The following is a 144,179-nucleotide window of genomic DNA, read 5'->3' on the forward strand; positions in this document are numbered from 1 at the left end:
AAGGATTCTCAAGAGTCTTCTCCAGCATCAAAATTAGAAAGCATCAATTCTTCTGCACTCAGCCTTCTTTATGGTCCAACTCTCACATCCGGACATGACTACTGGGGAAACCATAGCTTTGACCATATGGACTTTCATCTGCAAAGTAATGTGTCTGCTTTTTAATATGCTGTCTAGGGTTGTCACAGCTTTCTTCCAAGGAGCAAGTGTCTTTTAATTTCATGGCTGCAGTCACTGCTGCAGTGATTTTGGAGCCCAGGAAAAGAAAATTTGTTATTGCTTTCACTTTTTTCCCTTCTATTTGCCATGAAGTGTTGGGACCAGATGCCATGATATTAGTTTTTTGAATGTTGACTTTTAAGTCAGCTTTTTCACTCCCGTTTCACCCTCACCAAGAGGCTCTTATTTCCTCCAAATTGGAAAAAAAAAAAAAAAAAAGAGGCTCTTTAATTCCTCTTCACTTTCTGCTTTCGGAGTGGCATCATCTGCCTATCTGAGGTTGTTGATATTTCTCCTGGCAATCTTGATTTCATCTTGGTATTCATCCAGCCCAGCATTTAGCACAATGTACTCTGTGTAGAGGTTAAATAAGCAGGCTGACAATATACAGCCTTGATGTACTCCTTTTCCAATTTTGAACTAGTCAGTTGTTCCATGTAAGGGTCTAACTGTTGCTTCTTGACCTGTATACAGGTTTCTCTGGAGACAGGTTAGGTGGTCTGGTATTCCTGTCTCTTGAAGAATCTTCCACAGTTTGCTGTGATCCACATAGTCAAGGTTTTAGTGTAATCAATGAAGCAGCTGTAGATGTTTTTCTGGAATTCCCTTATTTTCTCTATGGTCCAACAGGTGTTGGCAATTTGATCTCTGGTTCCTCTGCCTTTTCTAAATCCAGCTTATACATCTCGAAGTTCTCAATTCATGTACTGTTGGCTTTAAAGACTTTGAGCATAACCTTGCTAGCATGTGAAATGAGTGCAATTGTACAGAGTTTGAATATTCTTTGACATTGCCTTTCTTTGAAATTGGAGTGAAACTGAACTTTTACAGTCCTGTAGCCACTGCTGGGTTTTCCAAATACATCAGCAGATTTGGAAAACTCAGAAATCTTAATAAAAGCTTTAAATTGGGTGGTGGTTACAAGTTCAAGGTCTAGAGTCAGATAGGCCTGCTAGTTACTAGGTCTGAGATCTGGGTCAACTTACTTGAAACTGCAGTTTATACTCATTGCCATGACTACTGAGAAAGTTTCTACTTGTCAGCCATCTTTGGGTCAGTCTTTTTAGATTTTTCTGCCTGAGGGGAGCTCTGGAGTGGTTGAGCCTGTCACATGGCAGCAACCTGGCTGCCAGGGGCAAAGCATCTGGCCACCTTTCAGGTTCTACTTTGCTCCCTATTAAAGTGCATACATTGAGGGGAGGTAGCTAAGATGGCAGAGGAATAGGACAGGGACACCACTTTCTCCCCCACAGATTCATCGAAAGAACATTTAAATGCTGAGCAAACTCCACAAAACAACTTCTGAACGCAGGCAGAGGACATCAGGCACCCAGAAGGGCAGCCCATTGTCTTTGAAAGGAGGTAGGACAAAATATAAAATATAAAAAGAGAGACAAAAGAGTTAGGGACAGAGATTCATCCCGGGAAGGAAGTCTTAATAGAGGAAGTTTCCAAACACCAGGAAACCCTCTCATCAGCAGGTCCAGGGGAAGTTTTCAAATCTTGGAGGGCAACCTAACCAGGAGGAAAAATAAATAACTAAAACCCACAGATTACATGCCCAGCAGAAAAGTACCCCAGACGCTCGCATCCGCCACCAGCAAGTGGGGACTGAATGGAGAGGAGTCAGTGGCATTGCTTAGGGGAAGGACTGGGCCTGAATGCCCTGAGAGCAATCTGAGGGACCTAACGTGAGATAGCATACATTGGGAGATGCCCCCAAAATAGGAAGGAATAGGACTAAAATGACACTTAGTATATATTATATATGGTGGTGGTGGTGGTTTAGTTGCTAAGTCATGTCTGATTCTTTGTGACCCCATGAACTGTAGACCTCCATCCAAACTCCTCTGTCCAAGGAATTCTCCAGGCAAGAATATTGGAGAATACTGTTATGGATAGTCATTTTCTTCTCCAGGGGATCTTCCCAACCCAAGGATTGACCCTGGGACTCCTGCATTGCAAGTGGATTCTTCACCAACTGAGCCACCAGGAAGCCCTCCGTATATTATACACACACACACACACACACACACACACACACACAAATGAAAAAATAAGGTGAAAAAGCTAAAAGTGGGTACCTCCAGTAGGATGGTAGGATTATGGGTGGTTTTTTTTCTCATTTGTGCCTTTCTATCTATCCCAAATGTTTACAGAAGTCAATAGAACAGCCACTGGGCTGGCTATACGCAAGAAACAGATAATAACAAGTGTTGACAAGGATGTGGAGAGATTTGAACACTTATACACCACTAATGAGAATGCAAAATGTGCAGTCACTTTAGAAAACAGTCTAGCAGTTCCTCAGATGATTATAGAATAACCACAATACCCAGAAATTCTACCCACAGGTATATTCCTTATAGAAATAGAAATATGTGTCCACATACACACTTGCACATAATGAATGGATAAGCAAAATGAGGCATATATCTATGGTGGAATATTATTCAGCCTTAAAAAATAATGAAATTTTGGTACATGCTACAACATGAGTGAAATTTGATGAGATGATAAATAAAATATCAGTCATAAAATGATAAGTATTGTATGAATCTGCTTAAATGAAGTAATAAGAACAGGCTAAGTCACCAAGACAGAAAGTAGAATGGTGATTATCAAGGGCTGGTAGGTGAGTAGAATGGGGAGTTATTGTTTAACAGATACAGTTTCAACTGGGGAAGATAAAGAAAAGTCCGGACATAGGTAATGGTGGTGGTTGTACAACAATGTGAAAGTACTTCAGACTTCATGCTTCTGAACTGTACATTTAGAAATGACTAAAATGGCAAATTTTATGTTTATGTCTATTTTATCATAATTTTAAAAATAATTACCAAAAGTTTTTAAAAGGAATGGATATAGGCTCCCCCGTCCCTGGGATTCTCCAGGCAAGAACACTGGAGTGGGTTGCCATTTCCTTCTCCAGTATATAAAAGAATACAGTTTTATAAATGGAAGCAAATTATTTTATACACTTAAAATTCTACGATAATTTTAAAATGTTAAAATGGTAAATTTTCATTACGTCTACTTTACCACAATGAAGAAGCAGGACATGAATGTTCACAGCAGCACTGTTCACAATAGTCAAGAAGCAGGAACAGTTCAAACGTCCAACAGCTGATAAAGAATAAACAGAAAACACAGTCTATCCAGGGAGCTTCCATGACTGCCCAGGGGCTAAGACTCCATGCTTCCAATGCAGGGGCCATGGGTTCAATCCCTGGTCAAGGAATTAAGACTCCACATGCCACTAGGTGCAGCCAAATATATATATATATATATATATATATATATATATATATATATAGTATGTCCATATAACAAACTGTTATTCAGCAATAAAAAGGAACAATGTAGTGATGCAAGTCACAACACTGATGAAACTTGAAGACATTATGCTTAAGACAAAGGCCATGTATGGCCTAAATCCATTCACATGGAACGACAGAATACACAAATCTATCTATAGGAATTGAAAGTGGTGACGGGCTGGGGAACCTTTCTCCCAGGGAGTAAACATAAATGACTACCCACTCCAGTATTCTCCAGTGGAGTTCTGCTGGCTATGTTTCTTTTGGAAATGATGAAAACTTTCTGATCGTGGTGGTTGCACAACTCTGTGAATCTACTAAAAGCCATGAGTTGAACGATCTAAACAGGCAAATTTGGAGGGTATGTGAATTTTGTCTCAATACAAGTGTTGCTAAAAACAGTAAATGGTGTGGGGGTGGGAGAAGCAATCTTAAAAGGCATAAGCAATTTTAAATAATTTTGAAATGCTGAAAGGTAGAGACACAGATTAAACAATAAAATAAACCAAAATAAAAATTAAAACATTCAAATCTAGGGCTGATCTCTGTTTGAGACGCCATATTCATAAAATAGCTTTTGGTTTCATAGGGCACTGGGAACTTGCCCGGTATAAGGTTTCTGTGGTCTGAATGTTTGTGTCCCTCCCAATTCATATGCTGTAATCCAAAACCCCAAGGTGATGATATTAGTAGGAAAGGGCTTTTGGGAGGTGATTGGATCATGAGGATGGAGCCCTCATGAATCGGATTTAGTGCCATATAAAAGACACCCCATAGATCTCCCCAGCCGTATAAATACACAGCAAGAAGACAGGTATCTATGAACCAGGAAGCAAGCCCTCAATAAACCCTGCATCTGCCAGCTCAATGAACTTGTACTTTCCAGCCTCCCAGAATGGTGAGACATAAATTTCCATTATTGGGGCTTCCCTGGTGGTCCGATGGTTAAGAATCCATCTGCTAATGCAGGGGATACGGGTTCGGTCCCTGGTCCGTGAGGATCCGCCATGCTGCGAGGCAACTAAGTCCGTGTACCACAACTACTGAAGCCTTAACTACCTGGGGCCCATGCTCAACAACAAGAGAAGCCACCACAATGAGAAGTCCCTGCTCTTAGAAACTAGAGAAAGCCCACCACAGCACCTAAGACCCAGCAAGGCTAAAAATAAATAAACATAAAAATAAATACACTTTTAAAATTTCCATTGTTTATAAGCTACCCAGTCTATGGTATTTTGTTCTGGCAGCCTGTATGGACCAAGACAGAGGTCAAGTATCATGCAACCATCCTAAGACTAGTCCCAGACTAAAGGCTTCTTGCTTAGGGACTTCCGAGAAAGCTGGCAGAAACAGCAGCTTTCCTAGGGAAGAGCATGCGCTCAGGAGGCCTACGCTGGATTGGGACACTCATAATGTTTTAAAGATGCATGAAATTTCATATCAAAATCTCATGTGCCTCCACCTTTCAAAAAAAAAAAAAAATCCATATACCCAGATGGGATGGAACAGGGTAGCAACTGCCTCCTGTGTGAGGCATGGCTCTCAGACCTTCCACAGTGTCCCAGCACCACTCTTACCTGACTCCTGGCGGCTACTTGCACTTGCTTTACCTGTCTGGCCCCAAAGGTGCATCCCAACCCCTCAGTTAAGGTTTCTAATGGCAATGAGGGAGTCGGCTCATCAACTCACCTCTTTGGCTTGAGAGAGAAAGAGAGGGGATAAATCTTCCTGTGGCTTCTTTTCTCCTTTAAAAACTGTTTGGCCAGAGCTCTAATACAAAATTGTTGCATTTGCATTCTAGTCATCTTTATGAGCCATCTTCTCATTTAGACCAAGAAACCCTGAAATATCCTTAATATTTTTATTTAAAACTCTACATATTTTCTAGGCAAATACCTGCCACACAGTATTAATCACTCAGTCATGTCTGACTCTTTGTGACCTCACAGATTTTAGCCCACCAGGTTCCATGGGATTTCCCAGGCCAGAATACTGGACTGGGTTGCCATTCCCTTCTCCAGAGGATTTTCCCGATCCAGGGATCAAACCCAGGTCTCTTGCACTTCAAGCAGATTCTTTACCATCTGATATTTTTAAAATCAAATTTAAAAAATGCTCTCTAATTCTTGGCTAAATTTAAAATGTGAATTAGGAAAGAAAAGGCTTAGTGGGGAGAGAGGCAAGGGGCAAAATTCCTCCCTGGAGGGAAAACAAGTCTAGATTTCAAAACTACCGGGAATTGGGTTCCTCGAGCCACCTTGGGCTTGAGCGTGCTACCAGAGCTGGACATCAGCAAGGTTTAGAGGGTACTTGAGACTCCCACCCAGGGCCTCCCTGGTGGGTCAGCTGGTAAAGAAACTTCCTGCAATGCAGGAGACCTGGGTTCGATCCCTGGGTCAGGAAGATCCCCTGGAAAAGGGAATGGCAACCCATTCCAGTATTCTTGCCTGGAAAATTTCATGGACAGAGGAGCCTGGTGGGGTATAGTCTGTGGGATCGATCGCAAACAGTCAAGACAGCACGAAGCGACTGACACACAGACCCCGCCCCAGTGGTGACCTGTGGCTGTTACACTTTGGTTTCAGTTTTAAGCACGTGGCTTAAAAGGGGACTTTCCTCATCAGAGGAGGAAGAGTTGACAACGGGAACAGCCCTACAGCAAGGACACAGGGAGCTGAGTTCAAGCAGCTGGTGAGCAATAAGCCTGAGATGCTCAATTGTCCACACAGCTGCCAGCAGCTGGAACCAGCCAGGGGCCCCTGAGATCGGAGACTCAGGACGTGATGCAGACCAAACCCTGAGGCTTGTGAAAGCACAGAGCCTTTTATAGGGAGTGGAACAGGAAATGAAAGCTGACATTAGACTGAGCAGCTAAAGGTAACACTGAAAGTTCAGGCCAAGTCCACGTGAAGAAAGATGCCCCAGGTGGCCTTTCTGCTGCAGAATAAAGCGATCATTGCAATAGACTCACCCAGAGCTATAGCTCACCCTCCCAGAGACATAAATTGCCATCCCCATTCCCGTCCTCACCTTAGGAAAAGAAGGAGAAGGGGGGTCTTTTTTAAAAAAAGGAAAATAGACAATATATTGAAATTTTAAGTGATAAAAGTACACACTGTGGGCTTCCTTGGTGGTCCAGTGGTTAAGAACTGCCTTGTAATGCACGGGACACCGGTTTGATCCCCAGTCAGTCCCAGAAGATCCCACATGCTCCGGAGCAACCAAGCCCATGAGCCACACCTACTAAGCCTGTGCTCTAGAGCCTGTGCCTCGTAATACGAGAAGCCACGTCAGTGAGAAGCCAGTGCACTGCAACAAAGTGTAGCAGCCCCCACTTGCTGCAACTGTGGAAAGCCGATGTGCAGCAACGAAGACCCAGCGCAGCCTAAAATACATAAATAAATCTTAAAAAAAAAAATGTACACACTGAAACTTCCCTCTCATTGTCCCAGTTCCTCTTCCCAAAAGAACTATGCTTCTTTTGTTTCCTCCTAGAGCTAGTTTATACATATACAAGACATATATATATGTATATGATTTAATATACTTAAATATATTTTTTTTCTTAAAGGGTAGCTTATTATAACACAGTTCAGACACTTGCTTTTTCACTTCTCAGTGTATCATGAAGAATGCTCCCGATCAGCACAAACACAGTTCCTCTTCGATTTTATAGTTGCATAGGATTCTTTTGTGTGGTTGCACCATCTATTTTATTCATGTTGTACATTAAGATTATTTTCAGTCTTTGTTATTACTGACAGTGTTACAGTGAAAAAACCTGTGCATAGGTAACTTCTTATACATACAAAGAAAGGTACATTCCCAGAAGAGAAAATTCTGGGAAAATTTTTGCTCCTTACTGTCAAATTCACCTATACAAAATCCATGCCAACTTTAACCCCCACTTGCAATTCAGAGCATATGTTCAAGGCAGGAATTGAGATGATTTCAGCCCCACTGTGCTGAGAAACTGCTCAGGCAGCTCAGCCCCAGGGGAACAGGGGATTCCTTCCTTCCTAAACTCTTCTTTTATGCCTGGAATATTCGCAGACATCAAATGCCAGATTGGGTCAGTCTCCCCAATTCTGGTCCGTGAACCCCACAAGAGCTAAAATTGGGCCTTATCCACCTTTGTGGCTCCAGGGTTTGGTCCTGAGCAGGTGATCAATAAATGTTTATTAGATGAGTGAAGAAATAAATAAATTGGGCTCCTAGCTTCCATCTAGGAAGAAGAATTGGAAACTGTAGAATAAGGACTAAAGCTGTATTAACCTTAAGAGATTTCTTGACTCTACAACTTCCCCATGTTTGAGGGTTTTGTCTTCGTATCTGTATTTCCCTGGGGAGATTAACATTTAAATATCAAAACCCCTCTATTTGGCTGTTGCTGAGTCACATCCTTTATAATAAACTGGTGGAGACATGTAAAGTGTTTCTCTGAGTTCTATGAGCCACTCTAACAAATTACTGAACCTGAAAGGCGGGGTGGGGGTGGGTAAAAAGCCACGATGCATAGCTGGTTGGTCAGGCGTACAGTTGGGAACCTGGGCCTTGATACTGGTATGTGTAGTAGAGGCATGCTTTCAGGACTGAACACTTAACTTGTGGGATCTGACACTAACTCCAGGTAAGTAGTATCAAAATTGAATTGAATCGTTGGACACCCAGCTGGTGGCTGAAGAACTGGAGAATTGGCTATTGTGAGGAAAACACCTACACACTGATGTCAGAGAATCCTAAGGAAAAACAGCTCAGGCCTCCCCAACTCCCAAACCAGAAAACCTGGCATGATCTTAGATGCCACACCACACTGCCCACCCTTACCACAAACCATGCACAGTACCTTGTCAAATTATCCTGATTCAACCTCCCAAATATCTCTCATCTCCCATCTTTACCTTTTATTCATTGATTTACTTATCCAGTTCAATATTTACTAATTACCTTTTCTGTGCCAGTTTTAATGCCAGGGATTGGAAACCAAAGACTAGTGAGACCTGGCCCCTGCCTTAGGAAAACCACACTCTAGTGATTTAGGAACAAAAATACAATCATAAAGCAACGAGTTTCATGCAGAAACAAAAAAATGCTTCAGGCCTCACGTAGCCCCAGAGCAGGAGGCCGGTTGGGAGTGGTGGGGATGTCAGTGAAAGTTTTTTTTCTTTTTAAATTATTTATTTATTTATTTTTGGCTGTGCTGGGTTTTAGTTGTGGTATGCAGGATCTTTGTGGTTGCAGAATGAGGGATCTAGTTCCCTGACCAGGGATCAAACCCAGGCCCCCTCCATTGGGAGTGCAGTCTTAGCCACTGGACCACCAGGGAAGTCCCTCAGTGAACTTTTCTTAGTAGGATGATACCTGCATTTTAAAAGTTTAAAGAACTAGCTATGCCAAGAGAAGGGAAGGGGATGTAGTGAGTAGAGTAGGCAGCTTTGAGAATGGACCAGAGGTAAGGGCAGCGTGGACAAGAGATCATTAATGGATCTCCCCTCCCATTCTCCTCCACCAGAAAATCTCTCTAAAGCTCACATTTGACTTCCTGTCTCCCCTGCTTGTAACACTCTGCTAGTTCCCCTTCCTGATCTGTGGTCTCCTCTCAGCCTCACCTCTGTTCATAAAGTTCTCAGGGTGCCCTTGACAGTATTTCCTGTCTCTGGACCTTCACCTCTGCTCTTCTGCCTGCCTGGAATTTCCTGCCCTGCTTTGGTTGACGTGGCGAACGACTATGCACACTCCAGAGTGACTCAGCTGTGACTCAGACGTGACGTCTTACACACAGATCCCCTCCCACTCGCGCTCACCTCTGGGGTGCACGTATTCCAGGACTGCGAACCTCACTCATTCACGAGTTCTCCTTCCTGCTCCAACCGCAGGGGTACAAGACCTTCTGCACCCACTGGCTGGCCCACAGCAGTTCTTCAGCGAATGAGGAAACAAAAGAGGGCTTCTGATCAGTGAATGTGCAGCTGATGACCCAGAAAGCAGAAACTGCTGGAACATTCCTGAGACCGTTTAGACCTAGAAGAGGTTTGATGTCAGGGGGAGGCGGGGGGGCGTCGTGCTGACTAAAGGAGGCCTGAGCTCAGGCTGACACCTCGGTCTTCAGCCCTGCCTCACCACCTGGCTCCAGACACAGACTGGTGCCTTCCTACAAAGGTTCTGATCTGTCTTCTCAACCAGCCTGCCTCCTCTTTGTCCATGGATGCCTCTAGACTCTCATATGTAACCATGAGATGCCATGCCTTAGACATATTGCGTAATGGAGATTGTGTGGTTGCTACAGTTATGAAACTTGTTCTATCTTATGTAGCATACAAACGTATTTGCATTATGACTAGGACTAGAAAAATTTTTTTGTTCAAAAAGAAAATCCCCATTGAATTTTACTTAATTACAAAAGCAAAGCTCTCTCAGTGCACAACTTTCAACAAAGTCAAGAGGGCCTTCCCTGGCAGTCCAGGGGCTAAGACGCTGAGCTTCCACTGCAGGGTGCATGGATTCCATGCCTGGTAAGGGAACTAAGATCCTGCATGCCAGGAGGTGCAGTCAAAAACAAAAAAATAAATACATAAAGTCAGGAAAAGAGCTCATCTATTTTAACATCCCACTTCCCCAGTCCTAATCACCAGGTGTGACAACTATTAACAGTTGGGTGTGTGTCTTGGAGACTTTCTGACCCACACAAAGATGTGTGCAATTTTACCCCCTCTCCCCACAAAAATATACATGTATATATTTAAATAACTTGATGGAAATCTTTGTCAAAACACCTAATTCTATTTGATTCTCTTTGATAGCACATAGCCACATATCATATCAGACCGTGGACTCCAGGCAAAGACAGCCCAGCACCTAAATAAAGCTTTACTGGCATACAGGCAAGCCCATTCATTTACATATTGTTTGTGGCGGGCTTTGCACTACAGTTGCTGAGATGAACAGTTGCATCAGAGACTCTATGGCCCACAAAGCCTAAAACATTGCTATCTGGTCCTTTGCAGAAAAAGTGTGCCAAGGAATTCCTTGGTAGTCCAGAGGTTAGGGCTCCATGCCACTGCAAAGAGCACTGGTTCTATCCCTGGTCGGGGAACTAAGATCCTTCAAGCCAAGCAGCATGGCTAATAATAATAATGATAAATAATAATAATAAAGGGTCTCTGAGTTGACAGACCAAGTGGATGGCATGAGACGATTCGATTCTGGGATTAGGAGTAATTGAGAGTCCTTGAGATCTTGTTTTCATGAAAAAGAACCAGAACACCCACCACAAAGCCCCCTCCAGAGGCCAGGATTAGGTGAAAACTCAGGGATATAAGACAATGAAAAAGAGATACTAGCAACTCTTGGAGATGATAGAACTCTGGCCTACTCTTGGAGATGATAGAACATAATAGAGCCCCAAAAAAGAAGGAAAGAAAAAGAAAGTTAACAATTACCAACCCACACCAGACATGCAAGCTGAATCCTCTATATACAGGCATGGTGATCCAAATATTAAATAACCATTATGGCATGGACATCAACCAATCAGAACAGACACAGACCTTGCTGTTGTTAGTTGTCTAGCCACTAAGTTGTGTCCAACTCCTTGTGACCCCATGGACTGAAACAAGCCAGGCTTCTCTGTGCTTCACAATCTCAAGGAGTTTGCTCAAACTCATGTCCATTAAGTCAGTGATGCCATCCAACCATCTCATCCTCTGTCACCTCCTTTTCCTCCTGCCCTCAATCTTTCCCAGCATCAGGGTCTTTTCCAATTAGTTGGCTCTTCACATCAGGTGGCCAAAGTATTGGAGCTTTAGCTTCAGCAAAAGTCCTTCTAATGAATATTCGGGGTTGATTTCCTTTAGGATTGTTGGTTTGATCTTTAAGTCCAAGAGACTCTTGAGAGTCTTCTCCAGCACCACAATTCAAAAGCATCAGTCCTTCAGCACTCAGCCTTTTTTATGATCCAGCTCTCACATCTGCACATGACTACTGGAAAAATCATAGATTTGACTATACAGAACTTTGTCAGGAAAGTGATGTCTCTACTTTTTAATATGCTGTCTAGGTTTGTCATAGCTTTTCTTTCAAGGAGCAAGCATCTTTTAACTTCGTGACAGATCTTATTCATCAATAACTGGTATCACTGACCAGTGTGAGCTGCTGAATATCACACTATCCATATTAACTCCAAATTTAATCCCCCCAGTAATATGCCACCTGACAGCCAAGAAAAGCAACCTTGAGGAAAAATATCAACCCACACAAAACTCCTCTTCCTTCCAAGAAGCTTCAGGGATAATCCCTTTCCCTTAGACTGCCAATGAAGCAATTATCAGAATTTGTGCACAGTTTCAGACTGTAATGGGGAATATAAATATATGTGTGTAGAGTTAAAGTTATACATTGTTATAGGTATTTCCCCACAGACGATATACTAGCAGCCAATAAATGTATGAAAAGATGCTCAACATCACTGGCAATTAAAGAAGCACAAATCAAAACCACAGTGAGATTTAGCTTTACATTCAATAGGATGGCTCTAGTAAAAAGATGCACAATGACAAGTGTTGGTAAGAATGTGTGGACACTGGAACCCTCATATACTGATGACAGGAACATTAAATCGTGCAGCCACTGTGGAAAACAGTCTGGTAGTTCCCCAAAAAGATAAACCTAGAACTACCTACCATAAACGACCTAGAAAGCCTACTCCTGGGTATATACTCAAGACACATAAAAATGTATCCACACAACAACTTGTACACAAATGTTCATAGTAGTATTATTTAAGTAGCCAAAAGGTGGAAGCAACACAAACATCTAACAACATATGAATGGATAAACAAAATGTGATATATCCACATAACAAAATATTATTCTGCCATAAAGAGAAACAAAGTCCTGATAAATGCTACAACAAGGATAAGACTTGAAAACACTGTGCTAAGTGAAAGAACAGACCTGAAAGGTCCCACACATATTGTATGATTCGATTTCTACGAAATGTCCAGAATAGGCAAATCCAGGGACTGGAAGTGAATTATTGGTAGTCAGGGGCTAAGGGGAGGGGGAATGGAGAGTGACCGCTAATAGACTCAGGGTGATGAAATATTCTAGAATTAGATAGTGGAGATGGTTGCACAATTCTGTGAATAAGTAAAAACTGGTAGGTTCACCTTTTAAAATGGTAAACTTCTTGGTATGTGAAGGAAATATTTTAACAGCTACACGTTGTTATATCAATAGACTTCATTGTGGATTTGCCGTAACTGTTCATGCCAGAGAGAGAATTTTGGTACATTCCACCTGAACCTTCAGTCCAGCTAATCCTGCTAGTTCCTTTATGAAACCAAGCTCTGTGCTCGGTCCTGCTACTAAAGGGGCCTGATTCAGCCTCTGGTTCTCCCTCCTGTGGGCCGCACGTCACACACATCAGGCCCAGCCCTCTGGCTTTCTTCCTCTACACAGCGCCCTACTCAGCCAGGCTGCCAATCCGGTGGGGACAAAAGTTATAGCCACTCCAGGATGGAAAATAACCTCATTAAAGAAATAGACAGAGGGACTTCCCTGGCAGCCCAGTGGATAAGACTCTGTGCTTCCAAACCAGGGGGCCAGGGAACTAAGATCCCACATGCCACGTGGCATAGCCAAAATAAATTTTAAAAAATAAATAAATAAACATGGTTCTAACATATGAACAAGGTCAATTTAAAAAAAGAAAGAGAGACTGAGAGAGAGATTGAGGGGGTAGAGGGAGATGGAGAGGAGGAGGGAGGCAGGGAAGGAAGGTCCCAGGTTACTGGAAGCCAGATCTTGCTATGACTCATTTACTTACTTGATTTGTTAGATATTTTCTTTTGTATTTTATCTTTCCTTCTCTCCTTTGAACCCACTCATCCTTCCATTCTGCATCGCTCTTATGGTCCAGGCACAGAACCAGGTCCTGAGGAAGCTGCATGAGTTCTCTTTCAGGTTTGCTCTTGGTGAAGCTTCTCCTCCTTCTCTCTCTCTCTTTTTGAACCTGCACCCCCTGCATTAGCAGCACTGAGTCTTAACCACTGGACCACAAGGGAAGTTCCTCCTCCTCAGTTATTCCCGGCTCACATCCAGGCTGACTTTCCCCAGTGGCCATGTGACCTCAACAGTGGTCTTTCTCCCTTCCTGGAATCTGTCAGCAATGTCTCAGCAACTCCTGACAACCCAAAGACCATTCTTCCTGTCTTCCTATTTTAAGGCCTGTGTTCACTGGAGTCCAGATTCCTGCCTAAGAGACACCTCTTTCCCACAGTCTATTTACAGTGAAAGAAGCCAGAGGATGTTAGGCGCTCTCCAAGTCACCAGCTCCTCACACTGTCCAAAGTCATTAGGAGAAGGACAATTAAGAATTTTCAGTCTTCAGACAGAGGATCGTCTGTAGTGAGGAAGAGGAGAGATGACTTCATAGGGGTATAGGATTGGATAAAAGGGTCATTCATTACAAGCTGAGAGCAAAGAGGAAGAAATAGACCAAGAGAGAGCACTTGGTTTGTGAAAGGCCGTTAGTCCTACAATCCAAATGCATGGAACATAGTTCGAGGCAACATGGCAGGGGTAAGGGGATGTCCAACTACCTGTGCAGTAGGCTTTTTTTTTTATTGAGATGCAAGGCTTGAAGATCTTATTTCCCTGACCAGGGACTGAACCTCAGGCCCCACAATGGAAACTCTGAGTCCTAACCAATGGACTGCCAGGAAGCTCCCACAATAAGACTATTATTATTTTTTTTTCATTTATCTTTATTAGTTGGAGGCTAATTACTTTACAATATTGTAGTGGTTTTTGTCATACATTGACATGAATCAGCCATGGACTTACATGTATTTCCCATCCCCATCGCCCCTCCCACCTCCCTGTCTACCCGATCCCTCTGGGTCTTCCTAGTGCACCAGGCCCGAGCACTTTTCTTATGCATCAACCTGTGCTGGTGATCTGTTTCACTCTAAATAATATGCATGTTTCAATGCTGTTCTCTTGAAACATCCCACCCTCACCTTCTCCCACAGAATCCAAAAGTCTGTTCTATACGTCTCTTTTTCTGTTTTGCATATAGGGTTATCATTACCATCTTTCTAAATTCCATATATATGTGTTAGTATACTGTAATAGTCTTTATATTTCTGGCTTACTTCACTGTGTATAATGGGCTCCAGTTTCATCCATCTCATTAGAACTGATTCAAATGAATTCTTTTTAATGGCTGAGTAATATTTCATGGTGTATATGTACCACAGCTTCCTCATCCATTCATCTACTGATGGGCATCTAGGTTGTTTCCATGTCCTGGCTATTATAAACAGTGCTGCGATGAACATTGGGGTGCACGTGTCTCTTTCAGATCTGGTTTCCTCGGTGTGTATGCCTAGAAGTGGGATTGCTGGGTCATATGGCAGTTCTGTTTTCAGTTTTTTAAGGAATCTCCACACTATTCTCCATAGTGGCTGTACTAGTTTGCATTCCCACCAACAGTGTAAGAGGGTTCCCTTTTCTCCACACCCTCTATTATTTTTTTAATTTTTATTTATTTATTTATTTTTGGCTGTGCTGGGTCATTGTTGCTGCACCAGATTTTTCTCTAGTTTCTGTAAGCAGGGGCTACTCTCCAGTTGCAGTGCACAGGCATCTCATTGAAGTGGCTTCTCTTGTTGCAGAACATGGGCTCTATGGCACATGGGCTTCAGAAGTTGCAGCTCCTGGGCTCTAGAGCGCAGGTTCAATAGTTGTGATGCATGGACTTAGTTGCTCCAAGGCATGTCGGATCTTCCCAGATCAGGGATCAAACCCGTGTCTCCTGCATTGGCAGGCAGATTCTTTACCATTGAGCCACCACAGAAGCCTAGATTATTATTTTTTAAATTAATTAATTTATTCTGGGAATTTATCTTTGTTGCAGTGGGCAGGCTTCTCTCCAGTTATGGCATATGGGATCTTAACTCCCTAACCAGAGACTGAACCCGTGTCCCCTGTATTGGAAGGTGAATTCCTAACAGCTGGACCACCAAGGAAGTTCCAGAATTATTAGCTGCCATGTAGGTCTTCCTTTTCTGGGGTCAAGTCATGCCTAGTTTAATTATATGATGATAATAACAACAACCTGGTTAGATGGTTAGGTAACATCACTGTTAATCATAATTAACAGGAGTCTGAGCAAACTCCAGGAGATAGTGAAGGACAAAGAAGGACAGAGAAGCCTGGAGTGCTGCAGGCTGGCATTCATATTTAGGATTTGAAATAGCTCAGCTGGAATTCCATCACCTCCACTAGCTTTGTTCATAGTGATGCTTGCTAAGGCCCATTTAACTTCACACTCCAAGATACCCGGCTCTAGGTGAGTGATCATACCATCGTGGTTTTCTGGGTCATTAAGATCCTTTTTTGTGTAGTTCTGTGTATTCTTGCTACCTCTTAATATCTTCTGCATCTGTTAGGTCCATACTGTTTCTGTCCTTTATTGTGCCCATCTTTGCATTAAACGTTCCCTTGGTATCTCTAATTTTCTTGAAGAGAGTTCTAGTCTTTCCCATTCTATTGTTTTCCTCTATTTCTTTGCATTGTTCACTCAGGAAGGCTTTCGTATTTCTCCTTGCTACTCTTTGGAACTCTGCATTCAGATGGGTATATCTTTCCTTTTCTCCTTTGCCTTTTGCTTCTCTTTTTTTCTCAGCTATTTGTAAGGCCTCCTCAGACAGCCATTTTCCCTTTTTGCATTTATTTATGTTTTAAAATAAATATTCATATTTACTTATTTGACTAAACTGGATCTTGGGGCTTCCCAGGTGGCGCTAGTGGTAAAGAACCAGCCTACAAATGCAGGAGACATAAGAGACTTGGGTTCAATCTCTGGGTCAGGAAGATCCCCTGGAAGAGGGCATGGCAACCCACTTGAGTAGTCTTGCCTGGGAAATCCCATGGACATAGGACACTGCTGAGTTATAATCCATAGGGTCGTAAAGAGTCAGACACAACTGAGATAACTTACCACACACACATGTACTGGGTCTTAGTTGTGGCATGTGGGATCTTTAGTTGTGGCATGTGAGATCTAATTCCCTGGGCCCTCTGTATTGGGAGCATGGAGTCTTAGCTACTTGACCACCAGGCAAGTTCCCCAGCATGGTAAATTTAATCCACTTCTACATCAAGAGTTTTTAGGACTGCATATGGAGTAAGACTGGGGTCTAGAGGTATTGGGGGCGGGGGGCAGGATGAGGCACAGATCTGGATATAGATCAGAGGCGAGGCCAGTATGGATTTCCAAGCCTGGCTTTCTCATGAGTTCTGACATGCACTGCCTGGAAGAACAAGGGCAGTTGCCAATGGTGGTGTTCAGAGTCCAAAGGGAAAACACAGGAGAGAGCAAGACGGAACAGTAACACCTTAAAAAAGGCCAAGTCCAAGGATGGGGGATCATGGACAGGGCAAGAACTGATTTCAGAAACACATAGGCACAGTGGGTGGCCATGGGCCAGAGTCTCCTGGGGCAGATTATTAAACGAAGGCATGCGGAACAGCAACACAAAAGCTTAGGGAACAGCCCAGGGCTCAGAGAGCTGTATCTGCTCCTAATGTGCCCCCAGAATGAAGGTGTGCCCTGTGGGCTGCATAACAAGAAGGGACGAGGCAGAAACCAAGTATCAGAGAGCAAGACAAGCACAAGGACATTCTGAATGGAGAAAGGAGAGAGTCCTGGAGAAATTCTCCCATGACCCTTGGAGCAGCTCAGATATGGTTGTCTGCCCCCTGGGAAGGGGGTTCTGAAGACAGCACATCACACGCTGGTTCAGACATAGACTGGGTCTTCCCTCCCCCCTCTTTCAACCCTGTGACCTGGTCTTGGGAAGGACTGGCTCAAGAACTGGATGAGAGGAACTTTTCTGGCAGTCTGGTGGTTAAGACTCTGCGCTGCCAGTGCAGGGGGTGAAGGTTCAGTCCCTGGGTAGGGAACTATGATCCCACATGCTGTGCTTATTGAGCTTTTATTGTGGCCAAAAGTGGTGCTAAGCATGACTCTTTAATTTGTTGTTGCTGTTTAGTCACTAAGTCATATCTGACTCTTTGTGACCCCATAGACTCTAGCCTCTCAGGCTCCTCTGTTCATGGGATTTCTCAGGCAAGAATACTGGAGTGGATTGCCATTTTCTTCTCCAGGAGATCTTCCCAAACCTGGAATCAAACCTTCAAACCTGTGTTACCTGCATTGGCAGGTGGATTCTTACTGCTGAGCTAGTGGGGAAGCCCGACTCTTTAGTTCATCTATCCAGACTTTCCATTCTTTCTTCCTTAAACGAAATTCCCCTTTTACAATTTTTATCAACTACAACCTCTACAAGAGCCTTTGTTTTAGGCAAAATGACAAGCATCTGTTAATAGGATCAGTATACGGGGAAGAAAAAAAGGTTAGGTTGGTTTTTTTTCTATTCTTGGGAGGAAGAAAAAATCATAGATACTTGTCAAGCACTTCAGGAGTGGGACCTTGGTATACTTGTTATTCTTTGTTCAATTTGGGTTTTGTAGGTTTCAGTCACTGAGATTTGGGGGTTTGTTACTGTAGTGTAACTGACCTTATCCTGATTGATCTCAGAGTACAGAGAAGGGATATCAGGACAGGTTTCACAGAGATACTTGGTAAGATGAAGCCAAGGAGCAGCAGAAAACAGAGAAAGGGACATTTTGGAGGTGGGTGGGGTGTAGAATCACAGAGCTACACAAGCCACGGAGTTGTGATGTGGCTGTTGTACAGGACACAGAGAGGAAAGGGAGTAGGGAGAGAGGCTGCAGGGAAACATAGCGGCCAGACGCCAACAAATTTTAAAAATACACGAAGAAGTTGCAGAAAATGAGACTCTGACAGAGGTTTCATTGAGTAAAACCTTAGTAGGATCATATATGTTAGGAAAACAACTAGCTGCAGGATAGAAAGAGAAGAGTGGGAGGAAGAGCAAATACCAGTTAGGAGGTAACTGCCAGTTGAAAGTAAAGAATCCACCTGCAATGCAGGAGACACAGGTTTGATCTGTGGGTCTGGAAGATCCCCTGGAGCAGGAAATGGCTACCCAGTCCAGTATTCTTGCCTGAGAAATCCCATGGACAGAAGAGACTGGAGGGCTATACTCCATAGGATCGCAGAGTCAGACACGACTGAAGTGATTTAGCACAGCTCAAGTTGAGAGTAAAGTGATGAAGGTCTAGATTAGAGATTGACAACATTTTAAGCTTTGTTTCCCATGCAGTCTCTGTCAGCACTACTCAGCTCTTCTGTGGTAGCAGGAAAACCACCAGAGACAATATGTAACAAATATACATGGCCATGGGTTTCCTAGGTAGCGCTAGTGGGAAAGGATCCAGCTGCCAATGCAGGAAACAGAAGAGGCATGTTTGATGCCCAGGCTGGAAAGATCCCCTGGAGAAGGAAATGGCAATCCACTCCAGCATTCTTGCCTGGAAAGTCCCATGGACAGAGGAGCTGGTGGGCTACAGTCCAATGGGGCCACAGAGCGTTGGACACGACTAAGCGCGTGCGCGCGCACACACACTCACACACACACACACACACACACACACACACATGGCCATGTTTCAATAAATCTTTATTTACAAAAAAGGAAGTGAAGTGAAAGTCACTCAGTCATGTCCGACTCTTTGCAACCCTGTGGGCTATACAGTCCATGGAATTCTCCAGGCCAGAATACTGGAGTGGATAGCCTTTCCCTTCTCCAGGGGATCCTCCCAACCCAGGGATTGAACCCAGGTCTCCCGCATTGTAGGCAGATTCTTTACCAGCTGAGCCACCAGGGAAGCCAAAAAAAAAGGAGGTAGGGGCCATATTTGGCCCATGGACCACTGTTTGCCTAGGCTTGACCTAAAGTAATAAGAGGACAGCTAGCATTGAGACCTACCATGTAGCAGGCAGTTTTCAAGCATTATTGCTGATTCTCCCAAGCTTGCACAGAGGGATAGTGGCTCCATTATAAAATGGAGAAGGAAACTGAGGCTGAGAGATGCCCAAGGCTGGTATATGGCAAAATCAGGATTCAAGGTCAGGTTCAACTCTAGAGCCCAGGTTCTCATCCCATGTCACCTAGAGGCAGACAAGAAAGAAAGGGTAGGGGATAAACAGGACTTGTCATTTCTTTGTGCCTGAGAGACTTCATTCACGCAGTTATTCATTCATCCATTCATCCCTTCAATAGGTATTTTGCTTTATGCTGTTTGTGAGAATTCCCTGGACTGCAAGGAGATCAAACCAGTCAATCCTAAAGGAAATCAGTCCTGAATATTCATTGGAAGGACTGATGCTGAAACTGAAACTCCAATACTTTGGCCACCTGATGCCAAGAGCCAACGCAATGGGAAAGACACTGATGCTGGGAAAGATTGAGGGCAGGAGGAGAAGGGGACGACATAGGATGGGATGGTTAGATGACATCACCAATTCAATGGACATGAATTTGAACAAACTCTAGGAGATAGTAAAAGACAGAGAAGCCTGGTGGGCTGCAGTCCACGGGGTCGCGAAGAGTTGGACACGGCTTAGTGGCTGAAAAACAGTAACAAAAAATTTGTTAAGTACTAGGGACAAAGTACTGGAGTTTCAGCTTCAACATCAGTCCTTCCAATGAACACCCAGGACTGATCTCCTCTAGGATGGACTGGTTGGATCTCCTTGCAGTCCAAGGGACTCTCTACAGTCTTCTCCAACAGCACAGTTCAAAAGCATCAATTCTTCAGCGTTCAGTTTTTCTTCACAGTCCAACTCTCACATCCATACATGACCATGGGAAAAACCATAGCCTTGACCAGACGGACCTTTGTTGGCAAAGTAATGTCTCTGCTTTTTAATATGCTATCTAGGTTGGTCATAACTTTCCTTCCAAGGAGTAACCGTCTTTTAATTTCACGGCTGCAATCACCATCTGCAGTGAAGAGTTGACTCATTGGAAAAGACCCTGATGCTGGGAGGGGTTGGGGGCAGGAGGAGAAGGGGACGACAAAGGATGAGATGGCTGGATGGCATCACCGACTCGATGGACATGAGTTTGTGTAAGCTCCGGGAGTTGGTGACGGACAGGGAGGCCTGGCATGCTCCGATTCATGGGGTCGCAAAGAGTTGGACACGACTGAGCAACTGAACTGAGGGATTCGATGATGAATAGGAGGTGATTTCTGTCCTTGAGTATCGAAGAGCCTAGCATTTGAATCTATAACCAGATGTGAGTATGAAGAAAGGGAAGTGTGATTTATCATTAAGATCAAGGAGGTAAAATATTTAAGTCACTATCATCCTGGGTTGCTTCTTTCCTCTAAGCATCCTGCTACTGCTAAGTCACTTCAGTCGTGTCCGACTCTGTGCGACCCCATCCCTGGGATTCTCCAGGCAAGAACACTGGAGTGGGTTGCCATTTCCTTCTCCAATGCATAAAAGTGAAAAGTGAAAGTGAAGTCGCTCAGTCATGTCTGACTCTGTGACCCCATGGACTGCAGCCCACCAGGCTCCTCCATCCATGGGATTTTCTAGGCAAGAGTACTGGAGTGGGGTGCCATTGCCTTCTCCGCTAAGCATCCTGAGAAGCCTCCAATTCTTTGGGATCAGAAACACCAAATATTTTTATATTCTAGCATGAACATGTAGGTGGTTTACCATGAAACTATCGAACCTTATGCTTCAGGGTCCCTGGGTCCCTAAGACCCTGTGTCTAATTTTGTATTTCTTTCTTAAGAAACAGGTAGGCCTCAGGTTCCAAAATCTGGATCTGCCTTTGAGTGAATGTTTCTCAGAGCCATGTCTATGAAACACTGTTTTTAGGAATTACAAGCAGCTTAGGATCCTGGTTTGGGCTCTCAGGGTTTCTCTCAAGGCAACTAAGAACCCGGGGCTGCCCTCAATGTCACAGGTGTGGCCGTTCAAAATCATTCCTAATACTTTCATTCTTCACTTAATATCAGCTGGTTCGGGGCTTCTCTAGTGACTCAGTGGTAAAGAATCTGCCTGCCAGTGCAGGAGACAAGGTTCAGTCCCTGATCCGGGAAGATCCCCCTGGAGGAGGGAATGGCAGCCCATTCCAGTATTCTTGCCTGGAGAACCCCATGGACAGAGGAGCCTGGTGGGGTACAGTCCATGCGGTCCACAAAGAGTCAGACACGACTTAGCAACTGAACAACAACAACAAATAGCTGGTCTTGCTCCCTTTGCCTTTTAAATCAACCCGGGGGCGCTGGGGGGTGGAGTGGGCAGCAAGCAGTGGTTTCTGCTGGCTCATCGTTTTGGAATTTAAGACACCCAGTAATTAAAAAAAAATCCTCCCAACAACCTCTCAGTGGGCCACTGGGCAGAAAGTACACAGGCAATCCTAGCGGTGCCGGGGGTGGGGCTGAGGCTGTGCGGGAACTGAGAGCTACTAAAGCCAGGCTGCTGGCCATCACAGGGCTTACCAGGCCAGGGATATTTGTCCAGCTCATCCACAGGTCCAGAGGAAATCAAACTCTGAAGAACTGGCTATTTTACTCCCATCTGAGTCATTGTTGTTGTTGTTCAGTTACTCAATCCTGTCCGACTCTTTGTGACCCCACGGACTTGAGCACGCCAGGCCTCCCTGTCCCTCATCTGAGTCTAAGTGACTCAAAACTAGAATGTTATTAATGTGAGAACAGGAGGCCTAATTGCAAAATAATTGGCTCTGGTCATTTGCTCAGAGTTCTCTACCCTTACCAGGCCAGTCCACAAAGTGTTCCTAATGACAGACTGGGAGCTGAGTGAGTGAAAATGATGCTGAGACATCAGCATAGAGGCACTATGCTTGTGCTGCCCACTGTTACGTCTCCAGTAGCTGGTATAGCCCCTGACCCATGGGAGATGCTCCATAGAGACTTGTATAAAAGAAAGTGGATGAGTTGTTATCAGGATACACACCCATTTCTCCTAAGATGAATTGGCTGTCCTGTGAACAATTCTCTCTAAATGAACAGCTCTGATCAATCAGAGCATCTTTGTCCTTGGACAGTGTGGGAGACACACTATAATTTCTAACCTTGTGGTCACCCCTCTTCTGGATTCCGTGCAAGCCTTTTGTTATGACTCATTGCCTGCTGAGCACTCACCTTATTAACTGTTACATTCCAGAGCTCTTTTCCAGAGCCTGTTTTAACTCTTTGATGGGTGTGGGGGGAGACAGGTGACACTCTTGAGAGGCCCCGCCGGCGGCAGCAGGGGCTGACTCATCCCTTTGGTGTGGATTGCACTCACTTCGCCTTCAAAGGGTCACATTTTCTGACTTTCCTTACAGCTATTCAGTCTCTTGAAGTCCCATTCTTTCCAATATCTTCCTAGGTGAGTCCATGAAGTTTTCAGTTAGCATATGATTTTTTTGGCAAAGTTGAAGCAGGAAAGGTTCTCAAGAAGCATTCAGCGGTCTGTGGGGATAAACCATGATGTGAGAGGAGCAAGTGTGGACCTGGGGATCAGGACACCTGGGCTCGTTTTAGACATATCAGTCATTTCACAAATTAGCACCCAAAACCCTCCATGGTGGCCAAATGCAGGGCTGTGCTCACTCCTCCCAAGGGTGGCAAGCTGGTAAAAGGGAATAGTTTCATTCCAATTATAGAGAATTACAAAATGAATTGGGAGCACTTTGTGGGGCTAGTCTCCAACTGTGCATGATGGCCAGGATCCTCGTGGGTGTTCTTTCCAATGCAGATCCTTGGTCCCCACCACTCAGAAATTCTGCTCCAGTAGGTCTGAGCAAGTGTTCACCCCCCCACCCCCACCCACCCACCCACCCCACACACACATGAAGGTGATTTTACTGCAAGTGGACCTAGCACACCTGAGGGAAGGGGACAGGACGTGGTTCCCAAGGACAGAGGTCTGCTGTTGTTTTGCTGGTTTTGGCTGCACAGCAGGGTGCAGCTTGTGAGATCTCTGTTCCTCCACCAGGAATTGAACCAGGGGCTTCGGCAGTGAAATTGCCCAATCCTAATCAGTAGGCCATCAGGAAACCTCCTCTTTGGCTGATTTTTAAAGGAGGAAGAAGTAGAAACTTACTCAGCACAGAGGCACAAAATGGTGTGATGCTACCTTTACCTTGATTTTGAGAAAATGAAGGCCAAGAGACACAGCTCTACCTAAACTGATTTAGTTCTTCACCTGGGCTCCTCCTCTCTCCCATTTAGGCACAGACAGGAACACACACTCACATACATACATCCTATCCTCTAAGCCTCTAAAGACACTGGAGTCTCCCCCATTCCCCAAACCGTAAGAACTGCCCCTTTCACTCCGGACCCCTCCATTTACCACCTTCTAGCTCCCATTTCTTTCTTTTTAAAATATTTTATTTATTTGACTGTTCCAGGTGTTAACTGCATCATGTAAATTCTTAGTTGTGGCTTGTGGGATCTAGTTCCCTGACCAGGGATCGAACCGAGGCCCCCTGCATTGGGAGTGCAGAGTCTTAGCCACTGGACCACCAGGGAAGTCCCTCCCATTTATTTCGGTGAGAAGCTTCCTTAAACATAAAAGAAAAAAAAGAAAAAGAAAGAAACAAAAGGGCAGGAGGCAAAAGGGCCCTTCTGAGTCTAAAACCAGTACATGTTCACTTTAGAAAATTTCAAAACTCAGGGGGAAAGGCCCTTCTTAACCACATCATAAGCTCTCAAGACACTCTGAATACTTACCACAATGGCAATTCAATTTTTTCACTAGAATGTAAAGGCCTTGAGAATAAGGACATGATTTTCTTTTTCATCCTTGTATCCTCAGTAGACACAGAAGAATCCCAATAAAGGTGTATAAATTGAACAAATAATATAAATCATTTATATTATCCATCCAGTCCTTATGTATTTGCTTTACTAGAAAACAAAAATGACATCACACTATATATACATCATTTAGAAAAGGATCAGTGTATGTTTGAAGTCTGATTTTTTTATTGAAAACATACCACAAATATATTTCTAGCTGCTTTGAGTTTGATAAATCATAATTTATTTAGGTTGTCTGCAATCTTAAATATTAAAAAGAACACTGTGATAAACGTCCTTGTATCTAAAATCTTTGCATGTATCAAATATGATTTAAAGAGACCAAGTGGGTCCAAGTGGGATTGCTGTACCAAAGATCGGGCAAAACTCTATAGCTCTTTGAAATCCTGTTTTGGAATGGTTGTAATAATTTATGTGAATTTCTATTAATAAAATAAATAAGACTTAAAAAAAAAGAAACCTGTGGTGGGAGAAGGACCTTATATCAGATAATGTGGGCAGGAAAGGATTCCCTGAGGAGATGACTTTAGGCTAATGCTGTTCCGAGAAGAATGAGGTACAGACATTCCAGGGACAGGAAAGAAAGGAAACTACTCTGTAGACAGATTGAGGACAACCTAAATAAATTATGGTTTATCCAGACTCAGAGCAGCTAGAAATATACTCGTGGTATGCTTTCAAACTGTCTAACACGAATTATATCGTGGAGGCAGACCCTGTCAGGACTTATACCTTGGTAGGAATTTGAGTGATTTTAAGAGATGAGAGCATTGAAGGTAAACCATTTGAAGGCCTCTAAGCTGTAGAATGAAATTAAAAGATGCTTGCTCCTTGGAAGAAAAGTTATGACCAACTTAGACAGCATATTAAAAAGCAGAGACATTACTTTATCAATAAAGGTCCGTCTAGTCAAAGCTTTGGTTTTTCTAGTATCATGTATGGATGTGAGAGTTGGACTATAAAGAAAGCTGAGCACAGAAGAATTGATGCTTCTGAACTGTGGTGTTGGAGAATTCTCTTGAGAAACCTCTGGACTGCAAGGAGACACAATCAATCAATCCTAAAGGAAATTAGTCCTGAATATTCATTGGAAGGACTGATGTTGAAGCTGAAACTCCAATACTTTGGCCACCTGATGTGAAGAACTGACTCAATGGAAAAGACCCTGATGCTGGGAAAGATTGAGGGCAGAAGGAGAAGGGCACAACAGAGGATGAGATGGCTGGATGGCATCACCGACTCAACGGACATGAGTTTGAGTAAACTCCAGGAGTTGGTGATGGACAGGGAAGTCTGGCATGCTGCAGTCCATGGGGTCGGAAAGAGTCAGACATGACTGAACTGAAGCTGTGGAATGGCTTCCCCAGTAGCTCAACAGTAAAGAATCTGCCTGCCAATGCAGGCGACATGGGTTCAATCCCTGAGTTGGGAAGATTCCCTGGAGGAGGAAATGGCAACCTACTCCAATATTCTTGCCTGAGAAATCCCCATGGACAGAGGAACCTGGTGGACTACAGTCCATGGGGGTCTCAAAGAGTCAGACCCATGACTTAGTGACCACAGCAAAAATAAGCAGTAATATATGATCCATCTGTGACTCTGAACTATAGCTCTAGTAAGAAAATATATCATAATATAACAAAATTGGGACTTCCCTGGTGGTCCAAGGTTAAGACTCCACGTTCCCAATGCAGGGAGTGTGGACGCTGTCCCTGGTCGGAGAACTAAGATTCTCATATGACGTGTGGCCAAAAAAATATATATGTATATAACAATGTTTAGGCTTCCCTAGTGACTCAGTGTTAAAGAATCTGCCTGCCAATGCAGACCAGGGTTCAATCCCTGGGTGGGAAAGAGCCCCTGGAGGAAGAAATGGCAACTCACTCCTTTATTCTTGCCTGGGAAATCCCATGTACAGAGAAGCCCAGTCCATGGGATTGCAAAAGAGTCGGACATGGCTTAGCATTTAAACAATATAACGGTGTTAACCTCTGGTTGGTAAGTTTCTAAGTGATCTTTATTTTTTTCTCTTTACACTTCTCTGTATCGGCCAGAATTTCTCCAATGTGTATGTATTACTTTTATAGTTTTAGAAATTTAGTCAAAAACAGAAAAAATACTAACTAGAAGTGCAGATGGTAAAGAATCTGCTTACAGTGCAGGATACCCAGGTTCAATCCCTGGGTTGTGAAGATCCTCTTGGAGAAGGAAATGGCAACCCACTCCAGTATTCTTGCCAGAATTCCACGGACAGAGGGGCCCCTGGGCTATAGTCCACGGGGTCGCACAGAGTTGGATTAAGCGACTAACACACAGACACACACAAAGTGGCACAAAGGAGAGCAAGGGGTATGATTTGTGATCAGGAGACAAGATTCACTCTGAGGCTCAAGGAGGGAGGGTAGCAGCCTGGAATGGTTTGATTGCCATGGGAATGAAAATGGATGGATATTACCAATGTTTAATGGGTAGAATCCACTGGTGACTGATTGGCCATGGGAGATGATGAGAAGTCTAGATGATGGCTGGATTTCATCTTGGGTGACTGACTAGGCTGATGGTGACTCTGCTTAATCCAACAAGAGATCCAGGAAGAGCAGAGACATAGGAGGGAAGATGAGAATAGTGCCATAGGAAATGAGACTGGCCTGCAGCATCAAAAGCCAAGCAATCAGATGAATCAGGTTATAAAGCTGAGAAAGAAGAGCTACAGCCATTTTAAGAAGCTTAACTATGAAGAGAAAGAAACAACACGGTGGTAACCAGAGGGAGTTTTGCGTTGGGGTGTTTCTCAGCCAAGGGAAGCAGACTAACCAAGGATGAATATGTGAAAGTATAAAAGTCAAGAAAGTGGCTGAAGGAGCCCAATCTGAGATGGTGTGAATTGGGATCCTAAGCAGAGGTGGGACTGAACTGGAAAAAGGACCTCTCAGTTCTTCTGGGATGGGAGTGACAGCATGAGGCAATAGGATAGATATGTACAGATTCCTTTGGGGGTTCACAGTAGGAAGGGGAAGAAGTTATTTTGTGAACTGCACTCCCCCGATGAATTGGGTGAGGTTATCTACTGGAATTATGGGTAGGTAAGTAGTTGACATCAGCTGGTGAAGGTCTAAAGAAATCTGAGAATGACAGAGGGTGCTGATCAGATAAGAAGTGCTCAATGGTACTGAGGTCAAACTGCAGCTGAATTCACTAGATTTTTTCTAACAGATCCCCCCTCCATTGTGCAACCCCTGGCTCCAACTCCATATCTTTCCAGCATATTTTACATTATGTTCTGCATGCCAATCAAACATAGGTGGTGGTGGTGTGCGGAATCATTGTGTAATTGATTCAGGACTGGGAGTTAACTGTCTAAAGAGCTGAAGGTTATGAATGAGAAGAGTTTTAGTTGACAACAGGGAATGCACTGGTCAAGAAGAGAATGGGAAGTTTCCCTGGTGGTTCAGTGGTTAAGAATCTGCCTTGCAATGCAAGGGACAGATTCGATCTCTGGTCCAGGAAAATTCCACATGCCGTGGCTCAACTAAGCCTGTGCAACACAGCTACTGAGCCGGCACTTCTAGTGTCTGTGCTCCACAACAAGAGAAGCCACCACAATAAATCCAGGGACCACAACTAGAGTAGCCTCGCTTACCTCAACTAGAGAAAGCATATGCACAGCAACAAAGACTTACCACAGCCAAAAAATAAATAAATCTTTTGGGAAAAAAAAAAAAGAGAGAATGGGGTTAAAAGGGGGGAAAAAGTCAAGTGGAAATATCAAGATTGACAGCCTGAAGAAGTAAAAGAATAGCTTTAATTCCAGGGTAAGAAAACCAGGTAAGAAGGAAATGGCAACCCACTCCAGTACTCTTGCCTGGAAAACTCCATGGACGGAGGAGCCTGGTGGGCTACAGTCCATGGGGTCACAGAGTTGGACACGACTGAGTGACTTCACTTTCACACTTAAGAAAACCAGAAAAGTAGGCAGTCACAATAAAACAGGAAGTTGTATAATAGTGTCTGGGTGTGGTCCGGAGAGAGGAATGGGTGGCTGAAGTGCAGGTGTACGTGGTTAGATTGTTAGAAACCAAGGCATTGCAAGGCTGTGCTTGAAAATACTCAGGGTGGCAGAGTCTGAAATGAAAACTGGAAAGTTGGAGGCCTCTATGACTCTTGCCTAGACTGTGAGGTCAACGGAGAGCACAAAATAGGGACATACCAGATAGCACCAGCCTTTCCACTCCTTCCCAGGTCTCTGGGAAGGCAGCAGAAAACTGTTGGCAGCAGGACCTCTGAAACACATGGGGGTTCAAATCCTGACTAGGTATGTGGCCAAGTCAATTGACTTCTCTGTGCCTCACTGGTCTTAGGAGTAAAATGGAGATATAATAGCACTGACAAGTAAAGTGCTTATCACAAGGCCTGCCACATGTACCAGAGCACTACTTGAATGTCAACATCATCACCATTTCCTATCATATCCTTGAACAACGAAGGGGTTGTAACAGTCTCTAAGGCACAGGCTCTCAAATTTTTGGTCTCAGAATCCCTTTATGCTCTTAAAAATTATTGAAGACTCCAAATAACTTTAAAAAAACCCAAACATGTATTATATCTACTGCATTTTAATGAAAATTAAAACTGAGTAAAAATCTGATCATAACCCATTTCCTAGTATTTTTAAGAAAAAATAATTTTTCTAAGTAAAAAGTATTTTACATCTTTGCAAGCAATTTCTTTAATGGCTGGCTTAATTGAAGACAACTGGATTCTCTTAGCTGCTTCTGCCTTCTATTGAGCTGTGCTGTCTCAAGTATTTTATGAGAAAACCCAAGCAACTCACGGACCCTTTGAACGGGTCTTGAAGACCCCAGACCATACTTTGAGAACGGTTGCTTTAAGCTTTTATCCAACTTCATTTTTTAAATTTTGGCTGGGCTGGGTCTTTGCTGCAGCTAGTGGGCTTAGCTGCCTCAGGGCTTGGTGATCTTTGGGGTTCTTAACCACTGGACAACCAGGTAAGTTCCTTTCTTCCTGCTTTACACCATTCATTCATTCACCCATTCAACACTACTGGATCCCAGCGACAGAAAGAAATCGTGTGACTTGGCTGTCTTGGAGGAGATTAGATAAGAAACAGATGAAAACTAAAAATTATGCACAGCATAAGTGAGCATAGGGGAAGAACTTACTGGTGGGTCTGAGAGGCAAAGGAAGGCTTAAGAGAATACAAGCAATTTGAATTTAGGCTTGAATTTCTTGTGCTCATTTAAGCAGAGGGAACAGCACATCCATAGGATGAGAGGCAGGAATCAAAACAGTACAACAAAGCACAGGTTTAGTTAGGTACAATTTACACAGAAGTAGAATGCAATAATCTTTTATGTTTATAGACCTGTAAGTTGTGACAAAGATATACAGAAAACATTAATAAAACCAAGACAATATGCCCATCACCTCAGTAAGTTCTCTGTAGCCAATGCCCAACCCTCACCTTCTCAGCTGCAGGTAACTAGTAATCTGATTTCTGTTTTTAGTTTGTTTTTTGGCCGTTTCACACAGCTTGCAGGATCTCAGTTCTCTGACCAGGGACTGGACCTGGGCCATGGCAGTGAAAGCTTGGAATCCTAACCACTAGGCCACCAGGATATTCCCTAAGTTTTTACTTTATAAAATTAATTATACTTTCACAAGAAGTTGCAGAGAGCCCATATACCCTTACCCCAGCTCCATCCAATGGTAACATCTTACAAAACTACAGAACATATCAAACCAGGAAACTGACATTAGTGCAATTAACTACAGACCTTATTCTGGTTTCACCAAAGTTTACGTGCATTAGCTTGCTTTAAGGAACATAACTGGGCTTCCCTGGTGGCTCAGACAGCTAAGAATCTACCTGCAACGCAGAAGATTGAGGTTCAATCCCTGGGTCAGGAAGATCCCCTGGAGAAGGGAATAGCTACTCACTCCAGTATTCTTCCCCGGGAAATCCCATGGAGAAATGAACCTGGAGGGCTTCAGCCCATAGGGTCGCAGAGTCAGACATGACTGAGCGACTAAACACCAGGAGGTAATACAGGTGTGCTTATCTGGCACAGTACCTGTAACTTAAATTCAAGAAATAATTTCACCATTTTTCTTCTTATTATAAAGGGAAATTTGCCTGACCACCCCAACTTGTAAGGTTACTATAATTTTTGAACATGACTGTCATGAATGTTTTGATGTATGCACATTGCTTCCCTGGTGGCTCAGATGGTAAAGAATCCACCTGCAATGCAACAGACCCAGGTTTGATTGCTGGATCAGGAAGATCCCCTTGAGAAGTGAATGGTTACTCACTCCAGTATTCTTGTCTGGAGAATTCTATCGACAGAGGAGCCTGATGGACTAGTCCATGGGGTCGCAAAGAGTCAGACACAACTGAGTGAGTAACACTTTCAAGGAACATGTGAGGATGTGCTAAGTCACTTCAGTCTTGTCTGACTCTCTGCGAGAGGTAAGAGGTGGGTTCTTTACCACTAGTGCCTCCTGGGAAGCCCCTAATATGGATTTAGACATGGAAGAACTCAAGGAAGTGCAGGGAAAGGACTGGAGGAGACATTTCTGAAGAACAAACATCATTTGATGAACAACTTGGTAAGAACGTTAACATTAATCCTTTGGCAAATGGAGTCTCCTATATGGTAGGAGAGCAAGCAGGTTGTTTTAATTGAAGGGCTGACTCTAGTTGAACTGAGGAAGTATTTCGTCCAGTTATGAAAACCCTGAATAATCATAATATTCCTGCTTACTCTTAACAAAGAGAAAAAAATATTATTTTAATCAGATTCTTCATTTTCTTACTCTTGCCTGATTGAAAACAATAACTGTCAAACATCTGATATCCCTTTCAGGTTTAGACAGTCATCTGTATGCACTCCTTAATAGGATTAGCTAACAATTTCCCAAGCCGAAACAAACTCTTACTCCTTGCTGGAGTTCAGTTATATTTCTGTCAGCTCCCCTAACTGCTCCAGCATTTTGTCTGACTATATTATTGATAATGCCTTAATCTCTATCACTTACTATATTTACAGACATCATTTACTTATCACAGGATTATGGGGTGTTGCTGTTTTTTCTTTTATAGGCCAAGGGTATTAAGAGTTTGGTATCTTGGATCACACACACAATACCCAAAATGCATAGAAAGTCACTGGCAGGAGACAATCATCAGTTAATCTTAGTTATTCTTGATGGAAGCCCAATTTTTTTTTTCCCATGCCACAGGGCATGTGGGAAATTAGTTCCCCAACCAGGGATCAAACCATAGCTCCCTGGCTTGGAAGCACGGAGTCTTAACCACTGGACCACCAGGGAAGTCCCTGGAAGCCCTATTCTTTCTATCCCACCAAACCCCGTTATGGCCTTGATGAACCTCTTCAAGCTGTGCGGGACTTGACTTAGGCAAAAGCTCCATACGTGCATTGGAAATATTTCTGGTGACGAAGTCCTCATTTAAAGCCCTGTTTGTTTAAACCACCTTAGTTTGGCTGATCATTAATTACCACCAAACACACACAAGCCTTTGGGTAGAGCTGAGTGACCTAATATTTATTTCCTTGACTTTAAGATGAGCTTTTTATATCTTTGAAATCAGGACGCCTCTTAAATCAGATTTAAGAAATACTGTAACAAACTGCTTTTACTGTGTCCCCTGCTGGTTTATATACACTTTAGCTCTTAATTCACCAAATACTTGCTGTTATTATTATCATCTGTAATCACGCCCATTTTTTTTTTAAGCCCATTTTAAAGATGGGAAAAGCACAAGAAGGCTCTCATTTTCTGCAGGTAACACAGCTACTAATGGTGGAAAGGAATAAGAATAATCCCAAAGCAAGGAGTACTTTAGAATCCAATTTAGGTAGACTTAGCTAAAGGACACAGTTCTAGTTTTTGCACACGCTCGCGCGCGCATACACACACACACACAAAGGAATTTCAAATATAAAAGGGTAAATTAAAATAACAGTCAAAAATCAAACAAAAGACAAAGAAACGGGGACTCAGCAAGATCAATGAACTTGTCCAAGGTTATACACAGGATATCAGATCCAGAATCCATGGCAGATCTGTCTTGATTCCAAAGTGCGGCTTCTTTCTACCAAACCACGCTGCCAACAGACACGTGGTAAGGGGATGCATAAATATTTGATGAATAATGCCTGAAAACAAGGTTGACAAGGGCGGTGGTAAAAATATAATAGATTAAAAACGGAAAAGTAGTTCAGGACCTGGAAAAGAAAAAAAAAAAAAGAATCACACACACCCCAATAGTTTTCAGAGCAGAGCACTCAGGCTGAGCCAAGATGCTGGAACAAACTTTGCGCGGGGGCTGCCGGACACCCGGGAGCGGAGTCTTCCACCGGGATGGTTCCCAAGGAGTCAGCCGGCCATGGGGCACAGCAGCCAAGCCCAGCAGCCTCCCGCGCCCACGCCCTCCCGACCGCGAGTCACCCGGCCGGGCAACGCGGGATAACGCCCGGAGGTTAGCCGCCTTTCCTGCCGGGCCGCTGGCTTAAAAAGAAACACAAACACGTGTCCCCGGCCGGTGCGCAGCCTCCCGTCGGGGTCGAGGGCACCAGGGCGCTTCCCGCGGTCTGCCCGGCGGCCAAGCGCCCGAAGGCGGGAACCTCCCGCGGTCCCAGCTCGCAGCCGGGAAGCACCTGCCGCCGCGGTCGGCCCGGCCCAACGGCGGAGCGCCTAGGGCCCGGTTCCGGGTAGGCCCCAGGCCGAGCTGGAAGACACGCGGGCCGGCGCCCGGGCGTTTCCTCTTCCTCCCTACGCGAGGCGCGGCGGCGCGGCGGCGGCCAGGCCGAGGCCGGGCTCGGGCGCCCGACCGCGGCCTCCCGGCGAGTGCGACCAAACGCCGCGCCCCAAGTCGCCGCCGCCGCCGCGGCGCCCCCGCCTCGCCCTCCGGCCGCGGGGCTCCGGGCAGCTGGGCCCGGCGCGGGCAGCGAGAGGCGGGGCCGGCGTGCGGGCGGCGGAAGGAGGCGGAGGAGGAGGAAGAGGAGGAGGAGGAGGCGGCGGCCGGGAGCCGGGGAAGAGGGGCGGGGGGTGGGCCGGGGGAGGGGAGGAGCGGGGTTTGCGGAGCGCGGCGCCGCAGCCGGGAGCCGGCGGGCCCGAGAGTGACCGAGTCACGGCGGGCGCCGGCGGAGCCGCGGCGTCGGACCCGCCTCCTGGAGGAGCTCAGCCCCGGCCAGGCCCGGCCCCATTCCCGCCCCGCGCCGCCTCCCCGCCGCCGCCGCCGCCGCCGCCGCGGGAGCGCTCCCCTGCCCACCCCGCCCCCGCGGCCGAGCCCGGGAGTCGAGTGGGAGTCGGCCGGCCGGCGCGGGCAGCGCCGGGACCCCACAGGGGACACTGCAGCCGGAGCCCGGGAGGGGCCGCGCCGCCACCGTCTGAACTAGGATGTCCCGACATGAAGGTGAGAAGAGCCCCCGCCCCCACCCCCACCGCCCGGGCCTCGGCCTACCCCGCCCGGGCCGGGCGCCGCGGAGGGCGGCCGGGAAGCGGCGGAGACTTCGGCCGGGCCCGAGTCGGGCCCGAGGCGCCGGACCCGAGAGCGAGCGAGCGAGGGCGGAGATCCGCGGCGCCACCGCCGCCGCCGCCACGGCCGCGGCCCTGAGCTGGGCCTGGTGCCGGAGGCGGGGCGGCCGGGCCGGCCGGAGGGTTTGCACTGTCATGGGGCGGGGGAGGGGGAGGGGAGGCGGCCGGGCCCGTTACCGGCGGGAGCCCGGTCCTCGGGACTGATACCGGACGCCGCGGCCCGGCCAGCCGGCCCCGGAGCCGCGGGGCCCCGGCGCGGCCTAGAGCTCCCGCCGTCCCGGAAGGGCCCGGCGCGGCCGCCGAGCGGGGCCGCGGACGGCGGCAGGAGACCGAGGAGCCGACCCGGGACTCGGCGGGTGAGTCCGGTCACCGGGAGACGAAGGGGAGTGCCCCTGCCTGCGGGCGACCGCGGGGCGGGCGGGAAGGCTCTGCGGCCGGGGAAAGGGAAGCCCCCGTCGCCTGGAGCCCGCCCCGGCCTCGCGGCTAGGCCTCGGCGCGTCCCTGGGCTCTGGTAACCCAAGTTCCCGGGGCGGATCCGGCCCGGCCGGGCGAGCAAACTCACTGCTCGGTCACTGGGTCGGAAGGGGACTCACTCCCGGCGGGTGGCGGGCCCCTTGCCCGGCATGCACGGTCTTCTGAAACCAGGTTTTAGTAAATGACCGTGGTGAGGTTTGGTAGTGGTTAGGGGGCGTTTGGGACTTTGTTTTGTGATTTTAAAACATGGGGGTACAGTTGCAAATCAGCAGACTGCTCTAGTCCGATCCCAGGGCACAAAGAGAAAAATGTTTAGGGCCGAGGTCGAGGTGTTGAGCTGATGGAAAAATAAGTTAACTTTAATTTGCTGCCATATGGTTTAGAAAAGGGGGAGGGGGTTGTGTTTTCTTTGTTTCACTACCATAGGTCTTTAAATAAAAAGTCTTACGAGACTTGGCGGAAAAGTTTATCCTGGTAAGGTTAATGCACGATTGTAGAAGTGGCTTGAAGACATTTTGTACTCTTGATGTTAAAATCCTATATAGGTGATGTAAGAGTGGAGAAAGTTTAGTGAGTCAGATTCGTGTGTGTGCACCACAACGTTCCAAAGGTATTCTTAGGGAAATATAGACCTTAGAATTTCAAGATTGAAAAACTCAGATTGATCAAAATTATATTTAGAGCAAGTTTCAGGATTTGCATTACTAATTATAATGTAATTTGAGATTAAATCCAAGAATATACTGTGTCCAAGGCTTCTGTATTCTAAAATCACAAAACCAATAGGAAATAGACTGTATTTTCTTCACTTACTGTGTACTAGTATTGGACAGTTTGAAATAATAAGGTATATAGGCTCACAGAAATATTTAGAAGCTATGCCTATGCCCCCTCCACCCCCCCCCTTTTTTTTTACTTAATGGAAACATTCCTGTCTTGTAATTTAAAATAAGTTTAATTAGGGTGATAATCAAATTTTAATTTGGGATGTAAAGTTTATCTTAGAGTGAAGTTGTGTGTACAGTGACCACCTTCAGGACAAAATGAAAGTGACCAATGGCTGTAGGCTCTCTTAGGCAGAAGAACTGGGAGAGTTAAAGTTACAGATTTCATAGCAATGGAAGAAGGCTGTTTGAGACCCATTCTCTGCTTCAAGAAAATATCTGGATAGTTGCAGACTGAGTTTTGTAATTGAATGGTGTCCTGGGAAAATTCCTTTACCCTCAGTAATCCTTTAGAGAAATTAAAACCCCACAGTGTGAACTTTCTTGGATGTAGCACAAATTCTGTACTTTAAGCCTGTTTTCCCCTGTTTGGTCCTGTGGTAAGACATGTGGTCATGAAACTTACATTTACCTTTTAGTTACTTGAATATTACGGAACCCCTCAGCACAGGAATAGCACACCTTTTCTGTAACTTAGAGCATGCCAGATGTTTCTGAAAAAGGAACATTCCTACCATACATCAGTTGAAGATTTATAGTACAGTATTTGTCAAACGATTACTTTTTAAGGGTCTAGCTAATAGCCTAAGGCAGGATTGACAATCTCCTAAAGAATCACATTTAATTCTTTAGGTATATGGTGTGTGGAATTTTAGTTGGGGCTGCCAGTTATTTTCACTGGTTAGAATTTAACCTATCAACAAATGTAGAGGTTGACACTCAGTAGTGTCATTCTTTTCTCATCCTTTCGTCTTTGGGCCAACTAATCCCATTTCTTTAGTGGTGGGATTTTTGAGCTCTTTTAATCATCTGTCCACCTCCAAATTCTCTGGAGTTCCCCCTTTCCTTTCAGTAGTATAACCTAGAACTGGCTGTAGTAGTCTGGGAAGAAATCTGAACTGTGCTGCCCGCCTCTAACCTGCTTGCACTGTGCCTCCGCTTCAGTGCCTTCTCCATGCCAGTGCTTTGTTACTTTGTCTTTGGGCCCACCCTAATGAGTTGCACTATATTGTGTGTAACGATGTAACTTTGGACAACAGGACCCCAAGGTGGACCTCTGTCAAGCTTTAGTCTATACCTTTCTAAGCAGTGGGCTACCTCAGAGAAACAAGGTGCAACTGGAAGCACAGAAAAATGTTCTAGGCATGTTCTAGGGGTCAGCATGCTTTTTTTCTGTGAAGGGCTGGGGAGTAAATATCATAGACTTGGCAAACCTATGCCCCCTCTGCCATTGTAGTGTAAAAGCAGACAACATGTAATGAATGAGCATAGCCGTGTTCCAATGAAAACTTTATGGGACTGGCATTGAATTTCATATAATTTTTACGATTCTTTGTTTTTACCATTTAAAAATGTAAAAACCATTCTTAGCTTGAGGGCTGCACAAACACTGGAGGTGGCCACATTTGGCCCATTTTGGCCTACAGGCTATCATTTGCCTACTTTAGCTCTAGACTTTAGTTTTAGAGTTGATTGAACTGGAATTGTCGAGAGTCCAGAAAGGGCCCACTCTGTTTGGTATTCCATCATTTCCTTTGGGGTATGGGGAGTGAGTCCATGGTCTGAGCTGGTTCTGTACCTGTTTCCAGCAGCACTATATAGACTGTGATCAAAGTTATTGTTCCTGTGGCAGGAGAAACAGACTCCCCACCCACCTTTCCAGACACTGTCGGATGGAGTTGGTGGTACTCTACATTGTCTCCTGCTTGCCAATCTTGACTTTCACAACCAGAATTCCGGGGTCTTTTAAAATTCACTTTGTAATGCTCTTGTCACATCAACATTTTACAATGTCAGTTCCTAGTCACTTTATGTTCAACCTACCAGCACCATCTAGTTCCATGTTATACACAGTGAAACCCATCATTTTCTATTTCATTGGTAGAAGTTTGTTTTTTTTTTAATGTGTCACTACATGCTTTCTTCTTAAATACATTTAGAATATAAATGTTATTCAGAGCTTAAAATCCATTTAATAGTTTTGCAAATGTTTTTAAGAACATATCAAATTACTCTGCTTATTAGCTAAAATGAAATTATAAATGTTCTTGCATGAGTTGGAGCCTAATTGATTACCTAGTTAGGAATATGTTTTATTACCTTAAATCATTCACTCTTTTTTCATTTGCTACTATGTATAAGGCCCTGGGCTAGGTACCAAGGATGAATGAAGCAGAGACAGCTCCTCACCTAAGTCTGGTGGGGAAGACGGAAGATGCATGTGTGCCCAGCTTCTCAGCACAGTGAGACATGCCATAAGGAAGGGATAAACAAATTGATGACAATATAATTACCAACTTTTTTCTTACTATTTTTGCCCAGTTTCAGAGAGGGAATCTGTTGTGATTTCTAACTCCTTTTCTAGAGTGCCTCCTAGCTTCATTTTGGATAAAATCGTTTGAGCTTTCAAATAGAGTTCCTATTTGAACTAATCTCTACTTGATTTATATTTCCCCTAAGTTTTTGAAGATTTCCATATGTAAGCAATGACAGTAAATAAATGGACCAGTGATCCTAACATGTTATTCTCAAAAGCATCTGAGACTATTTTCAAAATGTTAAGTACAATAGTACTTTGTCATTACTATAGTTCTTGAAAGGTGTACCATTTTTTGAAGTTGTATCACTTTTTTGTTAGATTTCTATTCTCTCTGAGTGCTATCTAATGCTATAAATGAACATGCAGACAGTCCCAGCGGGAATTGCAGTAATTTTGTTTTCAGAATTTGGGGACTGGAAAGCCAGGATTGGCAATTAGCATGGGATTTTTAACGTGGTGACTTTTGCCTTCCTGTGGCAAAGTAAATTCACTCCCGCTGAAAAGTTCTTTGCTATCATGTCGGACTACTTACTTCACTAAGTAATCTGTTAAAAAGATTATGACATTCTTACTTGACTTTAAATTTCAGTGAATCATTTATTACATTTACTTTGACTTTCAATAAAGGATAGAACATAAATATTTTAATTTCTGGAGTCTTTGATTCCATGATTTTGTATAAAGTTGATTTTGAAGTCCATTCTCCTCATATGTTGACATCTATGTGTAAGTTAAAATATAGCAAAATATAACTCCCTTGTTTTATATTAGAAATTCAATTTGAAAGGAATTTCTGTTAGTCTTAGAACTTTAAGTGTTTATTAACAGCAGTCTTGTTTAAAGATTGAGAACTTTTTCACTGTGAAAATTAGGAAGCTCCTGATGTGAAGTGACCTTCGCATTAGGTTTGCAACATTTCAAAAAAGAAATCCATGTCCTTGTAAGTCATAACTTAATTTTCAAAACATCAGCTTTATAACATCTAACATATATATCTGCTGAGGTTTGGATTTTTTAGAGCAGAGTTTCCAAAAATTGTTTTACTTTTTTATTTTTTGATATTTTATTTATTTATTTATTTATTTTTCAGTGGGTTTTGTCATACATTGATATGAATCAGCCATAGAGTTACACGTATTCCCCATCCCAATCCCCCCTCCCACCTCCCTCTCCACCCGATTCCTCTGGGCCTTCCCAGTGCACCAGGCCCGAGCACTTGACTCATGCATCCCACCTGGACTGGTGATCTGTTTCACCATAGATAATATACATGCTGTTCTTTCGAAACATCCCACCCTCACCTTCTCCCACAGAGTTCAAAAGTCTGTTCTGCACTTCTGTGTCTCTTTTTCTGTTTTGCATATAGGGTTATCGTTACCATCTTTCTAAATTCCATATATATGTGTTAGTATACTGTAATGTTCTTTATCTTTCTGGCTTACTTCACTCTGTATGATGGGCTCCAGTTTCATCCATCTCATTAGAACTGATTCAAATGAATTCTTTTTAATGGCTGAGTAATATTCCATGGTGTATATGTACCACAGCTTCCTTATCCATTCATCTGCTGATGGGCATCTAGGTTGCTTCCATGTCCTGGCTATTATAAACAGTGCTGCGATGAACACTGGGGTGCACGTGTCTCTTTCAGATCTGGATTCCTCAGTGTGTATGCCCAGAGGTGGTATTGCTGGGTCATATGGCAGTTCTATTTCCAGTTTTTTAAGAAATCTCCACACTCTTCTCCATAGTGGCTGTACTAGTTTGCATTCCCACCAACAGTGTCCAAAATTTGTTTTTAGTGAAGATTAAGGTATCATTTAGGATATATTATCCTAAAAATAGTATGTTTTTAATTTCATTATAAGTACTGCTGTGGGGCTTCTTTCATGAATACGAAAACATTTCCTACCTTTCATATTCATAAAATTTAAAAGTAGTGCCATTAGTAATTAAAATCTTTGTTGGTGAAAGTTTAATTTCACATTAATTTGAGTACTGTGCTAGGAGCCATGATGTTTTTCATTTCCTTAAAATAGTATGGTATACTTTTTAGCCACTGATAGACAGTCCGTGGTGTTGCAAAGAGTCGGACATGATTGAGCAACTAACACACACACACACATACTTTTTAGCCACTAAAGTTATTCATTACAATTGAGGAAAGAACCTGTAAGAGATATATAAATCAGAGCATTTTTTTAAATGTCGTAATTTTTATATATTATCTGTGTCCTGATTGATGATGGAGATGTTGGATAAGGCAGACGGTTTCCAGAGGAACACACCTCTTATGTTCCATGGGAAGGAAGTGAGAATTTTGTATGAAAAGAGAGTTTGGGCAAGGGTGAGGACAAGAGACGAGGAGAGTGATGGCAGAAGAAAATTAGGCAGGGTAGTCATGAAGCTTGGGAATGATCTGTAGCCACAGGAAGTCAGAAACTGAAAACTCTCATGCCTGATGAAATGTCTTAAGAACTGGGTACCAGGAGGTAAAAACAAGGTCCTGTGAAACTAGCAAGAGATAAATTGCTTGTTAGATACCTTCCCGGGTGCCATCCTTGCTGCTTTTCTAACTGCCCTCCCACATGTTCGTGAATCCATGTTTTTAACTGTCTCTCTGAATAGTACCAAAGCAGAGTGTGGGTCCATCCTGTTCACATACGTGGTCTGTTTGTTTCTTCAGGGCCATGGTACCAATTGCAGTCCAGCAGACTTGGCCAGTAGCCACAAGAGGTATCAGGGAGAAAGTATGGATGAATTCTTGCAAATCCATCACTACTGTGAGAAAAATCCAACTGAAGTCAATCACAGGAGTGGGTCAGTCAAGTCACCTTCAGCTTAGAGGGACAGACATTAAGTGGGTGAAGCCTCTTGACATCATGACTAATTAGGTTTGCACATTTTCTTCTGCTGGAATGTGTGTGTGTGTGTTTTCCTTCTCTTGCCAGTAGTCAGTGCCACTGTTATGAACTTCAGATTTTCTATAGTCAGAGAATCTTCATTCAGAAAGCCATTTTAGAGTGCTAACTTGATGAGTTGACCATTAGAACAGTTGCAGGTATATTAGACTGTAATTTTTGGTTTTGACTTCTTTTACCTTTGTTCCATAAGACTCTGTCACCCTCCCAGCCCACCCGGCAAAGTTAAGTCCTTCCAATAGCACTCGTGCATCATTCTCCAGGCATTTTTTTTATGCTGTAATTGCTCACTTGTCTGGCTGCTGCTCATAGGTATAGTGTTATACTTATATCTTTGTATGCTACCACCAAGCATAGGTTTGGCCTTTGGGGGGCCGAGTGAACATTTGTGAGTGACTGTTAGAGATGTTTAATACTTGTCTTAAAAAATGGTAAGACTCAAAAGTGCATCCCTGCTTTTATATGGGGGAATTGGTTAGGAGGAAAAGAAATTGTAGGAAAGAGAACTTGGAATTTTCATAAAAGTAAGAGGGGATGAGTAAACTATGTGTACATAGAATGAAAATAACTTACGGTAGCTGACTCCTTAGGGAGTGGCTTGGGACTGGACACCAAGGTGCTGTTTTGTTCTCCCTCTGGCTCTGGTTTCAGAGTAACCGGCTGTGAAGATCTGCATGCTAATTGCACTGTGAGTGAGTTTCCTGCTTCATTCAGTCTTTTATTCAGAGAGTCTTTATGGCTACCTACTCAAGTACCACTTGATGTCCTCTCCAGAGCTGGCCACAAGTTGTTGACCCTTGCTGCAGGATGATAATATTCAGTGGGTTAGAAACACATGTGGGGGAATTAAATTCTTTCCTGTTGCATAGGTTGTGGCTCTTTTCCAGTGTGCTCGAATTGGTCCTTGAAGTTTATATTTTATGACAGGGTAATTAAATCATGTAAGTGTTTTAATGTTTTGGCAATATTTGTGCCCCCCTCCTTTTTTTTAAAACATTATTTTCATTCAAGCTTCACAATCACTTCTAATTCTGCCCAACAGTACATTTCTTTCTCTAACAATATTATCCTTAAACTTAAGGTCTCAACACACATCTGCACATGTAAGTATCTTTTTGATACTTAGAAAAGAGAGCTCAAGGTATTAAACTTTTTATATTCCGTATAGTGGGTTTTTTTTTGTTGTTGTTGTTGTTCTTGTGGCATCCTTATGGTTATATAGCAACTGTTGGGGTGAGTAACTGGACCCTACTTCCTTCTGGTACTCTTCCTCAGCCAGCATTCTGCTTTGGTGTCCTCTGTGATTGTCGAATTTTGACAGTGAGTGCAAGGAAATGAGAAACTTTCTAAATCAGGAGTTAAAGACACTGAAGTGAAATGGGCAGGGATTATATAAAGGAGTTGTTAGAAATGTGTCCCTTCTCTGTTAGAATGAAATACATGTTGGGAGGTGGAGGGTGGCAGGAACCAGGTAGTTTTCATAGTCCGAGATCATGTTCGTTCTTATTAATACTGTTAGCGATTCTGATATAGTTAATTGCAATTTGAAATGAATTTCATGTGTTTGTATAGCTACAGATACGAATATTCATAGTAGTCACTGAGTGCTTCCCTGGTGGCCCAATGGTAAAGAATCCACCTGTCAGTGGAGGAGACACTGGTTCGATCCCTGGGTGGGGAAGAGCCCCCAGACAAGGAAATGGCAACCCCCTCCAGTATTCTTGCTGGGAAATCCCACAGACAGAGGAACCTGGTGGTCTACATTCCTTGTGGGGTCGCAAAAGAGTCAGACACAACTTAGCGACTAAACACACATGGACAGTAATCGCTGAGATGGAACTGGTCTTCCTTCCCCTGGGAAAAATGGTGATTAGAACCTCAGGTTACAGTGGATGAGCACCTGGCCTGAGGTGATCCTGTATTAGGCCAGGATCAAAGAGCTTCACTCCATGTCAGACATACTGCATATCTGCATGCTTATTCATGGCTCCCTATCATCTTCTGCAAGCTTTTTAGAAACTACCTAAAGGGAAAAAGAGATAGCAAATCTTCTTGCACAATTGGGCTGCATGATCACACTGTCTAATAGAAATCTAGTTTCAAGTCACATGTAATTTGAAATTCTCTGGGAGCTACAGTAACAAAACTGAGAAGGTGAAATTAATTTTAATAATTTAATGCTTTAACTCAATATATACAAAATAACAGTTCATCATGTAACCAATGTACAAATTGTGTATGAGTTATTTTTATGTTTTTTTTTTTCTTTACAACACTAAAAGTCTAGGTTATATTCTACACTGAAACTTTTTAATTCAGATGCTAGATTTTCATTAAAAAAATTACTTGATCTTAGCTGAGAAACACTTTAGACTTCCAGACACACTGGAAGTCTGCTAATTCATATTTTGATCATAATACTGTCTCTTTTTGTAAGTACATGTTTATGCAGTATTGCCATCTACTTAATTGTCCATTCATGAACATTCTTGATTTCTGTTTCTGAATTTCTCTCCTAAGAAGTTAGATTTTACCCTATTTTTTTAACCTTAAAATTATTCTTAGCCTATTCTTAACCTAAAACCTGACGGTTTTAACTATATAAAACCATCACAGTACAGACTTTTGGACTCTGTGGGAGAAGGCGAGGGTGGGATGTTTCGAGAGAACAGCATCGAAACATGTATATTATCAAGGATGAAACAGATCACCAGCCCAGGTTGGATGCATGAGACAAGTGCTCGTGGCTGGTGCACTGGAAAGACCCAGGGGGATCGGGTGGAGAGGGAGGTGGGAGGGGGGATCGGGATGGGGAATACGTGTAAATCCATGGCTGATTCATGTCAATGTATGGCAAAAACCACTACAATATTGTAAAGTAATTAACCTCCAACTAATAAAAATAAATGGAAAAAAAAAAAAAACCATCACAGTAGAAATCCATGTTATAAACAATTACAAATGTATATAAATTCTAATTCCTTTGAGGGCTGTTCAGATTGATGAGGTGTAAGTAATGGCTTTGGGGTGGTTTTAATGTGAGTTTGGGGGGTTATTTTGAAGTCCCTGGAGTTGACAAATGTAGAATTTGGAAAAATTGTTGCTAGTCCATTTCAAGTTTTATTATGGTGAATTCATCATTTGAAGAAAGTGACCCCTAGGCTTGGTCATTTATTGTTCATGTGTTTGTTGGGCTTCCTGGTGGTTTACTTGGTAAAGAATCCACCTGCAGTGCAGGAGACGCAGGTTCAATTCCTGGCTCAGGAAGGTCTCCTGGAGAAGGGAATGGCTACCCACTTCGGCATTCTTGCTTGGGAAATCCCATGGACAGAGAAGTCTAGTGGGCTATAGTCCATGGGATAGCAAAAGAGTCAAACACAACTGAGTCACTAACGCTTTCACTATATAGATTATATACCCAGTATCCATCTCTAAAAGGCTCCTGGCATCTAGCAGTAGAAAGACAGGTGGCTATGATTCTTCTTTAATTTTAAGGATATTGATTATGGAGCCAATGGAGAAGATAATCCTTAGCTCACTGTCAAGGTTAGCCACCCACTGGTGGTGTCTCTCTTTTAGCTATTTGGCTTATTGTTTTAGCCAGTTACAGCTAGATTTGCAAGTGAAAATAAGAGTGTTTGGAAGACAGTCTGTTAAAAACTAAAAGCCTAATGTTTTTCTGTCTTGATTTTACTGGAGCAGCAGTTCCACTGAGCTGTCAGTTCTATGTTTTTGTTTTTCCTTCAGTCCCCTTCTAGCCAGATCACTGGAACATCAGGAATCTGTGGCTCTTCCCTCCCCCTCCCCATAGTGTAAAAATGCTAGTACTATTGTTTTGGGGTCTTCCCTGATGGCTCAGCAGTAAAGAATCTGCCTACATTATGGGAGATGCAGGAGACACAAGTTCAGTTCCTGGGTCAGGAAGATCCCCTGGAGGAGGAAATGGCAACCCTCTCCAGTATTCTTGCCTGGAGAATTCTGTGAACAGGAGCCTGGCAGGCTGCAGTCCATGGGGTCGCACAGAGTCAGATGGAACTGAGCAGCTGAGCACTCACACACTGTTGTGTTGGGACACTGTCATCCAGTGTTTCTCAGCATGTGGTTCAGGACCAGCCTCTCAGCATCACCTGGGAACTTGCTCGAAATGCAGATTCTTAAACTCTATCCTAGACCTACTGATCACAACTTCTGGGGATGGGGCCCAGCGGCCTGTGTTTTAACAGACTCCTTCCTGGACCTGGTTATGTAATAAAAGGCATTGTTTGCATGAGGTGGTTATTGCTGGTGACAGGCACACTATGGTTGTGCGACCACTTTTCGTGGTGTGATACTAACCAAACGGAAATGGAGCTGATGACCTTGGCCTCATGCTCCTTGAATGTCATGCTGTTGTCACCTGAGAAGGTAGAAGAGGAACATAACTCCCCACTCCAGACTAATTCTTTTTACTCAACACATATTTATATATTGAATGTGTACTTGGGGCCAGGCATTATTCTGGCCACAAGGAAATCTTAGTGAACAAAATAGAGAAGCTTCCTGTTCCTCTGACACTCACACTCCATTAGAAGGAATATGCCAAGGGTGTATGGCCTGTGACTTGGCCCACTGCCTGTCTTGGTAAATAAAGTTTTATTGGAGCACAGCCACATTTCGTCATTTCCATATTCTCAAAGTTGCTTCGTGCTACAATGCACAGTTGAGGAGTTATGACAGAGAAAGTTGAACATGTTTACTTTCTGGCTCTTGACAGGAAAAGTTTGTAAATCCCTGAAAAAGACCATAAAAGAATAAGTAGGTAATAGAGTGTGAGAAGGTGACAGCTGTTACAGGAACCCGTACTGCAGACTGGGAACAGAGAATGGGATCTACTTTAGATAACGACGGTCAGGGAGGGCTTTTCTGAAGATGAAACTTTGAAAGAAAGAACTTGAATTAAGTGAAGGATGTGAAAAGGAGGATACAGCAAGTCCAGAGGCCCTGAGACTTGGAATGTTCTGGGAACAGCAGTGAACCCCCTGTGGATGGAGGACCGTGGTTGTTGGGGAAGAGGTAGGAAATGAAGTCTGCGTAACTAGTCCAGACACAGCATACTCTGTATTGTGGCCTGCGGTGAGGATGTTGATTGTGAGTGCTTGAAGAAATAGGCTTATAGAAGCCGTTCTTTAGAGGGATCTTTTTGGCTATATGTGGCAAAGACTGATGTAGCACATTCCAGCATCTCTAAGAACTTTATGCTTTATGAACTTTCCCCAACACTCTTCACTTCAGGGATGGCCACCAAGTAGGAGAATGGCAGGGGGTAGACTGCAGAGCTGAGAAAACAAGAGCATGTTAGAGAGAGGTCTATGGGACAGTGCTGAGATGACCAGCGTTTCTAGAACAGACGCCCATCTGTAAGTCCTGATTTCTGAGTCAGTGCGAGAAATCTGTTTTCTGTAAAAGAAGGATGCAACTGCTGCTTTGGTCTCTTTCCAAGGGTCGCTGTGGAGATGAAATACCAGGGCATGTAGGGATGTTTTCTAAGTTGGATGAAGCACTGCATAAATATAAGATGATGGTATTTTTTTTTTTTATTATGGGAGATAAGATTAGAAATGAAGACTGGAGCAAGGTAGATAGGAAAGGATTTGATTGCAACACTAAGGTCAGTCTTTTCCTTTTTCCATAGAGATTATGGGATAGAAAAGGGGTCAAAGTTTGAAGCAAAGAATTTTGCTTCAAAGAGTACATTTCAGGAAGATTAGCGTGGTAGCATATGTGGAGTAGATTGGTGCTTGTGGCAGGAACCATTCAGAGACTGTTTGGTGGCATGAGCTTGAAGTTAAAAGGACCTGAATTAGTCAATGATGGTAAGAACAAAAAGAAAAAAAAGCAACACTATTTGAGATAAAGTCTCATTGCAAGAGAATAAGGACTAAAGTATAATTTCAGTATGACCAGTCAACATGCTGGAAGAATAGCAGGCACTTAAGGGCATCAAGATTGCTGGGAGAAATATCAGTAACCTCAGATATGCAGATGACACCACCCTTATGGCAGAAAGTGAAGAGGAACTAAAAAGCCTCTTGATGAAGGTGAAAGAGGAGAGTGAAAAAGTTGGCTTAAAACTCAACATTCAGAAAACTAAGATCATGGCATCTGGTCCCATCACTTCATGGCAAATAGATGGGGAAACAGTGGAAACGGTGGTTGATTTTATTTTAGGGGGCTCTAAAATCACTGCAGATGGAGATTGCAGCCATGAAATTAAAAGACACTTACTCCTTGGAAGGAAAGTTATGACTAACCTAGATAACATATTAAAAAGCAGAGACATTACTCTGCCAACCAAGGTCCATTTGGTCAAGGCTATGGTTTTTCCAGTGGTCATGTATAGATGAGAGTTGGATTGTGAAGAAAGCTGAGTGCCGAAAAATTGATGCTTTTGAACTGTGGTGTTGGAGAAGACTCTTGAGAGTCCCTTGGACTGCAAGGAGATCCAACCTGTCCATCCTAGAGGAGATCAGTCCTGGGTGTTCATTGGAAGCATCAGTCCTTCACTGATGCTGAAGCTGAAACTTTGGCCACCTCATGCGAAGAGTTGACTCATTGGAAAAGACCCTGATGCTGGGAGGGATTGGGGGCAGGAGGAGAAGGGGGCGACAGAGCATGAGATGGCTGGATGGCATCACCGACTCAATGGACATGAGTTTGAGTAAATTCCGGGATTTGATGATGGACAGGGAGGCCTGGCGTGCTGTGAATTCATGGGGTCACAAAGAATTGGACACGACTGAGCGACTGAACTGAATATTAGGGAAGATAGGAAGGGAGAGGTGGGGAAAAAAGTAATTTTTAGCTTTTGACATTTTGGATTTAAGGTGATGGTAGGCCATTAGGTAAGCTTCCCTGGTGGCTCAGATGGTAAGGAATCTGCCTGCAGTGCAGGAGACCCCGGTTCAATCCCTGGGTCAGGAAGATGCCCTGAGAAGGTAAGGCCATTAGGGAGAAATCAGGAGTTGAGAAACACTACCCCCTACATTGAAGTCAGATAGGCTAGATTTCTGAGGAAGAAAGTATCTTGAGAAGAGAGGCTCAGAGAGTGAACACAAGGTTGTTATGACCCCCTCAACATCCCCTTAAGGTATAATTGCACTTGTCATGCAAGTATTGACTTACTCCTTTAGATCTAGGCTTTTTTGAATAGGGCTGAGAGGTGGAGTAGAAGAGGAGGTGGGAAGGGGAGAAACACTACAAAGCAAATATCTGCTATAGTAATAGTAATGTTTATGGAGTGCTTACCATCTGCAAGGCCCTGTTCTCAGCATTTCACAGGTACCAACTCATTTAATTCTCACAACAGTTCTGTAAGGTGTATATTATTAGTATTATCCCAGTGTAATGAATGAGGAAATTGAAGCACTGAGAAGTTCTTCATCACACAATCTGTAATGGAGCTGGAATTCAAATCCAGGCCTGGTTTCTCAACATTGTTGTTGTTGTCGCTAAGTCATGTCCGACTCTTTGCAACCCCATGGACTGCAGCATGCCAGGTTTCCCTGCCCTTCACCATCTCCCAGAGTTTACTCAGACTCATGTCCCTTGAGTCAGACATACCATCTAACCATCTCATCCTCTGTCATCACCTTCTCCTGCTCTCAATCTTTCCCAGCATCAAGGTCTTTTAAGCTGTACTCTGTACCAGGCATTTTATAGACTGGTTCCTATAGCAGGGATCTCAGCTATGAGGCTTAGTAAAATTTCAAAACAATTCAGCAAGATATGTTACCATATTCTACAGATTTGGAATTTGAGTCTAAGTAAGAGAGGTTGACACAACTGAAGCACCTTAGCATGCCCCCACATGCAAGAAAGGTTAGGTTGTTTGTCATAGGTCATGCAGGGTCAGTGGTAAAGAATCTGCCTGCCAGCACAGGAGATGCAGGTTCGAACCCTGAGTGAGGAAGTTCCACTGGCAGAGGAAATGGCAACTTACTCCAGTATTCTTGCCTGGGAAACCCCATGGACAGAGGAGCCTGGCAGGTTACAGTCTGTGGGGCTGCAAAGAGTCAGACACATCTGAACAACTGAGTGCACACACATGCCAGGCAGTAAGTGATAAAGCCAGGACTTGAACTGAATTCTGTCACATCCAAATGTCTGTGATCGTTTTATTTCATTCAAGTCAGTACACTTTCTATACAAGACTAGATAGCAAGTATGACTTTGCAGGCCACATGCTCTCAACTACTCTAGGCAACTACTCTACTCTGCTCTCCTGATTTGAAAGCAGCCTTAAGACTAAATGTAAACAGATAAGCTTGGCCATGATCCAATAAATCTTTATTTGTGGATACTGAGATTTGAATTTCATGTATTTTTCAGGCATCACTGAATATTCCTTTAAAATTTTTCTTCTCTAAACATTTTTAAATGCAAAAACCGTTCTTAACTCACAGATTGGACAAAAACAGGTGGTAAGCCAGGTTTAGCCCATGGGCCACGGTTTTCTGACTGCTACTTTCATCCATTCATTTAATAAATATGCACTGAATACCTTCTCTATGTGGAGACATTGTGTTGGGACTTGGGACAAAACACAAAGGGGATTCCAGTTTCAGCCTTCTAAGATAAGACATGTAATTTGATTATAAAGCGTGAACTATAATCGTATAGTTCATCATAGTATGAACTGTAGTAAATTTGTACTCACAGGTACAGTGAAGGAATTGATATGGGAGGCTGCTCAGTTTCATGGACGAATTCATGAACACATCCCAAAAGGAGTAATGTGTTTGTTTGAGTTGTCTCTGATGTTGGGGAGAGTATCCCATGGACAGAGAGATGAGCAGAAAGGATTTTCCTTTGAGGGGAAACCATAAGAAATTTAACACTGGAGCAAAAATGGAGGGGCTGATGCCAGGAAATGAACCTTGTCAATAGGGTAAATGGGAGTGAGTTTTTAAGAAATTTCAAACCAGTATGATTTTTGTGTTCTAGAAAGAGATGCTCTGAAGGATGGATTTGCAGAGGGCAGGGTGGGGAGATGAACAGGTAAGTTACCACTAGATAATTGCTGTAATGAGTGCAAATTGGGTCACAAAGAGTTAGACACGACTGAGCGACTGAGCACGCACGTACACACATGCAAGTAGGAGACCTATTTGGTGAACAGTGAGGCATGGGGATTTTGGAATAGTGAAATGTCTAGGAAAACTCAGGGTTTGGGCTTGATTAGTCGGGCAGTGCTGTTTATCAGAATGCATATCGAGGACAAAGAAGTGTGCTTTAAGGGTCAAGGTTGAAAGCAGGGAAAAGTGAAGTGACTTCCATTTTTAGCATGTTTTATTTGTGGTACCTGTGGGACATCCAGGTAGAGATATCCAAGGACAGTTGAGCATATGGATCTGGAATTCAGGTGGAATAAGTCTGGGCTAAGATAAATCCATAGTAGTAGAGTTGATTGCTCAGGGATGGTTAGAACCTATAGATTACAATGGGGAGACTGATCATTAAATTTAAGGAGCAGGAGAGACTGGCTGAAGGGAGTACCTGGAGAGTAGAAGGAGAATCAGGAGAGAGTATTGTCATTGAAACTTAGGAAGGTGATTTTTCTGGAAGGAGGATGTAGTCAGTATTGCTGCAGAAAGGTCAAGAAGATAAGGAGTGAGTGTTCTTTGGCTTTGGCTATTAGAGTGAGGAGGGTTGTAGAACTTAATGAGCATAGACTAGAACCCAGGTTGCAGTGTATTCAATTCCAAATGAACATGAGAAACTGGGAACACTGTTACAGATTTAGCTGTGAGGGAAAGGAGAGATGTGTGCCGCTCAAGGGTAGATACTACAGACTGATACTGAAGACTGGGAAAAGTCATTCCCTCAATAAATAATGTGCCAGGTACTGGTGTTGAGACTGGAGATAGAGTAATGAAAGGTAAGAGGGAGTTCTTATTGTAGAGCTTACATTTTAATGGGGAGGGTGTAGAGAAAAGAAACATATGATTTAATTTTGGCTAGTGATAAATGTTCTGAAGAAAATAAAGCTGACTGAAGGATTAAGGATTGACTATGATGGGAGGTGAATGGATGACCTGTGTGTTTATTAAGAGTGGTCAAGAAAGCCTTCCACAAGAGGTAACACCTCTCAAGCAGAGACTTCAGGTATAAAAGCTCTGGGGTCAGAATAAAGCAGGTTGTGTGAGGAACAGGGTGGCTGGAGCTGACTCAGCGAGGAGGAGGAGGGCAAATGAGGTACAGGTGGGGCTTTGTAGGAGCTGGTGAGGCCTGGGTTTTAGTCCTCTGAATGTAGAGCCAACAGGATACATGCCAGCCCACTGTGTGAGAGGAGGGCCATTTACTGAGATGCAGAGGGGCGGTGCATTTTTGGAGACAGAAGTCAAGAGTTCTTTTTCAGACATATTAGGTAAGAGATGTCTGTTAGATGTTCAAGTGGAGATGTGTGATGAATAAACTGGAGCTGGTTGAGTGAGTGTGAACAGACACACGCTCAGCAATATCATTAGTGATCTTAACATCAAGACTTCATGTCATTCTACTGCCCTTCTTTACAGTTTACTGTGGCTTGAGTCCCCAAACCTTTTATTAGGTAAACGTCTGTGGGGGGCCTGTGAACCTTGTTTTCCTCCAAAGTGCCACGAGAGAGGGAGCACAGAGGTGGCAAGCCCAGCGAGTGTCCTGCGCCAGTGTTGCAGTGGTACCGGTCCAGGCCAGGAGAGCTCAGTGTGGGAATTAGGCCAGTTTGGCAGTTGGATAATGAATTAATTTATTTTAGGCTTTTTCTCTCCAATAAAATCAAGAGAAGATAGAATAATAGACCTTTTGGTCCAGAAGGAAGTCAACCTCCTTTTTTATTCTCTTCCAAATAAAATTGCAGTCTAGAAAGGCTGAGTCATACTACTTGAGATCACAGGGCTAAAATTCAGATCTCATGACTCTTATTCCAGACTCCTTTTGTACTGTGTATACTACTGAAATGGAATTACCCCAGACAGTAGGATCAGAGGGTTTATTAGTTTATATACTTTGAGGCTAGATTTCTTCAGTGGATAAAATTTTCTGTTTACTCAAGTATTCTCTTAAGATGCTGAATAGTAAATTCATCAATGGGACTTTGGAGCTAGACTGCTGGTGTTCAAACACTAGCCTGGTCACTTACTTTACAAACTGTGACCATGGGTAAGTTGTTGACCTCTGTGTGTATCATTTCATGATGAAGGCATAATGCTAAGGTGGTTGTATTTGATGGTTATTATATATGTTTACAATAGTGCCAGGCATATGGCAAGCATCCATTGTGCCATCATTATCATTTTCATCTTGGACATACAGAACAGTTGTCTACCACACTTTTAAGTTCTGTGCATATAATTTGAATGTTAATGTTATACAGAATATATGAGAAGATACAGGAAGTAAGGTAAGATAAAGTATATAAGGTAAAATAATGTCCCTGCCCTCAAGGAATTTGCATTATAATGGAGGAAGAAGTCTTATAGTCCAGGAGGCATTATCTATTTTAAATGATTGGACAGTGAAAGCTATGAATGGTCTCTTACCTTCTAACCTGCTGTGAATCTGAGGATTCAGAGGAAGGCAGAGGGACTAAGGAGAAGAGGTCTGAGCGTTTTGTGGGTAAGGGATTTGTCTGGATAGAGTAGAAGCAGGTATTCTGGACCAGTGGGATGGGCAGAGATGAGTGTTTAGTAAAGCCAAGGTAGGTAAACACAGGGGAGAATTTTTCAGCAGTAAACAGTTTCGCTAGAGAAAAGGCCTGTGAGAGATAATAGTGATTAGGATACATTGAGGATATATACCAAAACTAAGCATACCAAACTTACCTCTCTCTTGCTTGGGCTTCTAAATTAGTACATAGGCACTATCTTTCACTCAGGTGTGTAAAGACTGTCATTGTCATTGTGGACAGGATCTTTAATATGTTAGATGATGATGTCAGAGGAGTGCATCACTGATGGAGTAGCTCACAATGTTGATCCATAGGTTAGTGGCAACCTAGAGTAAAGAGGGGCCTCCCTGGTGGCTCAGATGGTTAAGAATCTGCCTGCAATGCAGAAGACCCAGGTTCAATCCCTGGGTCAGAAGATCCCCTGGAGAAGGGAATGGCTACCCACTCTAGTATCCTTGCCTAGAGAACTCCAGAAACAGAGGATCCTGGTGGTCTACCATCCATGGGGTCACAAAGAGTCGGAGACGACTGAGCGACTAGCACTTTGAATTTTTTAAAGAGAGGACTAGGAGGTGATTTCTGTGTCTTTTTCTGTTTTGAGTTTTTTGTTTTTTTTAATTGACTGAGATTTAACTCATTGGTAATGTATTCTCCTGTTCTATTTCCCAGTTTCAGCACATCAGCATTTTGCCATTTTTATATCAGTTTCCTACTCACTTCCTTTAGGAGGGTTTGAACATTTTTAAAGCAAATCTAAGACTTATGTTTTATTCTATCCACAGATGTTTCAGTATTTATCCCTAGTTGCTAGGGATGCACTACACAGGCACACAGGTGCCACCATATCATTGTCACTCCTCAAAGAGTTAGTAATTCTTTTATATTATATAATACCCATGGTTCAGTTTTCCCAGTTGTCTCAGAAATGAGTTAGTTTGTTAAAATCAGTATCCAAAAAAGGTCTACATAGTTATATTTGATTGTTATGTCCTTCAGAGTCTCTTTATAAGGGTCTTTCCCCCCTTTAAAAAGGCTGTTTATTTGTTGAAACTGAATCATTTCTTTATGGTATTTCCTACATTCTTGTTTGCATTTTTATGATGTCATGTTAGCATATTTTTTCATTCCCATATTTCTTTTAAGTGGTAATCAGTTCTAGAGGGTTGATTCAGATGTTTGCTTCATAGAATATTTTATAGGTGCTGATTATTTTATAATACTTATTACTGTATCCTATTAAGAGGACCATAATGACTGGTTGTCTCGGTGGGTTCGAATTTCGTATGTCCCTCCATTCACAGTTACTAATGTCAGCTGGTTACATAGTGGTTGCAGGGTGTCAATTTTTCCATTTTTATTTTTCCTATATTTATTCATTGTAATTTATAAAGAGCTCTGATTCACGTACTTTCAAGAAATCACTATAGGACTTCCTTGGTGGTCCAGTGGCTAAGATTCCACATTCCCAATACAGGAGGCCCGGATTCAATCTCTGGTTGGGGTCCTAGAACCTGCATGTCACAACTAAGACCTGGTCCAGCCAAATAAATTAATTAAACATTTTTTAAAAAGTAAACAAAAACCATCAATGATTAAAGTTGTTTAAAAATCACTGTAATGCCTCATAAAGGAGAAATAAAATGAAGTAATTTATAATGTTTTTCAAGATGTAAATTCTCAGACATAATTGAATTACAGGAGATAAAGAAGAGGTCAGATACTTGTACCTGCATATGACTCACTGAAATGTGTGTGTGTATGTGTCAGTCGTTCAGTTATGTCTAGCTCTTTGCGATCCCATGGACTTTTAGCCCGAAGCGAGGCTCCTCTGTCTGTGGAATTCTCCAGGCAGGAATACTGGAGTGGGTTGCCATTCCCTTCTCCAGCGAACTCACTGAATACCTAGCTTCAAATGCTAATCCGTGGTAGACATGTTGTGTTAGAGATTGATGTCAACAATGTTGCCATCAGTGTTTCTTTTGAACAGCTCTTGGTGTCAGGTTTTAAACAGTTTACCCAAACAGTTGTATTACTGGGGATTTCAGTGCGTGTATTAAAATTCTTAAAAAAGATACTTTGTAAAATTCAGTTATTTTCTAAATTTGGTCACACTCTCTACACTGAGTGTCATTGGTTGAACCATCTGCCTCCTTGTCTCTGTTTATTAGTAAGCTTTTTATTTTTCAGTGATTTTAGATTTATAGAAAAGTTGCAAAGATAGGCTTCCCATGTATTTTTCATGCAGTTTCCGAAGTGTTGGTGTGTCCCCTTGACACATTTTTGTCCTAAGTAACCAACATTGGTATATTGTTACTCTGGAAACTATAGACTTAGTCAAATTTTACCAGTTTTTCCATTTATATCCCTTTCGTGTTGTGGATCCAGTCCAGAATGCAACATTTCTCTTTGTGCCTCTTGGTTTGGACTTGAGTCTCTGTGTGGAAAGCAGTGGGCTCCTTCTCTGCACTGGATCTGTGCAGAGCCAGCATATCCTCTCCACACTGCCTGCCCTCTGCTCTTCTGCCCACTAGTTTCTAGATCTTTCATCATTCTGCCAATATACTGTATTAAAACGTTTCTCCTTTTATTTTTAATATATTGGGCTGCATCGGGTCTTAGTTGTGGCACCCAGGGTCTTCCTTGTGGCATGTGGAATCTTTTGTTGTGTGCGGACTCAATAGCTGCCCCAGGACATGTGCAATCTTAGTTCCCTGACCACGGGTTGAACCCTTGTCCCCTGCATTGGAAGGCGGATTCTTAACCCCGGGACACCAGGGAAGTCCTCTCGTTTTGAAACAGGACACCAAGAACTGAATGCAATTCTTCACATGTGGTCTGACAGGAGCAACATGTTGTGGAAATGCTGCAGTTGTGTCTCTTGCATGACTGTTAGTGTAGCCTAAGCCTGTTTGTTTATTTCCTGCCTGTTTTTTTTTTTTTTAAGCAACTGCATCCCATATTGATCTAACACTGAAGTCGAAGTTCTGCTTACTTAATTCACCCAGAGTTTGTTTTTGTTTTTATATCATATGAATTGCTCTTTAATCCAACAGCAAGACTTTATGTGAATCCTTTTAAAAATTCATCTCATTTGTTTTGGCACACCCATTCGCCTCTTTGCATTTCTATTCTGTCCGCCAGTGTTTTAACGATTTCTTTTATGCAAAGCTTGACAGAAAGTATGCATTCTGTCATTTTCTAAAATGCTAATAAAAATATTGCATAGAGCAGGGTCAAGTCCAGGACCTTACCATGGCACAAGATGGCAAGTGAAAAGAAGTTATAGCAAGTATTTGACTGTATGAGGAAGCTTAAAAGTGCTGTTACCATAGAGTGAAGGCCTTGATTCAGTCTTCCATGTCAACTGGGGTAGTGTCTAAGCTAGAGAACTCTTGCAGAATGGGAGCAAATGAATTTTTGGAGGGTCAGTTTTACCTTTGGAGAAGCCAGCTGTGATTCATAAGATTGTTAGCTTAGCTTTCATTTAACTGGACATGCCTGCTACTTCTACTTTAAGATTGCATGAGCCTTTCTTGAATCAGACCTTTTTATGAATGGAATTGAAAATTTTGGAGGGCTTTAGAAGCACTTTTTTTAAAATTACCAGGGATGTATTTGAATGATACTTCCTTTTCAGTAGAGCCCAAGTCATATATCATTTCCCATTTTTCTTTTTTGTTTTTCATGTTGGTCTTTTTCTTAATCTTTAAGAGCCCATTGTTTGTTGTATCTGTTGCAGATTATCTTGCTCCTTCTGTTGTAATTGACTTTTTTCTGGCTCTTTTTCATTATTTAAGTTTTGTAATTACCTATTGTCAAATTTACATTGTGCTTCCTTGCCCCGTTTATGGTTTCAAGTGTTCCCTGTATTAGAAAGTTCTCACACACCAAGAGGTAAAATAAAAAGATCCTCTTATAGTTTCTTCTAAGAAGTTTATAGCTTTTTCAAAAAATTGAAACATATTTGCCATTTTTAAGATATACGCCAACCACTCAGTCCTTTTCTTTGAGAAAGAAATTTTTATGCATGTGTGAGAAATGTGTCATGCATTCAGAAGTATGCAGTATGTCTGTATTCACTAAAAAGACAGTAAATAATATCCATCCATATTAAAATATAGACCATCTCACAGAAATGTCCATAACCACTTATCTGTACCTTCGTCTTGATCATCCTCTCGCCTTCCTCTTTAGTTTTACCCCCAGTAAGTCCCTTCCTATCTCAGCAGCGTAGCCTTTAGTTAGGAAACACAGAGGGGCAGATTCAGAGTGCACCCCAGGAGGAAGGGGCAGTGTGCACCCTGGCAGGAAGGGGCAGTGTGCACCCCAGGAGGAAGGGGCAGTGTGCACCCTGGCAGGAAGGGGCAGTGTGCACCCTGGCAGGAAGGGGCAGTGTGCATCCTGGCAGGAAGGGGCAGTGTGCACCCCGGGAGGAAAGGGCAGTGTGCACCCCGACAGGAAAGGGCAGTGTGCACCCCAGCAGGAAGGGGCAGTGTGCACCATGGGACGCAAGCTCGTAGGAGAGCAGAGCCTGAGCCCCATCTGCTGTCTGCCTCCCGCCTCCCGGGGAGCTTCCCAGAGACCCTTTGCAGAAGTCAACTGGGCGAGGTCACCAGTGAGCCTTAAAAGCTCAGGATCACCACACGGGGAATTTGGCTGGGCCTTCATGCGGACCGGGATGGATCTCCAGCAGATATGTGGTCAGAAGAAGCTGCTCCCCTTGGCCAACCCCCAGCTCTCAGGAGCAGGTCAGAGCAGAAGTGTGGGGGTGAAGCGAGAGTCCTCAGTTGAACCTCCCTCCTGAAGGGGAGAGCAGGAACTTCATCAGCGAAGTCCAGGGGAGCAGCAGACCCTGGACCAGACTCCCTGGGCATCCTCTGTCCTCATGTCAAAAGGCAGATGTGTGATTGTGTCTCTCTCTGTGTGTAGTTGATTCTTGTTATTCTTGGTAGTTGAATTCTCTAAAGTTGTCATGAACACTGAATTAGCAAATACTGAACCAGAGCTCCTAATGGCAATATAGGACTGGGTTCCTGTGAGCCTTCGGTCACACTTTCATCAACAGATCAATACATAACCTTGTTTTCTGTGTGTTTCTGTTGAAAGATACCTTGTTTAATATACAGTTGATTCTTAGCTAACAGCACTGTACCTCATGGCTAAACAGCTTATCTATCACATGTTGCCAGTTTTGTGGCACTTAGAAACACTAGACAGCACTTCAGTGCTTCATCTGGGGCCATTTTAAACAGTGCAGTCACCTATAAACAGTACAGAAAGTTGAAATGCATGACGGTACATAGACCACGAAATGATGTTTGTTTACAGGATGAATTGAAACAGGAAGGCAGAGCAGCCACTTGTCTGAGCTCAGCTAGGAATGTGCCGATTGGTAACTCAGATGTGCACAAGTGACTGAAAGCACTGCCGGTGTTGCTGTGTACGTGTGCATGTTTATATATGTACACACAAAGCAGGGGAAATTACCCCAGGGTGTTAGACGCCAGGATAGTAACTTGGGGTGGTTACTAGAGGGGGCATGAGGGAGACTTGTTCTGTTTCTTGATCTGGGTGTTGGTTACACTCTGTGAAAACCATGCTGTGTGTTTATGATTTGTGTACTTTTCTAAATGGTGTTTCCCTTCAGTAAACAGCGTAAAACAAACAATGCTCTGGCCCCAGGATCTGGGTGATGACCACTTAGTGTGCATGGCTCTTGAGTGTCAGCACTCTGGTGTGGACAGGTTGTCCTCAGCTACAGCGTGGCTGTCATTCTGGGGGTTCCCACTTCACCGTCTTCCTGGTGATTTTAGTTGCTTCTCTCTTATTTCGGATCTCCTGTTTTCCTAGATTCAATCTCCCCCATTATTTCCTCCTCTTACTTTTCATTGTTTCTGAAGAAGGGTTCACTGGGAATAATTTTTTAAAGCTTAGAAAATCTGAAGGTACTGTTAACACTGTTGTTTACACCTCATACTTGAATGACAACTTTCCAAAATATATAATTTTAATGTGGAAGTTCTTTCCTTTGGAAGTTTGATGACATTAGTGCATTACCTTTTACAGTCCAGTGTTCCTGTTGCACATATCTGATTCTTGATCGTGTATGACCTCTAGTCCCTCCTTCCTCATTAGTGTTTTTGTTTTGTTCAGCTAATACTCAGGAGTGGAATTGCTGAATTGTATGATAGTTCTAATTTTAATTTTTTGAGGAATTTCCATACTGTTTTTCATAGTGGCTGCACCGATTTACATTCTTACCAACAGTACATGAGGATTCACTTTTGTCCCCATCCTCACCAGTACTTATTTGCTGTGGTTTTTTTTTTTTTTTTTTTTAATAATGGCCATAGTGACAGGTTTGAGGTGATCTCATTATGGTTTTGATTTCCATCTCTCTGATGATTAGTGATTTGAGTGTTTTTCTTCATGTCCCTGTTGGCCATCGGTATATCTTCTTTGGGAAAACATCTATTCAGGTTTCAGTCAGGCTTTTTTTAAAAAATAATGTTTTGATGTTGAGCTGTATGAGTTTTTGGTACGTTTTGGATATTAACCCTTTATCGGATATGTCATTTGCTAATATCTTCTCCCATTCCCTGCCAAAAAAAGGCAGCTTTTTTGTTTTAGTGCTATTGAAAGAAAATGAAATTGCTCAGTGGTGTCCGACTCTTTTCGACCCCAATGGCTGTTGCCTACCAGGCTTCTCCTTCCATGGGATTTTCCAGGCAAGAATACTGGAGTGGGTTGCCATTTCCTTCTCCAGGAAGTCTTTCTGACCCACGGATTGAACCCAGGTCTCCTGAATTGTAGGCAGACGCTTTACCGTCTGAGCCACCAGGGAAGTCCAGTGATACTGATACTTTTCTTTGTTGTGCAAAAACTCTTTAATTTAGCATAGTCCCATTTGTTTATTTTTGCATTTGTTTCTCCTGCTTGATGAGACATATCCAAAGAAATAAGATTAAGACCAGTGTCAAAGAGTTTACTGCCTGTGTTTTCTTGTAAAAGTTTTATGGCTTCAGGTCTTACATTTAAGTCTTTAATCCATTTTGAATTTATTTCTGTGTATAGTGTGAGAAAGTGGTTTAATTCTTTTGCATGTAACTGTCCACTTTTCCCAACACCATTTATTGAAGAAGCTATCTTTTCTGCATTGTGTATCTTTGCCTGCTTTGTCATAGATTAATTTCCAGTATTTGTGTGGGCTCATTTCTGGGCGCTCTATTCTGTTGCGTTGATCTTTGTGTCTGTTTTTCATGCTAGTACCATACTGTTTTGATTACTGTGGCTTTGTAGTACAGTCTGAAGTCAGGCAGCATGATTCATCCAGTTCTTTTCTTTCTCAAATTGTTTTGGTTATTCAGGGTAGTTTGTGTTTATATATAAATTTAAAATTATTTTTCTCTAGGTCTATAGAAAATGCCAATGGTATTTTGTTAGGGAATGCATTGAATCTGTAGACTGCCTTAGGTAATGTGGTCATGTTAGCAATATTAACTTTTCCAGTCCATAAACACAGTGTATCTTTCCATCTGTTTTTGGTGTCTTAAGTTTATTCCATCAGTATGTATGTAACAGTTTTCTGAGTACATGTCTTTTACTTCCTTAGTTAGAGTGATTCCTCGGTGTTCTTTTAGATGTGGTTTTAAGTAGCATTGTATTCTTAATTTCTCTTTCTGATGATTGTTAGTGTATAGAAATGCCAGAGGAGGGGTTTAGTAGGTAAGTCAGCCATTGCGGAGGGGTAATGGAACGGGGCGTCTTGCGTCTTGAGACTTTAAAGTTGAGCTAGTGGTCCACTTCCAGACGTGTTTTAAAAGTTTTGTGGGCCAAACGTTCTACGCAGAGATGCGCATCCCGCAGTCCTGCTGGATAAAGGTAAAGTGAACGATCCCACCATGAAATTTAACGTAGCCTTTCAGAATCTCTTTGGAAAATATAGAACAGTGTCGGGAAAAGGTTATTTTGTGCCAGTGAGTGTAAAAGGCAAGGCACGAAATAGTAACTGCTAAATAAATATAGTTATGTTTTTAAAACTAGGACCAGAGGGACTTCCTGACAGTCCAGTGGTTAGGGCTCTGCGCGTCCACTTCAGGGGGCGCGAGTTCGATCCCTGGCCTGGGAATAAGATCCCGCATGGCGTGGCCAAAACAAAACAAAAACTAGGAACGGAACATGACTGGGGAGGAATGCAAAGAAATATTAAAGTTAAAAATGGATGTATTCGAAAAAAAAAAAAAAAAGAAATGCCAGAGGTTTTTTTTTTTATCCTGCAACTTTACAGATTCATTGATGAGTAGTAGTTTTTCAGTGGTGTCTTTAGGATCGTCTGTATGGTATCATGTCATCTGCAAGGAGTGACAGTTTTACTTCTTCCTTTGCAATTTGGAATCCTTTTTTAAAAATTATTTATTTGTTTATGGCTGTGCTGGGTCTTTGTTGCTGTGTGTGGACTTTTCTCCAGTTGCAGTGCACAGGTTTCTCATTGTGGTGGCTTCTTGTGTTATGGAGCACAGGCTCTAGGCATGGGGCTTTCAGTGATTGCAGCATGCAGGCTTAGTAGTTGCAGCTCCCAAACTCTAGAGCACAGGTTCAGTAGTTGCGGTGCATGGGCTTAGTTGCTTCTCAACATGTGGAATCTTCTCAGACCAGGGATCAAACCCATGTCCCCTGCATTGGTTCAGTTTAGTCACTCAGTCATGTCCGACTGTCTGCAACCCCATGGACTGCAGCAAGCCAGACTTCCCTGTCCATCACCAACTCCCGGAGCTTGCTCAAACTCATGTCCATCAAGTTGGTGATGCCATCCAACCACCTCATCCTCTGTGGTCACCTTCTCCTCCTGCCTTCAACCTTTCCCAGCATCAGGGTCTTTTTCAATGAATTAGTTCTTCACATCAGGTGGCCAAAGTATTGGAGTTTCAGCTTCAGCATCAGTCCTTCCAGTGAGTATTCAGGACTGATTTCCTTTAGGGTTGACTGGTTGGATCTCCTTGCAGTCCAAGGGACTCTCAAGAGTCTTCTCCAACACCACAGTTCAAAAGAATCAAATCTTCGGCGCTCAGCTTTCTTTATAGTCCAGCTCTCACATCCATACATGACTACTGGAAAAACCACAGCCTTGACTAGACAGACCTTTGTTGACAAAGCAATGTCTCTGCTTTTTAATATGCTGTCTAGGTTGGCCATAACTTTCCTTCCAAGGAGTAAGCGTCTTTTAATTTCATGGCTGCAGTCTCCATCTGCAGTGATTTTGGAGCCCCAAAAAATAAAGTCAGCCACTGTTTCCTCATCTATTTGTCATGAAGTGATGGGACCAGATGCCGTGATCTTAGTTTTCTGAATGCTGAGTTTTAAGCCAACTTTTTCACTCTCCTCTTTCACTTTCATCAAGAGGCTCTTTAGTTCTTCTTCACTTTCTGCCAGAAGGGTGGTGTCATCTACATATCTGAGGTTATTGATATTTCTCCCAGCAATCTTGATTCCAGCTTGTGCTTCATCCAGCCCTGCATTTTGCATGATGTACTCTGCATATAAGTTAAATAAGCAGGGTGACAATACAGCCTTAACATACTTCTTTTCCGATTTGGAATCAGTCTGTTGTTCCATGTCCAGTTCTAACTGCATTGGAGGTGGATTCTTATTCACTGAACTACCAAATAAGTCCTGGAATCCTTTTATTTCTTGTCTAATTGCTCTGGATAGACTTCCAGTGCTATACTGAATAAAACTGGTGAGAGTGGGCATCCTTGTCTTGTTCCTAATTTTAGAGAAAATGCTTTCAGCTTTTCACCACTGAGCATAGTGCTTACGTGGCCTTTATTATAGTGATGTTTGTTCCCTATAAACCCACTTTGTTGATAATTTTTTTTAATTGAATGTTGAGTTTTGTCAAAAGCTTTCTCAGTATCTATTGAGATGGTCGTGTCATTTTTTTTTTTTTCCAGTTCGTTGATGTATACCACATTGGTTAATTTGTGGATATTGAACCATCCTTGCACTGCTGGGATAAATCCTGTTTGATCATGGTGTATGATCCTTTTAATGCAGGAGTCCCCAGACCCTGGACTGCAGAGCAGTGGTCCACAGCCTAATAGGAACTGGGCCACACAGCAGGAGGTGAGTGGCAGGTGAGCCAAGCACAGCTTCATCTGCCACTCCCCTTCACTAGCATTACCACCTGCACCATCCCACTTTCCCTCCCCCCAATCCATGGAAAAATTGTCTTCCATAGAACCAGTCCCTGGTGCCAAAAAGATTGTAGACTGCTGTTTTAATGTATTTTTGGATTAGATTGCTAATGTTTTGTTGAGGATTTTTGTTCATCAGTAATATTGGTCTATAATTTCCTTTTTTTGTGTGATATCTTTGGCGGGTTTTGGCATCAGGGTGACACTAAGCTTGTAGAATGAGTTCAAAAGTGTTTCTTCCAATGAAGTTTTTTTTTTCTTTTTTTTTGAGTGGGTTGAGAAAGATAGTTGTTAATGTTTGGTAGAAATCACTTATGAAGCTCTCTGGTCCTGGGATATTGTTTGTTGAGAATTTTTTTTATTACTGAATCAATTTCTTTACTGATGATTAGTCTATTCATATTTTCTACTACTTCCTGATTCAGTCTTTGCAGATTGTACATTTCTAGGAATTTGTCCATTTATCCTAAGTTATCTATTTTATTGGTGTATAATTGTAGTAATCTCTTATGATCCTTTGTATTTCTGTTGTGTTAGTTGTAACTTCTCTTTCATTTGTGATTTTATTGATTTCGGCTCTTTTTTTCTTTGATGAGTCTGGCTAAAAGTTTAACAATTTTGTTTATCTTTTCAAAAAAAAAGTAGCTCTTAGTTTCATTGATCTTTTTTCTGTTTTTTTTTTTTTAAGTCTCATTATTTCTGCTTTCATCTTTATGATACCATTTCTTCTACTAGCTTGTCTTTTGTTCGTTCTTTTTCTGCTTCCTTTATGTGTAAGGTTGCCTTCAGGCTATTTGACACTTGAGTTCCAGTTTTCTTCTCTTTAATGTTCTATTTTCTTTTCTCTTCACCTTCGCCTTCTGAGAATAATTTAGTTATGATTTAACACAAACTCTTCTCTTTTCAGTAAACTGCATATTACTATTTTGTCAACAGTGCCTTGAGTTCCCTAGGTCAGAGGCCCTCAGTTTTACCATTTAATGAGTAAACTTCTTGTTTTCACTTGAAGTAGAGGATGTCTGAAAGGCAACGTACAAATTTACCTGCTTCTGGAAGAGTTTTTTACTTCTTTCATCTTTAGACAGTTCTCCTCTCTAGCCCAAGTTCCAGCAATACCTGATACTGCCAGCCCTGGACACTGTTGAATTTGTGTTGGACGTTGGGTGGTTTCTTTGCTTTCTCCTTTTTACCCTTTGCTTTTACCTTTTTATGAGGATTCATCTTTTTCCAGCCTCCTAACTCAGTTACCACTCATCCATCTGCTTTCCAGCTTCCAAATTTTTGTTACTATTGTTTACTTTTACTCTCTTTATCTTTATGAAATTGTCTTTATAAGTAAGGTGAAAAGACAGCCTTCAGAATTGGAGAAAATAATAGTAAATGAAACAACTGATGATTAATCTCCAAAATATACAAGCAGCTCATGCAGCTCAACACCAGAAAAATAAACAACCCAATTAAAAAATGGGCCAAAGAATTAAACAGACATTTCTCCAAAGTAGACATAACAGATGGCTAACAAACAGATGAAAAGATGCTCAACATCACTCATTATCAGAGAAATGCAAGTCAAAGCCACAATGAGGTACCATCTCACACTGGTCAGAATGGCTACCATCAAAAAGTCTACAATGAATGCTGGAGAGGGTGTGGAGAAAAGGGAACCCTCTTACACTGTTGGTGGGAATGCACACTAGTACAACCACTATGGAGAACAGTGTGGAGATTCCTTAAAAAACTGGAAATAGAACTGCCATACGACCCAGCAATCCCACTCCTGAGCATACACAGCGAGGAAACCAGAATTGAAAGGGACACCTGCACTCCACTGTTCATCACAGCACTGTTTACAATAGCTAGGACATGGAAGCAACCTAGATGTCCATCAGCAGATGAATGGATAAGAAAGCTGTGGAACGTACACACCATGGAATATTACTCAGCTATTGAAAAAGAACACATTTGAGTCAGTTCTAATGAGGTGGATGAAACTGGAGCCTATTATACAGAGCAAAGTAAGTCAGAAAGTAAAACACCAATACAGTATATTAACACATATATATGGAATTTAGAAAGATTGTAATGATGACACCACGTGCACGATAGCAAAAGAGACACAGATATGAAGAACAGACTTTTGAACTCTGGGCGAAGGCAAGGGTGGGATGATTTGAGAGAATAACACTGAAACATGTATATTACCATATGTGAAATAGTTCGATGCATGAAACAGGGCACTCAAAGCCAGTACACTAGGATGACCCAGAGGGATGGGATGGGGAGGGAGGTGCGAGGGGCGGGGGGGGGGGGGGGGGGAGTTGGGACAGGGTGGAGGGACACATGCACACCTGTGGCTGACTCAGTGTATGGCAAAAACCACCATAATATTGTAATTAGCCTCCAATTAAATTAATTTTAAAATTCCAATACTAAATTTGATTTTCAGAAGAGAACAAAATTAGTTCTTACTTTATCTGTTCTAGACCTTATTGTCACAGAATTATGGCTCAGTCTCATATACATTGTCCAGTGCACTGTGTGAGACCTTGAAATAAGGCTGTGGAATTCAGTGTGGAACTGAATTTTTTATTATTATTATTTGTTTTGTCCATGCTGCGCAGCTTGCAAGATCTTTGTTCCCCAACCAGGGATCAAGCCTGCACCCCCTGCAGTGGAAGTGTGGATCCCTAAGCACTGGACCACCAGGGAATTGTCTTTATTTGATTCTAACAAATGACATTTAAATGATCACATGCGGCTAGTGGCTAGCATATACTGGACGGTTTAGGTCCAGAGCTGATGATCTTAGAGTTGGAATGTAAGTTCTAGTCAGTGTATCTACTACATGGAAATTTTTTCCTTCTCCTTGACTTATTTATTTATTCATTTATATCAGTACGGACACATGGATTTCTGTACTTGTCAGTGGGCATTATTTTTTTTTATTATTGCTTTTGATGCTCAAATTGTCCCAGATTTGAACCATGGAAACCTCATTCAGGTTTCTTCTGTGTCCTTTGATATGTCTCCGTCGTTCTTCCTGGATCATTCATTCTGGAACTAAACATTATAGCCTCCTTATGAGCTTGCCCTGCTGTAATGCCTCTGGAGTCATCCATTTCTCCAAGGAGCTCTAGTTCCTCCATCCATCCAGTGGAGAATGCTGTTTGGAAACCAGATCTGGTTGCCTGATAGGCTTGTTGCTGCTGGACCAGCACTGCTTCTATGCTCTGTATACTGACAAGGGATTTTTACAGATTTTACAGAGCCTGGTGGCTATTATATTGGACAGTACAGATAAACAGATATTTCTGTCATTGCAAAAAAGAAGAAGATGGGGGTACTAGAATTTTAAGAGTTCAGAGAGCCCTACTTCCCTGGGCCTACCTCAGCATAGTTGGTACTTCACGTCTGGGATATAGCCGGTTGGTGATGAGAATGCCAGAGCGATTGATGCTAGACCCCTCTGCTGGTGGAGAGATGCTCTGTCTCCCTCTCTAACCTCCCATCGGCAGATGTAAACCAGGAGCCAGCTACCGAGGGGATATGAATAATTGACATTGCAGACCCTAGACCATTGTTCCTCAGCCTCAGCATCTTGGGCCAGGTGGCTGTCTCGTGCTTCATAGGATGTTTACTAACATCCCTAGCCTTTATCCACTTGATTCCAGTACCCACCCCACACCCAAATCTTTCCATGCGTGGCCAGATATCCCCTGGGGAGGCAAAATGACCCCATCAAGGACAACCTCCTGGGCCAGCATTGTAGGAAACAATATAGAAGGGGAGGCTTGGAGCTGAGAAACAGTAGTACTGACCAGCACCCTATTTTACTTCACACAACTCTGGAAAGTGAAGGAGGGGAAGAGAAGTTAACACTCACGTGCTTGTTACAGTCCTGCAATACAGAGATTAGTATGTGCTTTTTTTCCTCTGGTTGATGAGGAAAGCAAAGACTAGTTAAGTAGTTTCAGGCAGGATTCACATCCTTGCTGATAAAGTTATTTATTTACATCCTCTTGAAGTTTGCACTTGAGTTTTTAGCTTGTAAGGCTATGCCTTATTGCCATCCTTATTGCCTCATGCCTTATTGCCATCCGTTTTAAGTGGGGAAACTGTTCTTTTGAGTGTTGCATTTTCAAGTCATCGTGGATATATTGTCTACCTGGGTACATCTTCTGAATGTTGCCCTACCAGAGTCATGCTCAGAACCATGGCTAAAAATGTTCACAAGTGGAGGGAAGAAGAAACATCAGTATTTGTGAGGGAATTTTCTAGTGGTCCAGTGATAATGCCCTCTCACTGCCGAGGGCCTGGGTTCTATCCCTGGTCAGAGAACTAAAATGTTATGAGAAGCATGGCGCAGCCAAAAAAAATTTATGTTAAAGCCAGTGTTTGGTTTTTTAGTTTTGGATACTTTGAATACTATTTAACTTGGTTTCCTAGAGATTTGCTTCAAACTGTACATGCACTGCTTATTTTTCTCATTTGCTTTTATGCTTAGTCCTTTACTTTATTCTGTTCCATATGGTTGTGTATCACTCTCCATAACAGAAAAACATGTCCTCTCTCAAAGGAAGTCTCCCAAAGATCAGCCTAACCAGCTTATAGTATCTTTCCTGTCTCATCGTCACCTCAGATCCAAAGTTAGGCTAGTGTGTGTTCTAAGCCAGGCATAAACTGCTTCTCTTCCATTGCCAGAGCAGTCTCTGTACTTTGTATTATTCCTAGTCCTCTCCAGAGTTTCATATCTGTTATAGGTCCCTTGGGTTAAAAATCAGTGAAGGAACTAGAGCAGACATAAACATAACCTAACAGTTGAAGGCAGGATTTTTGAAGACCTATTAGGTTTGAAATTGGTCCAACAAGAAAAGAGGACGCAGTGACTTGATTCTTGTCTTAAGCTATGCATGGGTTTCTGAGAATGGATTTAGAGTAACTGCTCTATATGGAAGAAACGTGGAACAAAGGGACCTGAAGTTATTCTTCAATGTTTTGAGGAAAAGGTGCTTGGGGCCTGCTTGGTATGGGCATTGTGTCAGGGTGGTGCTTACTGTGGGGCTCTGTTGTACCCTCTCACCAGAATAGGTCATCTTGTTGCTCTTATCTGTGATGTGTTCCCATAATTCTCTGCCACTCACCCTTCATACTGTATTTTAATTGCCTGTTTACTTATCTTCCCTTTTAAACTTTAGGCACAAATGGGTACTATAGGTGCTCAGAAACTTCTGTTGGTTGAGATAATGTTGTTATGGTGATTTAATGTGAAATTATCTCCTCATATCCATGCAGGACAAATCCTTTATACTCTAGTAGAACTGTTACATACAGACTTGGAATTTATCACAAATAAGTGTGTAGACATTTCTAGCTCAAATAACCATTCAGTTCAGTTCAGTTACTCAGTCGTGTCCAACTGTTTGTGACCCCATGAATCACAGCATACCAGGCCTCCCTGTCCGTCACCAACTCCAGGAGTGTACTCAAACTCATGTCCATCGAGTCGGCGATGCCATCCAGCCATCTCATCCTCTGTCATCGCCTTCTCCTCCTGCCCCCAACCCCTCCCAGTGCCAGGGTCTTTTCCAATGAGTCAACTCTTTGCATGAGGTGGCCAAAGTATTGGAGTTTCAGCTTCAGCATCAGTCCTTCCAATGAAGGCCCAGGACTGATCTTTAGGATGGACTGGTTGGATCTCCTTGCAGTCCAAGGGACTCTCAAGAGTCTTCTCCAACACCATAGTTCAAAAGCATCAATTCTTCAGCGCTCAGCTTTCTTCACAGTCCAACTCTCACATCCATACATGACCACTGGAAAAACCATAGCCTTGACTAGATAGATCTTTGTTGGCAAAGCAATGTCTCTGCTTTTTAATATGCTATCTAGGTTGGTCATAACTTTCCTTCCAAAGAGTAAGCATCTTTTAATTTCATGGTTGCAATCACCATCTGCAGTGATTTTGGAGCCCCAAAAAAAATAAAGTCTGACACTGTTTCCCCATCTATTTCACATGAAAAATGGTGGGACCAGATGCCATGATCTTAGTTCCCTGAACATTGAGCTTTAAGCCAACTTTTTCACTCTCCTCTTTCACTTTCATTGAGAGACTTTTAACCATTAAGTAGTATGTTTTCTGCTCCCTCCCTATTGATCTAGTAGTTTTCTTCTGCTTACCTAAAACAGTTACAGAAAATCAGTTTTAAAGTTTTAAAAGTTTTAAAGTTGTAAAGTTTTAAACTGTTTTACCCAAGAGGGGGGCACAAATCCCATTAAGCATGTTTCACCTTTTAGTTGTGACATTCTTCTCTCTAACAAATATGTGTAGTCTGTCTTTCCAGGAAAGGCAGAAAGTCCCTTACTGCTCCTTGTACTGTGTTGGCCCTGTGTGTGGGGGGAAGGCTTTCTGAACGGCAGCTTGGCCTCCTTGTCACTGCCCTCTAGTAGGCTTTCCATGTTGTCTGTGTGGGGTCCAGCATGCTCAGATGATGCATTGTGCTTGGGAGAAGTCATTCTGTGAATGCTTGGCTTGAAACTCTGTGATGAGTTTATACTTCTGCAAAAATTAACATGTATGGGATAGAGAATCCATCTCTGGGTCCAAAAAGACACTAGTTGTATTCCGTAATTGCACTGGGTCAACTGCTTTACCCATTTATATACCTCAGTGTAAAGCCAACCATCCTGACCCCTTCCATGCTTCTGTACAGGTTGAGATGGGATGGCAGAGTTTTGTCTGTATTAGGTTTTGGGTTTTTTTTTTCCTTAATGAAACATTGAAAACATATAGAAAGTGCTGATGTGGACAGCTGCCACTGTGTACCCTTTCTTGATTCCATTCTGTTTCTCTTCTTTCTCTCCCTACCTCCCAGAGGTCCTTGTTTCTTGGGAGTTGGTGTGTATCCTTTCCTTCCACATTTCAGCGCTTTCTACATACCTGTGTGTCCCTACACTCTAACTATAGAGCGTTGTGTTGTGTAGTTTAAAACTTACGTAAGTGCTTCCATGTGGTATGTATCCTTTTACGACCTGTTTTTGTAAGGACTTACAGGTGATAATAGCAATTTGTTGGAGCACAATGTTCTAGAATTTCGTTATGCAATTATGTCATGTGTGATAGGCTGTTAATTCCCTTGTCTGAAAATGTATGTATGTGTATTCCTTATACATTTGACAAAAACAAAATTAAAATATATATTTGAGAATCATATTGATGATATGCTGTGATTTGAAAGAGTGAGGCCAGATATGTTTCTTGCTTACTGAAATTTTAAACAAAGGAGATAGTAATGTTTTTAAATATTTACCAGTATACGACATGGATTTTCAAAAAGTTAAGAGAATAGTACTCTAGAATAAGAACTTATAAATTAGAACTGTGTTTGACTGATTATCAATCTCTGGAAATAAATAAGCAAATATCTATTAACACCTGCCTTGAAAGTAATTCCTCAAGCTCAGAGTTTCATTTTAGAGAAGTTATATGATTGGTAGAATTAAGCTGTCTTAGAAAATAAAGAATTAAGAGAAGAACAATAAACATGATATTAAATGTGTATCTCTGTGCCATAGTAAATAAAAAGTTCTGAGGACATCCACTTCTGAAACAGACGCACAAATAACAGATTTACTCTTATCAGAGGCTCTGTTTGTCACTTCATGACTGTTTGCCTTTGGAGCAGGTCACTTAGTGCTTGTGGACCACAGTTTATTCACATGTAAAAGAACAACAGTTCAGTGACAAGCCCTTCGCAGGTGCCTGGGGCGTCAAGTTCAGTTAAACACTAATTGGTTAGTGAAAGATCAAAGCTGTGTGGAGATGATCTGAGGAAGAGTCTCCAGTGACATTTTATACCTGTTTTAAGGGTTTAATTTTTCAGACCGGCCCCAACTGGTTTGAAACGTAGTATATTTTTTTATAGGTGGTGCTAGTGGTAAAGAACCCACCTGCAAATAAGGAAGACGTAAGAGACTCGAGTTTGATCTCTGGGTTGGGAAGATCCCCTGGAGGAGGGCATGGCAACCCACTCCGTATTCTTGCCTGGAGAATCCCATGGGTAGAGGAGCTTGGTGGGCTACAGTCCATAGGGTCTCAAAGAGTTGGATACGACTGAAGCGATGTGCAACATGCTTGTGTGATCACTAGACATTTTCATAAAAGTCAACACCCTCTCCAAGGGCACTTGTGTTTTGAGAGGGCTGGAGCTCTCTGCCTTGCCACATAGGCCTTCCTGGAGGGTCTTTGATGGGCAGGGATGTGGGAGGGGGCCTCAGGATGGGGAACACATGTAAACCCATGGCTGATTCATATACAATATATGGCAAAAACCACTATAATATTGTAAAGTAATTAGCCTCCAATTAAAATAAATTAAAAAAAAACAGGGCAGTGATTCTGATTAGTGTGCATTGTTTCAAGCAACTTAAATGGAGATGCACACATATTTCAAACTACTGGAGGTTTTATTTTCAGCTTTTACATGTGAAATTGTCAACACAAAATTGTGGCTGATGAGATGTAAATCCATGGCTGATTCATGTCATTGTATGACAAAAACCACTACAATATTGTAAAGTAATTAGACTCCAACTAATAAAAATAAATGAAAAAAAAGAAAAATGTGTTTCTCAAGAAGAACCATGTCTCTTATATGGCTGGCAGCCAAGTCTTCTGGGCTGATGCTGCCGAATGGGGGCTCATGCCTAGAAGTATTTGGCACAGCATTTTCACTGAGTTAATTTTCTTTTCTCCTACGGGAAACAAGTACCTGTTGTTCAGTCCCTTCTTTATCCCCCCTACTTTCATCATTGAGTCATTCTTATATCAAGAAGTCTATTATGGACACACATTAATCCCTGTTTCCCTTCTCTCTTTTGAGCTCTTATCTAATTACTCTGGGAGAATGTCCCTTTTTCTTTTCATCCACTTCATTCATTCAGCAGATACCCACTGAATTCCTACTTTGTCCCAGGCATTCCTTACACACCTCTTCTTCCTTCATTTTATGTGAGTCAGAAAATAGCTCTAATCATGGCTGAGTATAATAGTAGATTGAAGCTTCTCTATTTCCAGATAAGGGGTTCTGAAAGACTATTCCTTACTAAGCTTGCTCATGAGCAAGTTCATTGTTACTAAGATGGGTTTCTGTTCCCAGGCCAGTATTGCATTTCTATGAAATAAGAGCATGGAACAGGTCTTTAAAACTAAGCAAAACATCCAGTTGTCCCAAAATGGAGCAAATTCTGCTACACTAAAAACTTTTAGAAATGAATTAAACTTCCCACTTTGACAGAATACATAAGGAAGGAATGCCTTAAATACAATGTCCGGCCCCTGCCTTTCTGTACAGTTTGTTGGGCAGATATGAACTACCTTTGAATCATCCATAACCATGAAAGAAGTTTTATCATATTTTCCAGCTACCTCATGACTTTGATGTGAAAATTAATACAGTGATGAAGAAAGTTCTCTGGGCTACAATAAGTAATGATGGAAGTTGCTGCCAGTACCACTGGGGTGTTAGCTCTCTGTGGCACAGGCCTTTACTCGCTGCTGTGTCTTATACATAATGGAAGGATGGATGGATGCTCCTTGTTGTGACATGTCACCACACTCATGGAATTCCACTTGAAAACAATAAAGTAAAAGAAAGCTAAATCCCAGTATAGAAAAGGTTGTTTTAAATGCCCAGCCATTTCACAGATTCAAACAAGTCTGCTAAGTGTGAAGAACACACTGCACAATCTATTTACCAAACTGTTCCATGTTTTCCTCTTTCCTAAAGTTCCCGTCCAGCACCCAGGCCTCTTTTGAATCGTATCCTCCCCTGCTGTGTACTGTTTTTCTCATTTCTCTTTCTCTGCCCCTTGAGTCCCTTTAACTATAGGTCTTTTCTTGAAGGGTATATTTGTGTGGGTCTCTCTACCCAATTTTCTCTCCTTTTGAGTTTCCCTTTGTCATATGGCATAGTTTTTTTTTTTTTTTAATAAACACGTATAAAGTTATGTGTGTATTTAATTGACAGGGGAAGATTCTGTTCCTAAGTCTAAAAATAAGTAGGGTTTTTTTGTGTCTTTCTTCAGAAAGAAATGAATTCCTAGAGTTACCTTACCTTTGCAACGCACAATTGAGTGTATTTCCCCCTGTACGTATTTAATAGAAGGGGGAAAGCTTTCTACTCCTGAACTAGGCTTCTAGCTTGGGAAGCATTATAAAATTTGTCTTAGGTTCCATTGGTTTTATTTCTAGTAATATTCCTTGATCATTATCTTTAATTCTGACTGCTACTGCCTTTCACTGAGTTACCATAGCTCATTTGTTTATTTGCTTCTGTGTTCACCTGAGAACCTCTTCAAAAGATTGCACAATTTTTCAACCATCTAAATGCAAAGAACCTCTTTGGGAATATAACATATAACACACACACACACACATTCGTTTTTTAAAAGTCACACTTATTTAAACATCCATAGGCCCTGAAGAGAGAATTGACTGGAGTAAAAGAAAGACCTTCACTCCAAATTGCATGGCATCTGACAGTCAGGATAGCTTGTCAGTGACAAATGCTGAATAATCCCAGGGCTTCAGATTAGGGGTAGAGTCTCTTCCTGTTGTGTTCTTTTCACTGTTTATCTTGACAGGTAACTTTCCCTTTATCGACCTTCTCTTCACACTGCCTCTCTATTAAGGAAAAGCTATATCAACCTCTAGGTTTTTCTTTTATTTATTTATTTTTTTTTTCTTTTTTATTTTATTTTATTTTATTTATTTTTTTTTTTTTAAATATTATTTTATTAGTTGGAGGCCAATCACTTTACAACATTTCAGTGGGTTTTGTCATACATTGATATGAATCAGCCATATAGTTACACGTAGGTTTTTCTTTTAAAAGATAAATAAATGTATGTGTAATGTACATATAATATTATATATATATAGATAAATAAGCCTTTATTTTAGAAAATTAAAAAAAGAGAAGACTATTATTTCAGAGGCTTTTTTAAGCATCTGTTCCCACTAGAGGGCATTCTTTCCTTTAATTTTAGTTCATAAGTTTTATGTATTTATTTTACAGAACTGCTAAATATAAAAGTGTTGAGGATATGAATGTGTATAGATACACCTTTTATAGATAGGGGTCATCAAAGATACACCATTCTTTTTATGTAAGTTTCCCGTTTGGCAGTGTTGAAACTGAGGTTAAGCTATATATATATATATGTATATGTATGTATGTATAGGTTATAGGTAGGGGTCATCAAATATACACCATTGTTTTTATGTGAGTTTCACACATGGCAGTGTTGAAATTGAGGTTAAGCTGTATTTCCCAGCTTTTTTTTTTTTGGCTGTGCAATGCAGTATGTGGGATCTTAGTTCCCCAGCCAGTGATCAAACTTGTGTACTCTGCGTTGGGAGCATGGAATCTTAACCACTGGACCAATAGGGAAGTCCCCTATATTTCCCGGCATTTTTTTTTGTCTTGTTAGGTGAATGTGGTCAGATGGGGAATCACATATATCCTACATAACTTTAAGATGTGGCTTGTGCAGGTGTAGACCTGGGGTGTGTGTGTGTGTGTGTACATAAATGGAATATTACTCAACCACGACAAAGAATGAAGTAATGTCATTTGCAGCAACGTGGACAGACCTAGAGATTATCATACTGAGTGGAGTACGTCAGAGAAAGACAATATGATATCGTTTACATGTGGAATCTAAAATATGACACAGATGAACTTACCTATGAAACAGAAACAGACTCACAGATACAGAGAACAGATTTGTAGTTGCCATTGGGGAGGGGGTTGGGGAAAGGAAGGATTGGGAGTTTGGGATTAGCAGTTGTAAATCGTTATATATAGGATGAATAAACAACAAGGTCCTCCTGTACGTCACAGGGAACTATATTCAATATTCTGTGATAAACCATCATGGAAAAGAATAGGAAAAACTATGCACGTGTATAACTGGATCACTTTTCTGTATAGCAGAGATTAATACAACATTGTAAATCAGCTGTACTTAAAATTTTTTTTTAAAAGTGTAGCTTGTGCTCGTTTCCATTGTACAAAGTAATAATTGTCCGAGTTTGTTTATGATGGTATGGCTAAAGCCAGATTATTCAAGGATGACTTACAGATTTTATTATTTGGTTAAGTCAGTTTTTGCAGGGTGTATATTGCATGGAGTCCCTGGAGAAGGAAATGGCAGCCCACTGCAGTATTCTTGCTTGGAGAATGGTAGTACCACTGTCCACAGTTGCCTTAAGCTTTTTAACATTAAATAACTGTTAGCCCTTCAAGGAACTGGGGTTCAGGCTTCCCTGGTGGCTCAGTGATAAAGAATCCACCTGCCAACACAGGAGACACAGGTTCGGTCCTTGATCCAGGAGGATCCCGCACACTGTGGAGCAGCTAAGCCCGTGTGCCACAGCTGTTGCGCTTGTGCTCGAGAGCCTGGGAGCCACAACTGCAAAGCCTCTGCAGGGAGAACCCGCGCACTGCAACTGAAGCCTGCTCAGCAGCGCAGACTCAGTACCGCCCCCAAAACACAAACAAAAACCACCACTAAAGAAATGGAATTCCTTTTTTAAAAATTACTATTTTTGAGTCATTTTGAAATGTATGTTTTCTGGGAATTCCCTGGCAGTCCAGAGTTAGAAATTGGTGATTTCATTGCCATGGGCCTGAGTTCTATCACTGATTGGTAAACTAAGATCCTCCAAGCCTCCTGCCCCATCCCACCCCCACCCCCAAAGTATATTTTTTAACTTCTTAAACACTGAAAGACATTTAACAACTTTTGTGATTCAAGATCACTATTTTAAACAAAAAATATATATTTCAGTCAGACTATTAAACATTATGTTAGGTAAATTCTCTGCAGGGTTTCTCACTATACAGGTAAAAGTAACTATAATTCTCTGTGGTGACAAGTATACTATATGGGATGTGTTTTGGTGATGAGTGTACTATGAATAAGAAGTCAGAGAAGTAAAAATATTTTCTCACATATAGTTTTCCATATATCCTGCTACTCCTTCTCATTGTAGTAGCTCTGCCAATTTAGCACTTCTAATTTGTCATCATAAGCTTTAGTCAGTATCTGACTTGAGAGTAGATTCCATACCACCTCTCTCGATAGCTCAGTTCAGTTCAGTTGCTCAGTCGCGTCTGCCTCTTTGCAACCCCCTGCACTACAGCACGCCAGGCTGATAGTAGCTCAGAGTCTCTGAAAAGCATGGAAGGGAAGCATGCATAGGCTTGCTACAGTTTCTCAGTAGCAATCCTATCTCCCTCTGCCCACACGTGTAATGACTATATCTCATCTAGCTTAGAAAAGGACCCCAGATTTCTCACTCAGAACAGAATATCTTTTAAGTATATCTGTCAGAATTCACTTTATAACACAGACTAACAAAATTTGCTCCCTTCCTGTCTACCCCAGGTGCTTTTTCCTAACAGGGAAAACAAGCCAGCTCTTCAATGCACAGTTCCTTGGTTAATAACAGTGTTCTACCTGGTCCCAGGAGGCTCAGGAAATCTGAAACAGAACATAATGTGGCATGTGTAGAATGATCAGTTCCTTGATAGGAAGAATGAAATTGCTTCTGGTGATATTGATAAGAAATATTTACAATGCTGAAAACCAAAATTCCTATAGAAAAAGTATCATGTTACAATAGAAACAAGAGTTCAAATGTTGTCAAATAAACTATCACCTTAAGAGCCAAGGCTGTAGGACCACTAGTTGATAGCAGTGAGGTCTCCTGGATTTAAAAAATGTTAGATTTCATTTGCTCTATGCAATATGCATGCATACTGACTCCCTTTGGTCATGTCCAACTCTTTGGGACCCCATGGACCGTAGCCTGCCAAGGTTCTCTGTCCATGGGATTCCCAGGCAAGAATACTAGACTTGCCCTCCTCCAGGAGATCTTCCCAACCCAGAAATCAAAGTCATGTCTCTTATGTCTCCTGCACAGACAGAAGGGTTCTTTACTATTAGCGCCACCTGGGAAGCCCTTGTGTTAGATGGAACACTCCAAAAAGTTAGTGTTCAAACCTGAGCTTACCTTTCTGGCACCCTAAAGAGGTGTAGCTTAGTTCAGGCTACATTTTATTTGACCAAGTTATTATATCCTGTTAAATTAAACTTTCATTTGTGAACCTAAATAGGTACTTACCCTCTGCAGTATCTTCAGTGTTGTGCATCGTCGTGCTTGGAGGCTGCTTTGAATAGGCAAATTTTACAGTAGTCCGTGTTTTTGTTCATCATCCTTTCAGTGAGCATTCTTTGTCCACACTGTTTATCCTTTTTTACTTCTTTTTCTCCATGGCATGTATCTTCTAACTTGTTTTATAACTTAGTTTGATTTTATGCCTGTCTTCACCCACTGTTTTAGGCTGTCATTCGTTATTCTTTTTCTTTTTTTAAAATATTTATTTATTTTGGCTGCACTGTGTCTCCTTTACAGCTCTCAGAATCTCCCCTGTGGCAAGCAGGCATCTTAGTTGGGACATGCCAGATCTAGTTCCCTGACCAGGAATGAACCAGATCCCCTGCATTGGGAGGTTGGAGTCTTACCCACTGGACCACCAGGGAAGTCCCCATTATCTTTTAATTCATTCCGTAATGGACTGTCTGATGGGCCTTTGGGTTGTTAACAGCCTTTTTATTCAATTACAAAAACCACTGTAAAAATTCTTTTACATTCTTCTGAGGCTCCTGGGCAAAAGATGCCCCAGGGAATTGATTTGAATTGAATTGCAGAGACATAGTAATTGTACATGTTTAACTTGACTAGAATGTGAACAAAATTTGCAAAATGGTTTTGCTGATACATGTCCCCACCAGTAGCATAGAAGCCTGTCTGTTGCTCCTTTTCTTCACTAGCCCTTGACATCAAGAGGCTTCTAGGATTTTGCACAGTCAGTTGATGTAAAATAATGGCTCATGGTGTTTTAATTTGCACTTCTTTGATGACTAATGAGATTGAGCGTCGTTTTGTGTATCTATTGGTCAATTTTGTTTGCTCCTCTTTATAGTGCCTATTGAAGTCTTTGCCCATTTTCCTATTGGATGTTGGTCATTTTCTTCCTGATATATTTGAGTTCCTTAATGTATCCTGTATACCTAACTCTTGTCTGTCATGTATGTTGTATTTATCACCAGATTCTGAGCCTTGTCTTTTCCATCACTCTAGGATATTAAAACTGAAAGAAAAGTCATAATTTTAATGTGGTTGAGTTTATTGGGCCGTGTGTGTGTGTGTTAAGAAAATGGTTTCCTACTCTGAGTTCATAAAAATATTCCCCTATATTGTCTTCAGAGATTTTTCTCACTTCGCTTTCACACTTGACTTTAAACTGTCTGGAATTGATAACTGTGTGTGGAACCTGTGGGTGAGATCCAACTCTATTGTCCCCGTATATGGCAAGGAGATCACCTGTCTTAGTACCATTTACTGTCTACTCCCTCTTTTCCCCACTGATCTCTAGTGACCTTACTGTCGTGACACACATTTCAACATGTGTGCATCTGTTTGTGTGTTAGTCACTCAGTCACATCCAACTCTGCAACCCCTTGGACTGTAGCCTGTCAGGCTCCTCTGTCCATGGGATTTTCCAGGCAAGAATACTGGTTCAGTTCAGTTCAGTCACTCAGTCATGTCCCACTCTTTGCGACCCCACAGACTGCAGCACACCAGGCTTCCCTGTCTATTACCAACTCCTGGAGCTTGCTCAAACTCATGTCCATTGAGTCAGTGATGCCATCCAACCATCTCATCCTCTGTCCTCCCCTTCTCCACCCACCTTTAATCTTTCCCAGCATCATGGTCTCTTCCAATCAGTCAGCTTTTGCATCAGGTGGCCAAAGTATTGGAGTTTCAGATTCAGCATCAGTCCTTCCAATGAGTATTCAGGACTGATTACCTTTAGGATTGACTGGTTCATAGGAAGCATCACTACAAACAAAACTAGTGGAGGTGATAGAATTCCAGTTGAGCCATTTTAAATCCTAAAAGATGATGCTGTGAAAGTGCTGCACTCAATATGCCAGCAAATTTGGAAAACTCACAGTGGCCACAGGACTGGAAAAGGTCAGTTTTCATTCCAATCCCAAAGAAAGGCAATGCCAAAGAATGTTCAAACTACCTCACAATTGCACTCATCTCGCATGCTAGCAAAGTAATGCTCAAAATTCTCTAAGCCAGGATTCAACAATACGTGAACTGTGAACTTCCAGATGTTCAAGCTGGATTAGAAAAGGCAGAGGAACCAGAGATCAAACTGCCAACATCTGCTGGGTCATTGTAAAAGCAAGAGAGTTCCAGAAAAGCATCTACTTTTGCTTTATTGACTATGCCAAAGCCTTTGACTGTGGATCACAATAAACTGTGGAAAATTCTTCAAGAGGTGGGAATACCAGACCACCTGACCTGCCTCCTGAGAAATCTGTATGCAAGAAGAACTAAAGAGCCTCTTGATGAAGCTGAAAGAGGAGAGTGAAAAAGTTGGCTTAAAATTCAACATTCAGACAACTAAAATCATGGCATCCAGTCCCATCATTTCATGGCAAATAGATGGGGAAACAATGGAAACAGTGACAGACTTTATTTTCTTGGGCTCCAAAATCACTGCAGATAGTGACTGCAGCCAAGAAATTAAGAGACACTTATTCCTTGGAAGAAAAGCTAAGACCAACATAGACAACATATTTAAAAAACAGAGATGTTACTTTGCCAACAAAAAGGTCCATCTAGTCAAAGCGTAGTTTTTTCAGTAGTCATGTATGGATGTAAGAGTTGGACCATAAAGAAAGCTGAACGCCGAAGAATTAATGCTTTTGAACTGTGGTGTTGGAGAAGACTCTTGAGAGTCTCTTGGACTTCGGGAAAATCGAACCAGTCAATCCTAAAGAATACTGGAGTGGATTGCCATTAACCTTCTCCAGGGGATTTTCCCTACCCAGGGATCAAATCTGGGTCTCCTGCATTGCAGGCAGATTCTTTACCATCTGAGCACCATTTTAGGGGCTTTCGGTTCTGTTGCTTTGGTTAGTTTGTCTCTAAGCCAGTATCCTACTATCTAAATTACTGTAGCTATGTTAAGTAAATCCCTCCATCTTGTTACCCTTCACGAATGTCTTGGCTATTTTTAACCCTTTGCAAATTGTGTAAAGATTTGAGTCAGCTTATTATGTTCCACAAAAAATTCTTTTGTGTTTGTTTTTTTTATTAGAATTGTATTAAATCCACCGATCAGTTTGGGGAGAATTGGTATTTTATTATGTTGAACCTTCTAGTCAGTGAACCTGGTGTTTTTATTTTTTTTAAGCTATTTAATGTCTTTGAATACATTTTTACTAATTTTACTAATTTATTTATTATACATTTTACTAATTTATTTCATAAAGGGCTGCATATCTTTGGTTAGGTTTATTCATAGGCACTTTTCAGAAATACTACTACAAATGACGTAACTTTTTTATTGTGATAAAATATGCACAACATAAAATCTGTCATTTTAACCCTTTAGCATACAGTTCAGTGAGTGTAATTAATACATTCACATTGTTATGCAACTATCACCACTATCCATCTCCAGAATCTTTTCATTATCCCAAGCTGAAACCCATTAAACAGTACTCCTTCTCTCCCCTTCCACCCAGTCTCTGCTAACCACTGTTCTGCTCTGGGTTTGGGGGGGGGCTTGTTTTGTTCCTTGTGAATTTGACTAATCTGGGTACTTCATATAGGAGGAGGACATGGCAACCCACTCCAGTACTGTTGCCTGGAGAAATCCATGAACAGAGAAGCCTGGCGTGCTAAGAGTCCACAGGATCGCAAAGAGTCAGACACGACTGAAGCAACTTAGCACACAGCCCACGAATACCTCATATAAGTAGACTCAAATGGCAGTTTTAAAATATACTTGTCTTTTTGGAATGAAAAATCAATCAGTATTTTATTAAATTGGTGTTTATGTTTGGCTACCTTGCTTAAAATACTTAATTCTAATAATTTAGCAGGAGTTTTCTACATAAACAGGCATATCACATGTAAATAAAAGGCTTTCTTGCTATTATACCTGCCCATTAAGTTCCAAATTTTGCATATCGAGATATTTGGTTCATTTTCAAATATGTTGGTTGCCTCTTCTTTTTAAGCTCCTCTTTTATTTTTTTGAGCTAGTGTTTCATATTCAGTTCTGCTGTCAACTCTGCCATTCTGATTCTGCTGCTTGTTCTTACAAACTTCTTTCTGGTGGTATCTCAGCTTTTGTTGGTATTTTGTGCATGAACTGTCATTCCTTGAAATTTTATTTCTGTCCGATGCTTGGTGCCAGTGCTTATTTAGAACTACTCTAAATTCTTAACCTGAGAACCATTTGGAAGTCTGAATTTGGATTTTTCACTTATGTGAAATCAGGACTGGCTTGTACTGATAGTTGTAACTTTTCAGGGTGGTGGTGGTGGTGTTTTGTGCAGAGGGGATTTCAGGGGGCAAGTTCTGTAATCCCCTAAGGATTGCTAGCTTACACGTATAGTGAGGGTGTATCAGGGTCTCACCTTTATGAGAAATTGCCTGTTAGACCCCACCATGTCAGACCTGGCAGGTCTTTGCTACCTGGGCTTTGTCCTGCAGTGCTGTGAACACGTAAGCCCAGACTCTCCCATGTAGTTGCCCACCTCCCTGAGTGAGACCAGCTACTCACTCCTCTTTCACTTGACTGTTGCCCTCTTGCTGGTTCATCAAAACATTTTAAAAGTTTTCTTACATTTTCTTAAACATTTTAAGTTACTTCCATGAGAAGAGTAAATTGAGGGAACAGAAATTCATATCTGATTTTACATTGTTGTTTTCAGTCATTTTGGAAAAGATATCTGGGGTTATATGTGCATCTTTTTATTTATAAAAATGAAATGAAGAGTGGCCTTTTACAGCTCCTAATTAATGATATTTCTTTTTTTATAGGTGTCAGCTGTGATGCATGTTTAAAAGGAAATTTTCGAGGTCGCAGATACAAGTGTTTAATTTGCTACGATTACGATCTTTGTGCATCTTGTTATGAAAGTGGTGCAACAACAACAAGGCATACAACTGACCACCCAATGCAGTGCATATTAACAAGGGTAGATTTTGGTATGTATTTAAAATTTTAGTGAATTATTATTTAGAACTTTGTGTATGTGTATGAGGAGGTAAAGGCAAAATGTTCTAGAACTATCCCCATTGCATAATGAGGCTCCAAATTCATTAAAAATAACACAAATCTTACTTTTTATTCTAAGTAATTTTTTCTCTTACAGTTTGCTTATGAAAGCCATTCACAAATAAATACAGCTGGCAAAGTGTGAAATGAAAGAGTGCCTCAGTAAAGGATGAGTGAAGTTTAAATTGACTGTTCTTGCTAACAGTACAGAAATCTTCGTGCTGTAGTTGTCAGGAAGCAGATTGTTTGTACAGTTGATTAGAAGGCACTGTCAGTGCATAAGAAAACCTTTAAATGTTTCACGCTGTAATTTCTTACCTAGTCAACACTTGTTATTATCTGTCTGACTATAGACATCTTAGTGGATGTGAAGTGGTAGTGTCTCGTGGTTTTGATTTGCATTTCTCTGATGGCCAGTGATGATGCTGACCGTCTTTTCTAGTGCTGGTTAGCCACCCACATATCTGCTTTGGAGAGATGTCTGTTCCAATCCTTTGCCCATTTTTTAATTGGGTAATACATCTTTTATTATTGAGTTTTCATAGTTCTTTGTGTATTCTGTATATAAGCTCCTTACAGGTGAATGATTTGCAGAAGTTTTCTCCCTTTCTTTGGGTTGTCTTTTCACTTTCTTGATGATATGTTTTGAAGCACATAAGTTTTGATTTTGATAATGTCAAGTTTATCTGTTTTTTTCCTTTGTTGTGCTTCTAATGTCATATATATAGGAAACCATCACCTAATCCAAGATCATGAAGATGTAAAAATATGTTGTAAAAATATGTTTTCCTCTAAGGTTTTATAATTTTAGCATCGACATTTAGATCTTTGGTCCATTTTGATTTAATTTTTGTGCGTGGAATGAGGTAGAGGTCCAACTTCATTCTCTCGCATGTGAATATCCAGTTGTCCCAGTGTCATTTATTGTGAAGATCCTCTCCCCAGTGAATTGTCTTGGCATCCCTGTTGCAGAACAGCTGACTAGAGCGAAGGGGACAATGGGGTGATGTTAGTCAAAGAGTACAAAGTTTTGTTATGCAAGATGAGTAAGTTCTAGAGATCTAATGTATAGCATGGTGATCATCAGTTCAGTTCAGTTGATCAGTCGTGTCCAACTCTTTGTGACCCCATGGACTGCAGCACACCAGGCTTCCCTGTCCATCACCAACTTCCGGAGCTTACTCAAACTCATGTCCATTGAGTCAGTGATGCCATCCAACCATCTCATCCTCTGTCGTCACCTTCTCCTCTCGCCTTTAATCTTTCCCAGCATCACGGTCTTTTCCACTGAGTCACTTCTTCACATCAGGTGGCCAAAGTATTGGAGTTTCAGCTTCAGCATCAGTCCTTCCAGTGAATATTCAGGACTCATTTCCTTTAGGATTGACTGATTTGATCTCTTTTCAGTCCAAGAGACTCTCAGGAGTTTTCTCCAATACCACAGTTGAGAAGCATCAATTCTTCGGTGCTCAGCTTTCTTTATAGGCCAACTCTTACATCCATACATGACTACTGAAAAAACTACGCTTTGACTAGATGGACCTTTTTGTTGGCAAAGTAATGTCTGTCTTTTTTAATATGCTGTCTACGTTGGTATTAGCTTTTCTTCCAAGGAGTAAGCGTCTTTTTAATTTCATGGCTGCAGTCACTATCTGCAGTGATTTTGGAGCCCAAGAAAATAAAAGTCTGTCACTGTTTCCATTGTTTCCCCATCTATTTGCCATGAAATGATGGGACTGGATGCCATGATTTTAGTTGTCTGAATGTTGAATTTTAAGCCAACTTTTTCACTCTCCTCTTTCAGCTTCATCAAGAGGCTCTTTAGTTCTTCACTTTCTGTCATAAGGGTGGTATCATCTGCATATCTGAGGTTATTGATATTTCTCCCGGCAATCTTGATTCCAGCTTGTGCTTCATCCAGCCTGGCATTTCGCATGATGCACTCCGCATATAAGTTGAATAAGCAAGGTGACAGTATACACCCTTGATGTACTCCTTTCCCAATTTGGAACTGGTCTGTTGTTCCATGTCCAGTTCTAACTGTTACTTCTTGACCTGCATACAGATTTCTCAGGAGGCAGGTCAGGTGGTCTGGTATTCCCATCTCTTGAAGAATTTTCCACAGTTTATTGTGATCCACAGTCAAAGGCTTTGGCATAGTCAATAAAGCAAAAGTAGATGCTTTTCTGGAACTCTCTTGCTTTTACAATGACCCAGCAGATGTTGGCAGTTTGATCTCTGGTTCCTCTGCCTTTTCTAATCCAGCTTGAACATCTGGAAGTTCACAGTTCACGTATTGTTGAATCCTGGCTTAGAGAATTTTGAGCATTACTTTGCTAGCATGCGAGATGAGTGCAATTGTGAGGTAGTTTGAACATTCTTTGGCATTGCCTTTCTTTGGGATTGGAATGAAAACTGACCTTTTCCAGTCCTGTGGCCACTGTGAGTTTTCCAAATTTGCTGGCATATTGAGTGCAGCACTTTCACAGCATCATCTTTTAGGATTTAAAATGGCTCAACTGGAATTCTATCACCTCCACTAGCTTTGTTTGTAGGGATGCTTCGTAAGGCCCACTTGACTTCGCATTCCAGGATGTCTGGCTCTAGGTGTTGATCACACCATCATGGTTATATGGATCATGAAGATCTTTTTTATATAATTCTTCTGTGTATTCTTACCATCTCTTCTTAATATCTTCTGCTTTTGTTAGATCCATACCATTTCTGTCCTTATTTGTGCCTGGTGGCTCAGATGGTAAAGCATCTACCTACAGTGCAGGAGACCCGGATTTAATCCCTGGGTCGAGAAGATCTCCTGGGGAAGTAAATGGCAGCCCACTCCAGTATTCTTGCCTGTAAAATCCCATGGACAGAGGAGCCTGGTGGGCTAAAGTCCATGGGGTCACAGAGAGTCGGACACTGAGCAACTTCACTTTCACTTGCATGAAATGTTCCCTTGGTATCTCTAAATTTCTTAAAGAGATCTCTAGTCTTTCCCATTCTGTTATTTTCCTCTATTTCTTTGCATTGATCACTGAGGAAGGCTTTCCTTTCTCTCCTTGCTATTCTTTAGAACTCTGCAATCAGATGGGTATATCTCCTTTGCCTTTCGTTTCTCTTCTTTTCTCATCTATACTTGTAAGGCCTCCTCAGACAACAATTTTGCCTTTTTGCATTTTTTTTTCCTAGGGAATGGTTTTGATTACTGCCTCTTGTACAGTGTCATGAACTTCCGTCCATAATTCTTAAGGCACTCTGTCTATCAGATCTAATCCCTTGAATCTATTCGTCACTTCCAGTGTATAATCATAAGGGATTTGATTTAGGTCATACCTGAGTGATCTAGTGGTTTTCCCTACTTTCTTCAATGTAAGTCTGAATTTGGCAATAAGGAGTTCATGATCTGAGCCACAGTCAGCTCCCCGTCTTGTGTTTCCTGACAAGAAGCTGTATAGAGCTTCTCCATCTTTGACAGCAAAGAATATAATCAATTTGATTTCGGTATTGACCACCTGGTGATGTCCATGTGTAGAGTCTTCTCTTATGATGTTGCTGGAAGACTGATCATAGTTATATGCTGTTGTATGGTGATCATAGTTAACAATATTGTGTACTGGAAATTTTTGAAGAGGATAGATCTCAAATCTTCTCAACATATATAAATACATACACAATGGTAACTGTGTAGAGGTGGTAGAAATGTTAATTAGCTTGATTGTGGTAATCTTTTCACAATATACACATATGTCAAAGCATCGTTATATACCATAAATATATACAGTTTTATTTGTCAAAGTATATCAGTAAAGCTGTTAGAAAAGAAAATCAATTGACCCTAAATGTCACTTTTAATTTCTGGACTCTCAGTCTGTTCCCTTGATTTGTATGTCTGCATGCCAATACTAATGTGTCTCAGTTACATAGTAAGCTTTGGAATCATAAAGTATGAGTCTTCCCACTTTGTTCATTTTCAGGCTTACTGTTGGTATTGTCAATTCCTTGAAGTTTTTGTGAATTTTAGAGTCGGCTTGTCAAATCTATGCAAAGAAACCAACTGGGATTTTGATAGGAATTGTTTTCTATCTGTAGATCAGTTTGGTAGTAAGTCTGCTACTCTGTAATGCAGGATGTCTTTCTGTTTATTTAGGTCATCTTTTGTTTCTTTCAACGAAAGTTTATAGCTATCAAAGGATAAGTTTTACACTTCTGCTGTTAAATGTATTTCTAAATGTCTTATTCTTTTTGCAATTGTAAATGGAATTTTTAAAAATTTTTCTTTTGGATTGCCACTCCAAGTTACAGAGAAACAATTTGTTTCTGTCATAGATCTTTTATTAAAAAAAAAAAAAACTAACAGAAGTTTGGTAACATGTCTACCTTCTGTATACATGGGTGATGCCCAGGAAAACAGTAACTCCCTGAAATAGCCCAAGCCTTCATCTTAAATATCATCTTTAGCTAAAGACAAAAGAAGATTTGGGGAAGCTGGGTGGGGAGAAGGCAAGTTATAGGAGGTAAACAAGGGTAACTTTGTTTTGCAGAGTTAAGTTGTTATGTAAATTCAAATCTTTGCCTCTCCTTTGATAGCGGTTTCTAGAGGTTTAGCGCTGAACCTCTTCTCTTCCTGGTACGGAAAGGTTACTTCTCAGCTTTCAGAGCTTCTCCTGTGTCTGCTGCTTTGTTTTGTTTTTATTTTTATTAAAGTATAGTTGATTTACAGTGTTGTGTTAGTTTCAGGTGTACATTGATGTAAATCAATTATGCGTATACGTATGTCCACTCTTTTAGATTCTTTTCCCATATAGGTCATTACAGAGTATGGAGTAGAGCTCCCTGTGCTATACAGTAGGTCCTTATTAGTTATCTATTTTATATACAGTAGCATGTATATTAATCCTAGTCTTCCAGTCCCTTCTTCCCAGGTATAGATCTTATATCCTGTAATGTCACTGAGCTCATTTATGAGTTCTGTGAGTTTTTTAGTGGATTCATTAGGATTTTCTCTATACAGATCCTGTCATCTGCTAATAGAGAGTTTTACTTCTTTATTTCCATCTGGATGCCTTTCATTTCATCTTCTTGCCTACTGTGATTAGATTCTCCACTAAAATATTTAAGTACATTTATCTTCTCCTACCCCAGATTCACCTGGCAGGTCTTATACATATAATAAATGGTCAATCTATACGTAATGGGTTTAAGTATTTTTAAGTTAGTCGAAATCTCCCAAAAAATGAAGAAATCTGTCATATAATAAACACTTTCTTTCATTTTCTCTTCTCACAGAAATGATCCTGTCCTCTTAAATTAGGTATTTGTTTCCTGTTAAATAATGAGATGTTTGTAATGAAGCGATACACTAAAAAAAATATGTGTATGTTGTCATCATGTCTGACCCTTTGCGATCCCATGGTTGGTAGCCTGTCAGGCTTCTCTGTCCATGGGGTTTTTCAGGCAAGAATACTAGAGTGGGTTGTTATCTCCGTTTCCAAGGGATCTTCCTGACTCAGGGATTGAACCCAGGGAGAATCCTAGGGGCAGAGGAGCCTGGTGGGCTGTAGTCAGTGTGGTTGCAAAAGCATCAGATATGACTGAGCTACATTTTTCTGTGTTTTTTAAAAATCGGTAATTATTTCTCAATGCACTTCCGCTCTGTTTTTCAGATTTGTACTATGGTGGGGAAGCTTTCTCAGTAGAGCAGCCACAGTCTTTTACTTGTCCCTATTGTGGAAAAATGGGCTTTACGGAGACATCTCTTCAAGAACATGTTACTTCTGAACACGCAGAAACATCAACAGAAGTGGTAAGTGAAGCAGCCTGTGTCTAAATCATCTGGTAAAGTACATTATTTCTAACACAAGATAGAGCCCTGTCACTATGTTCTGCCTTCTTCTAAGTGTACTGATACTGTTTGCATCATAATTGTTAAAATTATCTCTTAACGGCAACTTTTACACATCCTGGGAAGCTGCATGTGTACAAGATAGTGCCCCCTTCTTGTCCCCACTAGCCTTTCTTTCCCTGTTGCTGCTAAAAGCACAGTGTGGCATATTAACCAAGTTCAGGAGCCTTTAGTAAACGCTTGGTGAAAAGGCTTAAAACACCCAGACTTGAAACACACCTCTCTCTCTCTCTCTTTTTAAAATTTACTTATTTATTTATTTATGGCTGTGTTGTGTCTTTGTGGCTGCGTGGGCCTTTCTCTAGTTGCAGCGAGCAGGGGCTACTCTCTAGTTGGGGGTGCTTGAACTTCTCAGTGCAGTGGCTTCTCTTGCTGTGGAGCACGGGCTCGAGGGCTCGCAGGCTTCAGTAGTTGGCGGCTCCTGGGCTCTAGAGCACAGGGCCAGTAGTGGTGGAGCACGGCCTTAGTTGCTCCATGGCATTTGGGATTTCCCAGTCCAGGGGTCAAACCCGTGTCTCCTGCATTGGCAGGTGGATTCTTTACCACTGAGTCACCAGGGAAGCCCAGCACATTGCTTTTTATAGTATTCCTGCTACCTGGTTGATTTCTCTTCTGAAAGGAAACATTCATAAAGATATTTTAAAATCTTTAGTCACATATTAAGTAGTAATCCACTGTCACATCTCACTGTAACATATCATTGACCTTACTTGGTTTTCATCAGACCATATCTCTTGCTTCATAGGTCAAAGCTTTGAGCCCTTAGAAATTCCTCCTACTTTGATCTTTGCCAGTGGCCAGGGACTCAGAATAACACACCGAGTCTTGCCTTGAAAACATTGTAGATATTTTACCTAACATCTGAGTCAGCATATTTGCAACTTCAAGAAATGATGTATCACCCCCAAAGTGTCTGCTTCCCTCATTTCCCATTGGTACTAGTAGATAGAGTGAGCCAGGAGAGCTGGGCGTATAGGATGGGACTTGGAGAGCTTGGGCATAAACAGCTGCACACTGCTCCAGTGCAGAAGCCCTTGAACGTACTCAGAACACGTTAAATGAAAGTTAAAGGCAGAACCAGATGTTTGAGGTCAGCCAGAGCACCTCTGGGTTGTAGAGTCCCTGCTTAGCCACTGTCGTATTCCATCTCTGCTACAGCCCTGCTGTTATAGCTGTGAGGTTCACTCTTATTGCCACGTACACTGTTGATTTGATGTTAAAGTCGTTATAAGGTTTATAGTCCAAACAGTTGGTAAATTTCCATTATGTAGTTCTCAAATCAAATTTTACTAACAGTTCATAAGTGCTCTCATCTACACCTTGCGGAACCTTAGAACGCTATTGTCACATTTGACTTAATTTGTTCTTTTTATTCTGCAAAGGTGATTTTGCTTCCTTCTGGAACAGTCCTAGATAACAGTGGGAAGAATGATGATTTGACTGCATGTCTACCCTGGTTGCCTGGAAAAGTTGGAATAATTTCTCTTTGGTTTAAATTCTGTTATGTTTGAATATTTATTTACCATAATAAGGCAGGGTTTCCCAGTTGTAAACCAGGCATTCTTAAAGTCATTGTATTAGCCAATAGACCCTAGTATAGTGCTGTACTTTCATCACCCCACTGGGACAGAACAGTGTGTCCATTTTCCATATCTAAAATTGGAAGTCCAGTGAAAATTCAAGTCCCTTCCATGAGTGAAAAACTAATTGTTCATTTTTTAAAATGAGCATTAACCACCAGCAGCCTTGCCTTTATTTTTCCAGAAAGTAAATATAATTTATTTATAGTCTTTTGTACGTACCTGATAAACGTAGTTTGAAAATTAAATACCATCTACACAATGGTTTTGTGGTCTGTCTCTCAGAAGTTGTATTCAATTATATACCTTGCTTTAGTTCCCCAACTTTGGGAACATAGCTCAAGGCAGTGGCCATACTATTTCTTTCATATTCGTATATGTGGAATACTTTAAGGATTTCTCCCTCCTCATCAGCTCTTAGTCTGCATGAACACTGCATCTACCTCTGTTCCCATTCGTAGAATACCAGACATTTCAAAGCGAACAGTACCAAGCAAAGAAGAATCTTTGGTACGCGCGTGCTTGATTCTTTGAACCAAGTAGGTCGTGTCCCAGATCCAGGGCTGCATTCAGCAGGTGTACCACATTGGCGTGCTGCCGGGGGTCTGTGCTTAGGGATCACCGCTGATAACATGCCAGTTAAGTATTTTGAATGCCTCTAGGTATATATGTAAAGCATGTGATGTATTACAGTTATATGTATGTGAATATCCACCTGATTTTACTGTGTCCCCTCTCAACACCCTCCCTCCCTCTGTTCTGCCAAGTCATGGTAAATCAGACATTTTTGAATTCTGGAGTTCAGTAGTGACTCATGTCATTCTGGTAGGTAAGGAATTAAGAGTCACATAATAACTATCTCCTTTTCTCTTCCTACTTATATTTTTCTTTCTAAATGCTCAATGTGCTGTCCTTCTTTGCCCCTGCATTTACTGCACCTATCCTCTGCACCACCAGCTTGTACTGTCCTCTGGGACCTCACTTCTCTAACCATCATCCCTTTGAAACGTGTAGGGGCAGGAGGGTATATCACTGCAAATGTTACTGTCATCATTAGTGAGTGTTCGCTGATACCTGGCATAGCTAATACAAAAGTCTGTGGAAGGTTAATAGCTTTGTAGTCCTTCTCTGTATTTTTGCCTCTTTTTTTTCAACTTGGGACTCTAAGGCCCTCACCTAAGATTTGCCTCCCTTCTTAAGGTTAATTTCCGATTACTTGAACTTTTGCTGTGAGGACATGGAGGATTCTTCAAAACTAGGTATCATGAAAAACAACACGTGACATAGAATGCATAGTGAAGCTGATTAAAATTTTACAAGCAAATTGGGTATAATCTCGAAAGTCTTTTTATAAACACCAAATCTGATAAACAGTGTGATTTTTGAAATTAAGTGCAAGTTCTTAAAAACCCTATGAAATCAGGTAGATTGGGACAACCAACTAGTTTTTGGTTGTGGGAAGAGGTAAAAATGGAAGTAGTATGTAATTATCAAAATCTATCAGCTGGTAGTAGAAGTGAGCACTAGAGGGCAAATGGGATTGCAAACGTGAAGGATCTGCTGAGGAGGTGGCCAAGGAGTGTGGAAGAAACATGGTAGGAAAGCCTTGAACATAAAAACGTTAATTGTGACTCCTGATAGTTTTCTTAAGTCTCACATTTGCTGACTAGCACTGCAGCTTGTTAGAAAGCCTTCAGGGATTTTTACTGTTGTTTTTTAACTGAAATGTAACTTTACCTCTAATTAATGATATATAATTAATCTTTTGGTTCTTTGTTTAATAAATTCTTGCAATTTTATACTAAGAATGTTACATTTTAAAAGGTAGAAGCACTTTTGGGTTCACCAAAGTTTTCTCCTCACTTCTAGAAATCTGTGTTGCAGTATATTAACGCTGTTCATAGTCGCATCAGTTCTCTAGTATTCCCTGCTGCAAGCTTTTCACATTCTGATTTTCATTTGGTTTACTCTTTGTTTTCTTCATCTCCAGAAAGGACCATAGGGCAGTCTCCTGCTTTGAGGTGCTCTTCATGCATGGAAGTGATACAGTCCCTCCCTTTTTAGTCAAGACCTATGTGTTTTTGTAATAATAGCATGGTTTTACTGTGTTCCATTTATACCAATTAGATAAAAAAGTAAAAATCAAAGAAAAAGAATGATTTTAGAAATTTTCCATAATCAGACTTTAGACAATTTTATTCTTCTGGAGAAACATAATGACATAAAAGGTCTTTTAAATCTTTTTTTAGTGAGTCAGAATAATCTGTTTTAGCTGATAATTTATTTAATATTTAGACAATTGAATGTCAATTAAAAGGAATCATAGAGCACAGAATAGAAATTATCCTCATTATTGTGGCATTTTGTGTATAAACAGTTAGATGCATTTGATTCCTAAATTAAACAGGCAGGAAAATATTAGATGAAATAAACTGCAAACCAAAATAATGTGACAGATATGGTTTATACATCAGGGCTATGAGAAGTTACATATTTTTTAGTTGCACATGGGACTTTTAAATTTTGACCATCAATGTAGTATCTGTATTTCATTGAAAGACCATTTTAATATGTAGATATATAGAGCTGATAACTTCCCAACACAGGTATTTCCTTATTAGAAGCAGTAATGGTGATGTAAGCCATAGTTTTTACAAATCTGCTGATACAATCTTGTACGTTTTCTTAAATATTATAGTTGACTATTTACTCTTATAAGCAGGTAATCAAGAAAAATAAGCATTTAAAAGCCAAATACACTTTGTTTTAAAAATAGGCTTTGACTGACTGTTTCTGCTTTTCTGTGAACTAACAATGGTATTTTACTGAATTAACATAGGACTTGAAAAATACCTCTGCTGCAGGCAACTATCTTGCTGCTGCTCAACTGCACTTAGATAGATTACAGAAGACTGGCATTTGGTACTTTTGCCATTTGTGCTTTTCATTACCTTGGATGCAGAACACTTTCTATTTGATAAATCACTTTTTTCTGTCTCTAGTATTTGGCTAACTTTGCACATTTTTAATAATAGTTATTTTGAGCACATTTACTTGTTTAAAATCAGACAGTAGTAATACTCTTGCTTATTGAGGGTGGTATCTTTTTGCCTTTTCATACTGTTCATGGACTTCTTAAAGCAAAAAATTTGGAAAACTGCTCAGCAGTGGCCACAGGACTGGAAAAGGTTAGTTTTCATTCCAGTCCCAAAGAAGGGCAATGCCAAAGACTGTTTGGCTTACCACACAATTGCACTCATCTCACATGTTAACAAAGTAATGCTTAAAATTCTGCAAGCTAGGCTTCAGCAGTACGTGAACCACAAACTCCCAGATGTTCAAGCTGGATTTAGAAAAGGCAGAGGAACCAGAAATCAAATTGCCAGCATCTGTTGGATCATCGAAAAAGCAAGAGAATTCCAGAAAAACATATACTTTTCTGCTTCATTGACTACGCTAAAGCCTTTGACTGTGTGGATCACAACGAACTATGACAATTCTTCAAGAGACAGGAATACCAGACCACCTTACCTGCCTCCTGAGAAATCTGTATGCAGGTCAAGAAGCAACAGTTAGAAATAGACATGAAACAACGGACTGGTTCCAAAAGGAGTACATCAAGGCTGTATATTGTCACCCTACTTATTTATTTAACTTATATGCAGAGTATATCATGTGAAATGATGGGCTGGATGAGGCACAAGCTGGAATCAGGAGTGCCAGGAGAAGTATCAATAACGTCAGATATGCAGATGACAGCAAGCTTATGGCGAAAAGCAAAGAGGACCTGAAGAGCCTCTTGATGAAAGTGAAAGAGAAGAGTGAAAGGCTGGCTTAAAACTCGACATTCGATCGATGACGACACCCTCTCATGCATTCCTTGGAAAATCTGAACAACATGAGTGAGAACTCACTACCGTCTCCTCATCGAAACTGAGGTCCAGCACGTTGCCTTCCGTGGGCTTAGGGGTGGGTAGGTTAGCAAGAGGGCTTCTCTGACGGTGTAAGACACATGCATGGGGTAGCCAGGTCACCAGCAGTTGCGAGGCTCCCATCTGAGGGTGGGCCGTGTACAGATGTTCGAGCGGCCTTCTTGGATGTGGGGTATGGTGAAGGGCACTGAGGAGCAGAAGAGGCATCCGGCTTGTCAGGAGGTGGTAGGTGTCGCAGTAGATCCTGGCATGGGACAGTGAGCTCTTCGTTGAGAACGGTGCATTTTGTCCTGGTTCCTGCTGCAAGTGTGCTCACTGGGGCTCTCGTGATGTGGATTCTGATGCAAGGAAGCTTCCGTGGTCTCTGATTGGAGAAAGAAAAAAAAAAAAAAAAAACTCAACATTCAAAAACAAAGATCATCGCATCTGGTCCCATCACTTCATGGCAAATAGTTGGGCAAATAGTGAAAACAGTGTCAGACTATTTTCTTGGGCTCCAAAATCACTGCAGATGGTGACTGTGGCCATGAAATTAAAAGACGCCTGCTCCTTGGAAGAAAAGCTATGAGCAACCTAGACAGCATATTAAAAAGCAGAGACATTACTTTGCCAACAAAGGTCCATCTAGTCAAGACTCTGGTTTTGCCAGTAGTCATGTATGGATGTGAGAGTTGGACCATAAAGAAGACTGAGTGTCGCAGAACTGATGCTTTTGGACTGTGGAGGAGACTGTTGAGAGTCCATTGAACTGCAAGGAGATCAAACCAGTCAATCCTTAAGGAAATCAACCCTGAATATTCCCTGGAAGGACTGATGCTGAAGCTGAAAATCCAATACTTTGGCCACCTGATGCAAAGAACTGACTCATTGAAAAAGACCTTGATGTTGGGAAAGATTGAAGGCGGGAGGAGAAGGTGACAACAGAGGACTATATGGTTGGATGGAATCACCAACTCAATGGACATGAGTTTGAGCAAGCTCCAGGAGATGGTGAAGGACTAGAAGCCTGGTGTACTGCCGTCCCTGGAGTCACAGAGTCAGACACAACTGAGCGACTGAACAACAACAAAGGGTGATATAGCCGTTGGTTTCCCAGTAGATTTTTGAGTTGATATTGATAGCAGGGAAGGAAATGATAGGAGGCGCGTTGGGGATTCTAGGTTGTTCTAGGATAATTCTATTTATATGGGTGTCATGATATTTTAAAAGATATTTCTATGAGAAATTAGTTCCTTTAGGTGATGTGAAAACCAGAAGGGGAGTCATTTAAAATATTATGAGAATCAGATGATGATAGCTTTTCCAAGAAAGTGTCATGCCTAGTATTTCAGAGTATGTTGTTACTGTGGGTAGGTTTTTTTTTACTCTGTACCTTCTTGTGTGTTGAAATAAACTCCCATAGGGGAGATGAGTAGGTTGTTTTCAGAATGGGAAAAGAACCCAGTATGAAGGGGAGGGCTGGGAAGAAAGCAGCGTGTGTAGAGATGTTAGTTTTGAGTTCCTTTTTTCTTTGGCCACTGGTTTGATTTCTTCTTTGTCCTGTGAAACACTGGTTTGTCTAGTTCAGTGTCCAGACAGCTAATTTCAAGGTAGTGTATAGTAATGGAGCTTCTTTTCGCAAGGCTTGCAGAAGAATTTGTAGAAAGCGTGGTATAAATTAAAGATTTATACGTATATTTATATATATATATATATATAAATATATATACTTATATATATATTTAAATTAAAGATTATATGTCAGGAGCCCCCTGACAGCTGTTGGCAAATTGTAAGGTAAGCACTTTTCCACCTTGTCTCTTCTCCTCCTGGTGCCCCTTCTTTTCCCATTGTGCTCCTCAGGTTTAAAAAAGAAAGAAAGAAAACTGGTTAAGAAGATTATTTAAAGATGCCAATCTTAGTATTCACAGCTGAGGTGATTTTTTTTCTAAGAAATCCTACCAGACTCAGCCTCACTTGACATCATTAAGGCGAAGAGGAGCCTACAGAGCTTCTGTCATTATCAGACTCTAACTTAAACTCATTATAAACAATGTAAACCCTAACTAACTTCAGCTCAATTCATTTCAGTTGCTCAGTCGTGTCTGACTCTTTGTGACCCCGTGAATCGCAGCACACCAGGCCTTTCTTTCCATCACCATGTCTCAGAATCTACCCAAACCCACATCCATCAAGTCGGTGATCCCATCCTGCCATCTCATCCTCTGTCGTCCCCTTCTCCTCCTGCCCCCAATCCCTCCCAGCATCAGGGTCTTTTCCAATGAGTCAACTCTTTGCATGAGGTGGCCAAAGTATTGGAGTTTCAACTTCAGCATCAGTCCTTCCAATGAACACCCAGGACTGATCTCCTTTAGGGTGGACTGGTTGGATCTCCTTGCAGTCCAAGGGACTCAAGAATCTTCTCCAACACCACAGTTCAAAAGCATCAATTCTTCGGCACTCAACTTTCTTCACCATCCAAATCTCATATCCATACATGACTACTGGAAAAACCATAGCCTTGACTAGACAGACCTTTGTTGGCAAAGTAATGTCTCTGCTTTTAAATATGCTACCCAGGTTGGTCATAACTTTCCTTCCAAGGAGTAAGCATCTTTTTGTTTCATGGCTGCAGTCACCATCTGCAGCGGTTTTGGAGCCCCAAAAAATTAGGTAGAGTCATTTGTGAGTTTTCACTAAAATTGTCTCTGACTTTGGGTCCAGCCTCCCTATACCTGTCCCCCTGTGGCTCGAAGGTGTTTACCAACACCACTTAACAACACAAGATGCCTCTTTCCTTTTCTTTCTCTAAGCCTGCAGGTGAAATACGTAACTCACCCCAGGATGGATGGAAACAGTAAAGCTTTGTTGTTGTTTAGTCACTAAGTCATGTCTGACTCTGCAACCCCGTGGACTATAGCCCACCAGGTTCCTCTCTCCAGGAATTTTCGAGGCAAGAATACTGGAATGGGTTGCCATTTCCTTCTCCAGGGATCTTCCCAACCCAGGGATCAAACTCAAGTCTCCTGCATGGGCAGGTGAATTCTTTATCACTGAGCCACCAAGGAAGCAACAATCAAGCTTACATTGGGGTTTTTCTTCTAAGTGTTCATGGACATAATTGCTCACATTCTGAGTGACCTGTGAACAGGATGAAGAAATGGGACTGCTCCAATCACTTTGAAATTATTTTTCGTTATGGCTAAATTGATGTTTTTTCAAGTTTTATGAGTTCACAACACATCAGTATACACGTAGAATTTAAATTTATGTCAGGAAACATGTTTGAAACCAAAACTTTAATTATCAGTACTTTTAAACCATAGATAAAAATGTAAGGGAAAACTGAGATTTTTATGTTTAACAAAAACTCCCTAACATTCTAAATGCTGCTCTTTGGAAGCAGGCGACACATCGCTTCTCGGCCTTTTGGCTAAAATGAAGTGTGGAAGCAGGCGACAATCCCAACCCTACCATTAAAATGGGAAAATAGAACTGAGGAGAAAAATAAATTCAGTATGAAGTAGCTCATACTTAATTATAAGTTAATTTGAGTGTTCCAGTGCAACAACAGAAAGCGAGATTATAATTGAGTTAAACAGTGTACTCCCTCAGCTCTTGAAAGAACCTGTATCTGTGTTGAACAGATGGCTAAGATGCACATAGCTACAAACAAAATGCTTCTAGAGAAGGGCCCAAAGTTTTATTGCCCCAGTAGCACAGATTTTCCACTTTTTGTATCTTCTCAAAGCAAAACTTCACCCTTCAGTCTTATTTTCATTATATATGCAGTTTTGATAAGATAAACTACTTTTAACTTGGCAAGAGAGCCAAAACCCTGGAGTTACCAGTTAGCCTTAGCAATTGTTAGCTCAGTAGAATGTCAATTCTGTTTTTTGTATGAGGATTAAAATGTAATGCATGTAAGGGGTTTTGTGTGTCATAGTTTTAAATTCTGATAGCTTCTTCGGGATCATCATTTTTCAGTAAAAGAAACTTTGTTAAAACACCCCCCTGGGGACTTCCCTGGTGGTGCAGTGGTTAAGACTCTGTGCTCCCAATGAGGGAGCCAGAGTTCGATTCCTGGTTGGGAAACTAAATCCCACCTGCATCAGTGAAGATCCTGCACAGCCAAATAAATAAAAACAGAAACACCCCCGTTGTACTGCAGATGACCAGAAAATCTGCCTTACAGAATAAGCCTAGGTTATTTATAGAGGTGAATTTAAGAGCCCCTTAAAAAGGAACACATGAATTGTGTCCCAGACATGCTGCTCCGATGCTTAGTCGTGTCCGTCTCTTTGCAACCCCGTGGATTGTAACCCGCCAGGCTCCTCTGTCCATGGGGATTTTCCAGGCAAAAATACTGGAGTGGATTGTCATGCTCTTCTCCAGGGGATCTTCCCAGCCCAGGAATCGAACCTTCATCTCTCACATCTCCTACATTGGCAGACGGATTCTTTACCACTATCACCACCTGGGAAGCCCCAGACATAAATTGTACCTAAATGTTTACTCAGTACATATTTAATTAGTTAATTTATGTAGCAAAACTATACAGTATAACAAATATAACCAGTCAGAACTTCAACTTTACCCACTTATCTGGACTACACAGCATAAGTTCTTTAACTTAACGGAAATTAGGACCCAGTTGAAAAGAGCAGCATAGAAAGAAGTGTGCTTATTGTGCTTCCAGGAATTGCCCCCATCTTAAATGACACACACAAGGCTTTACTTAAATGTTTTATTTGAATTTACTACATAATCTGTATATATATGTATATATATATATATATATAGTTTTAAAAAAAGGGAGACCCCGGCCAACTTTTAAAAGAGGCTATTTTTGTAAGTGTCCTTTAGACACCTGGTTTGGAACTCAGAGCATGATAAGCATTTAAGTTGGCAGAACACATCAAGTGGTGAACTTTGTTTTTTGTTTTTTTCATGAAGTGAACTTTAATTTCAAAGCTAGCTTGGGAAGTCCTAAGTAACCTTATGCTAGAAAGTTAGTGTAGTATTAACACAGGAGAAGTATGTGTTCTTTCTTGTCTTATTATTGGAAGGAAGAAGCACATTCACATAAAGAAGAAATAAGCAGAGCTTTTCTGAAGACAGTAGAATTATGGCAGCAGACAGCTTCTTCACTGCACTTTCATTGTGCTTTAGAACTTGTAAATCCTCAGGGACAAGGGTATTACTTGTGATCTTTTCGACCATGATTAACTTCATAAGTTGACTCACAGCTGTAATAAAGGAATGAGGAATGGAAAAGGAGTTTTCAAGAAATGACAGGGAAACATGGGGCAGGGGCTGCAGAAGGCCTTGTGTGTGAGAAAAAGCGGGGGCGCCTGGGCAAAAGTTAACTGAGTTGTTAACTCTAATTGAGGAAACTGATAGAACACAGTGTTCACTTTACTCCACTTCTTTGCCCCCAGGCGGATAATGTCAGAAGAAAGGCTGTTCTAGGTCATGCCTGGGTCTGTTGTTAAGGACAGCTTGGACAGGGGAGCATTTGCTGGTCTTTCTCAAGATACTGTATGTCCTTGTATGTCCTCAGTGTGTCTCTCCAATCATTAACCAGGAGCACTGCTTCTAATACGTCGTGTGAAGTAGCGCTTTTTGAAGTCGTCAGATTCTGGGAGTATAAAGCACGATGGCTGTCAGCATAGTAAACTTAAAACACGGCCTCTGTCCACACACACCTTATGGCATGTCTAAAAAGCAAACTGGCTTTTCTGACACAACTGGAGAAAAATGCCAAAAGGAATCAGGATTTTGTGAATTGAGGCAGCCCTTGAGAATGAGTGTTATTTCAAAAAGTGGACAGAATGGGAAGGAATGGCATTACTCGGAGGGAAGAGACATGAAGCAGGATTCAGTAAGAGAAAGAATATGGTAGGTGGAGAGGATAGAAAGTCATTGATTGTTGCGGACTGGGGTGAGAAACAAAATCAAATGCGCCAAGTGGGGCCAGGTAGTAGAGAACCTTTAAAACCAGAGTATTTGTCCACTTGATCACCATGGTAGGCAGTGAGTAGAAGTGTTTGCCCCAGTACCAAGGAATGACCTTTCTCCACCCTCATGCCATCTCGGTTCTCAACTGGGAAGGAAAGGATAGCAGGGTTAGAGTGATTCTGTAGTTCTTTTGAAACATGATGAACTTAAACATAATGATTATGTGGATGAACATGAATCCAGAAAGGGTTCAAATTTACCCCGAAGCATTTGCTCCCTATTATAGGTGCATAATCGTCAGAGAAATGATGCCTCAGACACCTAGTGTCATCAGAAAGTAACAGTAGAAGTTGATGTAGGGAAATCACAGCCTTTGAACCCGTATTCCCAAAAGGAAAATGTTTCTCATGGATCTAAAATTAGAACAGAAAAAGAAATCAAGCTTGTGATCCAGAAACCTAGTCAAGAAGTGCTGATTGCCAAGGCGGTTATTTCACTTAAGGCATTTGCTGTTGAGAAGAAGGATGGTGTCCCAGGATCTGAGATGAAGGGCAGTCAAGGGGTCTGGGAAGATGGTGCATCAAAGTGGATCGTCCTGCTGGTGAAGAAGCAGCCTGGCTCAGCAGGTGCTGAGTGATTTGGTGAAAGACCAATTTCTCTAATGCTGCAGTCTAAGTTCCAGGTTATATGCTGGATCATAAGCAGTTTGTTTTTTTTAATGCATTTTTCTGTAGCAGTAAACAAAATGGGCAAAAAACATATTGTGAGGTCTATCCAAAAAAGGGGAGGGAGAGAGGAAGAGAACTCACCACATCATGGGAACTTAACTCTTCATCTCTTGTTTTAAAGCACTGAACAGAGCCAGACAGAGAACACCATCTGGAGGGGGTGTTCCAGTTCAAGAAAGAGGCTGGGGGAAATCCAAACTTGGTTTAGACTGGTTGCTAATTGTAATGGGGGCTGACTTAAAAGCAAGCTGATTTTATATTTTTTTTAATGGACATAACCTGTCACAGGGAAAAAGATCTTGTAAGTTCAGTAGTGACTTATAGCATTTTATCTAATGACTTCAGGAGGTGTGTTCTAGACACTGGTCACACAGATGGCCACCCATGTTAAGGATCTGCACTGACTGGTCGCTCGCTGGCCATCATGCAGTGGGACCATATGGAAAAACGGAAACTCCGTTATGTTTTTTGGCATGGGGTCTTAGCACATTGGTAGAGGCTCCCACAGGTGCTGCAGATAAAAAGCAGGACTCAGTGGCAGTTTGAAGCAAAGGGGAAGACTCTAGAGAAAGCAAGGACTGAGACTATCAAGGACATTTGTGAATAAGGAGGTGTGGGGTAGCAGGGGACAGCATTTGGTGTTTCACACAACAGGGTAAGTGTTATTTTGCAATACCATTGTATATTTAAGCAGTGTTTACCAAGCTCTCTAATTATAAACTAAGTGAGATCCTTGTCAAAATACAGATTCTCAAACCTAGAATCACTTTCTAGGCCGGGGTCTAGGAAACTCTATTTTTAACAAATGCTCCAGATGAATGATATCCTTAGCCAAGTTTAGGAAACATTTAGGCCAATTCAGTCAGCCTTAATGTCAGCAAATTGTTGTGATTTTTTTAAAAAATTGTATTTTATTAAAGTATAGTTGATTTACAATGTTAATTGTCGTAATTTTGAGTTAATGTAAATTAATGGACTTTTCTTGTCCTAGTGATAGGTACTTCTGTATCATGTGGCAGTAGAAGTATGATAAATATCAGTGTTGACAGACTCATAATTATAGGGTTGGTAGCTTATCCTTTGTGTGGAATTTGCCTGTCTTGTAAAAAAATATTAGGTGCTGTCCTGGGGAGATAAAGATGCACTCGGAGATATGCTGCATTTGTGCCCCTGGGTGCACAGTGGCATCTGCCTTTTTCCATTCTCACCTCATCTCTGTTCCCACTTCACTCTTGTTTTTCCCTCTTCCTCTTGTTCCCTGCATTGTCTCAGAAAGTACAACCTTGAGTTACCAAAGTTTTTATCCTTAAACATGAGTTCGCTTGCTCAGTATAAAATGTAAAAACTTGCAAGGTGACCGGGCCTCTGGTCCCATCAACACTTCATTTTCCCTTCCAGGTCCTCATTTGAGTTAACTTCGTGTGACCCAAGGGTGGCGGCATCTTCCACTTGGTTCTCATCTAGTCTCCTGATTGTCCTGTGCCAGCTGCCAAGCTCGGTGACCCTTCCACCCCAGTGATTCTTTACTCCCAGTTACTAGGAAGTGTTTGTTTCTGTTTTATTTCTCTCTGGATGGAGTGGACTGTATACCTTCATCCTGCCTTATCCCTATAGTAAAATCTAAGATTCTAAGTCACAGAACTGAAATTCACAGACAGTAGTATATGGAAGGATCTTGATTTTTCTTTCTGTTTTATATCTCTAACTCAAGGGTGCTTTTGTAGTTTGCAAGAGATTATCAGTCTTATTAGGACATTCCTAGTATTTGTGCTTCCCCATTCTGTCTTCCTTCCAGAAATGCATGTTCTCAAGGAGACTTTTCTCAGCTCAGTCCATTTACTTGCATCATCAGAGGACTGCAACTTCTGTAGCTGTCTTTGTGCAGTTCAGGTTATGCGTAGATTTTATCCAAAGGCCAATCTAAAGGGAAGTACCTTACAAGGAAGAAGCCTTCCTTTATTTTCTCTTTGGATAAAAAATCTTATACGTGCAACTGGAGATTGTTTTTGCTTGTCTAAACCATGTTAATCTTTTTGCTTTTAACGAATCTGGTCACAGTTCCCACAAAGAAAGAAATCACCCTGTCCTGCATTTCTCAAAGAATTTACAATCTGTTGACAAGGCAGAAACATGTGAAAAGTAAAATAAGTGTATCAGACTCTACCCACAGTGTCACACAGCACAGAAAGCTACCTGGTGAAAGCCAGCTTTCTGGTAAGGAGAGAGTTGATCATCTATAAACATAAACAGATCCAGTTGCTTTTCTCTCTGACACAGAGAAAATGACTACCTTTCAGCATCTTCTGGAAAAAGCATAAGCATGTCTGTCTGCTTCTTTCTCTCCTTTGCCTCAGAGGTACATCCCATCATGACCTCTCTCCTTCCTTTGCGCACTGTCGTGCTTCCGTGTTTTTTCCCTGAGCATCTTTAGGTGTTCTTTAGGCTGCTTCTCAAAGTCCTGAGGCAGATCATCAGGACAGCTGACTGTTTGCACACTAGGAGGAACCGGATCACAACCGTCTCCGGGACTTCTGATTTCTAGTCAGTAGAGACGGGGATTTGTGTTCGCTCAGGCTGTAGGAATCAGACTAGTTGTCTCCCCCCCATATCCTAGTACTGTCTCTTCAGGTCTCACCTTTCTCCTGCCACCTCCTCTGCAGCGCCTCTCCTTCGCCACTCGACAGTGAGCCCGCAGTAAGGTCGGTCAGGTGCCTGGTTTTCTCCCAGCGAGAGAACTTAGGCATATGACATATACAATGGCAGAGTTGAATCTCGTATCTTACCCTCAGCTCCCCTGTCCCTGGAGGGACACAGACCAAAGCCTTCCACCATCCAGGTCCTGGGCTCCCTTTGCTTGTGCTCCTTAGCTCAAGCCTTCCTTCTTGGCTCTGTTTTTTAAGGCTGAAGTTCATTCTTCAGGGCTTGGCTCCCACTTTTAGGCCATCATCTATCTAGTTGGATCTCTGAAAAAGTAAGGGCCTCAACCCTGAAAATTCCACATTTTTTTCTGTCCTTCCCTTCTCCTGCCTCCTATTTCACCACCTCTGTTGAAACTGCTGTTTCAGAATCCACACTCCCAACCTCGCAAGCCTCCTCTGCTCTGATCACAAACTTTTGTCCTACCTCTTATCCCTCTGGGAAATAAAGTTTTAAAAATTATCTCCACCCTCTCTCCCTCCTTAGAAGTCCCATTCATAAATTAATAGAGCATATTTGCATATTATCAGTTGTCATTGTCTGTCTTACTATACTACATTCAGAGTGTTTAAGTTTGTGCAGTTGCATTTTTAATAAGAGCTGTGCTGTCTTGTTTGGTGATTGGCCCTCGAGTCCAGGTTACTTCAGGGAAGGTTACGTCTCAGCGTTTGCCAGTCAGTCGGGACTTGGACATGAACGTGCACTACATGGCACACTGAGAAGCTTTTTGTGGAAAACGTTTTGCTAGACCACACAGGCAGATGTGCCAGGGCTCCGGCTTGACCTCTGTGTTAGACCCGACAAGTGGTCAGCTTCCGTGGAAAGTCACCACATGCAGGCCTGTGGCTCTTGTTCAGCCTCCACTCTGTACACTAGTTCAGGATCTGCGGTATTTTTGCCTGGTTAAAACCTGGTCAAGGTAAAAATTACAATAAAATATTCATCCAGAAAGATACCTGATCAATGTTCATCGATAAGTAAATCTGCTTTCTCTGCTTTCATTTCAGATTTGTCCAATATGTGCAGCGTTACCTGGAGGCGATCCTAATCATGTCACGGATGACTTTGCAGCTCATCTTACACTTGAACACAGAGCCCCTAGAGATTTAATATCCTTTTGAGATGCAACAAGGGAAAAAGTTGTTTGTAACATTTGTCATTGTGATGACTTTTAAGGGCAGTATTCCCAAGGAAAAAATTAACCTCCGAATTATCTTAGTTGATTTGACATTTTCCTAAAAGTGATACAGTGTTGAGGTGCAATTTCTTATTTCTCTTTTCCCGAGCTGTGACCATTACATGAAAAGTGCTCAGTAAGTGAAATTCACTTGCTCATTATCTTCAGTTCTTTGCCATCAGGTTTATTATTTTTTTAAGACAATTTGACTAGGTTACAAGTTTTCAGGAGGGTGTTTTCATACAAAAGCGGAAAATGCTAATCCAAATTAAAGTCTAGTTAGTTCATTAACTGTATGGATGATGTACTTGCTCGCCATCCGTGTTATCTGTTGCCATAGTCTCTTATAGGCTGGATGGTGGGCAGGTGTGCCCTGTGGGGCTTTCTGCCCATCTGAGTAGGACAGCATAAGGTCAGATCCAATTCTAAATTTCTTTCCCACTTTGATTTCTGCTTCTCCTCCCAAGCCAGTCTCATGATGGTTCCTGACAGTATTCTCTATACTCTCCAAGAGATTACTGGCCCACGAGAGTACATTTGTTTGTAGACTCGGTGCTTCTGGTTTCAAGTTATGAATTGTTTTTCTAAAACTATCACCTGTTAACTTAGGACTGTGTGCTCATGGGAAGGTTTTAGTGTTCATTGCAGTCTGAAGCAATCAAAAGCTAATTACAGCCTTTCTCCCTGCCAGACTTCATTCTGATACCTTTACTTGCCTCCTGGCAATCACAAGACAACCTTAGACTTGGTGTTCCTGTCCTTCAGCTCTCAGCCCTTGATCACAGAATGTAATTTTCTTATTAGAAATTTGACCCTTTAGAGTTTGGAGGAAGATAAGTGGAAACTAATGGAAAGTTTCCCTGGTGGCTCAGATGGTAAAGAATCTGCCTGCAATGCAGGAGACCAGGGTTCAATCCCTAGGTCAGGAAGATCCCTTGGAGAAGGGAAATGGCAGCCCATTCCAGTATTCTTGCCTAGAGAATCTCACAGAGGAGCCTGGCAAGCTGCAGTCCATGAGGTAGCAGAGAGTTGGACATGACTGAGCAACTAACACTTTCACTTTCAAGTGGAAACTAATGGAAAGATAAAGCTATGGAACCTTCCTGAGAAATAAGATCAGCCTGGTCTGAGCCACCCTGGGGCAAGTACTGAATGAACATAGGAGCCCACTCTTCCTCCCTCCTGAGTGCAGGGGACACTAAAAGCAAAATGAAGGAAGCAGTGCTTACTTATTTTTTGTTTCCCCCAAGAGAACATGAAAACCCAAATGGGTCAAGAATACTTTTAGCCTGTTAGTTACTTCCCATTTTGTATAAAAAAATTCTGTAACAATACCCAGAAGAGTTATACTTGATCCATTCTTCACTCCATCTTCATGGAGAAGCTAGGCAAAAAATTTTAAAAAACCGTGCCATTATCCTGCACTTCTCCAGCAGGTTCAAGGATCTCTAGTGCAATCAGCATCCATTCAGTAGAATGTCCCATGTCATCCACATCCATTTTTTGTAGATGTGTATGAGTCTTTCATTACCAAGAAAAAATAAATTATGTAAAATATGAGAATAAGAGAAGTCATGTGCTGCATTTTAGATTACTAGCAACTATTATCTTTAAATTCTAGAAAGTAAAGTGTTGGCATAGCAGTTTTCCTGGAAATATAACTAATTTGTCAAGTTTTTTAAGTGCCACTATGTGATAATTTTGTTTGACAGGAGAGAGTGACTTTTTCTAAGCCTCTTTGTAACCAGGCTTTTTTTTTTTTTGCTACTTTGATAGAACTCTTCCTAAAGTGTACTTTTTATTATTTTATTTTTTTATTTTTTTTTATTTATTTGGCAGAGCTTCCCTGGTAGCTCAGCTGGAAAAGAATCCGTCTGCAATGCAGGAGACCCCGGTTGTGTCGGGCTCAGTAGTTGCAATGTGGGCTTAGTTTCTCTGAGGCATGTGGGGTCTCAGTTCCCCAACCAGGTATTGAACCTGTGTCCCCTGCAGTCCAAGGCAGATGCTTAACCACTGGACCACCAGGGAAATCCCTAAAGTGTACTTTTTATACTTTTACAAATAAAGTGTGATTATCATAACATCACTTTCTGTAGAGCCCAAACCTGTGTCATGAATACCACGAAAGATTATGCATTATGGCTGCCCACCCTGTTAGTTAGTTAGCCCACATGACTCCTGAACTGGGAATCCAGCACAAAAGTTAGCCTGCATTAAAAGTAGCTGTTCTGTTGGCTGCTTTGTTTGTTTGTGTTTGGGGAATTTTTTTTTTTTTAATTGGTGTATAGTTGATTTACAATGTTGTGTTAGTTTCTGCTGAATAACAAAGGAAATCAGTTATACATATATCCCCTCCTTTTTAGAATTCTTTTCCTATGTATTGGCAGCTGCAAAAGAAAATCTCTTCTGCTATAACATGTGGCTCCCCTGGTCCCCCCTCCCCTCCCTCCTCCCAGTATACTCACACTTGCCTGTGTAGAGACACAATGTTGTCTTCACAAGTTTTGGCTGCTGTTTGCTTCTCAGGACTTTCTTCAGTTTAACTCACACACGTGTATAAGCTGGTTTGACTTCTTGATAAATGTGCTGTTAACTCTCTGTGTGTCTACTTAACACAAGAAATTCAAATCTAGTTTTCTGCTTAATAGCAGTATTGGCACAAAAAAAAAAATAACCCAACACATTGACAGATTAAAACTGATAGCTGAAAAGAATCTTTGACTCCTGAAATTTAAATTATTTGTACTATTCCTTTCTCATTACAGATGGTCACTGAGACTTGATTAGCCTGTATATTAGCACTACTCTCACCAGATATAAAAACTGATGGTTATTATTTGTGGTTACTGTGATATGAATGTATATGGGTTCGGGAATATTTCCCTCTGGGTATCTGACCAGGTGGTACCTTTCACCTTGTCAGGTGATGTTAACTCTGGCCCTTGTACCTGGAACCTAGGAAGAAACTTCTTCCCATCTGGAGAAGCTTTTTTTTCTCTTTGAAAACACACACACATATACAACATATACATACAGTATACACATATGTTGCTTTATATTCCCATGTCCATTTTTAGAGTTAATAGCCTTCATAGACATAGTTGTGCCATTTGTATTCTAAATGTGCTATTTTAAAATGTTTACAATTTGGGAAATCTGCGTGCTTATCTTGCAAGGGCTCAAGTGACTTCTTTTATATATGTATTTTATTCTTACTATGAAATACCCGAGTCCTTTTCTTAACCTTGGAGTTATGATGAGTCGAGCGGTGTCCGACATGTACGTAGAATGTTTCACCCTGGCCGGGGGTTAGGAGGTCCTCGTGCACGCAGATCAAACATGCACTTTACTAGCAGTTCTACTGGTGGACTTTCTTCTTCTCAGAGTTCATATTCTCCAAGCAATAGGGAAGCCATGGATCCTATAGCTGGTAAGTTAGTTTCACATCCTTAAAGGAAATGGCTGGGGATGGGGGGGCTCCCTTTAAATTTGGGGAGTAGGATTTATGTCTCAGTCTCTCGTCACACTCCTGTGTTCCTTGACACAATTCCCTGAAATTCTAAAAAGTGTAAAATATGTTTAAAGTAGACCATGTGGGGAATTCCCTGGTGGTCCAATGGTTAGGACTCGGTATTCTCACTTCTGAGGGCCCAGGTTCCATCCCGGATCCTGCAAGCCACATAGCAAAAAAATAAAATTATTTTTAAAGTCGTGTAGACCACGTAAAGTAATTCATACTACTCTGGCATTTCTTTAAGTACTTAGAGGTTTAAAATGATAAGGAATGTCTGTGTTCTATTTGTGACCTTCAATGAAACCCAAGAAAATCATAGAAGATTTCAGAGTTGAAAGACCTCCAGAATTCTGTGGTTCAACCTCCTTCATAAGCACACAGATAAGAAAACTAATTGACAAGACTAAAGAAATAAGCTCTTCTCATGGAATGAAGTCAAGTAGGAATGTTTTGTACTTCTCTTAATTTGAGAATTATATTGTTATGAAACATTCATGTTCTAATAGCTTGGGAAAGTCTTACTTAAAAAAATGATTTGAACATGTAATTTGTACCTGGATCTAATGCATGGCCAACCTGGACAACTGGCAGCAGAGCACAAGGTGTGACAGTCAAAATGTCAGAAGTTGTAGCCAGAGACCCTGAAAGACACGCCAGCACAGGTGGACATTAAGAGTCCAGGAGCCTGTGCAAGACCAAAATGTGTGCACACAGTGGGATTTGTACCTGAAATGTGCCTAGTGTAAATCTGTCACCAAAAGTACGAATAGTGTTACTTGTAGAATCTTCTCTAAATTATGAGATATTCAGTGTAAAATCTAATTCCAAATGTGCCTTGGGCGTTTGGATGTACAAGAAGCCCCAGAAAAACTTGAGTTAGGGATTTTAAAAAACACTGCTTCATCCAAAAGGAATATATTTACCTGCTGTTTTTGGTAGCAGGGTCTAAACCTTAAGTGATTTCTGGGGGCAAAGTTCAAAATTGAGACATTTTCTCTGTTCAGTTTTTTTCTGTCAGTGAAAAATTATGTTAATGATGGACTAAATGAAAAAACGGTGTTAAGAACCTCAGAGATTAAACAACAGTGAGCAGTAAGGCAGAAACCTGCCCTGGAAATGAGTTTTAATGATGAAAAGCTTTGCCAGCCTGGGAATGTCCAAAAGGCAGCCATCAACTCCACATAAGCCATTGGGAGAAGGCAGGTGCTGCACCTCCCTTAGCTGAGAGGCTCCCAGTGAGCACAGCCTTGTGCAAACAGTAGTCTCAATAAAACAGGCTATGCGATTGAGAGCCAGTCAGCCTCAGCGGTCGTCACTGCAGCAGTGCCCTGTGACTCTGAGAGAGCAGTCCCAGAAGGTTCGAGAGAAAGAAGGCAGAGCGACCACAGTGAGAAATGATGCCAGTCTCTCTCTCGCATTTAATTCTGAGAGTCATTCAATCATTACATCAGTGTTGGAGTGCCTGCTATGTGTCAGGCACTCTTCTAAGAACCAGGAAAGCCATGAGCAGTAGACTTGATCCCTGCTTTCTTGGAGGTCATATTGAGAAGGTTTATATTATACTTAGACCAGTGGATGAAACACCTTAAATACTAAATACCTAGAGAAAGTATAACTAAGTCAACCTATTATGCAAACAACTGAAAAACCAATTTGCTCTGTTTCAATTAGAAAGAATTATATGTGAGCTAATAGTCATATATATGTTTACATTTCCCTCACGCAAGTCCCACCTCCAGAAGGCATCCTAAAAGGTAGTAAGCTCCAAGCTGAGACTGTATGTTGCCCCAGGTTACCTTCCCATTGATGATCGCTTTGAATGTTCGTCTGGTAAAAGGATGATGGTAGCATTTTGTTTTTCTCCTACTGCACTGGACATTAATGTCTTCATTTCCTCTGACAGAGCTTTTATCTCAGTTATCGGGAGTGAGACGTTCTGCAGGAGGACAGCTGAACTCCTCTGGCCCTTCCGCTTCTCAGTTACAACAATTGCAGATGCAGCTGCAGCTCGAACGGCAGCATGCCCAGGCGGCACGGCAGCAACTGGAGACCGCACGCAATGCAACCCGGCGCACTAACACAAGCAGTGTCACCACTACAATCACACAATCCACAGCAACGACCAACACAGCTAACACAGAAAGCAGTCAGCAAACGATCCAGAACTCCCAGTTTCTTTTAACAAGGTAGTTCATTCATTAATGTGACTTCGAGAAGTATTTTGTTAGCACTGCAGTCTGAGATGACCTTTGCTCTTTTGTCCTTATGTGTGTTGTTAAAGCCTTGACCTTTGCTCAAACCTTTAAAACTCACAGAAATCTAATCAAAATCTGAATTCAGTATTGCCTCAAAAATAAGAAAAATAATTGTTTACTTTAGATAAACTGGGCTTCCCAGGTAGCACTAATGGTGATAGCCCAGCTAAAGAATCCATCTGCAGTGCAGGAGAGCCTGGTTTTATTCCTGGGTTGGGAAAATCCCCTGGAGAAGGAAATGGCAACCCACTCCAATATTCTTGCCTGGAGAATTCCATGGACGGAGGAGCCCGGCAGGCTTTACAGTCCATGTGTGGTCGCAAAGAGTCAGACACAACTAGGCAACTTTCACTTAGATCAACTATGAATGCTGATAACCGTGTTCTATCAGTATCTCATCATCTGATAGGAATTTCCTTTCCTGCATTGCCCATAAAACGTAAACACAGTATCATCACATATATGGGACCTGTTAGGTATAGTTACTGTCATAATGAACACTGCCTTCCTTTTATAGCCAGTTTGAGTCTGCTCTGAAATACCCCAAAGTACAAGAGAAGATTTTATAGTGGTGGTTTTCTTCTGAGAATTTCTAAAGAAGTGGAATTTAAATGTTTGTGGTTAGCATACACAAAAGTAACTGTCTTAAAAAATGGTTTAGCACAGTGTAAAAAATACTTAGAACACACATTAAATGGCTCTGCTGAATGGAATAGAGTTCATATTTGTTCTGAAAGCTACCATTAGCAACTGAATATGTTCCTCTGCCGAGACCTCATGGGCATTTTATGTAACTTTTAAAAATAAAAGAATTTTAGAAAGAACAGTGATGAGTAGACACAGGGTCAGCAGATAATGAACCTGGTTCTGATTTGGACTTTCAGTGGAATAAATAGGAATATAAAGTATAAACTGCAAAAGGAAGAAAATTAGTGGAATATAGCAGTTACCTCCAAAAAGTAATGTGATAGATGTTAGAAGAAAACATTATTTCCATGTATATTTCTTTTATCTCATGCTTTTAAACTTCTCTTGTTAGTACAGTGGCACATGTGTATAGTTGTAAATAATATATTGTAGATGCAGAATAAAAAATACTTGCCAATTCCTGCAAATAGGACCCCTGTCAAGAGCCCCAGCTTTTACCAGTTTGGACCTTAGGCAAGTCACTTTACTTCTCCAGACTATCATTAAATTCTATCTTAATATCCCTTGAGTTTTGTCTCATTTGCGTGAGAATTGTTTCGAGGATGAAATGGGAGCACTGGTATGTGTATGCCCTAGTTCAATGTCTGGCATATAATAAAGGCCCAATTAACAGTATTTACTATCATTTGTTACGGATCTAAGAAGGAAATTTCAAGCGAGAAGTTTACCTTTGGATTATTTATGTAAAGTGAGTAGCTATGCCTGATTATTACCAGAAAATGTTGCTTCAGCATAGAGCAATCACAGGTGGATCCATCCTTCTGCCACATAACTTAGCAGTACGGACTGACAGACTACAGGCTTGCAGCTTGTCAGGTTGGGTACCAGCCTCAGAAAGGAACCCTACCAGTGTGTTGTCTGGTGCGGGTTCACTGACCTGTGGGTGGAATGAATGTCCTGTCCCACTGCCCTTCGGAAGAGACATCTTCCACCTCTGTTCCACTCTGGTTTTATTTTGTTTTTGGAACTCCAGCCTCAGTGAGCTTGATCTGGGACTTTTCTCTGTGCAATTATTCTGCACCACCCCCAGCCCCGCAACCAGGGAATAAATAGTACAGTGGCCTCTGAGTGCTCTCCTTAGATCCTGGTGGTAGCTTCTGGAAGGCCCCCTTCTGTCTTCTGATACTGTGCATTGCATAGTACCTAGGAATTGATAGACCACTTTTCACATCTTTCATTGTGTCATTAAATTCTGACTCATAAGGTTTATCTTAAGGCAGCATTTCCTCCAAAATATTCCCTGGAACTTTGTATAGTCTAAGAAATAATTTTAAACAGTTATTTATGTTCAAGATTTTTTCCTGGCAAATAAGCTTGGGCAAAACTAAGTGACAAAAATAGTTTATCTACTGTTGAGCGTCTTCCAACTGCAAATACATAAATGTGCACACTGAGAATCTTCAAGGCCAGGAGAATGGCTGTGACATTTCCAAGTGGAAATCCTTGTCACTGGCCCACAATTGTAATGTGATACATGTGGGGCTCAAGCCTTGTCTTTGGTCTGTTTGACTGGGGGCAATTCCTGTTCCCATTGTCTTGGAATTGATGGTGCAAGTTTCTTTGGGATCCAACAGTGGTGGACCTTTCAGAAACCAACCGTGTAAGTGCCTCTGTCAGATTCCAGTCTCTTGACAATGGAGCCAGCTAGTTTTGCTCACCCCCAATCTGAAGCTTCTTACAAGCTTTGCAGTTACTTCCAGATCCCAGATGAAGATTGGCCCACCAGGAAATCTAGCCCTAGTGCTATTTCTATCTCCCCTGCCCCTTCAGGAGTGAAATATATTCTCAGTTATTTCTTAAAAATCAAAACTATAATGTTAGAATTACATGATTTCCAAAGGTTGGGGGGCCTCAGCCTGCATGTTTCTAGTTTGCCTGTTTGCTATGTAAATAGTTGCCTCTGCATCTTTTCTCTTTATAACAGGTTTGACTTCAGTTTATTTTTCTTTTTAACACTTTTTCCAAAACTGAGAATGTGGAATGTACTTCATTTCTTAGCAGATTCAAAGCTTTGATTGAGAATATGTAGCCTATTGCTCAGTCTCCTCTTTCAGTATATACTCTCTTGTATCCTTAATTTAGTTTTAATTATAAATGTCATCAGTCATTTTCTTTCAGTGTGGATCTAATGTCCTTACCTTCCAGAACCTTTTGTGTTCTTGCAGTTCTGAAATTTAGATCTTTTGTTTTCTGAGCCGTTAATCTAATGGTTGAGTGGTTTGCACTTGATAGCTGTGAGATTTTTGAGCATCACTTAACCTCTTCAGTTTCTTCTTCCCATAAATTGATAATAATGAAAACTAACTTGTAGGATTAGAAGAGATTATCCATACAAAAAACACTTAAAGCCCATAGTGAGTGTCCAGCACATCTCCTCCGTTGCTACTTTGAGATGCCCCCATGCCTTCCAGCCTAGGTGGGACTGCAGAGAACAGGTGCCAGGTGCAGGTGAGCATGGGCTCCAAGTGCACCTGGCTGCCCCTGGGGGTCGCTCGTGCCTGCTGGACCTCCTTCACTGTTACCATCTTCCTGTTTGGTACTTTTCCTACCCCAGTGCTTCAATCAGTTTCCCTTTCTTTCTTGGACACTAAAAAATGTAGATAAATAAAATTAGCAATGAAACTAACCAGGATATTGCCTGAGTCATTTAACAGGTTAGTAATAGGAACATGCTGACATCTGTCCGTCTCCGTGTTGGTGACCAGGTTTCCCAGCGTGACGCAGGTCTCAGAAGCGCACGTGTCAGCTGGGCCATTGTAAGTCTCAGGCTCAGCCTTGTTACACAGTCCTTGGCAGGAGAAACTTAGGTGCACGCGTACATGCTTGTGTGCGTGTGTGTTTGCACGTGTGTGTTTGCCCTCTCATGCTCCTGGACGTGTCTTTATTTCGGAAGAATTAGGTAGAAATAATCGAGAAAGGCCAAGAGAACTAGGATTTATTTTCAGTTGACTATTTTAGTCACTATAGATTTTGTTTTTGTGGCCAGTGTTGCTACTTTTCCTCTTTTTACTACCAACTGGTGAAATTCTGGTTAAGGAAATGACTGCTTCCCTAAGCATCTAATCTGTTAGAAATTTTGTTTTCCTAGAAGATTTTTCACCCCGTTTTCTCTGTAGGGAGTATGAGAAGTCCAAATGTGTTTCTTCTCATTGAATCTAATTAAAGCATAGATTTGCACCTCAGGGTAATAGTATTGTTACAAGTGTGGGGAATTCACAGCCACATAATTAAGGAGGTAAATTAGAGCAGGGTATTCCAATAATATGTCTTAGACTCTGTGGAGCTCACATAACGTAGGACATTGTAGAAACTGACCATGCCATTTTTCCTTGACTTTTTACCAATGAGATCTTTTCTTTTTAATTTACACAGGTTGAATGATCCTAAAATGTCTGAAACAGAGCGCCAGTCCATGGAAAGTGAGCGCGCAGACCGCAGCCTCTTTGTCCAAGAGCTCCTTCTGTCCACTTTAGTGCGCGAAGAGAGCTCGTCCTCAGACGAGGATGAACGGGGGGAAATGGCAGATTTTGGTGCTATGGGCTGTGTAGATATTATGCCTTTAGATGTTGCTTTAGAAAACCTAAATTTAAAAGAGAGTAATAAAGGAAATGAGCCTCCACCACCTCCTCTTTGATGACATCCCAATTCGCAGACAATGTCCTCTGTGCTGTATTTGCCAATGAAAGTGGACAACAACTATCTTGGGTTTGTTTGGTGATTGTAATTTCAGGTCTGTCACTCTTGTTACATTGTGTACATTCAAAAAGGAAGAGAGAAAAATATATATGATAATCATTTCCACTTAACTAATTTTTACTTCTAGCAGGTAAATGTAGGTAGCAGTGCAGGGGTGATCTCTGCTTCCTGCACCCTGACATGCAGAAGGCTCTCGTAATACTCCACATTCAAACTGAAGAGGAAAATGGAAATCTCTAATGAAGCTGCTGTGTGTATTTATGAATATTAATGAATAAAAACTGCTTGGATGGTTTACCTTAACTACTGCATGAGGTTTTTTGCAGCGTGCATGAGTTTTAGTGACCTTGTTATTTAAGAAATTTAAATACAAGGAGTAAAACTTAAAGCAAACATAAAAGCCCAAAGCTTTCCCAAACATTATTCAATGGTTACGAGGCAAAAGAATCCCTTGAGGAAGTAGCTTTTGAATAATGTCTGCCTGAATCACCTTTCTCTGTGTGCCTCCTCCGCACAAGCCAGCTCTGCAGTGGAGCCTGGGGTCGCAGCCGGTGTCGCTCCGCCCTGTGTGACTGTCCCGTCGCCCTGTCAGTCATCTTCCGTGTGGAGCTCAGCCTGTCTTAACTCATCCGTAGAAGATACACCAGTACAGCTGCTGTGGGAATCTGCTGCAGGCATCTGTGTGTCCTGAAAACAAGTCCTGTTCTCTTTGTTTGAAAAGTTCTTTTTGTGGTTGTTGAAAATTTTTTTCAATTGTTAAATATGTTCTATTCAGGTGTAGATGAATTTCATTTATTCACTGTTCAACAAAGTTAACCTGGATTATGTTGTCTTTGTTTTTGAAAATCTCACCTTCTCAATCATATGTTGCGTTATTTATGTATTTGCTTCATAGTTTTGCCGAGACAGATCAGTATCAGGGGAGCTTTGAGGATTTGCCTTCCCAGACTTTGTCAATATATTACAACCAAATTCTTAATGCTAACTTTAGCACCTTTTTATTTATTGGGTTTTTTTTTTCCAAGCATAAAAAGTAAAGCCTTTTAATTGAATCATGCCACCTATATGCCTATATTATTAATCCTATGTGTAAAAAAAAAAATGTACAGCTATTTTGGGTTTGTTTTGGGATTTGAAGGGGCCGGGATATTTTTTATTTTCTGTTCCAGTTTTTGTGCATAGACTTTCACAATAGCTCCAAGGCAGGGACAGTGGGTTTGGGGGTCGGGGGGGGGCGCAGTTTTTGGAATGTAAATTTAGGACTTTTAAAAAAGGTGCGCACAGCTTCTGATAAAATTTATAACTAGACTTAACCTAATCATGTCTTGTTCCAGAGCTCTCTCTCCTCTGAGCCCTTCTGTCCATCTCCCCTCTCTCCTCCCATCTGTGTTTCTCTGTTTCTTCAACAAGCATACAGACTCGAGCACCCTCCGGTGTTCTCCTGAGAACTGTGAAGTCCATGCTCATTCAGATGTAACCAAAAAAGATGTCACCCCACATTTCTTAAAAAAAAAAAAACAACTGTGGCTTCTCCTCCTCTGAAACTTCAGCCTCCAACAATTTCCAGACACCCTAGCTTTGTTTTCTTTAGTCTCTGTGATGGAAAATGTTTTAAGGGAAAATTTACACAGGCTTCTGGTTACACTAGAAGTCCAGTCCAGTAGGATTTTTTTTTTTTTTTCAATCGGTTGTTAAGACGTTTCCAAAACCAGTTTTCAAGCTGTGGTCTTTTCACACACATCTTCTGCACATACGTCACACATTTCAATAAAGCATTTTCAAGACTGTTGGCCATTTGGATTTCTTTGGTGTTGGTGAACTAGCCTAACCATTATTCAGAGATTATGTATCTCTAACCTAGTTTTTTGTTTTTGTTTTTTTGTTATTTTCATGCTTGACTTTGGAGGTCCTGATTTTGTATGAATGCATTACTTTGGATGTGAGAAATAGAAATTGTCAATTATGTGCTTTCCCCTTTCTGCACAAATTCTGGGAAAATGTAAGATCCTTCCTTTTTTTAAACATGGTTTGAGGGAACAGCTGTTAAGTCCAGTCAGAGCAGTTTAATTTAACTTAGATGATCAATTTGACACTTCAGAAGACCTAAAGGTTCATAAAATTCCATCTCATACAGAATGCTGTATATTATTTTTTACCAGATATTTTACAAATACCTCACCTCATCCTGTATGTAATCAATAATAATGTATTAGGGTAGAAAGACACAGATTATCAATATAAAAAATATATTTAAGCCCTTCAAATTCTTGTGTCCTTTTCTTTAGTTTCTTAACTAACATCGTATTATTGGAATTACTGAATAAAAATAATTGCGAAGACTGTGATGTAGAGGAGAGAAAATCAATATACCATTGTTTATCTTGGCTACGGCTTCAGGTTTCTAAGATCCTGAGTTTTGAGAAGTTTTGGTTTGGTTGAGTTTTGAGTGAGTTGTCTAGCGTGTAAGTTTGTAAGTGTTCTGCAGTGCTTGTCTTTACTTCCTGTATGGACATCATTTAAATCTTTCTGCTCAAGATACTCTGGGAAGAAATTTAACATCATGAGTCTTATGGAACACTTTTCTCCCCCACCCCCAAAAAAAACTAGTGAAGAGGAAGACCTGCAGGGGAAGTTGAAACTATATTTGTTTCTATTTCTGTGTAATATATGAACTAGAATATACTGTGTTTTAAGAATCCAGAAGTAATTCCTGTTAAATTGTAACTGGGTAGGGATTCGTGGGCTTCCCACTCCTGGATATTTAATCACCGAGAACAATGGAATTTTGGAATTTGACTGAAATAGTAGAATCTACCTCATGAGGTACTCAGGTGGTTTTCATTCATTTAGTTTTCTAAAATACTAAAGCTCTCTTGAACAAATAGAAATGCCTATGCTTTTATGACCATGGTCATAAGATACGAGTTCTATGATTGGTTACAGTGAAATATTTGGATTTGTATTTAGATTGTATCAGTCTTTATTTTCTTTTTAAATCACAGAGTTGAAGCCTAGGTTATGTAGTAGATTCTTATTTTATTTATAATTAGACTCAGGCAATATAAGAGAAGGTCTCTTTCCCAATGAACGACCCACAAAGAAATGTAGTTTAGGAAAGCAGATTCCATTACAGTCCATTACTAGGCTAACAGAAGCAAGACAAAAATCCATCCGTTCCATTATCCTCCCCCCAGTTTCTTCCCTCTTAATACTTGAGTTTTCAATGACGTACAAAGAGATTTTATAATAAGCCTCTTTCTGGTCTGTAGGCCATAGTTAAAAGTAAGGAGTTCCCAGAGTTCTCTCGATGGCCCCTCATAGCAAGTAATCCACTTGCGTATTTTACTCCATGGCTCTTGGAAGCCTCACAGACCAGAATCTCATAGCTCTTTTTAAGGCTATATAAGGAAAGGTGGTCAAGAGGAAAGATAGTGGGAGGAGGTGGTTGGTGAAAGGGGGTCTTCAGAATGAAGTCCCAGCCACCGAAAGTGTCTGGTAAAACAGGTAAGTGTACTGTAACTGGAGTCTCATATGGTTAGCACAGTAATGGGTAAAAAACTATCTGAGTGTAACAGGAGTGAGTGCTAGAAGCTGTTTAACAAGCATATCTGTTTTGTAGCATGAGAGAGCTGCCATGTCTCCCTTATTTGCAGACACAGTTTTGGAGGTACATGCAAAATTGATTTCGTGTGCAAAAAGTAAAATGCCAGGTATGAAACTTTCCCAGAATTATATGCTAAAGTTGGTGTTAATTCTGGCACAAGGGTCAGGCTTTCCCATGCTCTTACTTATTTTGGTGGGGCAGGGGATCAGGGAACCTTTGCCATGCGGCTTACAGGATCTTAGTTCCCCAACCAGGGATTGAACCTGGGCCCCGGCAGTGAAAGCAGTGAGACCTAACCACTGAACCGCCAGGGAACTCACTCCCTGCTCTTTTTTGAAGTTCCACTAGGCACTTAAAAACCCCAAATAGCTCTCTCCCTGAGACATGGTTAACTGAAGCCCCAGGTCCAGGCTGAGGTGGAGAGGTTTAAGTTGGAACATAAGATGGAGCAGCAGTTTGTAGACTTGCTGGTCATTTGTAACAATGTTACAAGATTCTTTGGCTTTTAAACATGGCCTTAAATTCATCACAGTATCCCAAAGCCAAGTTTAGATGACTTTGTTTCTCAAAATAGTATAAAACTCCAATTCCTTGTGCCCATTGACCTCAACCTAAGCAATGCTTTGGCTTTGTTTCTGATTAGTACTCTGATTTTTCAACCCATCTTTCTCAAGTAATTGTTCTATAAATAAATAACATGAGCTTGAAAAGTTCCTTCTTTAAGGAACCCTACAGCAAGCCTTCATAATTTGGTTAGCAGATTCAGATATGAGAGATTATTCATATCAGGCTGGTCCAGAACATGACATCTTAGTTGCTATCAAGTGGGTAGTGCCTTGGCTAGCCACCTCAAATTACAAAGAACAATGCTCCCCTCAAGGTTTCAGGTCTCATAAAGTCAGTAGACCTTTACAGCAGTAGTAAAAGATGATTCAAAAAAACCCTTGAGTATGATTTTGTATCCCTGGTTAACTGTTCTTGGTGTACAGATTGTGCACAAAAGTTGACTGTGTGTGTCTGACCTGACACCCTGTGGGCCAGGTGTGCACACACCCTCCTAGAGTTGTTTTCCTCAGGCCTAGACTGATGAGTTGTAGTCTGAAGAATTCACTGATCGCTTATGAACCACCAGGAACCTAGTGCTTTTGCTTTGCAGACAGTGGGTGTGGCCTGCTCTGTCTGCATAAACCACCATCACCCCGTCTTCTCATTCAAACATACTTACTGAGTTCTCAGTGGGTCCAGAGCTTTGGTCTAAGCCTAAGCATAATTTACAACTTGTAGTTTTTACAGATGTTCCCCTGTAAGAGGATTCTTCAGAAATGATCCTACAAGAGTCTTCCTCTATTGGGGGTGTTTTCAAAGGTCACCAAGCCTGTTGCATTTGGTAGAAAAGGTGACAGGTCTTATCTGGTGAGTGAGCTACTCCTTGAAATCTTGTTGTCAGACTGGAGTGAGTGTGTTTAGAATCCTGCTTTAGACAGGATTTGAAAGCCAAAGTGTTAGACACTTCAACCCTGTCTGACTCTTAGAGACCCTGTGAACTGGAGCTCACTAGACTCCTCTGTCCTTGGAATTCTCCAGGCAAGAATACTGGAGTGGGTTGTCATTCCCTTCTCCAGGGGATCTTCCCAACCCAGGGATTGAACCCAGGTCTCCTGCATTGCAGGCAGACACTTTTCCTTCTGAGCCACCAAGGAAGCCCAAAGCTGCACAAAAACAGTTGGGACGTCCTATTCTGTAAGCTTGGATGAAGTCCCAGCTCCCTCCTTTTAGATCTTTTGACTGCAGATAAGAGATTTAAACACTTGAGGTAGAAGCAGTAATATTCTTAAGGTAAGATTTTGCAGTACTCCTAAATCAGCAAGTGTGCCAGACCAACTAGGAAGCAGGCCTCAGCCATGCTTTCTTCAAGTTGAAGATTTCATAGATTTTTTACACCCTAGTCACATAAGCTGTTCTAGCCAAGCACAACTCTTTTGCGACCATATGGATTGTAGTTCTTTACCACTAATGCCACCTGGAAAGCCCCAACAGGACACTAGTTTCACCAATAAAAAGCAACATTTTGGGATATACAGCATGCTAATGAAAGTTTGCTGCTTCACAAAAAAGAGCTTGAGTGGACCCAAATGAATGTCGGTGACCATGTTCACTGACAACTCTTGAATTAAAGTTTTTAAATAAATTACACTGTAACAGGCTCCCAGACTAATTTACACTAAATCCTTATATGGATTATTCTTTATAACATCATCACTTGGTCACCCAGCTTATCTGTGTTCTGATTTGAATACATTTTGTGGTACATATATATAAACAAACTTTGTGTTATACACAGCACTTTTCATTTCCTTCATGGTGGAGCTTCCTTCAGTGACTGTGTTGCTCCCATCTTCACGTAATGCTCAACAACAGACATTGTGATACCAGTGTTTTAACTGTTCTATAGGGAACTTTTGTAGTTTAAAATGCCCCAATGGATCTCTTAATTCTTGGCCCTCTCTGCTTCCTCTCCTATCTCCTCTGTCTTCCATCTGTGTGTGTGTTTTGTTAGTGTTTCCAGTGATCCCTGAGGTTATAGCTCCATTTGCCTGCAGGATTCTCAAGGACCCACCCAAGTTACCCAAAGATCCATTGCCGATGGCACTTGGGATGACCATGAAAACTGCTGAGCCAGAGAGGGGAAGGTGGGGCCTCTGCTCAGTCCAGACAAGGACCTTGGAATAGTTACAGGCTCACAGCCTCACAGGACAAGTGAGACAACAGAGACAGAACTGGGGAGGAGACCCCAGAACTTTATCTGCACAGCACGAATCCCACCACCAGAGAGAAGGTTCAAAGCTTGCTCCTCAGCAATTTTTTCCCCCTTCAAACTCCCTATTGGCTTTAAATATATATTTATTTATTTTTGGCTGTGCTGGGTTTTCATTGCTGAACAAGGGCTTTCTCTAGTTGCAGCGAGTTGGGGCTACTCTTCCTTGCAGTATACAGACTTGTCATTGCAGTGGCTTCTCTTGTTGCAGAGCATGGACTCTAGATGCATGGGCTTCAGTAGTTGCAGCACGCAGGCTTAGTTGCAGCATTTAGGGTCTTCCCAGACCAAGGGTCGAAGTCATGTCCCCTGCATTGGCAGATGGATTCTTAACCACTGGACCAACAGGGAGGTCCCCTGTTGGCCTTTTGGTTGCTGTTGGTTTTTCCCTTTTTGAACAGCCATATGATGTTCAGCCTCCAATGAATAAAAGTGAATTGAAAGTGATTGGTGAAAATCATAAAATTTGGCATCTCCGTGTACAAGAGTCTTTCACTTTAGCCTAGGGCTCTAGGGGTTGAGACTATTGGGAGGGGTAGGAGGGTCTCTGGGAGGGAAGATGGAGTGTATCTTTTAAGAACACCTTCAGTATATTTCAGTGAGTCTTTTGATTCTTTGTAGTGTTTTTTCCAAGTGCTCACCATTCTATGGTTTGTTGTTTAGTCACTCAGTTGTGTCCTACTTTTTGTAACCCCATAGACTGCAGCACACCAGGTTACAGAGCACCAAACAGGCCCATCTGATTAAACCATAACCCACTGCATAGATTTCTAGGTGTTCGTCCAGTGGCCATGGTGCCAGACATTCTTTTCACCCTGCCCAATCTCAAATTAGGCAATTTGAGTGCCTAATTGGGCACTCAATCCAGGTGTGCCTCAATCAAAAATTGGGTGCCTCAATCCAGGCACCCAAGGATTGGCTAAGCTTTGTTAAAAGTTGCAACCAAGATTACTTTTTACAATTTACTATGCTGTTATAAGGTAGACATTGTTATGGAGCATTTCACCTAGAATTTAGGGCGGTTTCGATGAAGTATTTGGAAAATGCTCAGCTTTCAGAGGGCTTCCCTTGTGGCTCAGTTGGTAAAGAATACTGCAATGCAGGAGACCTGGGTTTGATCCCTCCGTTGGGAAGATCTGCTGGAGAAGGGAAAGGCTACCCACTCCAGTATTCTGGCCTGGGGAATTCCATGGACTATATAGTCCATGGGGTCGCAAAGAGTTGGGCACTTTTCACTTTCAGCTTTTAGATGATTATAAATTCTTTAACTGCCATAACAGATGATAGTTAAGAAAAAGAGTGGAATAAGATTGGTGGAAAGGAGAAGTGTTGAAAAGATTGCAATGAATGATAAGAATGTATATGAATGTTCAGGGGATTAGGGTTCAGGACTCTCCTGGTGGTACAGTGCATAAGAATCCATCTGCCAATGCAGGGGACATGGGTTTGATCCCTGGTCCGGGCAGATTCCACATGCCCTGGAGCAACCAAAGCCCACAAGCCACAACTACTAAGGCCACATGCTAAGCCTGTGCACCTCAACAAGAGAAGCTATGCAATGAGAAGCCTGTGCATTACAATGAAGAGTAGCCTCTACTCACCACAACTAGAGAAAGCCCATGCACAGCAACAAAGACCCAGCACAGCCAAAAATAAGCAACAAAGACCCAGCACAGCCAAAAATAAATCAATTGTTTAAAAGAGAAGTTAGAGTTCAGTTCATCACCTGAAGTTTCCCTCTCCCACCTCAAAATTACCCAAGTCAGGGAATTCCCTGGTGGTCCAGTGGTTAGGACACAGCACTTTCATTGTGGGGGTCCAGGTTCCATCCCTGGTCAGGGAACTAAGATCACACAAGTTGCATGGTACAGCCAAAGGGAAAAAAGTACCCAAACCATGACTGGACTAGAAGACAAGTCCTGGGCAATCATTGGTCAAGAGTCTGAAATTTGGGGGGATTCCTTGGATTAATGATTGTCGCTCACCTCGAGGGTGTGGGGAAATGATGGTGCTCCTTAATCAAAGGCTAGAAGTTGAAATTCAGTGCATGGATTAAAAGATGCATGCTTTCAAATCAAGAGCAGTGGATGGGGCTTGAAAGTGAGTTGAGTTAAAAGTGAAGTTTAAACCTGGAGAATGGACCTGTGGGATTAAAGTTCAGAATTGGAAAGGTCCAATTGCCCTCTGAATGCAGGAGTTCCCATGGAAACACAACTAAAAATGACAGGGAGAAGATAAAGTGCAGTGGGTACAAGCACAGATGTGGGTTTCAGTTCTAGATCCACCACTTACTAGCTGTGTGATCTTGGTTGAGATAATTAACCTTAACTAAACTGTGCCAGTTTCCTCACTAATAAATGAAACTAATAATGTTAAATAATATGCTCAGTCAGTCCCTGGCACAAAATAATCATTCAATAAATGTAGGTGATCAGTCAGGTGACAGAGAACAATGTGAAGATTCCCCTGGGCACATACCCCAGACAAAGGAAAAGACGAGCTTCTGCAAAGGCAGCACATTGATTAACGCTTGTAAGAGATTCTAGCAACCATCTCCACTGAAGCTCAGTGACCTAGTAAAAGTCACAAAAACTCAAGAGTCTTTAACTGAAGCGTTTGCAATCAGAGGAGAGAGGTGTCCTCTTGGTCAGGTGACCACAGGTCTAAAGAATAAGATTAACCAAGACCCTCCTAAGCACACTGCCGCCTGTCCATTGACTCAGTGTGTTGAGCCCTCCTAAGTGCTGGGCACTGTTCAGGCACTTGAGTTTACAGAGGACAAAGCAGAGTTGTCCCCAGCATACCGAATAGCAGTCTGCTTACTTTTTTTTTTTTTTTTTTGGTCACACACGGTGTATGTGAGATCTTATTTCCCAGACCAGGGATCGACCCCGTGCCCCATGCAGTAGAAGCTCAGAATCTTAACCACTGGTCCACCAGGGAGGTACCCAGTCTGCTTTCTCTTCAGTTGCTTAGGGCAAAATCAGCTGAAATCATTTTCTTCTCTTTGTTTCCTTGTATTTCATATCCATTTATTTATTTTTTCAAGTGCCTACCATGGCACTTGAGGTGCCATGAGGCTGCCATAACAAACTACCACAAACTGAGTAACTTAAAGTAACAGAAACGTATAGTCTCACACTTCTTCCTGGAACCAGGGATCACAAAGCCAGTGTCAGCCACCACACTCCCTCTGGAGGTGCTCCAGCCCCTTCCTTGCCTCTTCCAGCTTCCAGTGTCTCAGGGCATTCCTTGGCTTGTGGCCGCATTGCTCCAGTCTCCGCCTCTGTCTTCACATTGCCTTCACCCTGTGTGTCTCCACAGCCATTTCACCTGTAAATCCTGCTGACTCTAATTCCACAGCTTGCCCAGGAACTGACCCTTCCTCACCATCTCCTTTGGGCCCAGGCCACCACCATCTCCCGTGAGGCCATTGCCATGGTCTCCCCACCAGCATCCCCGTCTCCTCAGGATCAGTCCTCAACGCAGCAGCTGGGCCACCTGTTAGAACCAGGGAAGATGCGGTTCCTTAGCCCCTCAAATCCCCCCCAAGGCACCCTTCTCTCTCAGAGTGAAGGTAGAGTTCTTGCTGTGACCCCAGGGCCCTGCAGGATGTGGTTAGCATCACTCTTCTATGCTCATCCCCTACTGATCTCTTTACTCCCTGACCTCAGATTTGCTGGCCACCTCCATGTCCTCAGGGAACCTTTGCATTCATACTTCCTTCTCTTGGAAGATCCGCATTCCCTCACTTTCTCCTCTTTGTCTGTGAGGCCCTTCCTGATCCTTCAGTTAAAAACAGTGATTCCCGCACTCCAGACTCCCCCACTCCCCGCTCTGCTTCACTGTTTCCCCAACATTCCTGTCACCATCTGACTCCGCCTCATACACACACATATACACATACACATATGCACACATGCACATACCTAAACACACATATATTAGGTTAGTACAAAAGTGATCACAGTTTTAGACCGTGAGTTTTAAAATCATTATAACTAGGCTCAAATACATCTTTATTGATCAAAATAGGAACCATTAAAATCAACACATTTTTGCCAATGAGAAATAAGTTTGCTTATTCCTATAGTGTAAAAATTTATGCTTCCGGATTCAACAAATTCTTGGAAAGAATTTTCTGCCTCCTACTAGTTATGGAAGCATTTTCCCTGCAAAAAGTTTTCCAGATGCTTGAAGAAGTGGTAGTCATTTGGCAAGAGGTCAGGTAAATACGGCAGATGAGGCAAAACTTTATAGCCCAATTCATTCTTCTTTTGAAGCCTTGGTTTTGTCACATGCAGTCGGGCATTGTCATAGAGAAGAATTGAGCCCAGTCTGTTGGTCAATACTGACTGCAGGTGTTGCAGTTTTTGGTGCATCTCATTGATTTGCTGAGCCTACTTCTCAGATGTAATGGTTTCTGTGGGATTCAGAAAGCTGTCGTGGATCAGACAGGCAGCAGACCACCAAACAGTGACCGTGACATTTTTTTGGTGAAAGTTTGGCTTTGGGAAGTGCTTTGAAGCTTCTTGCTCCATCCACTAAGCTGGTCATCACCAACTGTTGTGAAAATCCACTTTTCATCACACATCACAATCAAATCAAGAAATGATACACTGTTGTTGGGTAGAATAAGAGAAGACAACACTTCAAAACAACAATTTTTAAAATTTGCTGTCAGCTCAGGAGGCATCACTTATCAAGCTTTTTTACCTTTCCAATTTGCTTCAAATGCCAAACAACCACAGAATGGTCAACACTGAGTTCTTTGGCAACTTCTCCTATAGTTGTAGGAGGATCAGCTTCAATGATAGCTCTCAATTGGTCATTGTCAACTTCCGATGGGCGACCACTGCACTCCTCATCTTCATGGCTCTCATCTCCTTTGCAAAACTTCTTGAACCACCACTGCACTGTACGTTTGTTAGCAGTTCCTGGGCCAAATGCATTGTTGATGTTGTGAGTTGTCTCCACTGCTTTATGACTCATTTTGAACTCAAATAATAAAATCGTTTGAATTAGATTTTTGTCTAACATCATTTCCCTAGTCTAAAATAAAAATAAAAAAACAGCAAGTAATAAGTTATTAGCAAAAAAAAAAAAAAAATAGAGCAAGAAATACACATTAAAATGATGTACAACATAACCACATTTATTTAAGAATATATTCCAATATCAAACAGAAAAATTCAACAATGCAAGGCCGCAATTACTTTTGCTCCAACCTAATATATAATACACATGTGTATATACATACGTATACACACAGATACATTCATACACACATATACATAAACAAAAGCCCAGGACCAGATGGCTTCACAGCTGAATTCTACCAAAAATTTAGAGAAGAGCTAACACCTATCTCACTCAAACTCTTCCAGAAAATTGCAGAAGAAGGTAAACTTCCAAACTCATTCTATGAGGCCACCATCACCCTAATTCCAAAACCAAAGATGCCACAAAAAAAGAAAACTACAGGCCAATATCACTGATGAACATAGATGCAAAAATCCTTAACAAAATTCTAGCAAACAGAATCCAACAACATATTAAAAAGATCATACATCATGACCAAGTGGGCTTTATCCCAGGAATGCAAGGATTCTTTAATATCTGCAAATCAATCAATGTAATACACCACATTAACAAATTGAAAGATAAAAAACATATGATTATCTCAATAGATGCAGAAAAAGCCTTTGACAAAATTCAACATCCATTTATGATAAAAATTCTCCAGAAAGCAGGAATAGAAGGAACATACCTCAACATAATAAAATCTATATATGTCAAACCCACACCAAACATTATCCTCAATGGTGAATAATTGAAAGCACATCCCCTAAAGTCAGGAACAAGACAAGGGTGTCCACTCTCACCACTACTATTCAACATAGTTTTGGAAGTTTTGGCTACAGCAATCAGAGCAGAAAAAGAAATAAAAGGAATCCAGATAGGAAAAGAAGAAGTGAAACTCTCACTGTTTGTAGATGACATGATCCTCTACATAGAAAACCCTAAAGACTCTACCAGAAAATTACTAGAGCGAATCAATGAATATAGTAAAGTTGCAGGATATAAAATTAACACACAGAAATCCCTTGCATTCCTATACACCAACAATGAGAAAACAGAAAGAGAAATTAAGGAAACAATATCATTCACCATTGCAACAAAAAGAATAAAATACTTAGGAGTATATCTACCTAAAGAAACAAAAGACCTATACATAGAAAACTATAAAATACTGATGAAAGAAATCAAAGAGGACACAAATAGATGGAGAAATATACTGTGTTCGTGGATTGGAAGAATCAATATTGTGAAAATGAGTATACTACCCAAAGTAATCTATAGATTCAATGCAATCCCTATCAAGCTACCAATGGTATTCTTCACAGAACTAGAACAAATAATTTCACAATTTGTATGGAAATACAAAAAACCTCGAATAGCCAAAGCAATCTTGAGAAAGAAGAATAGAACTGGAGGAATCAACCTGCCTGACTTCAGACTCTACTACAAAGCCACAGTCATCAAGGCAGTATGGTACTGGCACAAAGACAGAAATATAGATCAAAGGAACAAAATAGAAAGCCCAGAGATAAACCCACGTATCTATGGACACCTTATCTTTGACAAAGGAGGCAAGAATATACAATGGAGAAAAGACAACCTCTTTAACAAGTGGTGCTGGGAAAACTGGTCAACCACTTGTAAAAGAATGAAACTAGAACACTTTCTAACACCATACACAAAAATAAACTCAAAATGGATTAAAGATCTAAATGTAAGACCAGAAACTATAAAACTCCTAGAGGAGAACATAGGCAAAACACTCTCCGACATAAATCACAGCAGGATCCTCTATGACCTACCTCCCAGAATACTGGAAATAAAAGCAAAAATAAACAAATGGAACCTAATGAAACTTAAAAGCTTTTGCACAACAAAGGAAACTATAAGCAAGGTGAAAAGACAGCCTTCAGAATGGGAGAAAATAATAGCAAACAAAGCAACAGACAAAGGATTAATCTCAAAAATATACAAGCAACTCCTGAAAATTCCAAAAAAATAAATGACCCAATCAAAAAATGGGCCAAAGATCTAAATAAACATTTCTCCAAAGAAGACATACAGATGGCTAACAAACACATGAAAAGATGCTCAACATCACTCATTATCAGAGAAATGCAAATCAAAACTCAATGAGGTACCATTACACGCCAGTCAGAATGGCTGCTATCCAAAAGTCTACAAGCAATAAGTGTTGGAGAGGGTGTGGAGAAAAGGGAACCCTCTTACACTGTTGGTGGGAATGCAAACTAGTACAACCACTATGGAGAGCAGTGTGGAGATTCCTTAAAAAACTGAAAACAGAACTGCCATATGACCCAGCAATCCCACTCCTGGGCATACACACTGAGGAAACCAGATCTGAAAGAGACATGTGTACCCCAATGCTCATCACAGCACTGTTTATAACAGCCAGGACATGGAAGCAACCTAGATGCCCATCAGCAGACGAAAGGATAAGGAAGCTATGGTACATATACACAATGGAATGTTACCCAGCCATTAAAAAGAATTCATTTGAATCAGTTCTAATGAGATGGATGAAACTGGAGCCCATTATACAGAGTGAAGTAAGCCAGAAAGATAAAGACCAATACAGTATACTAACGCATATATATGGAATTTTAAAAGATGGTAACGATAACCCTATATGCAAAACAGAAAAAGAGACACAGATGTACAGAACAGACTTTTAGACTCTGTGGGAGAAGGCGAGGGTGGGATGCTCTGAGAGAACAGCATTGAAACTAGTATACTATCAAGGGTGAAACAGATCACCAGCCCAGGTTGGATGCATGAGACAAGTGCTCGGGGCTGGTGCATTGGGATGACCCAGAGGGATGGGATGGGGAGGGAGGCGGGAGGGGGGATCGGGATGGGGAACACATGTAAATCCATGGCTGATTCATGTCAATGTATGGCAAAAACCACTACAATATTGTAAAGTAATTAGCCTTCAACTAATAAAAATAAATGGGAAAAAAAGATACATTCATACACACATACACACATATACAGACACACACACATACATAAACATATAATGTACATACATGTGTATACACACACATATATACGAATCAACACATACCCCTATGCACATACATAAACATATATACATGCACACACGAGTCCCAGCTTTCTGTCAATATTATTTGTCACTAAATCCCTTCATGTACAATGATGTTCGGCACATAGTAGTTGCCCCACAAATATTTATGGGATGAAAGGATGACTATTGAGGGCCACATGCTATTAAGAGTGATTTTTATTATTTTAAAGGTTCACACCAATATAAAATACTCAGTTTGTGGATAAGAGTTTGGTAGTTTCTCAAAAGGTTAAACATAGTTACCATTGTTGTTGTTTCATCACTCAGTCGTGTCTGATTCTTTTGCAACCCCATGGATGGTAGCCCACCAAGCTATTCTGTCCATGGATTTCCCAGGCAAGAATACTGGAGTGGGTTGTCATTTCCTTCTCCATATGAACCATCAATTCCACTCCTAGGTATATACTCAAGAAAATTAAAAACATTTGTTCACACAAAAATGTATATGTGAGTGTTCAGAGCAGCACTACTCATAATAACAAGAAAGTAGAAACAACCCAGAAGTCCTTTAAGTGATGAATGGATAAATAAAACAGGATATATCTGTGTGGTAGAATATCATTTGACCATAAAGAAGAAGGACCTTCTGACACATGCTACAACTTGGATGGCCCTTGAAAACTTTAAGGTAAATGAAAGAAGCTAGACACAAAAGGCCATATGTTGTGTAATTCCATTTAAATGAAATGACCAGAATAGACAAACCCACAGAGACAGAAAGTGGATTAGTGGTCACCAAGGACCAGGGATACAGGAGAATGGAGAGTGACAGCTAATGAGTGCAGAGTTTCTTTTTGTTTTGTTTTGTTATTAATGTTTGTTTATTTGGCTGCATCGGGTCTTAGTTGTGGCATGTGGGCTGTTTGATCTTTGTGGCAACATGCGAAGGCTTAGTTGTAGCATGTGGGCTCTAGTTTCCTGACCAGGGATCAAACCTGGGCCCTCTGCATTGGGAGCACAGAGTCTTAGCCACTCGATCACCAGGGAAGTCCTCAGAGTTTTTGAAGTAAAGAGAATGTTCAGAGTTAGGTAATGGAGACAGTTGCACAATTCTGTGAATATACTAAAACACTTAATTGTATACTTTAAGATGGTAAATTGTATGTGAACTTTCTCTAAATATATGTATGTACATACCTGTGTTAGATATTCTTTCATCTCTATCTTACAGATGATGAAACTAAGTGCCCAGCAAAAGCTCTGCCCTGGTGCCCCTCAACTATACTCCAACCTGCATCTTTCAGGACCATCCTGCAGTAACTTAGGTCAACAGCAGGTGAGTTGCCTAGAGAGTTGCTGCCCTAAGGCCCTTTCTAACCTGTTATTGTTATTTAGTCCCTAAGTCATGTCCAACTCTTTGCGACCCCATGGACTGTGGCCCACCAGGCTTCTCTGTGCATGGGATCTTCCAGGCAGAGTACTGGAGTGGGTTACTATTTCCTTCTCCAGGGGATCTTCCTGACCCAGTGATCAAACCCTGCATCTACTCCTGGCAGGCCAGTTCTTTACCACTGAGCTACCTGGGCCTCCCTACCATTCAGGAGCCTGCTGTGAGGCCATTTCTCATCCACGCCCTGGTTCCCACCTGTCTCCTTGGCTTTCAGAAGGATGCGTCGGCAGCCCTTGAGTCAGTCCATAAAACTGCTTGGCTCAAGTTGAGACTGGGCTTCTGCACAGCAGAGCAGCCCACTACCCCTGCCATCTGTCACTCAAACCACCAGCTCAGGGTTGTCCTGTAGGGACACCAGTTGCTGACACCACACTGATTTTGATCTCTGTGTGTGTAATGTTTGATCTAAATCCACATGGCTCAGTACCTACTTGCAGCCCAACCTGTGGAAGTGTGGCCGGCCAGCCTGGCAGCTAAAGTGGTGATCCTCATTGCCCTCAGCTACCATACTGCTGCCTGGGGAATGCTTGACACTGAAAAGCAGAGATGAAACAAATTTCCCCAGGCTCCACCACTGCTGGAGCTGAGAAACTGACCAGGTGGTCTAACTCGAATTATACAAAGGAAAATTCATCTGTCATGATAGCTAATGAGACATGCATGCGTGCTAAGTCACTCGAGTTGTATCCAACTCTTTGAGACCCTATGGACTGTAGCCCGCCAGGCTCCTCTGTCCATGGGATTCCCTAGGCAAGAGTACTAGAGTGGATTGCCATGCCCTCCTCCAGGGGATCTTCCCGACCCAGGGATGGAACCTGGGTCTCCCGCATTGCAGGCAGATTCTTTACTGTCTGAGGCACCCAGGCTATTGCCTCTCAAATTGCCCCTGATGTTTCCAGAGGCTGGAGGTCAGCACCATGAGGAATTTAAGGTCATGACACATCACCTAGGCCTTCTTCACTTGCCAGCCTGACCTTTCAGCTGCCTCTTCCGTCCTCGAGATGGACAAGCTTGCCTCATTCTTGTGAAGTTGAGGCAGCAGATCTTGCAAAATTTCCGCTTGTCCGTGGCGGAAGGGATCAGTTCCGCAGCCATGGGAGGGATGGAGGTGGTGGCAGGGCTGCAGGGCCATTGTGAATGGACTCCATGCTGATGAAGAGGCAAGGAGGGCTGGGAAGTGCCCTGTCGGGGAATGAATTCCAGTGTTGGGTGAGGCTGGGATTTCACAACATCTTTCCTCTGAGCCTGACTCTCCTGCTGTGTGAGATCCAGGGACGAATAGCTTCCTCACAGAGACCAGCTGTGTCAATGAGCAGGCATCAAGTCTGTGGCGTCACCTGGCAGTTTCACAGCAAGAAGCCCCAACAGTGGGTCCCGTGAGGAGAGGTCTGGGGCAAATGCATGCTTCCATGACCCCACCCATGGAGAAGTCTGTCCTTCTGGCTCTAAAAGCAGGCAGGCACTGTCCGGTGAGAGATATTTATTTAGTTATTTATTTAGTTATTTATTTATTTATATTTGGCTGCACTAGATCTTTGTTGCTTGTGTGGGTTTTCTCTAGTTCTGGCGAGCAGGGACTACTCCCTAGCTGTGGTGCACAGGCTTCTCATCGCAGTGATTTCTGTTATTTCAGAGCACAGTCCCTAGGACTCTGCAGTTGTGGCCCATGGGCTTAGTTGCCCATTACATGTGGGATCTTCTCCGGCCAGGGATCGAACCCATGTGCCCTGCACTGGCAGACAGATTCTTAACCACTGGACCACCAGGGAAGCCCTGGTGAGAGATTTCTAAACAGTCTCAAAATCAGCTCTGAGCTAAGTTTTGCATCATTTGAGCAACTTTTATCCTTTTACTCAACTCTGTGGTCCAGTCAAGCCAGCAAGAACCAAGCAGAGTGACTTCCCTGATGGTCCAGTGGTAAAGAATCTGTCTGCCAATATAAGGAATGGGTTTGATCCCTGCTCCAGGAAGATCCTACATGCCAAGGTGCAACTAAGCCTCTGAGCCACAACTACTGAAGTCACACTCCTAGAGCCCCATGCTCCGCAACAAGAGAAGCCACCGCAATGAGAAGCCTGCGCATCACAACACAGTATCCCCCACTCGCCACAACTAGAGAACACCTGCACGTCACAGCAAAGACCCAGCACAGCCAAAAATAAGTATAAATAAATAAATAAATTTTAAAAAGAACCAAGCAGAACATTTTTCAAGGAGCCTTGAAAAGGGGGTGACCTCATATTGAACATGGATTCTGCAGAGGTGTCTCCCTATTTAGAGAGAAAAGAACTAAGCTTGCCAGCACCATGCATGCCTGCTAAGTTGCTTCAGTCGTGTCTGACTTTTTGCAGCCCTATGAACTGTAGCCTGCCAGGCTCCTCCATCCATGGGATTCTCCAGGTAAGAATACTGGCATGAGTTGCCCTGCCCTCTTTCAGGGGATCTTCCGCACCCAGGGATCAAACCTGTGTTTCTTACACCTCCTGCACTGGTAGGTAGTTTCTTTACCACTGCTGCTGCTGCTGCTGCTGCTAAGTCGCTTCATTCATGTCCGACTCTGTGCGGCCCCATAGACAGCAGCCCACCAGGCTCCCCTGTCCCTGGGATTCTCCAGGCAAGAGTGCTGGAGTGGGGTGCCATTGCCACTAGTGCCAGCTAATGTTTATTATTGCGTCCTTAGCTTGTGCTCAGTTGCTTCAGTCGTGTTCAACTCTTTGAAACCCCATGGACTGTAGCCTGCCAGGCTCCTCTGTCCATGGAATTATCCAGGCAAGAATACTGGAGTGGGTTGCCATTTCCTTCTCCTTTAAACCAGGAATTTCGCTGTATAATTTCATCATCTCATTTAATTCATTGTCATTACCCCATTTTACAAAGAACCTAACCCTGAGACCCAGAAGGGATACACAGACTGCCCCAGGTCACACTGGCCAGTGGGGTGAGGTATGTTCCAGCAGCGTGAGGTTGGATGTTCTTCAGGCAGAGACAGAATCTGGAGAGCCAACCTGCATTCAAGAAATAAGGATGAAGTTCAAAAAAAAAAAAAAAAGAAATAAGGATGAAGTTCAGGATGTGACCACCTGGGGGCAGTGCATAAACACCAAATGGAAAAGCCACCCACTGTCCAACCCTTTGTACACTTATTTTACAAATTTCCGGAGCAGTAGTGGAATCTTTCCTCCTATGCAAGGGTTCTCTCAACAATGGGCCAGGAAGGACTACAAAGCAATAGAGAATAAGTGGCAGCACCTACCACCTGAACCCCAGGGGTTGCAATACTCTGCAAGCCCCAAGACTGATCCGTGGCAGCCAGCAATGAGTCAGAGCAGAAGGGAGCTATGGAGATGGTGATAGAGACATTTTAGCATAGCCACGGACAAAACAGTTGGTTAGCCAGCAAGAGCAGTACTCAAACTGAAAGATCCAGGATGACGGTGATGAAGTCACATACGTGCTCAGTTGTGTGCAAATCTTCGTGACCCCATGGACTGTAGCCCACCAGGCTCCTCTGTCCATGGGATTTCCCAGGCAAGAACACTGGAGTGGGTTGCCATTTCCTCCGCCAGGGGATGTTCCTGACCCAAGAATCAAACCTTCTCCTGTGTCTCCTGCACTGCCGTTGGATTGTTTACCGCTGAGCCACCAGAGAATCCCTGATAAAGGTACACCCCTTTGCCTATTTCTACACAGAGGCTGTTTTTGAACCCAGAATCCATTGACTAAAGAAGAGGCTGGAGGGAACCCTGGCGGTCCAGCGGTTAGAACTTGGCATTTTCATTGCCGTGGCCTGGATTCAATCCAATCCCCAGTCAGCGAACTAAGGGAACTAAGATCAAGCACTGCAGCCTGGCCAAGAAATAAAAATTAAAATATAGAAGAAGAAACTGGAACTCCAGGCAGATGGCCCTGGTGATGAAAGACAACTGAATATGGTAATGAGTCCTTTTGGCCTTCTCCCAAATGGGACCTATGGCTATTAACCTGGGTAATTAAGCATTGAGAAATACCTAAAATTTGGAGAAAATTTCCCCACAGATTCCCAGTTGACTTTGATAACCTGAGATCCATGGCCCCTAAAGGACAGGAGCCTATAGGGCAATGGAGTAAATGGGGGTCAATGGAGTTCTAGCCAATGTCCACTTTGGAGCAGGTCCACTGAGGTTGGTAGAACCCCACGGGCATTTCCCTTGTCCCTGCTGCGTGTTGGAAATACAGTTGGTAGTTGACTTAATCCCAAGAGTTCTTTTAATTATAGTGATTTGAATGGGGATATAATGGCCTCTCAATGTGGTTTTAATTTACTTTTCCAAATTGACTAATGACATTCAACATCTTTCACATGCTTATTAGACACTCATATATCTTCTCTGGTGAAATGTTTATTTTGCCCACCCATATCTTGATTGGTTTGTTTGTCTTCTTACTGGGTTCGGTTTCCAATATACTCTGGAAACAAGTCCTTACCACATATAATTTGTGTAAATAATTTCTCCCAGTCTGTGGTTTATCTGTTCATTCTCTTAATAGTTTCTTTCACAGAGTGAAGGTTTTTATTTTAATGACATTCCATTTTTATTAATTTTAAATTCACATAACATAAAATTAATCATTTCCATTATTTTCCACAGCAGATGCACCATTTTACAATTGTAGCAACAATGCACAGTGTTCTAATTTCTCCACATTCTCACTGACACTTGTTATTTTCCATTAAAAAGAATATATCCATTCTAATTAATGTGAAGTGGTATCTCATACTGGATTTGGTTTACATTTTCCTTATGACTAGTAATACTGAGCATCTTTTCGTGTGTTTACTGGCTAACTATATATCTTATTGGAGAGATGTCAAGTTAAGCCCTTTGCCCATTTTTAAACTTGGCATATGATTTATATGAAATATTTTCTCTCATTCTCTGAGTTGTCTTTTCATCCTCTTGATAGTGTCCTTTGATGTATAAAAGCTTTTAATGTTGTCTCTGTAATCCATTTGACTTAACTTTAAAATATAAGGCATGAAGCTCATTTTTTCTGCTTATGGATATAGAATTATTCCAGTACCATTTATTGGAAATATTATCCTTCCTCCACTAAACCAATGTCAAAAATCAAATCTCCATTTTTCTCTCTATCCTGTTTCATTGATCTGTGTATCTAAATGTTCACCAATAGCACATTGTCTAGGTTATTTAGGGCTTCCCTTGTGGCTCAGCTGGTAAAGAATCCACCTGCAATGCAGAAGACCTGGCTTCAATCCCTGGGTTGGGAAGATCACCTGGAGAAGGGAAAGGCTACCCATTCCAGTATTCTGGCCTAGAGAATTCCATGGACTGTATAGTCCATGGGGTCGCAAAGAGTCGGACGCGAACAGGAGACTTTCACTTTTCATTTTCACTAGGTTATTTTAGCTTTTTTTTTTTTTTTTTTTTTTTTTGTCTTCGCCACAGAGCATGTGGGATCTTACTTGTCTGACCAGGGATCAAATGCATGCACGGCCCCTGCATTGGAAAATCGCAACGTCTTAACCAGTGAAGCACCAGGGAAGTCCCTATTTTAAGCTTTAAAATGGGTACTGTAATTCTTTCCATTTCATTCTTGTTTTTCAACATTGTGCTAGCTATTTTTTGCCTTTATTTATTAACTTTAAAATATCATGTCTATATCTATAGAAATTCTGCTGGGGCTTTTTGTTGAATTGAGTTTTAATGAATTTGTTGATGTTGTTCAGTCACCCAGTTGGGGTCAACTTTTTGCGACCCCCTGGACTGCAGTATGCCAGGTCTCTCTCTCCCTTACCATCTCCCAAAGTTTTCCCAAGTTCATGTCCATTGTATCGGTGATGCCATCCAGCCATCTTATCCTCTGACACCCTCTTCTTCTGCCTTCAATCTTTCCCAACATCAGGGACTTTTCCAATGAGCCAGCTTTTTGCATCAGGTGACCAAAGTACTGAAGTTTCAGCTTCAGCATCAGTCCTTCCAACAAGTGTTCAGGGTTGATTTCAAGATTGACTGGTTTGATCTCCTTGCTGTCCAAGGGACTCTGAGGCGTCTTCTCCAGCATCACAGTTAGAAGGCATCAATTCTTAGGCACTCTGCCTTTTTTATGGTCCATACATGACCCTATGTGACCACTGGGAAGACCATAGCCTTGACTATATGAACCTTTGTCAGCAGAGTAATGTCTCTGCTTTTTAACACACTGTCTAGGTTTGTCATAGCTTTACTGCCAAGAAGCAATCATCTTCTAATTTCAGGCTACAGTCACCATCCACAGTAATTTTGGAGGCCAAGAAGAGGAAATCTGTCACTACTTCCACCTTTTCCCCTCCTATGTGCCATGAAGTATGGGACCGGATGCCATGATATTAATTTTTATAATGTTTAGTTTTAAGCTGGCTCTTTCACTCTCCTCCTTCACCCTCATCTCTTTTTCACCCAAGGCTCTTTAGTTCCTCTTTACTTTCTGCCATTAGAGTAATATCATCTGCATATCTGAGGTTGTTGATGTTTCTCTCGCCTGTCTTAATTCCAGCTTGCAACTCATCCAGCCTGGCATTTCACATGATGTACTCAGTGTATAGATCAAACAAACAGCAGACAGCCCTGTTGTACTCCTTTCTCAATCTTGAACCAATCAGTTGTTCCATACAGGGTTCTAACTGTTGCTCCTGACCCGCATACAGGTTTCTCAGGAGACAGGTAGGTGGTCTGGTATTCCCATCTCTTTAAAAGTTTTTCACAGTTTATTATGATCCACACAGTCAAAGGCTTAAAGAATTTAGGGAGAATTATTATCTGCCAACTCATGAACATGGTATGCCTTTCTATGTAGGTCTTCTTTGATGACTTTCATTAGAGTGTTATAGTTTTCAGCATACCAATCCTGTACATATATTAGATTATGCCTAAGTATTTTATATTTTTAATATTTAAAATGGTATTGATTTTTAAAAATATTTATTTGCATTTGGATTTAGTTGTGGCATGCAGAGTCTTTTTTACATCAGGCAGGACATGAGGGATCTTAGTTTCCTGACCAAGGACCTGCATCTCCTGCACTGAAAGTCAGATTCTTAACCACTGGACCACCAGGCAAGTCCCGGTATTGATCTTTTTTAAAATTTGAGTTTCCACTTGCACATTGGTAACAAATAAAAATATAGATTTTTGTGTGTGTGTTGTCCTTGTATCCTGTGACTTTGCTAAATTCACTTATTAGTTCAAGGAGTTTCTTCTGTGGAAACCCTGAGATTTTCTATGTAGACAATCACATCATCTGATCATAGAAAGCTTTATTTCTTTTTTTTTCCAGTTGATGCCTTTTATGTCTTTTTAAAGCTATTTCCATTCATAACATCTCTAACACGAAATTTGTGCATTTTTCCATATCAACAACCAGCTCTCACACCAACTGGGTATCCTACAATTCAATTCAGTTCTGGCACTATCTAAGTTAGCACAGACCCCACAGGTTAAGGGCTCAGTCCCACAAGACTGTCCTTCTTGCCCCACACAAGTCCCAGCATTGTTATCTGTACTTCTGACAAACCAGCTATAAATCATGGGTTTCCATGGCCCCCTTATCAGATTCATGGTTTGCTAGAATGGCTCACAGAACTCAGGAAAATACTGCATTTATTATTATGAATTTATTATAAAGGATACAACCCAGGAACAGCCAAGTGGAAGAGATGCACAGGGTGAGAGATGGTGGAAGGTCTCAGAGCTTCCGTAGCTTCCCCAAGTTCACCACCTTCCCAGCACCTCCATATTTTCATCAACCTGGAAAGCCATGATTTTGTGGTTTTACAGACTTTTCTCTTTTTTTTGCGCTGTGCTGGCTCTTCCTTGTGGTGCACAGGCTGTTCATTGCACTGCATGGGCTTTCTCAAATTGTGGCACACATGAGCGTCTCTTGTTGCAGAGCATGGGCTTGAGAGGGCACCAGCTCAGTAGTTGTGGTACACAGGCTCTCTAGTTGTCGTGTGTGGGTTTAGTTGCCCCACGATGGTGCAGAAGACTGTTGCGAGTCCCTTGGACAGCAAGAAGATCACAAGGAAATCAACCCTGAATTTTCATTGGAAGGATTGATACTGAACCTGCAATGCTTTGGTCACTTGATATGAAGAGCTAACTCACTGGGAAAGACCCTGATGCTGGGAAAGATTGAGGGCAAGAGGAAAACGGGGCAACAGAGGACGAGATGTTTGGATGGCATCATTGACTCAATGGAAATGAGTTTGAGCAAATTCAAGGAGATAGTGAAGGACAGGAAAGTCTGGTGTGCTTCAGTTCATGGGGTTGCAAAGAGTCAGACATGACTTAGGAACTGAACAATGAATGTGTGGGATATTAGCTTCCCGACCAGGAAATGAACCTGCGTCCCCTAGAACCTGCGTTGAAAGGTGGATTCTTAATCACTGGACCACCAGTGAAGTCCAGCTGAGGTTTCGTTATGTAGGCATGATTAACTGAATCATTGGCTATCATGATTAGCTTAGTCTCCAGCCTCTTCTTCTTCCCCAGAGACTGGGAGGATAGGGCTGAAAGTCCCAGTCCTCTAATTATGCCTCTGTCTTCCTGTGACCAACATCCACCCTGAAGCCATCTAGGGGCTGCCAAGAGTTGCCTTGAAAGAACAAAAGGTTGCTGTCTCTCCTACCAGGAAATTCCCTGGAATCTGGGAACTCTGTGTCAGGAACCAAAGACCCAATACATATTTCTTGTTGGTTACATGCAGCTCTGACTTCCACCTTGCAGGCACCCCCTGGCTCTCTCACTTGCTTCTTCTAGGGAAAGCCAGATGCCATGTTGTGAGCTGCCCTGTGGAGAGATCTCCATGGCAAAGAATTACAGTAGACCTCTAGCCAAAGCCAGCAGAGACCTGAGACCTGCAGGACAACAGCCTGGAAACAACTGCTTGAGAGAGTTTGAAGCAGATAGTTCAGCCATAGCCAAGTAGTGAATGAATCCTCGAGTTCATCTCCATCTCAACAGCAGCAGGGCAGGGCTGAGAGAGGATAATGACAGAGTCGGGCCCTCAGAAGAGAACCGTGGGCTTCACTATAAGCAGGAGTGGTCTCCACACCAAGCAAGGGGGGGACTGGGACTTGGTTGGGACTTGGTCCTCAACCATGCCCCATAGTCAGGGGTCAGCACGCTGGTTGAGCTAAAGACCTGGCATGATGCTGTTGAAGGACCAGGAGTTGCAGTCAAGCTTTGGGGTCAGGACAGTCCCACAGTGGCCCCAGAGGGACAGGGAGGGGAATTCAGTGACCCTGAAGTCAGGTGGAGGATGGCCTGTCCACAGGCCCTGAAGGTCTGCAGTGCAGTGCTCATGGGCAAAGGATAAAGGCAGTGAAAGCTGCACAGGACCTGCGGGGCCTGAGTGGTAGGCCATGTCCTGAGCCAATAGTTTGGAGTCATAACCGAAACTAGCCCCAGTTCTGACACCTGGGCCTGGGGAGATGGGGCCCCAAGTGGGCTGGGAGAGACAGAAGCAGGGGCTGAGATGGGAGCCATTGGACCCCATGACTCACCTGCTTTCACTGACAGCTGAGCTGAATTTCAAATTTTTATTTAAAAAATATTTATTTAGAATATACTGTGGGGATTTCCCTGGTGGGATAGTGGCTAAGACTCCTTGCTCCCAATTCAGGGGGCCCCAGTTCAATCCCTGGTCAGGAAACTAGATCCCACATGCCACAACTAAGAGTTCACATGCTTCAACTAAAGATCCCCTACTCCACATCAAGACAGAAGATCCTATGTGCCACAACTAAGATCCTACACAGCCAAATAAAAATATTGTTTAAAAAATCCCTTTATAAGATGTAGTGTATATCAGTCAGAAGTTTATACCCATTAACTCATTTAATCTTCACCACAATCCTCTGCCGAAGGAATGGTTATTGATTCTGTTTCACAGGTGAGAATTCTAAAGCACAGAGAGATGAAGTATTTTGCCCAAATTCACCCAGGTGAGGAATTCAAATACTGCAGCCTCCAGAGTCCTTGCTCTTGATCACCTGGAAAGAAAATAATGACCTTCCAAACTGGACGTATCTCTTGTTCTGTCAGAGGTCACAAGTAACAAAGCAGCCATAAAATTATTAGAACAATGCAGAGTATAAACAGAAAAGGAAAATTAGGCCAGGTTTGGACATAGTTATGTGGGCATGAAGTTTACAGCTAGTTTTAAACACTCTGTATCATAAGCAGGTCTTTGGAAATGAAATTAGCCAGTCAGAAACAAGATAGCCCAGCTCAGGATGTCATGAGACTGGGAAATCAGGGAAGGAAAGTACTTGGATGGGGAGGAAGAAGGGTTGGGAGTGGTCCAGAGTAGCTCGTGGGGTCCCTAGAATAGAAAGCAGAGAGGGGCATGTGCCAGGGCGTCTCAGGAGACCCCCGGTCCCAGGGATGGGAAGCTTTGGTACTTAGGAATATTCCAGGCCAGCTGCTGGGCAAGAGCAGAGCTGCCCTTGGCAGTGCATTTGAGCTGGCAGGATGCAGACAGCATCTAGCCCAGGAGAACTCTTCTCCGTGCTCCCAGACTGCTGATGGGTCTGGGGTTGGCAAGAGAGGGCAAACTCTACTGGATTCCCTCATCCAATTCTCTTAATGAGCCCCATAGGCACTCCAGCTGTCAATCATACTGGCTCCCAGTTCAACCTTTATCTTAGGGAAGAGGCTAATGATCAGAGATTCGGAGCAGCAGGTCTGGCTAGGAGGGGGTGACTAAAGATTAACAACATTGCAGAGGACCCAGTGCCTCCTCTCACCGAGAGGATGAAGATCCTAGGACAGTTAGGGTCCCTGAACAATCAGACTATTTTCTTTCTTTTGAATTTTCAAGGCCTTGGAACTTCCCTGGTGGCCCAGTGGTTAAAACTCTGTGCTTCCAATGCAAGAGGCATTGGGTTTGATCCTTGGTTGGGAAACTAAGATCCCATGCCCCATATGGTAAGGCCAAAAAATTAAAAAAAAAATTTTTTTTTTAATTTCCAAGAAAGCATAGACTGCTTTCCTCTTCCATATTCCTGCTGAGTGTCAGGTTTCTGGGGGAGAGAGTAAAGCTTGGGGGCCTAATTCAGATCAGGTGTTGCTCTTACAGAATGAGCAAAGAGAACCTGGGAGGAGGAGTGAAGCCATCAGCAGAGAGGCTGGAGGAGACACGGAGCATAGTTTTGTTGAGTTAGGAACCTAAACCCGCAGAAACCTAAGCAGGCCTTAGCTGAGTTCTGTGGATCAGGGTCCATCACAGACTCCAGTCAGAATGTGAGTCAGGTTATGGTCTCATCTAAAGGCTTATCTATAGAAAGCATCTGTTCCAAGCTTTCATGTGGCTACTGATAGGATTCAGTTCCTCAGGGTTGGTTGGACTGAGTTCATCTCTGGCTGTTGACTGACAGTCACCCCCAGCTCTATGTCAAGTGTATCTCTCCTTAGATCAATTCAAGCAAGATGGAAGTCACATTCTTTTTTTAGCCTAAGCTGGGAAGAGACATCCATTGCATTTGCCCACTTTTTTGTTAAAATCAGGGGCTTTCCTGGTGACTCAGAGAGCAAAGAATCTTCCTGCAATGCAAGAGTCTTGGGTTCGATCCCTAGGTTGGGAAGATCCCCTGGAGAAGGGAATGGCAACCCACTCTAGTATTCTTGCCTGTACAATTCCATGGACAGAGGACCCCAGTGGACTACAGTCTATGGGGTGGCAAAGAGTCGGACATGACTGAGTGACTAACACCTGTTAGAATCAAGGGACTGTGTCTAGCCCATATTCCGTGGGAAGTTATTACCCTAATATATAAATGCAGGAGGGGGATCATTGGGAGCCATTTCAGAAGCTGTCTACCAAGCAAGCATTCTCAAAATTCTCTTCTGAGGATTTGTAAACACCACACTTGCTAACTCCTCCCCCTTGCAACCTTCAGAGATGCTGGTGGGCCTCAGCTGTCTTCTGTTCTCATACCACACCTTCTTCCTGACTGAGCTCAACAATCTCATTACCACTGCAGACTCTGGGGTTCACTCCATTAGAAGTACTCAGAGGTAGCAAGGTGGCTCAATGACGAGATTTAAAAAAAAATACAAAGAATAATAGAGTGAACAGTCATGTATTCATCACCTAGTTTAAGAAATGAAACAATATTAATCCAGGGCTTCCCTGATGACTTAGTGGTAAAGAATCCACTGCCGATGCAGGGTTCGATTCCTGGTCCGGTAGGATCCCACATACCACGGATCAACTAAGCCCACGCGTGTGTTAGTTGCTCAGTTGTGTCTGACTCTTTGTGACCCCACGGACTATAGCCCACCAGGCTCCTCTGTCCATGGAATTCTCCAGGCAAGAACACTGGAGTGGGTTGCCATTCCCTTCTCCAGGGGATCTTCCCATACAGGGATTGGACCTGGGTTTCGTACATTGCAGGCAGATTCTTTACCGACTGAGCCACCAGGGAAGCCCAACTAATCCCATTTGCCACAAACTGTTGAGCCAGTGCCCCAAGCCCAGGAACTGCAACTGCTGAAGCCTGCTAACCCTAGAGCCTGTGCTTTGCAACAATAGGCTCTTGTCCCCACTTCGCTCACTCTCCACAACTAGAGAAAAGCCCACACAGCAACCAAGACCCAGCACAGCCAAAAATAGATAAATAAATACAATTATTTTTAAAAATGTTAATTCAGTTGAAGCTCCTGGGTCCTCCTCCCCCATTTATATCCCTATCCTTTTTTCTATTGTACTTATTTATTTGATGTGCCAGGTCTTAGCTGAGGCATGCAAGATCTTCAATTTTCATGGTAGCGTGCAGGATCTTTTCTTTTAGTTGTGGCATGTGGGATCCAGTTTCCTGACCAGGATTCAAACCCAAGCCCCCTGTATTGGGAGCTCAAAGTCTTAGCCACTGGACCACCAGGGAAGTCCCTTCAACCTACCTCTTAGAAGCAACTGCTGTTCTCAGTTTGGTGTTGTATTATGTATTATGTGCTTCTTCATACTCCTACTTATTTATGCATTCCTAAGTCATACTTGCTGTTGTTCTGCATGCTTTAGTCTTTATGCAAACGTAATCATATTATGTGTATTTTTCTGCAAGTCACTATTTTTGCTCACATTATATTTGTGAGATTTATCCCTATTAATACATGTAGCTCTAGTTTGTTCATTTCCATTACTTCCTAGTATTCCATTGTATACATATACCATAATGTATGCTTTTAAAAGAACATTGTTTCCAATGAGTTCTCTTATAAACAAAGCATGGTGGATATTCTTATACTTGTCTATTAGCACATGTGTGGAAGAGTTTCTCTAGAGTATATACCAAGAGTAGAATGTGAGATATGTGCAACTGAAGTTTTCTAGATAATAACTAGCTCTCTGAAGTGGCTGTCCCAATTTATGCCCCAACCACTAACATGTAAGGGTTTAACTTGCTCATGTCCTCAACACATGAAATATCAGGTATTGAAGTGTTTGCCACTCTGATAGGTGTGAAATTGGAATCTAATTCTGCTGCCAGCACTGTAGTGGACTAGAAATTCTTAAATGACCTCAAACAAATACAGAAATCATTGTCTGTATTGTTTTTCTGGGTTTGCAAGAAGCAGAGAGAAATCTTCAAGGGGAAAATTCCTAAAAAGCAGAGTTTCCTGGACAGTAAATGCTGACAGTCCTGCAGTTGGGAGATCAGACCATCAACAAAAGGGCTGGGTGGGGAGCTGGGCCTGAAACTCTGATGGGAGGGTACAAAGGGGGCTGAAAGGGACCTAGGAGACTGGTTGTCTGACCCCCCAGCACAAAGAAATGCAGTTCTACTTGGAGGAAATCTTCCCCAGTGTAAACCCTTGGGATTTCCCCCAGATCAAGATAAGTCAAATATGAGCTCACAGTCTCTTATCACTGCAGAAACACAAAAATGAAAGAGCAACAGGAGATTGTCAGTTACATGGCAGTTTCTGAAGCAAATTAAGTAGAATGTTTGGATTTAAAATATAATCGGGGGAGGGATAAATTAGGAGCTTGGGATTAACACATATACACTACTATATATAAAATAGATAACCAACAAGGACCTGCTGTGGAGCACAGGGAACTCAATACTTTGTGATAATCTATATGGAAAACAATCTGAAAAAGAATAGATATATGTATGTATGTAACTAAACCACTTTGCTGTACACCTCAAACTAACAACACTGTAAATCAACTATACTCCAACATAAAATTAAAAAATTTTGAAGCATAATGGTTGAAATAAACACTCAATAGGTAGACCGATATCCCCCGTGAATGCAAATGTAAAATCCTTAACAAATATTAGCAAGTAGAATTCAGCGATATATAAAAAGAATGATGTCCCATGACCAAGT

General features: G+C 41.9%; 1 protein-coding gene, 1 long non-coding RNA gene and 2 other non-coding genes across 4 annotated transcripts; 2 read left to right on the forward strand and 2 right to left on the reverse strand.

Annotated features, from left to right (window-relative positions):
* Positions 1-19,366: 19,366 nt before the first annotated feature.
* On the reverse strand, positions 19,367-23,724 carry LOC136164310 (uncharacterized). The gene is made up of 3 exons (XR_010662333.1): positions 23,390-23,724; positions 22,662-22,973; positions 19,367-19,644 (listed from the first exon to the last, which is right to left on the reverse strand). It is a non-coding gene; the product is annotated as an uncharacterized lncRNA (long non-coding RNA).
* A 241-nt stretch (positions 23,725-23,965) lies between these two features.
* On the reverse strand, positions 23,966-24,038 carry TRNAG-CCC (transfer RNA glycine (anticodon CCC)). Its single transcript has one exon. It is a non-coding gene; the product is annotated as a tRNA-Gly (tRNA).
* Positions 24,039-33,625: 9,587 nt separating this feature from the next.
* On the forward strand, positions 33,626-116,062 carry KCMF1 (potassium channel modulatory factor 1). The gene is made up of 7 exons (XM_065929092.1): positions 33,626-33,789; positions 81,432-81,599; positions 87,333-87,472; positions 103,456-103,557; positions 106,881-107,055; positions 109,043-109,325; positions 113,475-116,062. The coding sequence occupies exons 1-7, from the start codon at positions 33,774-33,776 to the stop codon at positions 113,734-113,736; spliced, it is 1,146 nt and encodes a 381-aa protein (XP_065785164.1). The 5' UTR covers positions 33,626-33,773; the 3' UTR covers positions 113,737-116,062.
* Positions 93,001-93,093, forward strand: LOC136165770 (small nucleolar RNA SNORD116). Its single transcript, XR_010662751.1, has one exon. It is a non-coding gene; the product is annotated as a small nucleolar RNA SNORD116 (small nucleolar RNA).
* Positions 116,063-144,179: the final 28,117 nt, after the last annotated feature.

The sequence above is a fragment of the Muntiacus reevesi genome, chromosome 3, assembly GCF_963930625.1.
Source record: "Muntiacus reevesi chromosome 3, mMunRee1.1, whole genome shotgun sequence".
NCBI classification, from domain to species: Eukaryota; Metazoa; Chordata; class Mammalia; order Artiodactyla; family Cervidae; genus Muntiacus; species Muntiacus reevesi.

Bases quoted from the DNA above. Each gene is read 5' to 3' on its own strand.
- KCMF1 (XM_065929092.1), top strand. The intron at 81,600-87,332 runs GTATGTATTTAA...TCTGTTTTTCAG, and splicing joins ATTAACAAGGGTAGATTTTG to ATTTGTACTATGGTGGGGAA. The intron at 107,056-109,042 runs GTAAGTTAGTTT...TTCCTCTGACAG, and splicing joins AGCCATGGATCCTATAGCTG to AGCTTTTATCTCAGTTATCG.